General features: G+C 33.6%; 12 protein-coding genes, 1 long non-coding RNA gene and 3 pseudogenes across 13 annotated transcripts; 5 read left to right on the top strand and 11 right to left on the bottom strand.

Annotated features, from left to right (window-relative positions):
• Positions 1 to 14685: 14685 nt before the first annotated feature.
• On the bottom strand, positions 14686 to 18300 carry LOC114397472 (disease resistance protein RPM1-like). Its single transcript, XM_028359515.1, has 2 exons — positions 15477 to 18300; positions 14686 to 15074 (listed from the first exon to the last, which is right to left on the bottom strand). Exon 1 carries the CDS (start codon positions 18263 to 18265, stop codon positions 15503 to 15505), a length of 2763 nt encoding a protein of 920 aa, XP_028215316.1. The 5' UTR covers positions 18266 to 18300; the 3' UTR covers positions 14686 to 15074; positions 15477 to 15502.
• A 2328-nt stretch (positions 18301 to 20628) lies between these two features.
• On the bottom strand, positions 20629 to 21721 carry LOC114396856 (annotated as a pseudogene).
• Positions 21722 to 23690: 1969 nt separating this feature from the next.
• On the bottom strand, positions 23691 to 24750 carry LOC114397475. Its single transcript, XM_028359517.1, has 2 exons — positions 24712 to 24750; positions 23691 to 24601 (listed from the first exon to the last, which is right to left on the bottom strand). The coding sequence occupies exon 2, from the start codon at positions 24514 to 24516 to the stop codon at positions 23974 to 23976; it is 543 nt and encodes a 180-aa protein (XP_028215318.1). The 5' UTR covers positions 24517 to 24601; positions 24712 to 24750; the 3' UTR covers positions 23691 to 23973.
• A 1406-nt stretch (positions 24751 to 26156) lies between these two features.
• LOC114397473 (disease resistance protein PIK6-NP-like) lies at positions 26157 to 34289 on the bottom strand. Its single transcript, XM_028359516.1, has 2 exons — positions 33431 to 34289; positions 26157 to 26546 (listed from the first exon to the last, which is right to left on the bottom strand). The coding sequence occupies exons 1-2, from the start codon at positions 34258 to 34260 to the stop codon at positions 26414 to 26416; spliced, it is 963 nt and encodes a 320-aa protein (XP_028215317.1). The 5' UTR covers positions 34261 to 34289; the 3' UTR covers positions 26157 to 26413.
• A 7174-nt stretch (positions 34290 to 41463) lies between these two features.
• Positions 41464 to 51330, bottom strand: LOC114396269 (disease resistance protein RPM1-like). Its single transcript, XM_028358170.1, has 4 exons — positions 50686 to 51330; positions 43043 to 44353; positions 42057 to 42918; positions 41464 to 41511 (listed from the first exon to the last, which is right to left on the bottom strand). Exons 1-3 carry the CDS (start codon positions 51299 to 51301, stop codon positions 42083 to 42085), a joined length of 2763 nt encoding a protein of 920 aa, XP_028213971.1. The 5' UTR covers positions 51302 to 51330; the 3' UTR covers positions 41464 to 41511; positions 42057 to 42082.
• Positions 51331 to 55770: 4440 nt separating this feature from the next.
• LOC114396857 (mitochondrial import inner membrane translocase subunit TIM22-3-like) lies at positions 55771 to 57342 on the top strand. Its single transcript, XM_028359042.1, has 4 exons — positions 55771 to 55800; positions 56117 to 56189; positions 56490 to 56543; positions 56989 to 57342. The coding sequence occupies exons 1-4, from the start codon at positions 55771 to 55773 to the stop codon at positions 57138 to 57140; spliced, it is 309 nt and encodes a 102-aa protein (XP_028214843.1). The 3' UTR covers positions 57141 to 57342.
• A 3734-nt stretch (positions 57343 to 61076) lies between these two features.
• LOC114396858 lies at positions 61077 to 62714 on the bottom strand (annotated as a pseudogene).
• Positions 62715 to 68865: 6151 nt separating this feature from the next.
• Positions 68866 to 72070, bottom strand: LOC114396268 (disease resistance protein RPM1-like). The gene is made up of 2 exons (XM_028358169.1): positions 69793 to 72070; positions 68866 to 69246 (listed from the first exon to the last, which is right to left on the bottom strand). The coding sequence occupies exon 1, from the start codon at positions 72035 to 72037 to the stop codon at positions 70430 to 70432; it is 1608 nt and encodes a 535-aa protein (XP_028213970.1). The 5' UTR covers positions 72038 to 72070; the 3' UTR covers positions 68866 to 69246; positions 69793 to 70429.
• A 7170-nt stretch (positions 72071 to 79240) lies between these two features.
• Positions 79241 to 82227, bottom strand: LOC114396267 (disease resistance protein RPM1-like). Its single transcript, XM_028358168.1, has one exon. The coding sequence runs from the start codon at positions 82196 to 82198 to the stop codon at positions 79433 to 79435; it is 2766 nt and encodes a 921-aa protein (XP_028213969.1). The 5' UTR covers positions 82199 to 82227; the 3' UTR covers positions 79241 to 79432.
• A 3645-nt stretch (positions 82228 to 85872) lies between these two features.
• Positions 85873 to 92666, bottom strand: LOC114395793. The gene is made up of 2 exons (XR_003663102.1): positions 86468 to 92666; positions 85873 to 86273 (listed from the first exon to the last, which is right to left on the bottom strand). It is a non-coding gene; the product is annotated as an uncharacterized LOC114395793 (long non-coding RNA).
• A 991-nt stretch (positions 92667 to 93657) lies between these two features.
• On the bottom strand, positions 93658 to 96735 carry LOC114395549 (LOG family protein YJL055W-like). The gene is made up of 4 exons (XM_028357359.1): positions 96535 to 96735; positions 94711 to 94839; positions 94348 to 94532; positions 93658 to 94263 (listed from the first exon to the last, which is right to left on the bottom strand). Exons 1-4 carry the CDS (start codon positions 96727 to 96729, stop codon positions 93942 to 93944), a joined length of 831 nt encoding a protein of 276 aa, XP_028213160.1. The 5' UTR covers positions 96730 to 96735; the 3' UTR covers positions 93658 to 93941.
• A 740-nt stretch (positions 96736 to 97475) lies between these two features.
• Positions 97476 to 99970, top strand: LOC114397626 (40S ribosomal protein S8-like). Its single transcript, XM_028359761.1, has 5 exons — positions 97476 to 97574; positions 97782 to 97854; positions 98092 to 98428; positions 99035 to 99204; positions 99666 to 99970. Exons 1-5 carry the CDS (start codon positions 97571 to 97573, stop codon positions 99739 to 99741), a joined length of 660 nt encoding a protein of 219 aa, XP_028215562.1. The 5' UTR covers positions 97476 to 97570; the 3' UTR covers positions 99742 to 99970.
• On the top strand, positions 99863 to 104439 carry LOC114396860 (annotated as a pseudogene).
• A 3018-nt stretch (positions 104440 to 107457) lies between these two features.
• LOC114396861 (WAS/WASL-interacting protein family member 3-like) lies at positions 107458 to 108285 on the top strand. The gene has a single exon (XM_028359043.1). It carries the CDS (start codon positions 107458 to 107460, stop codon positions 108283 to 108285), a length of 828 nt encoding a protein of 275 aa, XP_028214844.1.
• Positions 108286 to 109063: 778 nt separating this feature from the next.
• On the bottom strand, positions 109064 to 114324 carry LOC114395379. The gene is made up of 6 exons (XM_028357140.1): positions 114017 to 114324; positions 112254 to 112742; positions 110943 to 111092; positions 110701 to 110829; positions 110159 to 110595; positions 109064 to 110074 (listed from the first exon to the last, which is right to left on the bottom strand). The coding sequence occupies exons 1-6, from the start codon at positions 114054 to 114056 to the stop codon at positions 109469 to 109471; spliced, it is 1851 nt and encodes a 616-aa protein (XP_028212941.1). The 5' UTR covers positions 114057 to 114324; the 3' UTR covers positions 109064 to 109468.
• Positions 114325 to 118379: 4055 nt separating this feature from the next.
• LOC114396862 lies at positions 118380 to 119367 on the top strand. The gene is made up of 2 exons (XM_028359045.1): positions 118380 to 118422; positions 118802 to 119367. The coding sequence occupies exons 1-2, from the start codon at positions 118380 to 118382 to the stop codon at positions 119365 to 119367; spliced, it is 609 nt and encodes a 202-aa protein (XP_028214846.1).
• Positions 119368 to 122460: the final 3093 nt, after the last annotated feature.

Raw genomic sequence — 122460 nt, forward strand, 5'->3', positions numbered from 1 at the left:
ATGGTGAAGTTTGCCGTGAATCCATCGTCGATGACGAAGGCGTTGTTTCGGTCCCCACCGCTCCCATCAAAGGCACCAGTAGCAGGTTTGTAATAGTTTTAGGGTTTGTGAATTGTGATTAGGTTATGGTTACTCTTCGATGCAATGCTCAACGTTGTAGTAGTCAGACATGTTGATGAGACTCTTTCATATTCTGCTTCTTTAGTTACCTCACTCATCATGCCAGCGCGAGGGGGGCCCCCACTCGACCTCACCACTACTCCGCAACAACAAACCGATGGCGATGATGATTCCCTCACCTACCTCTGGCCCCTCCCTACATAGTTCACTTCTGGTAGCAACACTCTCTTCGATTGACCCCGTGCTCACCCTCTCTGTCGCTGGAAGCGGTGGTGGCTCCGCCATTCTTAGGGCGGCCTTCGACCAATATAGAGGAATAGTGTTCAAGAACATCACTGGTGTCGGGTTTAGTTTCATCAGAAAGCTGCGGGAACGATTGGTGTCTTCTATTTTAGCAAGGAATCTTCCCAAGTCACTATTGAGGTGAGGTGCATTGCTGATTTACGATTTCTGGATTTTGGTTTTAGTTTTTTCTTAATTACTAATGAATTTAGATATTCAATGTTACTTTTCTTTTTTGTGATTTGGAAATTGGAATTGAAGTTTCTTGTTACGATTGACTTGAGTTTTGATCATTAATGGGATGCCCAAGTTATGATTGACAAGCACTTTTCTGAGTGCCAAAAGCTGAATTGAAGCTGGTTTCGACTTTATTTATTTATTTATTTTCTTTTTGAGGAATCTTCCTACTTCCCCGTACTAGAAACAATTCAATCATGTACTTTCCTTTGCTTTCTAAGATTATAGTACTACGCATATCTTAACTCGTATTTTACATATTGCCATTGTAATTTACTCAAACAATTGTTGCAGAAAAGGAAAACAAAAATGTTATTATTATTTTTTAAAAATTATGTGATTCATTTCTTAGTCATTCTGCACGGTTGTAAGTCATCCTATTCAGTGATTTTTTTTATTGTAGGCAAATACAGTTTATGGTGCATAGCGCGGATTAGAGGTATGTATAGTATTTGCAACTCAGTCAGCTCAAACTATTTTTTTTTTCTTCTTTTTAACTTTATTTGGTGGTTTGAAGTGGAGGAGCAGTGATGGCAGATGGTGAGGAGGTAAAGACTACAGATTGATGAATGTGGAGCTTTTAGTTATTGTGTAGTGCTTAAACTTGCGATGCTTGATGGCTTTATTTCATATCTGATTGTTGGAATTGTAAATATATCAATCTTACATTATATATAGTTCAATTGTAGAATGAGAGAAGTATATAATTTATATTAAGATATATTTTAAAATAAATAATACTATCATAAATATGATATCTTCTAAATAAAGTATCATCTATACACACAACACACAAATACTTATTTATTTATTTTTAATTTGTTATTATGTGTTTTAAAAAATTATATATTATGTGTTTTCTTATTGGTCTGCTGATTTTTATTTATTTTTAATTTGTTATGGTTTTATAACTTTCATACTCTTGCTAAGTTGTTTTAAGGTTGTACTAAGTTGTTCATCTGCTTAATTCTAATAAGCTTCATGAAGCCCAAGACCATTTTCTATGTCTTATTATTGTAGTCGTATCATCTTACGTGTTCTTTGCATTACTATTGATTATAAAATTAATTTCTCTTCTCCAAATACATTCCGCTCTCTCTCAATTGTGATGCTAATCAACAAGTGTACTAAGTCGCACAAGTAATATAAAATGGTAAGTACCAAGTATCAAATTCACGGGGAACTTGTTTCATTCAGAAAGTACTCATTCAGAGGCAAACATTTTTATAAAGCAAGTAATTAATAAAAAGAGTTTTTGTCCACAATTTTAATTAACTACAAAATTAACTATCTAAAGGTGAGAGATAAAATAGATGATTAAAAACGTTGGGTCTTTCTACTGAACATACTTGATGTTACTGAGTAATTTTCTCTATTTAAGGTTGTTTTAGTGTTCTATGCCAAAAATAACTACCTAAACCAAAATTCCTCGAGTGAATGAGCCTAACTCTATTTAAACATTATTCTAGATCCCTCATCGAACTTAGCCTAAACAAGTTGCATTAAGATTACGACATATTATAAACTAAATCCCTGCACTCTGTCCCCAGACATACAGTTCTCTAGCTCGTTCTATCAAGTTCTAAGGATTTAAAACACTTTCCAATGCTAAAAATCCTAACTTTATATACAAATGGGTGATCAAGCCATAAGCATGCAAGAATTAAGTGCAGATAGAAGCAATGAACACATAAAAACAACTTTAAATAGATAGTAGAGAATTTTACATCAAAGTTCAGCAGAAATCCCCAACAAGAGATTTAGCCTTTCATTGCAAGTTAGCACCTTTCAGCACCAAGAACAGATTTTTGAAGGATAATTAAGATTACAAAGTGGTGGGGATGTCTCCTCCACCTCTAAAAACCTAAAAATCACTCTTAAACCTAAAATCTCTTAAAGGCTGAGGCTTTTCGTTCAAGCTCTTCTCTCTTGCTCTATAATTCATCTTTGCTACGTCTCTCTCTCTTATTTTTGCCAACTTTAATGTTTTAAAGGCTTCTTGACATTTCAGATTATGAAGGCTCGCTTAGCGCCACTTTCTCGCTAAGCGCGAGTAAGTTAATTTTTGCTAAGCGAGATAAGCGTGCTGAGCGTGAGAAGGGACAAACTCCAGGCTAGGCGAGCTGGCGATGTGCTGAGCGCGAAACCTTCTAAATGGTCCTCTTCTAGGGTTGCTCAATGTGACACCCTCTACCCCTCACATATATACTAGTAAGGAATAAAAAAAAATCAAATATTAATTAAAAGTATTTTTAAAACATTTTTTTTAAAAAATTCTTTCAAAGGGGAAAAAGGCTCACATTCATTTTCTTCTACATCATATTCAAACATGTCCAAATAAATAATAAAGTATTCTCGACTTAAACAAGGTCGTCTAAGTTTCATACAATTAATATAGAACCTATATTCTAATGTCACATCCTATCAGAGCATTGTGTTCCCGTGTCCTCTAGCATGAGGTTCTTCATAGTCATCCACCTATTCATCTGCTCCCCCGAACACAAGTTCAAAATCATCACAGGATCCAAACACAACAACACACAAGGAGTGAGTTATCACATTCCTAGCTAATAGAGAAACAAGATAATTAAATATACATATATTATATAAATGAGATACCACTTGCTTAAACATAGCTCACGTAACTTCACCACTTCGTCATTCAAAATTCACTTTTCAATCATCAATCACATTACACAAGAATCTCACACTCCGATCAAGATATAATAACACATCAATTTCATAATAAACAATTAGCAAGCATATGCCACACTTATGCTAAGACTCAATCCTATATGTAATGTGGTACCATGTTAGTGAAAAACCACCCTAGGGCGCTTAGGAGTACATAACAAGACACACCACACAATGGGTTTGTCAGGTCACTCTCACTAAGTAAGATCATAGGGAGACCAATCAGGGTCATGATGTTTTGCAAGAATGCTTCAACCATATGGGATCAGCATAGGCTTAAAGGAACACTCAAACCCGGTGACCCCCAAGGCCTACACTCCGAAGAGTCCGTCAGGGCCTCTCCCTCCTGATTCAGGTCCAACCCCTAAAATAATTTTGCATGCAGATATTGCTCATGAATTATACAATACCCACGACCTTACACTCGTGTTTTAAACACGTTTAACACAATTGCGCTACGATTTAACAATGGTTCCTAAATAGGAAACCTACATTTTCTCTTTAATACTGCGCATCAACGCTTTTCTCAAGATAACATTGGTCGGGTTATTGTACAATTCATAGCTTACAACACAAGTAATTTCACATCAAGTGTTAAACACATCCACTTATTCACAATCGAATATCATGCCCACACTTTAACATTCCTAATGATATTCATAAGGTACAACATACACATGTTCATCAAATTTAACCATAATATTCTCGAACTCTAACACTTAATAATTTTTGGAATCATACTATAACAACTCTACAATATTATTTACATAAATTATTAATATAAATAAATATATAACTACTTCTATACATATAAACTAGCATACATCATATTGGATCACAAATTTCAAAGTAAGTTTTCAATGCACAAATTCTAAATAATTATATGAACACTTTGATCAATTTCAATTATGATATTAATTTTAAACTGTATAAAAAACATAAAAAGCATGAAACAAAGAAAATACAAAATCAATATCTCACTTTAAATTTCTCCTTACTTTATTTCATCAATTCATGCTAATTAGAAAAATGCTCGATTTATAGGGTTCACACTTGACACAATAGCATATCAATTTCACAACAATTGGTTTGTCAAACATATATAATTCACAATTATAATTATAAGGATAGAATAAAAATGATGAAAACACCCCAAAACCCATTCTAATTGATACTCTAAGGATCCCTACACATGTTCTCACTAATTCCCAATTGTGAATAACTCATCCCTTACCTCTAAGCGGACTCACGTGTCTTCCAACAGCGATAGCGGCATCTCTGGCGGTTCCCTAAGATTCCTCCAATTTTTCCTCCGACTGCTCCGATAGAGTTCTCAAACGTCAGAGAGACTGAGAAGGGATTGAAGCCTCCATTTGTACTATCTTCATGCGATTTCTTTTGCTACCTCCACGAACATTATCTCAACAATCCCAACGGTAAAAGCGTGCGCAATTGAATTTTGAACAAGATATCCAAATTTCACGACAATCCAGCGGTTAACAAAACCGGAATTGTAGTTTTACCAAGACAGCTATGGGTTTCTGCGGGAAAGAAAAAGGCTACAATGCGAAGGATATTTCTCTCAGCTCAAACATGATATCGAAATTCCCAATGGAGAGAATGCTTGGAATTGGGTTGCGGTGTTTAAATTTCACGATCATCCAATGGTGAATGAGTCCGAGATCGTCATTTTTCTGAGACAGGTTTGGTGGCCTACGAGAAAAAGAGAGGGTTTTGGAAGAAGAAAAGAGAAAAAATGAAATTGAGAGGCAGAGGAGGTTGAGGAGTCAGTCTGAAAACTGACCTTGCATTTTGCTATTTATAGCTAGGGGTATTCACGATCTATTATTTACTCTATTTATTTATTTTTATTATTTTATAAAAAAAGAAATTCTATTTCATTCTCCATCAAATGAATAATAAAATATCCTTTTTATTTTCTCTCAAACCATTATTTTATTATAACTATTTTTCTTTATTTATTTAATTATAAAACATCATTATTCTCTAAAATTTTATTTACGAAAAAAATGGGATGTTACACTCAACACGCTAAGCGAGCTGAATGCTCGCTTAGCGGATGTTACTCGCTAAGCGCATATGCCTCGCTTAGCAAGACATCAACTACTGCACCTTTTTCTTCTTCTTTTGGCCTGAAATTGAAGTTGATTCACTATTAGTTCACAAAATTAGGAGTATCTACTGAGATAAATCAACTAAACATGAAAATATGTACAAATACTACAAAAGAACTATTAATTTGACGAAAGATGAAGTATATATATAACTTTTCAACACAAAAGTTAGTCGTAAATAACGACTAACAAAATACTAAATGTGCTTGTATTTCAGACACCTGGGGAGACAAGTTTCCAAATTCTGATCCTGACTGGGACCTGATCATTGCAAGTGATATCCTATTATGTAAGATTATTATTGTTTACTATCTTGGTTAGCCATTTTTATTTTAAAAAAAAAAAAACTGAATGCAATGCATCCATTAAGGAATAGCATGCCATTGTTAATGGTTTGTAAAGTAAAACTACCAGTATTTCCTGCAGATTGAAATGTATAAAGATACTAGAAGAATAAAAAAGCTAGTTCTCGTGTTCCCATTGAAATGCATTAGTTCTCTGCTAATTTGGTATCACTTTAAGTGGTGATGGAGAATAACATCAAAGTGACTAGCCTAGTTTCACTATTCATTTTTTTTCTACAATTATTTAAGTTGCAATGTCCATCTATTTTGAGCTTTGTGACTTGGTGGTTATTGTTTCTTGGAATGCCAAGATTTGTAATTTCAATCTGAGATTGATCTAATTTGTGAAGGATTGTTGTGAAAGGAGTGAACTAGTACTTTGTCCTTTTATTTCCAGATTCTAATTCTCACTAATAATCTGTTTTTCCTTAAAAGTAAAAAATGATGCATTTAAATTATTATACTTGTTTAATGAATATTAAATATGTCATTTAATTTCATCATATTGTAATATTTAATTGGGTCTGTGAAGATTTTGGTCTTTAACCAAGCTGAATGACATGTGATTTATATAACCTCCTCACCTAGAGTGATAAGGCTTCTATTGTTGTAATATTCAATTGAATATAGTTTTTTTTTGTGAATTGTAATAACCTAATTTTTTTTTGTTAAATTCAAGGAACGGATGGTGTCTGGTCACGGTCACATGTCCACTTGACAATGTTCTGGGAAATGTTTTAATTTGTGTTTCTGATCTTGTCTTATGGATTTCTTTCCTCTTGATTGTCGTTCCTAGAGAAAAGAGATTATTACAAATGCATATAGTCCCTAATATCTCTCATATCTTAAACGTTTGTAGATGTGAAATAGTATGCAAATTTGATTCAGACCATTTCCTTTCTTCTCAATTGTTACAAGCCGCAAGGGAGAAGAGCAGTTTCTCCGACTGGAAATGATGAGAATGATGGTATTGTGTTATAAACCCTTTTAACCAACATGCTTTGTAATTGAAGTTATATTAATTAATTACCTATTGACCCCTTCTCATGCATATATATATATATATATATATATATATATATATATATATATATATATATATATATATATATATATATATATTATTAATTATCTGCAGGCAAAAGTGATTAGAACAAAGAGTGTACAGTTTATTAATTACATAGCTTTCAATTCTGTAAAAAAAAATAAAAGTAGCTCGAACTAAAAAATAAAAAAGGCATTCTACATCGGTTTTGAGACGACCGATGTAGAATGTTCAGCATTCTAAGACGGTCTATCGCGACCATCGTAGAAAAGGTTTTCCCTTTTTACGACGTTCCCTATGACAACAATCATAAACCGATGCAGTATGCTTCAAATAACCGATGTACAATCTCGTTTTTCTAGTAGTGAGGACAAGTAGTGGATCTCTGTCTCAAATCAATTATCTACTGGATTAGAAAATGTCTTCATAGTAAATCAAGCTATTTGGCTTAAAAAATCGAACTAAAATGAGACTAAATTAAAATAAAGCTATTTTATGGTGGGGTGATCATAAATCAACTGTTAGCATCACTAATACTCATGTCCAACATGGAAGGACTAAACACATAAAAGTTAAGTTTCATACAATCTAAGAAAGAGAAAACAACTAGATACAAGTACACAGAAACATATGCTCTATTCAGTTCAGCTCTTTTTAGCATGATTCTAATCTAGCAAGTTAATTTATTCCTTCTTGTTATAGTGATTCTAACACCAGTGCCAAATCAACATGTAGTAAGTAGTTCATCAACAACATCGTGATTCATGAACCAAAAAGAATCATGTTTTGGAGAAATCTATTTTTTCACTTTAGGGTTTCTTTAGTAAATATTGGCCTACACAATATGTTTTTCCCCAACACTATCAACTTAAAACATTTCTTAGAATAGAACTAGGTATCACTGAATTGAATTTTACCTAACATTAACCAAAAGACTTACAACCTCAATTGATCAAAAGCATATGCACCATATTTGATTCATATAGAGGAAAATTGATAATAGTAAATAAGATAGAAACAAAAACAAGTAGTGGCTCAAATCAATCCACTGCTGAGGAAAAAAATATCTCAGTAGCAACAACAACATAAAAAGCTATTTGGCAAGGAAAAACAAAATACATTGGGACTAAATTTGTAATGAAGCTATTTTATTGTGGGAATAACAATAAATAAGCTATCACCACCTATAAAGATCTGGCTCATCATGGAAAGAGTAAACATATAATATTTGTGTTTCATGCAACCTAAGAAGGAGAAGAAGTTGGTTTAGTTTAGTTCATTCAGCTTTGAAAACCAGTTGGCATACATAGTAGTTCTATACTAATGATGATGTTAATCAATACCTACTTTCCTTATTATATGAACATAGTATGTTTAGAGTAGTTAAAGGCATGTCTAAGGCACCAGAAGGGCCAAGTGCCTCTTGGCGTCATAGGGGTGATAACTTCGTAACAGTCATTCTATAAGAGCGTAAATAAATGTGAATGTTAAAAAAAACAATTGTGGTTCTATAGGACTCTTTGCCTATTATAATCTAACTAATGATGCATCCAACCAATATGTCTGCCACCACTATATCCCATTCACCACATGAAAATTGAATTCTTACGTATGTTACAAGCTTAGGCAAGTGAATAACATTGAAGTCAAAATATGAAGAATGTGTAAGTCATTAAACTAAAACAATGCACTCAATCAATCTTTTTTTGCCTCTCATAAAAAAGTAGCCATTCTAACCATCAGGCAACCCATTCAGTTTAATCATACAGACACATACAAAAGAAATTCAAATTCAAGAAAAGAAGCAAAAGAAATAAAAAATGTGCAACAAGAAAAGAAACTGCTAAAAAGAAAATAAAGTGCTGCTACATCTCATATACATTATTTCATTGTCTAACCTATGCTTCATGCTACCTTCATAGCCCTGCCTGTCTATCTCACCTCCTACTATCATTTTCATGAATTGAAACAAGAATAGGAGTTACCCAACTCACAACTCAACCATGAAATGCTACCCACAAACCAATTCAAGGTTCTCTAGATAAACTAACCAATTATGCTTCACTCCTTGTGGAAGCTTCATTTCAACCAGAAGCTATTTCTCATTTAGAAGCTCAAACTTTAGGTTCTATACATGCACCTATCCAAAACCTAAAACTAACTTATGATAAAGCTAATACGTACAAATTCTATCATTAACTTAAGGGAGAAACTCCATTTATCCTTCCATCTTGTTTTAAAACAAGAAGGAAGGAAAAATGAAGTTTAGCTTTAGATGCTAATTAAGTTGAATTTCAAAATTGATTCAGAGAAGCACAAGTGCTCTCAACAACCTAAGTTATACTTGACAAGAGATGCAGTATACTATAATTTACACTCCCTAACTAATTGGGATTTCATAGTGTCCTATGCATTTCTAGCAGAGATGTTCGAGTTTTCAAGATGCGTACCCTAATGTTCAAAAATTTTCAAAACTGGCATAGAACTACTAAAGACCACAAAGGCCTTGAAGGAAATGTTTGACTTTTCAGGATGCGTACCCTAATGGAGGGTTTTCAACATATAAGTAACAATCAAATAGGGGAAATGAGAAACTGATCTAGCTACATGATCACGGTAAGTGACGGCGGCCGAAGATGTTCGACGACGGGGTGAGGCAACGTGGAAGATAGCTACCATGAAGATTGTGAGCTCAGGGAGGGCAGGTTGTGTAGCGCGCGGGAAGTCCAGTGAGTGAAAGCACGAGGACTGGTTTCAACGACATGCTTTAATAGCAACATCATTGATGAAGAAGCTCCTAATTACAAAAATGTCACCGTTTAAGCAACTATGACGGGTTCTCACAACCGATGTAGAATGTTCGTCGTAAATTGTGCTTTTTCTAGTAGTGTGGTTTCGAAAGTATGGATATTAAACCCAAATGACGAGTTGTATTCTCATTAAACTAATAGTTGAAGTAATTAAAAAGATAGTTTAAATATTTTTATGGTTTTGGTTTTATAAGAAAACAAATATATGAATATAAAGAAAGGGTTCAGTGATGATAAGAGTGATCAAAGGTTATGACTTACTAGTACTAATTTTCTCTCAATCCTAGTTGCAATAAAATTCTTTTTCTAGTTAATTACTCATTCACAAAATCAACTAAAGTCTATGATAATGGTTAGAAGATGCTCCCTGCCTTAAATCAATACCCCAATGATCATGTATCTATCAATCTAAGTCAAAAGAAAATCAATTATAGGAAAGATGAAGTAAAGATTAGCTAATCTATCAAATATTATCCAAACAGTTTGATCATGCAATTTGACATAAAATATTCTCTACTTAAATCTACCAATTATAGATTGAATATGACCCTCTTGATTGACCATGATCATGGTCAATTTACCATGGCTATCGTTGGATCTTGACGATGTTTGGGAGGACTATTGTCACTTTATTGTGATCATGCTGATTACCACGACCACCATGACCAATGTACCATGCCATAATCAAGTTATGTAAAGTTGTTAAATCTTCATAAATTTTTACAATTTCCTATGTAACATCCCATTTTTTGTAAACTAATTTAAAAAGGATTGCATTTATAAATAAATAGAATTTTAGAAAAATGATAAGGTTTTTATAATTAAATAAATAAGGAGAAATAACTTTATTAATTAAAATAATGACTTGAGAGAAAATAAAAAAAGAGTATTTTATTTATTCATAAAATAGTGTTTGTTTTTATAAAATAAATAAATAGAGTAAATAATAGGTTGTGAGTATCCTAGTTATAAATAATGAAATGTTAGGCCAGTTTTCAGACTGACGATAGCTTCTCAACCTCCTCTTCCTCTCAATTTCATTTTCCCTTCTCTTTCTTCCAAAACTCTCTCTTTTTCCCGCATACCACCAAAATCATCTCGGACTCATTAACCGTTAGATCGTCGTGAAATTTAAACACAAGGTTCGTAACTCAATTCTGAGCCTCACCGTTGGAAATTACGAACAAATGTCGGAGCCGAGAGAAATATCCTTCGCATTGTAACTTTTCCTTTCCCGTAGTAACCCAGAGCTGTCTCGGTAAAATTACGATCCCGAACTCGTTAACCGTTGGATTATCGTGAAGTTTTTATATGTAGTTCAAGATTCATTTCTGCATGTCTTCACCGTTGGGATTTGCAACATAATATTTGTGGAGGGATAAAGATGCACCGCACGTAAGACCATGGAATGGAGGCTTCAATCCATTCTCATTCTCTCTAATGTTTGGGAACCCTAACAGAGCAACCGAAAGAGGAGCTCAAGAGAGCACCAGAAATGCCACAATTGATAACGGAGAATGCTTGAGCGACTACATCGAGGTAAGAGATGAGTTATTCACAATTGGGTTTTAGTGAGAACATGTGTAGGGATCCTTAGAGTATCAATTGGAATGAGTTTTGGGGTGTTTCCACAATTTTTTATTCTATCCTTATAGTTATAAGTGCGAATTATATAGGTTTGATGAACCAGCTGATGTCCCAATAAGAAATTGCTATGAAATTGATGTGTTCTTGTGTTGAGTGTGAACCCTATAAATTGAACCTTTGTCTAATTAGCGTGAATTGATGAAATTAAGTAAGTAGAATTTAGCATAAGAGGGAGTGAGATATTGATTTTGTATTTTCTCCTTTTCATGCTTTTTAGTTTTTTTATAGCTTAAAATTAATATTATATTTGAAATTGACCAAAGATTTCTAGTAGACTGTGTGGTATTCTTAGATAATATATACGTATTCATGTATACTTATATATATGGGAAAGTGTTCATATAATTATTTAGAATTGGTACATTGAAAGCTTACTTTGAAATTCTTGATCCAATATGATGTATGTTGCAGGTTTTATATATATAGATTTAGCTATATATTTATTTATATTAATATTTTATGTAAATAATATTGTAGTGTTGTTATAGTGTGATTCTGAAAATTATTAAAGTGTTAGAGTTTAAGAATATTATGGTTAGATTTGAGGTACATGTGTATTGAGATGTGTTTATTGAGTTGTGAGCCGTGAATTATACAATAGCCCGACCAGTGTTGATATTGAGAAAAGTGTTGATGTACAATGTTAAAGAGAAAGTGCAGGTTTCCTATTTAGGAATCAGTGTTAAATTGTAGCGCAATATGTTAAACTTGTTTGAAACACGAGTGTGAGGTCGTGAGTATTGTATAATTCAGGAGCAGTGTTTATAAATGAAATATGTGATGAATTGTGGAATAACATGTTGCTTTGATATTATAGTATTGTTATTGAGATTGAGTATAAGTACAAAGTTGAACATGTGTTAATTTGTGAGATAGGTGTAAACATGTGATGGTGGATTGTGACACTATGAGATGTGAAATTGTGAATGAGTTTTGGCTGTGAATAAGTGTGTGGTTAACACTTGATGTGACATTACTTGTGTTGTAAGTTGTGAATTATACAATAACCCGACCAGTGTTATCTTGAGAAAAGTGTTGATGTGCAGTGTTAAAGAGAAAGTGTAGGTTTCCTATTTAGGAACCAGTGTTAAAGAGAAAGTGTAGGTTTCCTATTTAGGAACCAGTGTTAAATTGTAGCACAATTGTGTTAAACATGTTTCAAACACGAGTGTGAGGTCATAGGTATTGTATAATTCATGAGCAATGTCTGCATGCAAAAATTATTTTAGGGGTTGGACCTGAATCAAGAGGGAGAAGCCCTAACGGACTCTTCGGAGTGTAGGCCTTGGGGGTCACCCGGTTTGAGTGCTCCTTTAAGCATGTGCCGATACCACATGGTTGGAGCATTCTCGCAAAACAGTGTGACCCTGACTGGTCTCCCTATGATTTTACTTAGTGAGAGTGACCTAACATACCCATTGTGTGGTGTATCTTGTTATATACTCCTAAGCGCCCTAGGATGGTTTTTCACTGACATGGTACCACATTGCATATAGGCTTGAGTCTTAGCATAACTGTTGCATACGCTTGCTAATTGTTTATTATGAAATTGATGAGTGTTATTATGTATTGATCGGAGTGTGTGATTCATGTGTAATGTGATTGATGATTGAAAAGTAAATTTTAAATGACAAAGTTATGGAATTACCTGAGTTATGTTTAAGTAAGTGATATCTCATTTATATGATATGTATATATAGTTGTCTTGTTTCTCTATTAGTTAGGAATGTAATAACTTACTCCCTATGTGCTATTTGTGTTTGGATCTTGTGATGATCTTGAACTCTGTGTTCGGGGAAACAGATGACTAGGTGAATTGCTCTAAGGAACCTTGTGCTGAAGGACGTCGGAACACAATGCTCTAATAGGATGTGACATTGGGACATAAGTTCTATATTAATTGCATGATGTTAGTCTATTTTATTTTACCTCATTGATTTAACAAAACATTTATTGTAAATTTTGACGGCCTTATTTTGAGCCGAATATGTTTTTATTAAGTTATATTTGGTAATAGTGAAGTGAATGTGAACCTTTTATCCACATGGATTTGTTTACCAATATAATTATATCATGTATGTATATGTCGAGGTAGAGGGTGTCACATCCTACTCTTTCACTCAATTGAGTGGCTATACATCTGAAATATAAAACTAGTATTCAAATGTGAATTATACCAAGAAAATGAATATAAAACAACATAAAAGTTTGTACAAAATATCACTCAGAAAGTGATTTATCAATAACTTATAACAGTTCCATTTTCGAAAACATTGTTTTGTTGTTTTATGAGAGTTAAAATATCTTTGTGATCAGAAGGAGTTTTGAAGTTTCCAAACATCAAGGATTAAAAGGGAAAAAAAAGAGAGTGAATAAACAAAAAAACTAGGCAAGTTAATTGAATATTTTAGAATTCAATAAAATTTTCAAACTTTTTGAAAGTAAAAAAAAATCTTACTTTTTTGTCCTACTATTTATTTATTTAGCATTGTTCCTCTATTAATAAACAATTTAATTTAGTACTTTAATTTTCACGGTCTAGTTTTACCCCTTACTAAACTTCTTGTTCTCACTGTTTGGCTTTTCAATTTTTTTTTCAATTTTAATAAACAATTTAATTTGTTCCTTTTTTTGATTCAATATCATCCCACTATTAATAAACAACGTCAAGTGAATTTGGACAGAAGAGACCATACTGAATCGATTTGGAATTAAGCGATCAAATTAATGATTTTATTATTAGGTGGACAAAATTGAATAAAATAAATAATGAATGAGACAAAAAGATAAAATTAACCCTTGAAAAATTTATCTTACTCCAGATAAGTGATATATAAATTGATTTTAATAATATATATTGAACCATTAATTTTTTTTTGAAAAATATGGGATCAAACCTGAACATAAAAGTTTGGGTACCCAAATTGCTGAAACACTATGCTAAGAGGATTAAAGTGCTAAGTCAAAATCAAACATGTCTTGTTACCGTACAAGTTCACCCCAAGCCTAACATGTACAACCCAAATTTTCACTCCAATTCAAGTTCTAGAAGCATAATTGGGAACTGAATTTTTTATTTACTATTGTAATTGAAGGTAAATATACCTTAACTCAAAATCTCTTTTCTGCAATTGAAAATCCTAAATCTTTAGAATTTCTCAATTAGGGCAATCATTAGGTTCAAGAATATCTAAATTATCATAATTGTTGATATTTATTCCTGTAGAATCTCCAAACTTGTTGCATTATATCTTAAATTTAATCCTTATTTTAATTTCATAGTTCTCGATAGGAATATACAATCAACGCACTATAAGTGACCAAATGCCAATTCATAAAGGCGTTAAATAAAAACAAAGACAAACAATCAATTTAAAAGAAATAAACTTAATTATAGATAAAAATTCAAATTACATCAAGTTAACAAAAATTTAAGTACACATTTTAGAAAAAAGGGAAACAAGAGAAAGAGAAGAAGGAAGCTTAAAAAATCAATTTGATGAATCTTGCACTTTGATGCCTCAAATCCACTCTTCCACCATTTCACGGGCAGCAAAAGAAAGAACTTGAGGGAATCTGAGTTTTCCAGTTGTCAAAAAATGTCTGCCTTTGTAGGAACACTATTTGCAGCTTCTTCGTATTGTGTTGGTGTTAATAATGCTAAAATGGGCGTAATAATTAACACTCAAAAAACCACAAGATTGGAACGTCGGAAACATTGGAATTGGAACACCTCTTACAATCTTCCCTCAGTGCTTTCCTAAAATTCATGGTTGTACAAAGTGGGTCAAACTTCAAAGCATAAAAATTAGGAACATTTAACACAATCTAAAATGATACAATGAAATTGTTCAAGTATTTATCAACATGGAAATAAAAAACTCAATCCAGTTGAGGTCAACATCTACCAATTCTGAGCACAATAATAGAAAGGATTATAATGGTGAGAATCTTATAATGAAGAAACGTTAACTTTGGTTGGTGTTGGCATATACTTGTTAGACAATTCTATCCCTAACTTCTACGTGAGATGTTCTAGAGAAAGAAAAATGAGGCAAAGGTAATTATTTTAGGAATTAGATAATGGTTGCATTTTTTAGTGAAGAAAAGAAAAAGGCCACGAATGTCATTCTACAAAGTTATTGATGTGAAAAAGACACACCTTCTATTTTCAAATTTGGACGCATCTTAGTGATGACTTCTGCCTAATATATGCGAAGGTTCTTCAGCATCCCTGCTCCAAATACGTACATGGGGCACATCTTGGATGATCCAGTGGTCTTCTCCTCCATCGGGAGCAATGCGCTGCTCCAATTCAGTTGGCATGGAGTGGATTATGAGATCTTTAAGTTTCTCCAAGTGTTGAATTCCAGAGGGAACGGTTTTGAGTTGGGAGAGGTCTGCTAAAGAAATTTTTTCCACAGAACACAGTGCTCCTCTGTCGATAAGGATGCACTTCAACTTATCCAAATATGCAAGGAACAGTAGCTTTAGTTTCTGAAACCCTCCACATTGAAAATGCAAAGTTTCACCTTCATAAGCATTGTGAGCGAAACAGAGGTACATTAACCTTGGCATATTTTTTAGTGATTTCAATGCATCATTAGTCAACCTGGAGCCGCCCAAATACAGTTGCACAAGATTTGGGAACTGTGAAATCCAATTTGGCAACCTTGTTAACGTCCCACATAGGACAAGCTTCCTAAGTGTAGACATAGGTGACATAAGGTACAAGTCAATTACTTCACTCTCTTCAGCGGTACCAATACGTAGTTTCTCCAAGAGTGGCATCTCATTTATTACGGAACACAAAGTCTTTTCGTGTTTTCCCCTAAATTCTACCACCGTCAGTTCCTTTAACTGCTTTAGCTTTCCTACCTCTCTAATGACCACTCCATCATTATCTATTTTCACTGGAGGTATCTCTTGTAGGGATGTCATGCCTCCAATACCATTCCATTGAATTGAACAGCTAGAATTAGCCAGAAGATGACGTAGCTTTTCAAGCTTCGTAATCTCCACTGTCATCTCCGACACATATGTGGCTCTTATATCCAAGGTCTCCAAATTCTGGAGCTTACCTATGGATTTTGGAAGACTTTCTATCCATGTATACTGGAAGCTTAAATACTTCAAGTGGCATAAATTCCCCAAATTTTCAGGAACATAACTTAAAACAGAACCTTCAAAATCAAGTACCTTCAATAACATGTAATTTGTAGGGATTTTGTTTACTAAGCGTTCAGATAATTTTTCATACTTTCCTGTGATGATAAGAATTGACCGAATGGGTGAGCTTCCCATACTTCCACATAAATCATGGGTTGCAATTGTCAGGCGTCGAACAATCCCACTTGACAGAGATTGATCAAGCCCTCCAATATACTGACAAAACCCTGTATGCATGGCTTTTTTAAGTATCATGTCATGTATTAAGTCATGAACACGACACCTTTTAACTTTGCCATCAATTCTAAGTGAGGATACTTGCACCAAACTTCTACGGACCAACCCTGATAAATATTGTTGCCCAACTTCTTCCAAAGTCTTTCCGGTTTCATGTTTGACAAACCCTTCAGCTATCCACTGTCTAATCAATCTATCAGATTTAACTTCATAGTCCTCCGGATACATTCCAAAATACAATAAACATGATCTGAGATTGATCGGCAAATCATCATAACTTAAACCTAAAATTTTTTTTATGCTATTTAACTCAGAATTCCTCTCCAAGTCTAAACTTAGATCTCGACTAAACTGTCCCCATTCAGGTGCACTTTCATCTTTTTGAGACAAAAGACCACCAATGGCCACTATTGCTAGAGGTAAACCTTTACACTTTCTAACAATTTCAAGAGATATCTCTTTAAGTTCTTCTGGACAATCTCCATCGGAACTATACTGAAATGCCTTCTTACAGAACAATTTCAAAGATTCTTCTTCAGTTAAAGGTTTTTCTAGCTTAAACACCTCAACAAATGATGATTTCCTACAATATTCTGCAACCTTCTCATCCCTGGTTGTGATTAATATCCTACTTCCATTTTTATTATCAATTACAGCAGATTCAATGTGATCCCAAAATTTTCCATTCCATACGTCATCAAACAAGACAACATACCTCTTGTTGCGCAAGCGGTTTCTGACTTCTTCTGTCAACGACTCGATGGTAGAAACATCCTTGGGAGGGTCCTCCTTTTTTTCTTTGCAAAGCTCATTCAACATATGCCTCAGCAATCCTTCAGAAGAGAAGGATTGAGAAACTGTGATCAACGCATGGCACTCGAAATTGTTACGCACCTGGCCATAAACTTGCTTGGCAAGAGTGGTTTTTCCCACCCCTGCAATTCCCACCACAGAGATGACAGTGCGTTTTTCTCTTCCATTTGTCAACCAATTTTTCAATATACCTCTAGGGCCATCAAGCCCCACAACCTCATCTTCCTCAATAAAGAGAGGATCCCTTCTAAGTTTCTGCCAGGTGACATCTTGATTTCCTCTAGAACTGGTTTGTCTTTGCTCTAAAGGAAAATGGCTTTGGAAACCATCTCTTTCAGCACGAATAAGCGATTTAACATCCTGAATCTTATACGCACTTTGAAGGAGAAGGATTTGAGTTTTGATGAAGGCAACAGCCTCACATAGTAAAGCTGTACATCGAGGATCATCAGGTTGCTTATCCTCACAGGAGATGTTATATTCATCGATGACATCTTCCATGCGAAAAGCTGCTTCTCTCAGCCGCATCACCCTTTCTTTTATTCTATGACGCCTTCCATCATCTTCTTCGGCTTCAGCCACTTTATCAGCATCATTGATGAAATCTTGAAAGCTTTCAAGTTCATCTGTAATGTCTCTAACTTCTTTTGGGAGATCTCTCAAAATTTTGAAAGCTTCCAATATTTTTGGAAGCGCATGCTGACCAGCCAAGGACACTGCAGTTTCTGCCATTTTAGTCTAGCTAGCTAGCTCTGTTTTTTAGGTTTGTTGAGTGCAAAACTTGATGCTCTTCAACATTATATATACATGTCCGTAGTAAGAGGAGGACAATTGATTAATATTTAATATTCTTTGATTCAGCAAGTTGGATGTATTGTTAATTTATAAAGTAGTTATTTATTCCAATGTATTGAAATATTCCATTATGGTTGTTGAACCAATTAATACGAAAACGCCAAAGTAATATTGGTTTGAGTCATAATATTTTGCATTTCCACGTTGAAGTATCATCCACGTTTGAGTCATAGATATGACCAGCGCTAGTTTCAGACAAAGCTGAACGTGTATTCTAGCTACCCAATTTGCCATTGTTAATGTTAATTATTTGTCACCGTATCCACACCATATCACGCTACCCAATTTTTAAATAAGGACGAAAACTAATTAGGTTAGAAAAAACTAATTATTCGATTCAAATGATGGTTGTCGGTTTTATTTTCTAAGGATATATATTTATTTTATTTACCTTGCAAACATTATTTTAATTCATAAAATTATTTCTCCTTATTTATTTAATCACTAAAATCTTATTATTTTTTTAAAAATTTATTTATTTTTAAGTAAAAAAAATTTAATTTATTTTACGAAAAATTGAATATTACATTCTCCATTGCATGTCACCCATGATGAGTGATTAATAAGTTTGTCCCATGCATTGATTAATAAGTTGATTAATAAGTTTGTCGCATCCTTTTTAATAAGTTTGTCTTATATTTATAACATTTTTTAATATTGCCCTTGTAATTATACTTCTCTCTTGTCTAATGGTTTGTCAATACATTCTCTATTTTTTTAATGATGGATATTTTTAGTCTAAAAATAATTAATGAAAAAAATATTATAGATTGAGTTTTATAAAATAGAATAAATATCATTTTAAAAGTCTTATAAATAAAAATGGAGACAAAATAATTAATTTCAACTAATAAAAAATAGAGTTTGGATGGCCTTAGCCTTGGGTCGACCCTGCCATTGCTGAAAAGAGTAGGGAAAAACTCTTTGAATACCTTTTAACCATGATCCAGAGTAAAAGATGGTGTCCTTCAACACAACCTGAGTGTCAAATAAATGTTACTCCCCTAAAGACGATCGAGTTTGTTAGGTTCACACAGTGAACCTCCTGGGATTCGAGGTCCAGGAATGCCTCCTTAGAAGAGAGAAAGGGAGAAGAAATTGCTTTTTTTATTCCTTTCTTGCATGGAGACGATGATATTTATAACATGCCATAACAAAAACAACCCCAGCACTATGATTCTAACAGAGTTGCCCCTCAGCACTAAGAGCCTAACAGAATTCACTAAAAAACATAATCCTCTCGGTGAGTCATTATCTACCTACCTCTTCCTGTTAGAGTTTCCTCTGTTTCCATATATTCCAAACCAAAGCAGCCCATACAACTCACCATCTCTCACTGTGAATACCATTTACTATAATATATAAAAATTTGACACTTACTATCGATTCTTCTTAGTTGTTTTATAATTTGAGTTTTATTTTTTTTATCTAGATCTGATTTGGCTTTTTTATGTAATTTATCTTTTGTTTTCTTGTTGTTTATAGATTTTTTTTCATCAGATATTTGTTATAGATCATCATTTCGTGGCTCCTCGTGTTTTCCATGTTTTCTTTTAGGTCAAGTGTTTTTTCCAATCCATTTGATTGACACTAATCTTACTCACTGTGGATAATTGTCGTTAGTCCAAGACAATTTCACACATGAAAAAAAAACACGATCTTCCTATTATGTTGATTATTTGTGTTAATCTAAAGATTATTTTCCATGCATTTTGATTTAAAGGAAATATTTAACAATAACAACAACAAAATATATATATATATATATATATATATATATATATATATATATATATATATATATATATATATCGCAACATAAATTATTTGATTACTTAAATATTCACTTAAAATATTTAAATATAAAACATTATAATCGTATTTGAAATGTAATTTTATAGTTTTCAGAGATCCTTTTATAATATAATGGATTTATATAATATTCTTTCGATTTCTCATTTATTGTTCTATTTAACCTTTCAATAATTCAACACAAACAATTGATTTATCAATGGTGATTTATTTAATAAATTAATTGTTGAATCTTTATGATTAGAATAAAATAATCTTTAAATTTATTCAATCAATCAAATATTATTATTTTAAAAACACTTTACATTTTGATTCTCATTAAAAAATTATAAAAATATAATATAATTCTCAATATCACGTAACTCTTTAATTTTTAAAAACTTATTATATAAATAATTTTAAGAATATTTATGATCAACTAAAAAAAATTACTTATATCTGTGAATCATGATTCAAGGACTCATCATTTTAGTGTGTGAAAAAAAAAAATTCCCTACCAAATGCTCCATTCTATTTACACATTTATTTTATTTTTAGAGGTATAATGTTAAAGCTACTGATTATATTGTTTTTCTCTTGTAAAATATAACTTTAATTTCTTATATATGTGTAAATGTCAATAGTTTTGTTACTCAACACCAACCAAATAAACTATAATCCATGATAAAAGAAAATAGGTTTGAAAAAAAATTAATTTAAGAAGTATGAGGAACCTTCCGATGACTGCCAAGAACGCCACCATGAGCGGTCCTGACGCAACGCGATGCAGCCGCCACCCATGGCGGAGCATCACCTTCTTTGTCGTCATCTCCACCACGGTGCACACACCGTGAAGCACAAAAAAGCACATGACTTCCCACATGGGAGTAACACGTGTGAGGTAATGGGGAGTAGAATACGGGTAACCATGAGATTCCACCTAGGACCCCAAAAGTCTTGAAGGGATGTGAAAAGGCAGGGTTCATTGAATTGTGGTTCAATCTCAAACCCTAAAAGGGTTCGAATCGGGATAGCACTAAGGGCTAACACAAGTTCTATGCCAAGGTACATGTGATAGCAATAGAGGACTAAGATGAAATGAGGGTGCAACTTTTCTCTATAGTCATAAGCACGTATGATAATTGCAAAAATAAGCACTTTTAGGAGCAAAAGCCATTTTGGCTTTTGGGTGTTGTTTGTGTGGTTGTTTTTGGTTGGTGAGTGTTGTTTGGGGTTGATGGGGAGGGAAGCTATGGAAATGAAATGGAGAATGTTTGGGGGTGATAGGGCAAGAGGGCCTTGGTTGAAGGAGAAAAGAATGAGTTTGAAACTGTCAAGCCAAACAAGGAAGAAGGTGGTGGGGCCACCTAGGTGGAAGGAAGAGAGGTTGAAGGGAAGGGAGAGGAAGAGGTAGAGAATAGGGAGGAGGGAGAGAAGCCTCATGAAGCCTTTTGGTATTCTAGAGGCTATGTAATAACAATAGGATAGACATGAGATGGTTGTGAGCCATACCTTGATGAACCTCTCAACTTCACCATCCATGATTGATTTTCTTTTCTTCCATTTTTCTCTTTCTCTTTTTCTTCTTTGAATCTAGGTGGTTGTAGGTGTAAGCAATGTCAAGGAAAATGATGACTAATGTTGGTAGATCTAAGGATCTCTCAAAGGTGAAATACAAAAAAGGGAATTGTAATTTTGATGGAACCCTGATTGACGGATCAAATTTTTAGCATTAACAAACTGGATAACCAATTTGGGGCTCTATGAAATTGGGGAAAATAAAAGGATAAAGCAGACTTAGAGAAAGGGATGGAAAAAACAACAGCACAATCTTGAGAGATTGATAAACTGAGGGTGATTCGTCATAAAGAATAATTTTTTTATATAAGAACTTAATATTTCGCATTAGAACCAAGATAGACATTCTTTTAACTGTGTCTAACATGAAGTTTTCATCAAAATTGCCAACAAAGTGAGAGTCTTTTAATAACTCTTACTAATAATCCTAAATTATGCCCGAGGCCCAATAACTAATATAATAATTAAAAGACTTAAAAATAACAATAAAAAAGCTAGCAGTCCATTACAAGTCTAAAAATAGGTCCAAGAATGTAATCAAAAATGAAAATAAATATTATTCTAAAAGTTGACTAAAATAAATAAATTTCACTCCTCCTTCTCTTTCCTCCGTGAGATAAATTTAGTCTCTTGCTAAGCTCTTAAAATCTATAATCTATTAGTCCTCGCTAAAGTCAATTTAAGTCAAACTCTTCCCCTTTGATAGTCCTTTATCAAATTTTTAATTCATTCTTTTCTTTTTGATAATAGGTGATAAAAGAGACTTTTGAATGCAAGTGGGACATGTTGCTTAAACTATTATTTATTTTTTTTTTTCATGAATCCTATATCGCATCACAATTTTTATTTATTTAGTAGTGTAGCTCTAAAAATATATTAGTTGCAGTATTTAATATTTTAATTTTCTTGCATTTTCCCCCTCAAATTTTTCTCTTTTTTTACCCATTACAATGATTATTACACTAATCACCTTTCTTTCTTTCTTTCTCTCACGTAGAAGTTACCCACGTAACTTTCAAACGTAACAACTTCGATATTTTTCCGGCCACCTCATTTGCTCGGTCGGAAGAATATATCAAGCTATCGTTTTCTCTTTTTGGAAAATGGGGAAGGTACGTAGAAGAGTAAGGAAGAGGTGATAATTAAAAAGAACAAATAAGAAGAAAAAGCAATTGATGTAATAAATAATAATATAAAAATAGATGAAAATATTGTTTATTAATATTAACTCCCGTTTCTTATTTAAAAAGGTTGCTCGTAATCTGCAACTGCTGGCTTAGTGGCTTTAACTCCATGACATTGACAACTACTAAGCAACCGTCAAGCTTATGGTAGCGACTCAAAAGAAAGTATGACGGGGTATTCAATAACAAATAAAATTAGATGAAGCAATTAATGCTACAGATCAGTTATATTTATAATCAAATTTGATTTTTCTTAATAAATACTTATTGGCTAAAGAATAAAATTATGTGGCCTTAAAATTGTAGGCATTCTTTTACTGTGCTAGCTACTGACTAGTGTAAAATAACAGTGGGAAAATATAATAGATGAAAATTAAAATGAAAAAAAAAAACTTCAAGAACCCTTGTATATGTGCAAAATGTTAGGAGTTGGTGGTTGAATAAATGAAAATTAAAATAAATGACTTCTTTAGTTAAATTGTGATGTAAAATTGTTTTAACTATTGGCATTCTTAAAAAAATACTAAAATTTAATTTAAAGATGAAATAATAAATTTTTAAAAAATATGTTGTTGGGAAAATAAATAAAACAAGGTAGTTTGAAAATGTCAAACACTTGTAGAATAATTGTTGTAGTAGTGCAAATTGCACTTCTAAAAGAGAGAACAGATATGTTACAAATATTCCATGACCGGCCAAGAGAGTGAATGCCTTAGTCTACATTTAAAGGGAATGTTAAGGTGTCTAATTGAATAATGAGGAGTGAAAGCCTCATTCTTCAAATAGTGGACTCTGATTTATCATATACTTGTAGGTGGTACAACGTATCTACCCACTCCAAGGTCTTGCATATACAGATCACCAAAAAATGAAAAAACCTAAATGTTCTTTAGGAAGGAAATAGAGACCGAAGATTTAGCATACAGCATACACCAAAAAAAAAAAAAAAAAACCCTATGATTTCTGCAGATTAAGGCATACAGCAATTTTATGCAAAAGTAGAAGAGGAGAACAAAAAAATGGACATTCAAACTACCCATTGAATCGGTCTGCTGAATTCTGGCGTGAATACATATGGTGAGAACCAGCTGCAAAACCTGGCATCCTACTCCCATATCCAGGTGGGAGGGCACTACGTTCAAAAGCACCGTTTTTACCAACTATAGCATGTTCAGACCCCAAAGGATCCATCCTTGCATGGTTTAATTCGTCTAGGCGAGGTGCATATCGCTGCATGGCTGGTGTATTCATCACATAAGGCTCAGATGCTAAAGCAAGGGCTGGATAACTTGGCCCCATGTGGTGGCTATTAGCAGGATCATGCACAGATAGATAATTACTCATCACAGAATTAGGATTCTGAATACCATAATGGCGAGTCTGTTGCCTTGTCTCTAATTCCCTAAGGTAGTTCTCATCCTCCCTGACATAGGGTCTATATCCGACGCTATTGGCGATGTCTCTTGGAAGGCTGCTATGGTGTTCACCTACATCTGTAATCCCAGAATCAAAAAGGGGATTGGCAACACTTGGCCAATTTTGGGTCCCGCTATAGGCTGTCCTAATCCCCCCCATACGTGAGGAAGAGTGGGGGTGGCTTTACATTCCACTGATCTATCTGCCTGTCGTTTGCATCAACTGATCCCGGTAGATAAAATGACTTAAAAGGACAAGAACATGGAAAAAAAATTAAGACAACAGTCAGAACAATACAGAGTATGTATCAATCAAAATACAAATTACCACAAGATATTATTAATATTTATTTACCTTGCCCAATAGAAACCTCTTACATAATAATCCGGACTAGGAGGACTAGCTGCTCATGATCAAAACAACACTAACAATCCTAGATAAAATAAACATAAACATACCAATAAGTAAGAACAATGATCATAATCCATTCTAGCGATGTTGTTTAAGTTCTTCAGGTCTTAAAAGCCCTCAAGGTTGTCTTAAATTCGTAAAAGATAAGAATGAAACTCAAAATAATTGAAAAATGATTTTTACACAGTCTAGAAACCTATATATAGCTTCCTAAAGATATTTGCTCGAAAAGAAGCACTACAGCCGTGGTTAGCTGAAGCCTTGAACCATTATAGATTGACTATGACCCCCTTGATTTACCATGATCATGGTCAATTTACCACGGCTATTGTTGGATCTTGACGCTGTTTGGGAGGACTGTTATCACTTTATTGTGATCATGCTGATTACCACGACCTTGATCAATGTACCACGATAATAATCAAGCTATGTAAAATTCTTAAATCTTCATAAATATGTACAATTTCCTACTCTTTCACTCAATTAAGTAGTTATACTTCTGAAATATAAAACTAGTGTCCAAATGTGAATTCTACCTAAAAAATGCATACAAAATAACACAAAAGTTTGTACAAAATATCACTCAGAAAGTGATTTATCAATAACTTGTAACAGTCCCATTTTAGAAAACATTGTTGTGTTGTTTTATGAGTTAAAATATGTTTCTGATAAAAAAGAGTTTTGAAGTTTTCAAACATCAAGGATTAAAAGGGGAAAAAAGAGTGAATAAAAAAAACTAGGCAAGTAAATTGAATATTCTAAAATTCAATAAAATTTTCAAATAAATTATGAATGAGACAAAAAGATAAAATTAAGCCTTGAAAAATTTATCTTACTCCAAATAAGTGATATATAAATTGAGTTTAATAATATATATTGAACCATTAAATTTTTTTGAAAATATGGGATCAAATCTGAACATAAAAGTTTTGGGTACCAAAATTGCTGAAGCACTATGCTAAGAGGATTAGAGTGCTAAGCCAAAATCAAACATGTCTTATTATAGGACGAGTTCACCCCAAGCTTAACATGTACAACCCAAATTTTCACTCCAATTCAAGTTCTAGAAGCATAATCGGAAACTGAATTTATTATTTACTATTGTAATTGAAGGTGAATATATCTTAACTCAAAAACTCTTTTCCACAATTGAAAATTCTAAATCTTTAGAATTTCTCAATTAGGGCAATCATTAGGTTCAAGAATATCTAAATTATCGTAATTGTTGATATTTATTCCTATAAAATCTACAACCTTGTTGCATTATATCTTAAACTTAATCCTTATTTCAATTTCACAGTTGTCGATAGGAATATACGATAACGCACTATAAGTGACCAAATGCCAATTTATAAAGACATTAAATTAAAACATAGACAAACAATCAATTTAAAAGAAATGAACTTAAATTATAGATAAGAATTCAAATTACATAAAGTTAACAAAAATTGAGGTACACATTTTAGAAAAAAGGGAAACAAGAGAAAGAAAAGAAGGAAGCTTAAAAAATTAATTTGATGAATCTTGCACTTTGATGGCTCAAATCCACTCATCCACCATTTCACGGGCCGCAAAAGAAAGAACCTGAGGGAATCTTGAGTTTTCTGGTCGTCAAAAATTGTCTGCCTTTGTAGGAACACTATTTTCAGCTTCTTCGTATTGTGTTGGTGTTAATAACGCTAAAATGGACGTAATAATTAACACTCAAAAAACTACAAGATTGGAACGTCGGAAACATTGGAATTGGAACACTCTTACAATCTTCCCTCAGTATTTTCCTAAAATTCATGGTTGTACAAAGTGGGTCAAACTTCAAAGCATAAAAATTAGGAACATTTAACACAATCTAATTTATGAAAAAAATCGACATTATTGGGCTTCAATCGTAATGAAACTTTAAAAACCCACAATATTTACACGAAATATATGCTTACAACCCTATAAAAACACCAAGTTAATTTCTTCTTAAAATGATACAATGAAATTGATCAAGTATTTATCAACATGGAAATAAAAAAACTCAATCCAGTTGAGGTCAACATCTACCAATTCTGAGCACAATAATAGAAAGGATTATAATGGTGAGAATCTTATAATGAAGAAACGTTAACTTTGGTTGGTGTAGGCATATACTTGTTAGACAATTCTATCCCTAACTTGTACGTGAGATGTTGTAGAGAAAGAAAAATCAAGCAAATACTAAAAGCGAAAATGAGGCAAAAGTAATTATTTTAGGAATTAGATAATGGTTGCATTTTTTATTGAAGAAAAGAAAAAGGCCACGAATGTCATTCTACAAAGTTATAGATGTGAAAAAGACACACCTTCTATTTTCAAATTTGGACGCATCTTAGTGATGACTTCTGCCGAATATATGCGAAGGTTCTTCAGCATCCCTGCTCCAAATACGTACATGGGGCACATCTTGGATGATCCAATGGTCTTCTCCTCCATCGGGAGCAATTCGGTGCACCAATTCAGTTGGCATGTCGTTGATATAGAGATCTTTAAGCTTCTCCAAGTGTTGAATTCCAGAGGGTACTGTTTTGAGTTGGGAAAGGTCTCGTAAAGAAAATACATCGAAAGAACACAGTGCTCCTTTGTCGATAAGGATGCACTTCAATTGATCCAATAATATGAGTTGCAGTGTCTTTAGTTTCTGAAACCCCCCACTTAGAAAATTCAAAGTTTCACCTTCATAAGCATTGTCACTTAAAACGAGGAACAACAACCTTGGCATATTTTTTAGTGATTTCTGTTAGATATTAATTAGAAAAATAATAATAACAAGTTTTATGAGCCTTAAATTGTGAAAGATGAAAATTGTAAAGTTATAAGTTACAAAGTCTTGAATAAGCAATTATGTGAGCGTTCAGTATTCTTGAATAAGCAATTATGTGAGTAGTCACTCTATTCTAGTATAAATAGGGGATCATACTCTTGTATTTTGTGTGGCAAATGAAATAAAATCTTCTTGTTAGGTTCTCAAGATGCATGGGAGATTGTAGAGAAAGGTTATACCCAACCTCAAAATGAGGCTATTTTGTCACCAAATGAGAAGGAGACTTTGTTGAAGTCGAAGAAGAAGGATCAACAAGCACTTACTTTCATTCATCAAGGTTTGGATGAAGCTATGTTCGAGTTGGTGTCAAATGTAACCACATCCAAAGAAGCATGGGAGATTTTGAAAATCTCCCTTGAAGGTGTTGATAAGGTAAAAAATATGCGCCTACAAACTCTACGTAGAGAGTTTGAATCATTGCATATGAAGGAATCTGAATCTATCTCAGATTTTGGCAACAAGGTGTTGGCTATTGTGAACCAAATGAAGCGTTATGGAGAAAATAATGAAGATGTTCGTGTGGTGGAAAAGATTCTTCGCTCCTTAATCGCTAAATTTGATTATGTGGTTTGTGCTATTGAAGAGTCTAAGGATTTAGACTCAATGACCGTAGACCAATTGATGGGTTCTCTTCAAGCCTATGAAGAAAGGTTCAATAGAAGACATGATGAGTCATTGGAGCAAGTCCTCAAAGCCAAAGCTTCTTTGAAAGAAAATGGAGGAGAAAGTAGTCAAAGAGCACGTGGACGTGGAAGAGGACATGGTCGTGGACGTGGTCATGGCCAAGGGAGAGGAGGAAGAGGAGATCGTGATAATTTTGACAATAATGAATGGAGGAGCCATCAATCCACTAGAAGTCGTGGAAGTGAAAGAGGTAGAAACAATTATGAAAAAGCATATGAAAGGAGGTATGATAAATCTAATGTTGAATGTTTTAATTGTCATAAATGTGGCCATTACTCTTGGGAGTGTAGAACAAATGTTGAAGAGAAGGTCAATCTTGTTGATGATAAAGAAGATAAAGAAGTTGAAGAGCCAACACTACTACTATCACTTAATAATGGTGAGAAGGAAGACAAATGCTTATGGTATCTTGACAATGGAGCAAGCAATCACATGTGTGGATGCAAAGAGAAATTTGTGGAAGTTGATGAGAAGGTGAAAGGAAATGTTTCTTTTGGAGATTCTTCCAAGGTGCAAATCCAAGGAAAAGGTACCATTTTAGTTTCTTTAAAAGATGGTGCTCACAAATTAATCACGGATGTTTATTATGTTCCTAAACTAAAAAGCAATATTTTGAGTTTGGGACAACTTGTTGAAAAGGGGTATGAAATTCATATGAAAGATTGTTGTTTATGGCTTTGAGATCAAAATTCTAATTTGATTGCCAAGGTGTTTATGTCAAGAAATAGAATGTTCACTTTGAACATTAAAACCAATGAAGCAAAATGTTTGAAGGCTAGCATAAAAGATGAATCATGGTGTTGGCATATGATATTTGGGCACTTGAATTTTGGAGCACTAAAATCCTTAGGAGAGGAGAAGATAGTGAAAGGGATGCCTCACATCAACCATCCTAATCAATTGTGTGAAGCATGTCTCCTTGGAAAGCATGCAAGAAGGAGTTTTCCAAAAGAAGTTAATTCAAGAGCAAAGGAGCCTCTCCAACTTGTTTACACCGATGTGTGTGGCCCAATCAATCCTCCTTCATGTGGTAACAATAAATATTTCTTGCTTTTTATTGATGATTATAGTAGAAAGACTTGGGTTTATTTTCTAAAGCAAAAATCTGAGGCATTTGTAGCTTTTAAAAATTTTAAAGCTCTTGTGGAAAAGGAGAGTGGTTATGTAATCAAAGCTCTAAGATACGATAGAGGTGGCGAATTCACATCAAAAGAATTTAATGAATTTTGTGAAAAATATGGGATTCGTCGCCCTCTAACGGTTCCTAGATCTCCACAATAAAATGGGGTAGCGGAGAGAAAAAATAGAACTATTCTTAATATGACTAGATGTATGTAGAAGGCTAAAAATATGCTAAAGGAATTTTGGGCCGAAGCTGTTGCATGTGCCGTTTATTTGTCCAATCGCTTCCCAACAAAGAATGTCAAAGATCAAATACCACAAGAAGCATGGAGTGGAGTGAAGCCAAGAGTTGATCACTTGAGAGTATTTGGGAGCATTGCATATGCTCATGTACCCGACCAAGGAAGATTCAAGCTTGATGATCGGAGTGAGAAACAAGTGTTCATTGGCTTTGATGCAAGTTCAAAAGGCTACAAATTGTACAATCCAAACAATGGAAAGACAATTGTGAGCCGAGATGTCGAGTTCTATGAAGAAGGCACATGGAATTGGGAGGAGAAAGAAGACACTTATGATTTTTTTCCCGTACTTTAAAGAAATAGATGAAGAAGCCTTTACTCCAAATGATTCAACTCCAGCTCTTTCACCAACTCCTTCAACCAATGAAGCCTCATCATCTTTCGAAGGGAGCTCAAGTGAAAGGCCAAGAAGAATGAGAAATATTCAAAAATTATATGATGAAACTGAAGTTATAAATGATTTGTTTTGTCTTTTTGTTGACAGTGAACCCATAAACTTTGATGAAGCAATGAAAGACAAAAGGTGAAGACAAGCCATGGAAGAAGAAATCAAAGCCATTGAGAAGAACAACACTTGGGAGTTATCAAGCCTTCCCAAAGGTCATGAAGCAATTGGAGTCAAATGGGTGCTCAAAATCAAGAAGAATGCAAAAGGAGAGGTTGAGAGACACAAAGCAAGACTTGTAGCTAAAAGCTACAAGCAACAATATGGAGTTGACTATGATGAAGCGTTTGCACCGGTTGCCCGCATGGAGACCATTCGTCTTCTTATTTCCTTGGCAGCTCAAATGAAGTGGAGAATTTTTCAGCTTGATGTAAAATCGGCATTTCTAAATGGCTATCCTGAAGAAGATGTCTATGTTGAACAACCAATGGGTTTTGTCATCGAAGGTCAAGAAGGAAAAGTCTTGAAATTGAACAAGGCGTTGTATGGTCTAAAGCAATCACCGAGGGCATGGAATACTCGCATTGACAAGTACTTCCAAGACAATGGGTTTGTTCGTTGTCAAAATGAGTATACTCTTTATGTTAAAGCTTTTAATAATGGTAATGTCTTATTTATTTGTCTTTATGTGGATGACCTTATCATTACCGACAATAACCCAAATTTGTTTGAAGACTTCAAGGAGTCCATGTCTCGCGAATTTGATATGACAGATATGGGACTCATGTCATATTACTTGGGAATGGAAGTGAAGCAAACGGAGAATGGTATCTTTGTCTCACAAGAAAGCTACACAAAAGAAGTGTTGAAGAAATTTAATATGCTTGATTGCAATCCCGTGAACACACCTATGGAAGGTGGCTTGAAGTTATCAAAGCTTGATGAAGGAGAGAAGGTAGACTCCACGGTCTTCAAGAGTCTTATGGGGAGTTTAAGGTATCTAACCAATACAAGGCTCGATATTCTATATGCGATGGGAGTTGTGTGTCGCTTTACGGAGGCTCCTACCTCTCCTCATTTAAAGGCCGCAAAAAGAATTCTTCATTACTTGAAGGGTACAATTGATTTTGGATTGTTTTATTCTCCCTCCAATAACTATAAGCTTGTGGGATTTTGTGATAGTGATTTTGCCGGAGATGTTGATGATAGAAAAAGTACTACTGGATTTGCATTTTTTATGGGTGATTGTGTTTTTCCATGGAGTTCTAAGAAGCAAGGTATTGTGACACTTTCTACTTGTGAAGTCGAGTATGTAGCTGCAACTTCTTGCACATGTCATGCCATTTGGCTAAGAAGATTGTTGGAGGAACTTCAGTTGTTGCAAAAGGAAAGCACAAAGATCTATGTTGATAATAGATCTGCACAAGAGCTTGCCAAGAATCCGGTGTTCCATGAACGATGTAAGCATATAGATACAAGGTATCATTTCATTAGAGAGTGCATTACCAAGAAAGAAGTAGAATTGACTCATGTGAAAACTTAAGATCAAGTTGCGGATATTTTCACCAAGCCTCTCAAATTTGAAGATTTTTGAAGATTTCAAGCAAGACTTGGTGTGCAGAGAATTTTTCCAATTAAGGGAGGATGTTAGATATTAATTAGAAAAATAATAATAACAAGTTTTATGAGTCTTAAATTGTGGAAGATGAAAGTTGTAAAGTTATAAGTTACAAAGTCTTGAATAAGCAATTATGTGAGCATTCAGTATTCTTAAATAAGCAATTATGTGAGTAGTCACTCTATTCTAGTATAAATAGGGGATCATACTCTTGTATTTTGGTGTGGCAAATGAAATAAATTCTTCTTCTTCTTCCAATAATTTCAATGCATCATTAGTCAACCTGGAGTAGTAAAAATACAGTTGCACAAGATTTGGGAACTGTGAAATCCAATTTGGCAACCTTTTTAACTTCCCAAATAGGACAAGCTTCTAAGTGTAGACATAGGTGACGTAATGTACAAGTCAATTACTTCACTCACATCAGCTGTTTCAATAACTAGTTTCTCCAAGAGTGGCTTCTCATTTATTAAGGAACACAAAGTCTTTTCGTGTTTTCCCCTAAAATCTAGCACCAACAGTTCCCTTAACTGCTTTAGCTTTCCAACCTCTCCAATGACCACTCCATCATCATCTATAATCACTGGAGCTTAGTAAGCTTACGAGTCTCCTCTGGCATCTTAGACACACTTGTGTCTCTTATATCCAAGGTCTCTAAATTCTCGAGCTTGCCAATGGATTTTGGTTTGGTAGACTTTCTATCCCTGGTAGACTTTCTGCTTCAAGTGGCATAAATTCCCCAAATTTTCAGGAACATAACGTAAACCAGAACCTTCAAAATCTAGTACCTTCAATAGCATGTAATTGGTAGGGATTTTGTTTACTAAGTGTTCGGATACTTCTTCATCTTCTCCTGTGCTAATAAAAATTGACCGAATGGGTGAGCTTCCTATACTTCCACTAAAATCATCGGTTGCAATTGTCAGGCGTCGAACAATCTTACTTGATACAGATTGATCACGCCCGTCAATATACTGACAAAATCCTGTATCCTTGACTTTTCTAAGGATCATGTCGTGTATTAGGTCATGAACACGAGTCCTTTTAACTTTGCCATCAATTCTAAATGAGGATACTTGCACCAAACTTCTACGGCCAACCCTGATAAATATTGTTGCCCGACTTCTTCCAATGTTTTTTCGGTTTCATGTTTGACAAACCCTTCAGCTATCCACTGTCTAATCAATCTATCAGATTTAATTTCATAGTCCTCCGGATACATTCCGAAATACAACAAACATGATCTGAGATTGATCGGCAAATCATCATAACTTAGACCTAAAATTTTTGTTATACTATTTAACTCAGAATTCCTCTCCAACTGGTCTAAACAAAGATTTTCACTAAACTGTTTCCATTCGGGTGCACTTTCATCTTTTTTAGACAAAAGACCACCAATGGCAACAATTGCTAGAGGTAAACCTTTACACTTTCTAACAATTTCAAGAGACATATCTTTAAGTTCTTCTGGACAATCTCCATCGGAACTATACTGAAATGCCTTCTTAGAAAACAATTTCAATGATTCTTCTTCAGATAAAGGTTCTTCTAGCTTAAGCACCTCAACAAATGATGATTTCCTACAATATCCCGCAACCTTCACATCCCTGGCTGTGATTAAAATCCTACTTCCATTTTTATTATCAATTACAGCATATTCAATGTGATCCCAAAATGTTTCATTCCATACGTCATCAAACAAGACAACATACCTCTTGTTGCGCAAGCCGTTTCTGACTTCTTCGGTCAATGACTCCATGTTAGAAACACCCTTGGGAGGGTCCTCCTTTTTCACTTTGCAAAGCTCATCCAACAAACGCCTCAGTATTCCTTCTGCAGAGTAGGATTGAGACACTGTGATCAATGCATGGCACTCGAAATTGTTACGCACCTGGTCAAAAACTTGCTTGGCAAGAGTGGTTTTTCCCACCCCAGGAATTCCCACCACAGAGATGACAGTGCGTTTTTCTCTTCCCTTTGTCAACCAATTTTTCAATGTATCTCTAGGGTCATCAAGCCCCACAACATTGTCTTCCTCGATAAAGAGAGGATCCATTCGAAGTTTCTGCCAGTTGACATTTTGATTTCCTCTAGAACTTGTTAGTCTTGGTTCTAAAGGAAAATGGGTTTGGAAACCATCTCTTTCAGCACGAACAAGCGATTTAACATCCTGAATCTTATACGCACTTTGAAGGAGAAGGATTTGACTTTTGATGAAGGCAACAGCCTCACATAGTAAAGCTGCACATCGAGGATCACCAGGTTGCTTATCCTCACAGGAGATGTTATATTCATCGATGACATCTTCCATGCGAAAAGCTGCTTCTCTCAGCCGCATCACCCTTTCTTTTATTCTATGACGCCTTCCATCATCTTGTTCAGCTTCAGCCACTTTATCAGCATCATTAATGAAATCTTGAAAGCTTTCAAGTTCATCTGTAATGTCTCTAACTTCTTTTGGGAGATCTCTCACCATTTTGATAGCTTCCAATATTTTTGGAAGGGCATGCTTACCAGCCAAGGACACTGCAGTTTCTGCCATTTTAGTCTAGCTAGTTAGCTCTGCTTTTTGGTTTGTTGTGAGTGCAAAACTTGATGTTCTTGAACATATATAGCCATGTCGGTAGTAAGAGGGGGACAATTGATTAATATTTAATATTCTTTTATTCAGCAAGTTGGATGTATTGCTAATTTATAAAGTAGTTATTTATTCCAATTAATACGAAGTCATAATATTTGGCATGTGGAAGTTAAAGTATCATCCACTTGACCTATAAACACATGCTAGATATGACCAGCGCTAGTTTCAGACGCAGCTGAACGTGCATGTCAGCACTGAATTTGCCATTGTTAATGTTAATTGTTTGCCACTGTATCCACATCATATCACGCTACCACATAAGTGGATATTTATTGGAATGAACCATAAAAAATCAAGTAAGAAAATTTAACAATACACTTTAATCCAAAACTTTAATACTCAGATTTATAAATCTTATTCTAACTTGTATGATGCAACTTTCCACTTCTACTCTCTCATTTCACCTCAAACTTATATTCTTTAACATTATGAAAACTAATATCTTAGAGAAAACTAATTATTTGTTTCAATGATGTTAGTCGGTATTATCTAGTTTTACCAACAAAATTAAACGGCCATGCTTGTCAACTTAATAGCCTGTTAGGAATAAATTAATATTTGCTTTAGAATGTTCTATTGGCTCTGAAGCTGTAGGCTCATACTTCCGTCAACAACTTATTTGCTTAACAATAACATCTGAACTCAGCAACTACAAAGTTTAAACGAATAGAAAAGACAATCTCTGTGAATATACTTCTTATTTTAATGTTTAAAGTACAACTTGTTAACCTGCTACAGTGCAATATCAATTCAAGCGGGCTAAGCTTTGTTTATTTTCCGAGAAAACGGAGGGAACATGCAAGACGGACGATGTAAAACTATCCTTTTTAGTATATATACTTCTTATTTTGAGTATATATAACGTTTTTTTAAAAAAATTCTACATAATTAAATATAAAATAAAGATTCTTTTTTTAAAAAAATTTCTCTTATAAAAAAAATCACTAAAGATGAACAAATCAGATTCTTTAACAGAAATTATTTGTTGGTAAAATTGATAGATTACTTTGCATCTATAATATAATAACAACAAAAAAAACCTAAGAAATTAGGTCATTTTATACTTATTTTTTTACTCTTATTTTTCATTTATTTTCTTCATTTTAGGAGCATTGATCAAATTGACTTGATCATAAACTCGACATTCTAAATAAAACCAATTATTTTGATTCAAATTGGTTCCATTAATTAGTTTCTTTTCTTTACTTCAAATTTGAATATCCAATTACAGTTTGTTTGATTCTCTACTATATTCTTTTGCTTTAAAAAATTACAATTTGTTTGATTCTCTAATTTATCTTTTTTGCCTTGCATTAACGTAAAGTTTAAAATCATAAAAATCAACACTTAGTGAAGATAAAAACTTAAAAGAAAATAGATTGATTTTTTTTAAAATTTCTAATATGTAATTGGATATGACTGGTTAGGATTTAATTTTAATTTACTCTAAATTTTGACTAATTGCACAAAAACTTGTAAAATTCATACTCCCTTCCTCCCGTCTCAAAATATTTATTTGTACTAACCAAGAAAGTTAATTAATCACATTTAATTCATCAATCTCAATTAAAAATTATTTTTTCTCTCAACATATTCTTCATTGGAACTTGATATTAAACATAAAAAAATCATTGAAAAAAACGTCAATTAGATGAAGGATATTTTAGAGATAATAACATTAAATAAAATAAATTTACTTGAAATTTTCTTATATTTAAAACTAAAAATAAATTTTATCTTATAAAGGAAGTATTACTTTTCTTCCATAAAAAAACCTAATTATGGTTAGTCCTTAAAATTAGTATTACCACACAAAGTTTTGATTGTTGGCCATTTCTAGCATACTCTCTTATTGGTTGAAATTTGTTAAAAAAAAATCATGAATAAGGCCCATTAAATAAGAAGTAATGAAATATATACAGTTTTATGATTTTTACTATCTCTGTTCTTGTATACATGATCACATTACCTAATTAATTAAAATTAAAAAAGTGACTAAATTAATTAATAGTAATAAGTTTGTTTTACATTTATAATCTTTTTCCAAAAAAAATCCATCATTAATATTTCTTTCTCGTCTTATGATTTGTAAATGCATTATTTTTCTTCTTTTAATGATGAATATTTATAGTTTAAAAATAATTAATGTAAGAAACATTATAAATTGAGCTTTATAAAAAAAAATATCATTTTAAAAGTCTTATAATTAGAAATAAGGAGAGAATAATTAATTTCAACTAATAGAAAACAATATGTCAAAAAGAGTATGTTAAAGTCTTAATTAAAAGAGCACGCTGTCAATATTTCTCTTATTATGATTATGATTTTTTTTCTTCATTCAATCAATGGATGGATTGCATATGATAGCCACATGCGATGACACACATAACCACAAACTTTATTATAATATCTTGTATATTTTCATATTGCCATTTTTTATATCCAGTAAATGTGTACGATGATTTTCTCACATACTATTCATATTGCCTTTTTTATAACTAGTGGTGTGTAAGATGATATTTTCAGGTACTATTCACATGAGTTTAAAAGTCTATTTGATTCATACGAGTTAAATACTATTGAAACTCATTTTTAGCATATTGAGACAAGACTCACAAGACACTAAAACTAAACTCTGTTAACTCGAGTCTATTTTCATGTACTATTTATATGAGTTTAATAGTCTATTTGGTTTATGGGGATTAAATTAATAGTATTCAAACTCATTTTTAGCATATTGAGACAAGACTCAGTACACAACCAGACAAAACTTGTGTTAACTCCGTCTAGATAGAATCAAACCAGTTTGCTTGGAAGATAGCAGTTTTCTTGGGTCAATTAGCGATCAGGGTTGTCATTTATTCCTCAATTGCGGACCTTGAAACGAATCCGTGGAATCCTTCTAAAAACACATGCTAGATATGACCCGCGCTAGTTTCAGACACAACGTGCATGCCAGCACTGAATTTGCCATTGCTAATGTTAACTATTTAATTGTTACCGTATCCATACCATATCACGCTACCCAATTTTTAAATAAGTATGAAAACTTATTATTCGATTCAAATAATGATGTTTGTGGTATTAGTTTTACCAACAAAATTAAACGGCCCTGCTTGTCAACTTAATTGCCTGTTAGGAATAAATTAATATTTGCTTGTTCTATTGGCTCTGTAGCTTTAGGCCCATACTTCCGTTACCAACTTATTTGCTTAACAATATACATCTGAACTCTGCAACTACAAAGTTTAAACGAATAAAAAAGACAAATATGTTTGTGAATATATCATAAAAAAACAGTTTAATGTTTAAAGTACAACTTGTTAAACAGATACAGTGAAATATCAATTCAAGCGGCCAAAGCTTTGTTTATTTTCCGAGAAAACGGAGGAACATCAAGACGGACTATATAAGACTATCATTTTGAGTATATATACGTCTTATTTTGAGTATATATAACCTTATTTTTTATTTAATACACAATTAAATATAAGATGAGCAAACAATCACTAATGGTGAACAAATCACATTTTCTAACAACAAAGAAACTGGTGGGTGCTCAAGCTGAGCTCTAAGGATTGAGGCAGCCGATGTGGGACTTGGGTATTTTCCAATACACTCCCTTCACGCCCAACACTTATTGGGCTTGGTGCATGAAGAACAAGTGGTGGGTGCTCGTCGCAGCGGAAGCTAAGACAAGGTCCCAAGGTCAGAGTTTACTCTGATACCATGTTAGATTTCATCTTAAAATCAATTGGCGTTAAGTGAAGTTGTCCAACAGATATATAAGTTGCACTCCAAGGGTTGAGGCAGCCAATGTGGGACTTGGGTATTTCTCAATATTCAAATTGACTTGATAAACTCACAATCAAAATCAAATCAATTATTTTGATTCAAATTGGTTTGATTAATTAGTTATCTCTTTTTTTTTCTTTTACTTCAAATATAAATATCCAATTACAGTTTGTTTGATTCTCTAATATATTCATTTGCTTAAAAAGATACAATTTGTTTGATTCTCTAATATATTCATTTGCTTACAGTTTTAGATAATAAAAAATCAACACTTAGTCGAGATAAAACCAACACTTAGTCAAATATAACCAATATATAATATATTCAACATGACTCATTAGGATTTAATTTTAATTTAATCTAAATTCGGACCAATTGCACAAAAACCTACAAAGTTCATACTCCGTTGGATCTCAAATATAAGAAAAATGGTCTTGCTAAACTTGTGGCCTGAGCACTAGTTAAAAAATTAAAAGAAGAAAATATTCACTGTAAAAATTATAAGAGAATGCAAAAAAATCATGAGCAGCTTAATTTTCTATCTTCCATTAAAATATTTATACTTTAAGTTCTTTACCTAATGTGTTAAGAATACCAGTTGGCATTTACCAAAGAAAATACTCATTTGTTCTAATTAAGAAAATTAGTTAACCACATTTAATTAAAACTAAATTTTTCTCAACTTATTCTTCATTGGAATTTGGTATTAAAAAATAAAAAATAAAAAAGATATCAATTAAATGAAAGATATTTTAAAGATAATAACATTAAATAAAGTAAATTTAATTAATACTAATTTTATTATATTTGAGACTAAAAACAATATTTGAAACGAAAGAAAGTATTACTTTTCTTTCATTAAGCAAACCTACTCATGATTAGCACTTAAAATTAGTATTACAACACAAAGTTTTGGAGTGTTGGAATTACACTTTCTAGCACACTTTCTTATTGGTTGAAATTTGTTAAAAATGAAAAATCATGAGTAAGGTCCTTTAAATAAGAATTGATGAAATCCATTCAATTTTATGATTTTTAGTCCCTCCATGCAAGTACCTAATTCATTATGATTAAAGAAAGTGACTAATTTAATTCATAATAATAAGTTTGTCTTACATTTATAACATTTTTTAAAATTATTTTTGTCATTAAAATTTTCTCTCATCTAATGGTTTGTTAATATATTTTTTATTTTTTTAATGATGCATATTTAGTTTAAACAAATTTAAAAAAATTAAAAAACTAAAGCCTTAGCTAATTCTAAATATTTTTGTGAACACACGTTAGTGATTTTCTCTCCTTATTTTTGTCCTAGTACAACATTATGTGAATTTCTGATCTTCCTAATGTGTAAATGTGATAAACCAATGTTTATTGTAATTGTCACTAGTGTTAGTTGTACCAATAAAAGTTGTAGTGAATTTAACTCTTTTAGATCGGTACAATTATTAAAAATTCATCTGTTTAAATTTTTATTTTTTGTGTTATTTATATTTATTTTTTTATTTTAGGTCTAACTATTTCTTTAAATGATTTTTGTGAGATTAAATAAACATTTGAATCAATATCATGTTTTTATTATAAAAACGTTTGGGAGGACTATTATCACTTTATTGTGATTAATGTACCACGATAGTAATCAAGTTATGTAAAATTCTTAAATCTTCATAAATTTGTAAAATTTCCTACTCTTTCATTCAATTGAGTGGTTATACTTCTCGAATACAAAACTAATGTTCAAATGTGAATTGTATCAAGAAAATGCATACAAAATAACACAAAAGTTTGTACAAAATATCACTAAGAAAGTGATTTATCAATCAATAACTTATAACAGTCCTATTTTAGAAACATTGTTTTGTTGTTTTATGAGAGTTAAAATATGTTTGTGATCAAAAAGAATTTTGAAGTTTTCAAACATCAAGGATTAAAAGGAAAAAAAAAAGAGTGAATAAACAAACAACTAGGCAAGTTAAATGAATATTTTAGAATTCAATAAAATTTTCAAATTTTTTGAAAGTAAAAAAAGAAACCCTACTTTTTTGTCAAGCTATTTATTTATTTATCATTGGTACTCTATTAATAAAAAATTTAATTTAGTACTTTAATTCTCAAAACGGTGCAATTTGACCCCTTAATAAACTTCTTGTTCTCACTGTTTGTTTTTTCATATTTTTTTCAATTTTAATAAACAATTTAATTTGTTCCTCTATTTGATTCAAACTCATTCCACTATTAATAAACAACCTCAAGTGAATTTGGACCAAAGAGACCAAATTAAATCGATTTGGAATTAAGCAATCAAATTAAAGATTTTATTATTAGGAGGATAAAATTAAATAAAATAAATAATGAATGAGACAAAAAGATAAAATTAAGCCTTGAAAAATTTATCTTACTCCAGATAAGTGATATATAAATTGAGTATAATAATATATATTCAACCATTAATTTTTTTTTTCAAAAATATGGGATCAAACCTGAACATAAAAGTTTAGGTACGTACCAAAATTGCTGAAGCACCATGCTAAAAGGATTGAAGTGCTAAACTAAAATCAAACATGTCTTGTTACAATACGAGTTCACCCCAAACTTAACATGTACAACCCAAATTTTCACTCCAATTCAAGTTCTAGAAGCATAATTGGAAACTGAATTTAATTATTATTTATTATTGTAATTGAAGGTGAATATATTTTAACTCAAAAACTCTTTTCCGCAATTGAAAATTCTAAATCTTTAGAATTTTTCAATTAGGGCAATCATTAGATTCAAGAATATCTAAATTATCGTAATTGTTGATATTTATTCCTAAAGAATCTCCAACCTTGTTACATTATATCTTAAATTCAATCCTTATTTTAATTTCACAATTGTCGATAGGAATATACGATCAACGCACTATATATAAGTGACCAAATACCAATTTATAAAGACATTAAATTAAAACAAAGACAAACAATCAATTTAAAAGAAATGAACTTGAATTATAGATAAGAATTCAGATTACATCAAGTTAACAAAAATTTAAGTACACATCTTAGAAAAAAGGGAAACAAGAGAAAGAGAAGAATGAAGCTTAAAAAATCAATTTGATGAATCTTGCACTTTGATGCCTCAAATGCACTCATCCACCATTTCACGGGCCGCAAAAGAAAGAACTTGAGGGAATCTTGAGTTTTCCCGTTGTCAAAAATTGCCTTCCTTTGTAGGAACACTATTTTTAGATTCTTCGTATTGTGTTGGTGTTAATAACGCTAAAATGGACGTAATAATTAACACTCAAAAAACCACAAGATTGGAATGTTAGAAACATTGGAATTGGAACACCTTTTACAATCTTCCCTCATTGCTTTCCTAAAATTCATGGTTGTACAAAGTGGGTCAAACTTCAAAGCAGAAAAATTAGGAACATTTAACGCAATCTAATTTATGAAAAAAATCCATATTATTGGACTTCAATTGTAATGGAACTTTAAAAACCCATAACATTTACACGAAATATATGCTTAGGACCCATTAAAAACACCAAGTTAGTTTCTTCTTAAAATGATACAATAAAATTGTTCAAGTATTTATCAACATGGAAATAAAAAACTCAATCCAGTTGAGGTCAACATCTACCAATTCTGAGCACAATAATAGAAAGGATTATAATGGTGAGAATCTTATAATGCAGAAACGTTAACTTTGGTTGGTGTAGGCATATACTTGTTAGACAATTCTATCCCTAACTTGTACATGAGATGTTGTAGAGAAAGAAAAATGAAGCAAATACTAGAAGAGAAAATGAGGCAAAAGTAATTATTTTAGGAATTAGATAATGGTTGCATTTTTTATTGAAGAAAAGAAAAAGGCCACGAATGTCATTCTACGAAGTTATAGATGTGAAAAAGACGCACCTTCTATTTTCAAATTTGGACGCATCTTAGTGATGACTTCTGCCGAATATATAAGAAGGTTTTGCAGCATCCTCACTCCAAATACGTACATGGGGCACATCTTGGATGATCCAGTGTTCTTCTCCTCCATCAGGAGCAATGCGCTGCTCAAATTCAGTTGGCATGTAGTTGATATAGAGATCTTTAAGCTTCTCCAAGTGTTGAATTCCAGAGGGAACTGTTTTGAGTTGGGAGAGTTCTTGTAAAGAAAATACTTCCAAAGAACACAGCGCTCCTCTGTCGATAAGGATGAACTTCAACTTATCCAAATTTCCGAGGTACAGTTGCTTTAGTTTCTGAAACCCTCCACATTGAAAATGCAAAGTTTCGCCTTCATAAGCATTGAGAACGAAACAGAGGTACATTAACCTTGGCATATTTTTTAGTGATTTCAATGCATCATTAGTCAACCTGGAGCCGCCCAAACGCAGTTGCACAAGATTTGGGAACTGTGAAATCCAATTTGGAAACCTTGTTAACGTCCCCCATAGGACAAGCTTCCTAAGTGTAGACATAGGTGACGTAATGTACAAGTCAATTACTTCACTCTCATCAGCTCTATTAATAAGTAGTTTCTCCAAGAGTGGCATCTCATTTATCAAGGAACACAGAGTCTCGTTGTGTTTTCCCGTAAAATCTATCACTGACAGTTTCCTTAACTGCTTTAGCTTTCCTACCTCTCTAATGACCACTCCATCATCATCTATAATCACTGGAGGTATCTCTTGTAGGGATGTCATGCCTCCAATATCCTTCCATTGAATTGAACACGTAGAATAAGCCAGAAGATGACGTAGCTTTTTAAGCTTACTAATCTCCTCTGCTTTTTAAGCTTACTAATCTTCTCAAATTAATTTTAAGTAAAATAATAATCTATGCATAATTATACAGATATGATTAACTTTTCTGGCCATCAGGTTTTCTCGAATACATCTCCTTTATCTATAGCATATTAGTGTTATATATTTTGTATCCATAAGTCTCCAAATTCTGGAGCTTACCAATGGATTTTGGTAGACTTGCTATCCATGTATTCCGGAAGCTTAAATACTTCAAGTGGCATAAATTCCCCAAATTTTCAGGAACATAACTGAGAAGAACAGAACCTTCAAAATCAAGTACCTTCAATAGCATGTAATTTGTAGGGAATTTGTTTACCAAGTCTTGAGATAATTTTTCATCTTTTCCTGTCATGATAAGAATTGACCGAATGGGTGAGCTTCCTATACTTCCACTAAAATCATCGGTTGCCACTGTCAGGCGTCGAACAATCTTACTTGATACAGATTGATCAGGCCCGTCAATATACAGACAAAACCCTGTATCCTTGACTTTTCTAAGGATCATGTCATGTATTAAGTCATGAACACGACACCTTTTAACTTTGCCATCAATATTAAATGAGGATACTTGCACCAAACTTCTACGGACCAACCCTGATAAATATTGTTGCCCAACTTCTTCCAAAGATTTTCCGGTTTCATGTTTGACAAACCCTTCAGCTATCCACTGTCTAATCAATCTATCAGATTTAACTTCATAATCCTCCGGATACATTCCGAAATACAATAAACATGATCTTAGATTGATCGGCAAATCATCATAACTTAAACCTAAAATTTTTGTTATGCTATTTAACTCAGAATTCCTCTCCAAGTCTAAACTTAGATCTCGACTAAACTGTCCCCATTCAGGTGCACTTTCATCTTTTTGAGACAAAAGACCACCAATGGCCACTATTGCTAGAGGTAAACCTTTACACTTTCTAACAATTTCAAGAGATATATCTTTAAGTTCTTCTGGACAATCTCCATCGGAACTATACTGAAATGCCTTCTTACAGAACAATTTCAAAGATTCTTCTTCAGTTAAAGGTTTTTCTAGCTTATGCACCTCAACAAATGATGATTTCCTACAATATTCTGCAACATTCTCATCCCTGGTTGTGATTAAAATCCTACTTCCATTTTTATTATCAATTACAGCAGATTCAATGTGATCCCAAAATTTTCCATTCCATACGTCATCAAACAAGACAACATACCTCTTGTTGCGCAAGCGGTTTCTGACTTCTTCTGTCAACGACTCGATAGTAGAAACATCCTTGGGAGGGTCCTCCTTTTTTTCTTTGCAAAGCTCATTCAACATATGCCTCAGCAATCCTTCAGCAGAGAAGGATTGAGAAACTGTGATCAACGCATGGCACTCGAAATTGTTACGCACCTGGTCATAAACTTGCTTGGCAAGAGTGGTTTTTCCTGTAAAAATTCTTAAGGGATTTCCTAGACTATCAATGATAGGAAACAACAGGATCTTGAAACCTATGGTTCTCACAAACAATCAATAAACAACAATAGATAATGATGTGTACCTTTCTCCATAGGAAGACTTGTACCTTTCTCCATAGGAACTTCTCTCCGGTGCACTTTGATTTCCTTGAAAGAGGAGAGAAATAAGATTTCACTTCCTTTGACCTTTCTTTTCTGCCTCTCTCCATTAGTGATGGCTATCAGTGAGAGAGAACACTTTTCTGGTCAGGAAGGGAACCTTATTTCACGTTAGTGGGTATTAAGTCCCTTTTATAACCACTACTCCCATCAAGTAGCAGTTAACCTAGAAACTTCTCCTATTAAACCCAATTACAATTTAGCCCTTAATCGTTAATTATTTATTTATTAGTCCTTACATAAGTCACATATCTCTCACATGAGACATTAATTCTAACATTCTCCCACTTGGCTCATGTGACATTAATAAACATTATGGACTAAATAAATAAATAGATTAACTAACATAATGCGCATTAAAAATTGACTAAATTGTTCTATACATTGGGTACATCATAATTTCATGATTAAGAATAGGAACCAATTTGAGTCATGGCGGTTGTACATCATCTAATCGACATAGTCCCTTCCATGTACTACAAATTAGTCTTCTCCTTAATATGACCATTAGTTAGGAGTACATAATTGGTCCAACATAATGTCTTCATTCAAGACAAAACCTGTTAACATTACTCTAACACAAACATGCATGCAAACATAGAGAACAGGTAATCAGAAACATATTATAATTGAGCTCAGAGTGTCAGCAAAATTACATAAGGTAAATTACACTTAATGATCATCAATAACAATAATGTCCATACTTTCAACATGTTCTATAAATGTCTTGGGTGGTAATCCATTTGTCAAAGGGTCAACTATCATAAGTTTTGTGCTAATATGTTCTATTGACACTCTTTGTTTCTGAACTTCTTCCTTCACGACAAAGTACCTCAATTTCATATGCTTAGCACCCTTAGAGTACTTGTCGTTCTTACAAAAAATATTGCTGCGAAGTTATCACAATACATTTTCAGCGGCCTAGCAATACTGTCAACAATTCCAAGCCCTGAAATAAAGTTCCGCAACCAATTAGCCTGAATTGTAGCCTCAAAACATACTACAAATTCAGCTCTCAGATGCAACAACAACTGATGCATACAAAATTACTTTCATTTGTTTTCGTTCCATATCATTTCTAGGACATTGTGTGAGACTAAATCTGTCTCATTTCTAAATTAGAATAGGCGATGTTAAATACCTTTCCATCTTGAATTTCTCTAGCACTTTATCGATATATGTACTTTCTGAGATAAGCCTAACAATCCTTATGATCTATTATGGAATATTTCTATCCCTATCACATAGCTTACCTCACCCATATCTTTCACTTCAAAGTTTCTAAAGAGAAATTTCTTAGTCTCATGAAGAAGACCAAGATCGTTAGCTGCAAGCAAGATATCATCAATATACAAAATTAGAAAATAACCTTACTCCCACTGACCTTCAGATACATACACCGATAAACAATATTTTCCTTAAATCTAAAGGAAATAATGGTATCATTAAACCTCAAATACCATTGGCGGGAAGCTTGCTTTAAGACTGTATATTGATTTCTTTAGTATACACACCATGTGTTCATTTCCTTCAACTGAGAACCCCATTGGTTGGTCCATACAAACATTCTTCTCTAAATCTCCATTAAGAAAGGTTGTTTTCACATCCATCTGATGTAGCTCCAAGTCATAATGGGCTACTAATGCCATAATAATCCTGAAAGAATCCTTTCGTGAGATGGGTGAAAACGTCTCTTTATAATCAATGTCATCTTTCTTAGTAAATCCCTTAGCAACAAGTCTAGCCTTGTAACGTTCAAGGTTGCCATGAGAGTCACATTTAGTCTTGAAGACCCACTTACAACCAACTCTCTTACAACCCTTTGGTAATTCTACAAGGTCCCAAATTATGTTCCATGGAATCTATCTCTTCTTTCATGACATTTAACCACTTCTCAGAACTATCACAACTTACAACTTGTGAAAACAAAACTGGATCATTATCATTAATGCTTAAGTTTGTTTTTGTTTCATGTAGGTATACCACATAATCATTCGAAATAGCTGGTCTCCTTTTCTCTTTGAGACCTTCTTAATGCTACTTCTTGTGGTTCCTCCATAATAGGTTCATTATACATCATGGGTTCATTATTGTGTTGCTCCTCTTCATTAATTTTGTAGCAATAACTGAAGGAGCAATCACGTTACTGTTAGAGGCATAAGCTAAAAGGACTTACACTCTAACTTCTTTAATTTCCATTTCTCGTGGAACTATACTCCCATTGATTTCATCATTTCCAATGAATCTTGCATTTCCAGTTTTGACAATTCTCATACTATGATTAGAACAATAAAACATATACCCTTTTAACTTTTTTTGGATAACCAATGAAATATCCACTGATTGTTCTTGCATCCAATTTTCTTTCTTGCGGATTATAAATCCTTATTTCTGCCTGGCAACCCCAAACATGCAGGTGCCTTATACTAGGTATCCTATTTGTACACAGTTCAAAAGATGTCTTTGGAACTGCCTTACTAGGAACCCTGTTCAACAAATACATGGAAGTTTTCAAGGCATACATCCACAAAGATATGGGTAAAGTCTAATTGATTAACATACTCCTAACCATATCCATTAAAGTTCTATTACGCCTTTCTGATACACCATTTTGTTGTGGTGTACCGGGAATTGTGTATTGCACACAAATGCACGTTTCTGAACAAGCTTAGCAAATGGACTTGGGTGTTGCCCAGTTTCATCATATCTTCCGTAATACTTATCACCTCTATCATATCTAATAATTTTCACATTTATGTCTAATTGCCCTTTTACTTCATTGTAGTAAATTTCTAAGGCATCCATTGCCTAAGAAATCTCGGACAGTAAGTAGACATAACTGTAACGTGAATAATCATCAATAATGGTGATAAAATATCATTCCTTTCCGAAAGAACTAACATCAAAAGGTCCACAAATATCAGTATGCATAATTTCAAGAAGCTGAGTGCTTCTTGTAGCTCCTTTCTTTGTATGTTTTGTTTGTTTTCCTTTAATACAACCCACACAAATATTTAGATCCGCAAAATCTAGATAAGGAAGAATTTCATTTTTTATTAATCTTTCCATCCTTTCTCTAGAAATGTGACCTAAACATTTATGCCACAAGAAAGCAGATCGTTCATTCACTAAACTATGTTTAGTGCCAACATTATGATGCAGAGTTAAAACAGTTTCAACATACAAACTGTTTATTTCCAATTTATATAAACCATCACAAGAATACCAGTACCAATGAGATGATTATGCTTAAATAAATTGAAACATTCATTACCAAATTAAAAGAGTATCCAGTAACATCAAGTTTAGATAATGAAACTAAATGACTAGATAAACTAGGTACATAAAGAGTTTCCAGTAAATCTAAATGATGTCCAGTGTCGAGTTTTACGCAATAAGTCTCGACTGCTTACACTAGAGTTTCACTCTATTCCCCATGAAAATGAACTTCTCATTTGGGCTTATGGTTTGGATTGTAAGGAATCTCTGCATAATGTTAAAAACATGAGTCATACATCCAGAATTAATCCATCATGTATCATGGAAAACTTTAGTTAAGTTTGATTCAAAACATACACGAGCATTAAGCTCACTTTTCTTTTCGAACCAAGACTTGCACTTTAGATAATCCTTATGGAAATGTTCGGATTTCCTTTAAAATTAACAATTATTTCCCTTTGATACCTTCCTTTGGATTTGCAAAGAGTCGTCATTGTTCTTTAATGACCCTTTGCCTTTATCATGCTTCTTCATAAATTTTTTTTCAAGCTCCTTGATTTCCTTGGTGGCTTACATAATGAACTGAGTGACTTCCTTGATTCTTAAGCCTTATTTTTTTTTTCTGAACTAACATACTGTGCAATCCATGCACATTCCATTTATCTTTCATGGTATTATAGTTCATTTAGAACGGGCCAAACTCAGACGGTAATGAGTTTAGAACAAACTGAACAAGAAAGTTCTCATTCACAGCCATTATATTCCCAAGGTCTTAAGTCTTGCTGCAATGTTTGTCATCTCAATGACATGTTCATACATAGTACGTGAACCATCAAACTTCATGGTGGTCAATGTACTCATTAATGTCCCAGCAACAGACTTATCAGCTGTTTGAGAACACTCTCCCACTAATCACATAAACTTTTTAGCACTTTCGATTTTAGGGAGAGTTGTCTTAATACTGTTTGCAACAGTCATTCTCATCAACATTAGGCTGAGTCTGTTAGATCTTTCCCAAGTTTTATAATGGACTTTCTCTTCATTGCTACTAGCATCAATAAAAGTAACAAACTTCTCTTCCAACATAGCAAGATCATGATCCAAAACACTAAGGTGAAATTGGACTTGCTCATTTCAGTCAGAGAAGTTAAGCCTATTAAAATTGGCTCAGATGATACATAAGAATCCAATGAATTCAAAACATGTATTATATAATAAAGTTCACATAAGTGTTTTGAGACATAAAATACATGTCATACATATGATTCATTTAGATAACGGTTAATGTATATTGATGTTCTCCTTTGGGTGATACACCAACACACAACATACAAACATAATGATGCTAATAAAATTTTAACATTATTTGACAATTAAATATGCACCAATTATAATATCTATTTCCTTTGGGCATATAAATAAAACTAATGATACACACAAATTGCCTACAATTGTATTCATTAATTATAAGAACAACTAATCAACCTTTGGGCGATCCATAAATGCCTTATAACAATGAATTTCAATTACCCATAAACCAATAATCATATAATTTAGCATCCATTATTCTATGAGTAATTGGAATAATCATTAAGTTGGAATTAAATAACCTTACAAATTTGGTCACTTTGGTGACTAACAAATTCAACATACATTTCATTCCAACCAAGTATAATTGAAATAATCATTAATTTGGAATTAAATAACCTTACAAATTTGGCCACTTTGGTGACTAACAAATTCAACATACATTTAATTCCAACCAAATATGTATGGTCTGCACATACTTATTGCTATTAACAATTCATAGTCATTCTATTAATTTCATTCCAGGCCATAAAATAATATTTGCATTTATTTGTGTTTTTGCATTCAAACACGTTCAAGCAAATATGTAGCATATACATATATTTACTGCTACCAATAATTGCAAAACATTCACATTAATTTAATTACAGAATATAAACTTTCAATCCTTTAATCACCTTCAATAATAATTTTTTTTTTAAGTGGGATTGGAAATAGCAAACATAAGGTTGCAAATAGCAATTTCCAAAATTTCATATTCTTCCCTACAATAAACGTACCTGCGCAGCTTTTCAAAATTGGAATTGAATCTTTACGTTAATGGCACGCTTCCTTTCTTTCACCATTAGAAGTAAAAACTTTCTCCAAATTTAATATATACATGTCGTGTAGCTTTCTCTCCGATAATCATAAGTTTTCAAATAATCTTTCTCCAAAAATTGGTATTCAACAATAACAAAATATTGCCAATAAAACAATACATGTAGCGGAAAATAAAATTCCTAAATTTCATAATTAGGATTTATGCATAATTGGAAGAAATTAAATTATCCCTAAATTTCATAATTAGGATTCATACATAATTGAGAGAAATTAAATCATTCTTGGAGAATCATAAATTTCATAACACATGCTCTGATACCACATGTAAAAATTCTTAAGGGATTTTCTAGACTATCAATGATAGGAAACAACAGGATCTTGAAACCTATGGTTCTCACAAACAATCAATAAACAACAATAGATAATGATGTGTACCTTTCTCCATAGGAAGACTTGTACCTTTCTCCATAGGAACTTCTCTCCGGTGCACTTTGATTTCCTTGAAAGAGGAGAGAAATAAGATTTCACTTCCTTTGACCTTTCTTTTCTGCCTCTCTCCGTTAGTGATGGCTATCAGTGAGAGAGAACACTTTTCTGGTCAGGAAGGGGACCTTATTTCACGTTAGTGGGTATTAAGCCCCTTTTATAACCACTACTCCCATCAAGTAGCAGTTAACCTAGAAACTTCTCCTATTAAACCCAATTACAATTTAGCCCTTAATCGTTAATTATTTATTTATTAGTCCTTACATAAGTCACATATCTCTCACATGAGACATTAATTCTAACATTTCCCACCCCTGCAATTCCCACCACAGAGATGACAGTGCGTTTTTCTCTTCCCTTTGTCAACCAATTTTTCAATATAACTCTAGGGCCATCAAGCCCCACAACCTCATCTTCCTCAATAAAGAGAGGATCCCTTCTAAGTTTCTGCCATGTGATATCTTGATTTCCTCTAGAACTGGTTGGTCTTTGCTCTAATGTAAAATGGCTTTGGAAACCATCTCTCTCAGCACGAACAAGGGATTTTACATCCTGAATCTTATATGCACTTTGAAGGAGAAGGATTTGAGTTTTGATGAAGGCAACAGCCTCACATAGTAAAGCTGCACATCGAGGATCATCAGGTTGCTTATCCTCACAGGAGAGGTTATATTCATCGATGGCATCTTCCATGCGAAAAGCTGCTTCTCTCAGCCGCATCACCCTTTCTTTTATTCTATGACGCCTTCCATCATCTTCTTCAGCTTCAGCCACTTTATCAACATCATTGATGAAATCTTGAAAGCTTTCAAGTTCATCTGTAATGTCTCTAACTTCCTTTGGGAGATCTCTCAGCATTTTGACAGCTTCCAATATTTTTGGAAGCGCATGCTGACCAGCCAAGGACACTGCAGTTTCTGCCATTTTAGTCTTGGTAGCTAGCTCTGTTTCATTGGTTTGTTGTGAGTGCAAAACTTGATGTTCTTGAACATTATATATAGCCATGTCCGTAGTAAGAGGAGGACAATTGATTAATATTTAATATTCTTTGATTCAGCAAGTTGGATGTATTGTTAATTTATAAAGTAGTTATTTATTCCAATGTATCGAAATATTCCATTATGGTTGAACCAATTAATACGAAAAAGCCAAAGTAATATTGGTTTAAGTCATAATATTTTACATTTCCACGTTGAAATATCATCCACTTGTCCTAGATATGACCTGCGCTAGTTTTAGACAAAGATGATAGGACATATATTTATTTTATTTACTTTACAAATATTATTTTAATTAATAAAATTATTATTTTTTATTTATTTAATCACAAAAATGTTATTATTTTTCAAAAATTTTATTTATTTTTAAATATTTTTTTTAATTTATTTTTCAAAAAATGAGATATTATCATCTCCATTGCATGCCATCCATGGGGAGTGATTAATAAGTTTGTCCCATCCTTTTTAATAAATTTGTCTTATGTTTATAATATTTTTTAAAATTATCCTTGTAATTAATACTTCTCTCTCGTCTAACGATTTATCAATATATTCTCTTTCTTTTTCTAATGATGGGTATTTTAAGTCTAAAAATAATTAGTGAAAGAAATATTATAGATTGAGTTTTATAAAATAGAATAAATATAATTTTAAATGTCTTATAGAAAATAGTGTGTAAAAAAAGAAAGTGTTAAAGTCTTAAAAGAGCATATATTTATTTTATAAAAAGGAATTCTATTTTATTTCATATGAAATTAATAAATAAAACATTATTTTTATTTTCTAAGGACATATATTTATTTTATTTACCTTACAAATATTATTTTAATTAATAAAACTATTTCTTCTTATTTATTTAATCACAAAAACCTCATTATTTTTCTAAAATTATATTTATTTTTAAATAAAATCTCTTTTAATTTATTTTAATGAAAAATGGGATGTTACGGTCTTCATTACATGCCACTCATGGCATGAGACATGTATGCAAGAGCACAATGTCCAAAACCCAAGTAGAACAATTCCCTAATCAATCCTCTCAAGGTCTCGCAAAACTTAAGGTTCGCGCTTGGTAAGTCCTACTGATTCACATTACCATGTCTCCAGTACCCATTTGGTAAGAGGTATGTATGCAAGAGTACAAAATTACGTCTCTAATACATGTCATCCATGATGAATGCCATATATGCAAGATCATAACACTTGTAGCACGCAAGACTTGTCAAATCCAAGTTCCGCACTTGCTATTCATTACATGTGCACAAAATCCAAGAAACATATGTAAATTTTCTTACGGACTATTATCAACTTTTAGAAATATTTTGATAGATAAAACATATTTTATCGATAATTTTAAACATTTATTTCCATGTTTATTTATATTAATCAATACTTATAGCAGTCCCATTTTAGAAAACATTGTTTTGTTGTTTTATGAGAGTTAAAATATGTTTGTGATCAAAAAGAATTTTTAAGTTTTCAAACATCAAGGATTAAAAGGAAAAAAAAAGAGTGAATAAACAAAAAACTAGGCAAGTTAATTGAATATTTTAGAATTCAATAAAATTTTCAAATTTTCTGAAAGTAAAAAAAAATCCTACTTTTTTGTCGTGCTACTTATTTATTTAGCATTGGTCCTCTATTAATAAACAATTTAATTTAGTACTTTAATTTTCAAAACGGTGCAATTTGACCCCTTAATAAACTTCTTGTTCTCACTGTTTTTTCATTTTTTTTTCAATTTTAATAAACAATTTAATTTGTTCCTTTATTTGATTCAATCTCATCCCACTATTAATAAACAACGTCAAGTGAATTTGGACCAAAGAGACCAAATTGAATCGATTTGGAATTAAGCAATCAAATTAAAGATTTTATAATTAGGAGGATAAAATTAAATAAAATAAATAATGAATGAGACAAAAAGATAAAATTAAGCCTTGAGAAATTTATCTTACTCCAGATAAGTGATATATAAATTGAGTATAATAATATATATTCAACCATTAATTTTTTTTTTCAAAAATATGGGATCAAACCTGAACATAAAAGTTTAGGTACGTACCAAAATTGCTGAAGCACCATGCTAAAAGGATTAAAGTGCTAAACTAAAATCTAACATGTCTTGTTATCGTATGAGTTCACCCCAAGCTTAACATGTATAACCCAAATTTTCACTCCAATTCAAGTTCTAGAAGCATATTGGAAACTGAATTTAATATTTACTATTGTAATTGAAGGTGAATATATCTTAACTCAAACTCTTCCGCAATTGAAAATTCTAAATCTTTAGAATTTCTCAATTAGGGTAATCATTAGGTTCAAGAATATCTAAGGGGGTGTATGGTTTGACTGTTTTCTATTTTCATTTTCACTGAAAGCGGAAAATGGTGATAAAAATGTGTTTGGTTGGATTTTTGAAAACGTTTTCAGTGAAAATGGAAACAGAAAAAAACCAGAAAATGAAAACAAAAAAAATTTCGTTTTCAGTGTTTTCAGTTGAAAACATGAACCTCATTTTGGGTAAAATGAAAATGCGATGACAAGAAATGTAATTTTGAGCAAATATAAAAATACAAAAAAGACAAGTCAATATATCATAAATTTTCAGTGTTTTTTATTTCCTAAAAACAGAAAACAAGAAGTTAAACCAAACATATTTTCAGAATTCTAATCTTTTGGAAATGAAAACAGTTTTCAGAAAATGAAAATGCAAATCAAACACACCCTAAATTAGCGTAATTGTTGATATTTATTACTATAGAATCTCCAATCTTGTTGCATTATACCTTAAATTCAATCCTTATTTCAATTTCACAGTTGTAGATAAGAATATACGATCAAGGCACTATAAGTGACCAAATGCCAATTTAAAAAGGTATTAAATTAAAACAAAGACAAACAATCAATTTAAAAGAAATGAACTTGAATTATAGATAAGAATTCAAATTATATCAAGTTAACAAAAATTTGAGTACACATTTTAGAAAAAAGGGAAACAAGAGAAAGAGAAGAAGGAAGCTTAAAAAATCAATTTGATGCCTCAAATCCACTCATGCATCCACCATTTCACGAGCCGCAAAAGAAAGAACTTGAGGGAATCTTGAGTTTTCCGGTTGTCAAAAATTGTCTGCCTTTGTAGGAACACTATTTTCAGCTTCTTCGTATTGTGTTGGTGTTAATAACGCTAAAATGAGCGTAATAATTAACACCAAAAAAACCACATGATTGGAACGTCGGAAACATTGAATTTGGAACACCTCTTACAATCTTCCCTCAGTGCTTTCCTAAATTCATGGTTGTACAAAGTGGGTCAAACTTCAAAGCATCAAAATTAGGAACATTTAACACAATCTAATTTATGAAAAAAATCCACATTATTGGACTTCAATCATAATGAAACTTTAAAAACCCACAACATTTACACGAAGTATATGCTTACGACCCTATAAAAACACCAAGTTAATTTCTTCTTAAAATGATACAATGAAAATTTTCAAGTATTTATCAACACGGAAATAAAAAACTCAATCCAGTTGAGGTCAACATCTACCAATTCTGAGCACAATAATAGAAAGGATTATAATGGTGAGAATCTTATAATGAAGAAACGTTAACTTTGGTTGGTGTAGGCATATACTTGTTAGACAATTCTATCCCTAACTTGTACGTGAGATGTTGTAGAGAAAGAAAAATGAAGCAAATACTAGAAGAGAAAATGAGGCAAAAGTAATTCTTTTAGGAATTAGATAATGGTTGCATTTTTTATTGAAGAAAATAAAAAGGCCACGAATGTCATTCTACAAAGTTATAGATGTGAAAAAGACGCACCTTCTATTTTCAAATTTGGACGCATCTTAGTGATGACTTCTGCCGAATATATGCGAAGGTTCTTCAGCACCCCTGCTCCAAATACGTACATGGGGCACATCTTGGATGATCCAGTGGTCTTCTCCTCCATCAGGAGCAATGCGCTGCACCAATTCAGTTGGCATGTAGTTGATATAGAGATCTTTAAGCTTCTCCAAGTGTTGAATTCCAGAGGGAACTGTTTTGAGTTGGGAGAGGTCTTGTAAAACAATTTCTTCCACAGAACACAGTGCTCCTCTGTCGATAAGGATGCACTTCAATTGATCCAAATATCTGAGTTGCAGTCGCTTTAGTTTCTGAAACCCTCCACTTTGAAAATTCAAAGTTTCACCTTCATAAGCATTGCGACTTAAAACGAGGAACAACAACCTTGGCATATTTTTTAGTGATTTCAATGCATCATTAGTTAACCTGGAGCCGCGCAAACGCAGTTGCACAAGATTTGGGAACTGTAAAATCCAATTTGGCAACCTTGTTAACGTCCCATTTAAGACAAGCTTCCTAAGTGTAGACATAGGTGACGTAATGTACAAGTCAATTGCTTCATCATCAACAGTTCCTCCAAGAGTGGCATCTCATTTATTACGGAACACAAAGTCTTTTCGTGTTTTCCCCTAAATTTTACCACCAACAGTTCCCTTAACTGCTTTAGCTTTCCAACCTCTCTAATGACCACTCCATCATCATCTATAATCACTGGAGGTATCTCTTGTAGGGATGTCATGCCTCCAATATCCTTCAATCGAATTAAACCCATATAATAAGACAGAAGATGACGTAGCTTAGTAACCTTACGAATCTCCTCTGGCATCTTATACTCACTTGTGTCTCTTATATCCAAGGTCTCCTTTTTTGTCTTCTTTTTCATTAGACATTTGCAATTTTATCCGGAGTTGATAGTGTGGTTTTCTGCATATTGGGAAGACTTCGAGGAAAGGATGATGGTATAAAATATTTAATTTCAATGATGTGTTTGACAAAACTTAACATATAAGTTAATTGGAAGCTAAAAAGTTAGTTGGAAACTAATAATGAAAAGAAAGAAGGAATTATGATAAGGTAGTGTTCAGATGCTACATGAAAAGTGTTACAAAAACACTCATAAAAATATGTTCCTTTGGCAAAGAGGTCTAATTTGGGAAAACAAACTTCTAATTCAGCCAAATATGTTAGAAACCAATTTAAAAAAGCCTCGCCAATATAATGTTCTCTCACTGATAATGTGATTCCTTTCACATCTGCAGCCATTAATGCTGGGGTAGCTGGATGCTGCGCTGGTCTTGCTACAAGTTTTCCTGGTATATCCCTTTTAATAATTGATGAACTATCATCCTTTACTTGAAATTTTTATTAACTTGTTGGTCTCTGCACCAATTGAAATTAAGGATAAAGCTCACAGTAATCTTACCTATTTTGACCAAACCTTTTCTCAAACGTATGAATTTTAATTTGTCTTTCATTGTTGAAATCTCTGAATAAACATGATCCTTCATGCCAAACACTTGAGACAATTTTGTCTCCAATTGCTGGCTGGGGAAAGGTTGAGGTTTATTACTATGTTGAATGGTCTAACGAAACAAAACAAAAAGCTGCTTTAGTGACTCAGGCATTTCAATCAATTCTTTTGTATAAGTCTATCTCTATATGTATGTAATTTATTCACCAAAAAGAAAAATATGTATTTAATTTTCTTCTCTTGTACGTTTTTATTGTTATTATGACTCATCCTTTAGGATTCTCCAGGTACACCCCAATCACTTCTACAGAGCTGCATTGCTTATGGGGCACTTTCTTTTATCATTGAAGGGTTAACCAAGCAACGATCTGCACTTGCATGTCCCATGTCCAAGAAAACAAGTGTACGCAACCAGGGTATAATTCCTACATCTCATTGAGAAGGGTATATTGCCTTTTATGCATCATTAATATAAGGTTAAGGTGTATAGCATATGCACCTTTCTTTTGCCTTCTTTGTAGCTTTCTTGTAGTCTTTATGGAAACTTTTAGAAATAATATAAGGGTGAGACACATTGTAACATGGAATGTGCTAAATCATAGCATGTTGATTACACAATGTTCTTTATGTGATTTTTTGTATCGGCAAATGTTAGTTTTGTTAAAAATGTCAGTGTGGAGATTCAAACTTAGGACCTCTCTTCCCTCCTTTCTCCCTTCACCCTTAAGTCCTTCTTTCCTATCCACTAGGTCAATCTTATACTTATATGTTCTTTATCCGTGGTTTCTATTTCAAATATGGCATCTTCAACTTGCCTCATTGGCATGTCAACCAAAAGGCAGCAGTATATGGTGCTAAAATGATTCGAGTTAGAAAGCAATACCCGTTAATTTTAAAAAAAAATATATGGTTTTACGTTACCCAAGATTTGCAGCAGATCTTCATAGCAACATATTCTTAATATTATTATTAATGATTTGAGCCTGTTTATTGCACCTCAAAACACATTATCTGTTTTATTCAACTAAAATATACCATTTCTAGTACACAACCAATAAACTTCAATGACTATCTTTTACAGTGTCAGCAAGAAATCGAAAAAACATTTTTTTTAATCAGCAAAAGTTATATATATGTAATAAAGAAGGGTACCAGAGGTAAATACAAAAAGTTCATAGAACTTCCCCATCAGCTCATGACAGCGGTTACAATATATTTAGGCGATGATTGCATAAATAAAAAATAACCGTTCAAAGCTCCACAACATACTAGAGTATTGTAATTCACTCATTTCCTCTCCTAGTATAGTATCCCACCACTAACCAGCTATAACATGTCTTTGCTGGATAAAATTATGCAAAACAAAGTCATGTGGAAGTTACCCCACTACCAAAAGCCATATACCATGCAGAGAAGTTTTCTTGATAATAACACAGCGCAAGTTCTCCGCATGTATGTGGCAAAATAGATTAATGAACTCACCTCCATAATTATCATTTCCACCTGACAGATTCCACAATGCTACACATACCCTTTCCTGCACATTTTTGATCGAATTTCCTGCACTCAGCTACTTGCCACAAACATAATGTCCTGCCAAACCATCCATGTACGCAAACTGCTGGATTAGATGACCATTGAACAAATGAAAAATTAAAACCAGAATCCAGATTATGTAACCATGACCAGATAAGGAATTTAACTTCCTCTATCAATTTCTTTCTGTCCACTAACTGTTGTCTAAAAACAACTGTGTTCCTCAATTTCTACACACAAAAGACCACTGCTCCCCATGTTGCTTGCCAAAATTCTGACTCAATTCTAGAACCTCCTAAACCTGCAAATTATCTGAAATGAACTTCCAAACTACTTGGCTGTGCAAGAGAAAGAGATTTCCATGAGATGCATTCCAACCAAACATCCTGAATGACATTAGAAGAGATGAAAAGATGTTGAGCAGATTCTTGATGACCCAAACAGAGAGGACACATTTGATCACAATACCTATCAATGGCATTTCTCTTTACCAAGTTATCAAGAGTTGGCATTCTATCTCTGAAAATTCTCCACATAAGAATTTTAGCTTTAGGTGGAATTTTAATTTTCCATATCTGCTCAAAAAGTTGTCAAGTTTCTCCCGCCCCTCCAAGTTGTTGAATAAAGTGATAGGCCGATGAAGTTGAAAACTGCCCTGAGGGGCATTGCTTCCAAAACTATCTGTCTTCTCCTGAAATTTGTAGTTGGACCCCTTCCAGTAATTGATGAAGCTGTTGTATAAGTTTAGTCTCCCATACAAAAGGGTTCCTCCTCCACTTCACCTCCCACCGCCAAGAACCATCTCTCCATGAACCCATCTTAACAATCACTTCCTCCTATTGGTCGTTGATAGTAAAAAAGTCTAGGGAAAATATTAGCTAAACTTTGTCTATCCACCCAATCATTCAACCAAAACCTTGTTTTAAACCCATCAACAAAACCCATTCAACCATTTCACCTCATTTTTTCCTCCACAAACTCTCTTTAAATCCCTCCACCACCATGACTCATGAATTTGTTCTCCCTCATTTAGAATGCCCCTCCAACCACCATACTTCAAAATTAACACTTCTTTCCAAAACTCCCTCCCCTCACCATGGAATAAATTTCATCTCCATTTCTCAGCAAAGCCTCGTTAAATGACCTTATATCATTTACTCCTAGCCCACTCTCACTCTACTCCTTGCAAATATCCCCCCACTTAACCCATGCTATTTTTTTATTCTCATTTCCCCCTCCCCATAAAAGCCTCCTTTGAATCCCCACTAGAATCTATGAGCTTTTTGTGTGAATGAAACAGTAGAACTTCTCAAGCCAACGAAAATCAGTACATGTTCAACACCCCGCATATATCTTGACCAATGAACTACTTCAGGATGAAGAGCATCTCATGATTCTAGATAATTAGAATGACTTTCAACAGACTTTCTGAAAATTTATTTTGCTAGCAGAAAACAATCAGGACAAAGTGATAACAACTAAAGAATGTTCCCATTCAACTCTAGATGCCAAAAAGTTGAGCCTGACACTAAAATCTTAAAACATGATGTCGTTTACTGAAAGACAGTCAACCAAAAAATTATATATAAAAAAATTGAAATTTATACGTCTTATTTTGTCTCAAAAAAATATTCTTCATTATCAAAAAAAAATACAAATACATACTCTTATTACTTTATTCTTCGTTACTAAGCTTACGTATCTTTATTTTTCATAATTAATTATACATTTATATTTATTTTAAATTGTTGTAAAGACAAGAGTTTAATTTTATAAGTATTTTATATTAACTTGATCATCATTAAATGAAATTGAGTAAAACTGTGACATAAGATCTAATCGTTAAATATGAATTTCGCATTGGCAAAAATGGAGTATACGAGAATGGTGCCTCATGCTATAAAATACACAAAAAACATAAGGTGTCATTTAGGTAACATTTTCTATAATCCTATGTGATAAAAATCATCTATTTTGATAAATACTTTCTTGATGAATCCATTTTAATAATAAAAAAACCATTATAGTCATCATTGGGCTGTTTAACCACTCAAAGAAGGAATAACTGAAGCCTTTAAATATTCTGGCGTGCAACCAAGATCATGTTCTAAATCTTACAGATTCCAAGCAAGTCTTCAAACGACAAATTACCACTTCCAAAGACAATTTTATTTCTGAAGTTCTGCAGGCAGCAGATTATAGCTACCCAAATTAATTGCCACGCTTCTGTGCCTCTCGATCTTGCCTTTGACTAATCTAGAAGGAAACTTAGCCAGCTGTAACAGTAGTTCAATCATTTATTACTAACTAGTTGTTATTGCTACAAGGGGGGACACACTTTAATTATAAATCTCCTAATGGATGATATTTTTCTAATTGTTATTGCTGCAAGGGGGGACACACTTTTCCTTTTTTATTTTTTTCCAATTTTGTAAGAAAGAACAATGCATTAATCCAAGATAGAGATGGTATTTTTTTTTTAAACCACGTATGTGTATCTTTCATTTGAAACACTATGTGCAATTAAGTTTCTTTTTTTTCAAATATTTAAATAAAGATTTTTTTGCCTTCAAACCTAAACTCATACACCCATATTTTTTTTATACACCCACGTAAATCCAATAAAAACATAAAATACTTTAATGTTTTTAGACTTGCACATTTTCAGATGTTAGCTGTTGAGTCACACTCATCATTTTTCAACATATTCAACATATATGCCTTATTCACAATTAAATAATTCTTTAAAAAAAAACGAAATGTTTTACCCTTTAAGGTAAATATTATAATTATAAGTCTCTCTCATCCTTTAACGTTTACTCTCAAGAGTTAAACATTCTCAATGGTATATCTTAGACTTAACAAAATCCACCAAAATTACATACTCTTCACTGGACTTTCTATCCATTTCATTCCTCAACAATTGAGGAAAAAACAGCCAATTTACTGAGATAGCCAAGAATGCCACCACGAGTGGCCCTGACACGGCACGGTGCAACCGCTATCCACAACGGAGAACCACCTTCTTAACAGCCACCTCGGCCACCGTGCACACACCGTGAAGCACAAAAAAACATGTAACTTCCCACGTGGGAGGTACACATGTAACATGATAATAGATTAACTCATGCACAAGCCCAGACACAAGCAATGTGGCCAACATGGCAGCTGACGTGGCACATGAGGGACCCACTAAACCCGTAATCGTACAACTTGTATACTGTAAAGCATAGAAGACGAGAAACAATAAGTAGACATGGCAATGGGGTGAGGCGAGTACGGATATTGTCTCCACAATCCCTTATCCCGACTCCCTAACATATCTCCATACCTGTACCCGATATCCGACGGGTTAAAGTTTATTATCTCATCCCCATACCCATTGGTTACCCGTCGGGTATCGGCTATCCCTGACTCCGTCCCATACCCAATTCAAAATAGAAAAATAATTTTTTTTGTAAAAAATTATTAAAAATTTGATTTTAGAAAAAATAAATTGATTGTTAAACATTTATTTTTAACCACTTATATATCTATAAATTTATCATAGCGCATGTGTTTATAAAAATCGTTAAGAAAATAATATTAAATTATGTAAAAATTCTAAAATAAAATTAACGAGTAATAAAAATTCTATGTCTTTTGATTAAATTATGCAAAAGTTTTAAAGATTTTAAGTGGCGGAAGGGGTTCGGGTTCGGGACGGATCTAGTAATCTCATACCTGTATCCGTACCCAACTTTTGATTATCGGGGAAAACCCGAACCCGAACCTATACCCGGTCAACTCGGGTATTATCCATCAAAGTCGGGATGGATTCGGGCGGGTACCCACCAGTATGAGTTTTCTTGTCATGTCTAACCATAAGGTTCCATCTATGACCCCAAAAATCTTGAAGTGAGGATGAAAGGTAGGGTTCATTGAAGTGTGGTTCTATCTCTAAGCCAAAAAGGGTTTGAACCGGGGTTGCAATAAGAGCAAAAACAAGCTCTAAGCCAAGGTACAAGTGAAGACAATACAGGACTAATATGAAATGAGGGTGGAAGTATTCATTGTACTCATAAAAACGTGCGATCATTGCAAAAATAAGCAATTTTAAGGGCAATAGCCATTTTGGCTTTTGGGTGTTGGTCGTGTTATTTTTATTGGTTGGTGGATGTTGTTTTGGGGTGATGGGGAGGGAAGCTATGGAGATGAAATGGACAATGTTTGGGGGTGATAGGGCAAGAGGGCCTTTGTTGAAGGAAAAAAGTAGGAGCTTGAAAATGCCAAGTTGAACAAGGAAGAAGGAAGTGTATCCAACTAAGTTAGGTGAAGAGATGTTCAAGGGAAGGATGATGAAGAGGTAGAGAATAGGGAGAAGGGAGAGAAGTCTCAAGAAGCCCTTTGGTATTCTTGCAGCTATGTAATAACAATAACATAAACCTAAGATGGCTGAAATCCATACTTTGATGAACCTTTCAATTTCACCATACATCTCCTCTCCTTGAATCTATGAGTTGAGTATGTGAAATGTCAACGGAAGTTATGAGTATTGTTATAGGGTGAGTCTCGGACATTTTTTTAATCATCATGTGCTATAGAAGACTTTAGACAGGAATGATATTATATGTAAATAATTGAAGATGTGTTATAAAATATGCAACACAATATATATTATATTCGAATGTAAGCATTGACTGGTTCAATGATTCTTGTTGTTACTGAATAATACTAATGGCTTATATTTTCCTTTTAATTGTTATATATTGCCGCCAGAGAGAGAGAGAGAGAGAGTTGGCTCGACTTTCTTCTATGATTGTCTCCTGTAGGGGACAGGGGACGCCGAAGGGGATGCACTTTTTTTTTCTTTCAATTTTTTTAAGGGAGAAGTGAAGAACAATGCCTTAATTCAACAAAGAAAAGATATTTTTCATTAAAAAATAATCTCTTTGAACCCAATATAATTATTATGTACAATAAAAAGAGTTTTCCAAATATGTAACATAACTACTTAATCAAATCTCATTCAAAATCACTAATTAAGGTAGAATTACAATTTCCTATTAGTTTATTCATGTTTTCCATTATAGGAAAATCGAGAAGATATCTAAATTATATATATATATATATCGCTTAAAAAATTAATTTGATGAATCTTGCCCTTTGATGGCTCAAATCCACTCATCCACCATTTCACGGGCCGCAAAAGAAAGAACTTGAGGGAATCTTGAGTTTTCCGTTGTCAAAAATTGTCTGCCTTTGTAGATGATGGCTGGTTGGCCTTAGGGAGACAAGCGTAACCATAAATTGTTAGTCAATGATTTCCTAAAATATTCCTTGGCACAAAATGACAAATTCTGTTAGCAAGGAATTAGTATAAATAAACCAATTGTAAGGCACACATGATATGAAAAAAAGCTAAGTTTCCTTTCTTTCTTGCCTTGTCTGGAGGTACTGGCCTCGAATCCAGTTTTCTTTCAAGTTTTCTCTATCAATTTTGGTGCTATCGCTCCATCCAGTCCACACCATGGGTACCTTCGATAAGCTTGATGAAGTTTTACTCAGACTCACCAATCATCAACTATCCCTCGGCGAATCCATGCACTCACTCACTCAGAAAATTGATGAACTCCTTAATCGTGTCACTCTCATCCTCTCGTCATCTTCTTCTCCAACACGTCCACCATCACCATCGGTACCTGCAAACAATCACCGAATGAAATTAGATGTGCCTCGTTTTAATGGCACCGAACCACTTGGTTGGATTTTCAAAATCAACCAATTCTTCGAATACCATGGCACACCAAAGAATGAAAGACATACCATAGTTTCATTCTACATGGAAGGCAGGGCGCTCGCGTGGTTCCAATTCATTCTACATGAGCCTTTCTGTCCCTTGCCCTCTTTTCTTTGAAGAACTGCGCCACCAATTGGAGGATCATCCTGAGTATCGACATCTCCAACAAGCAATCACGGCGGACCCCGACAAGCACTCTGGATTCACTCTTGTTCATAACTTGATCCTCAGGAAGGGACGAATTTGGCTACCAAAGGACCTGCCCCTAATTCCCACATTACTGGTGGAGTATCATACAACACCCTTGGGAGGCCACATGGGGATTGCGAAAATGATAACTCGCTTTACGAAAAACTTTGAATGGTCAGGACTTTGAGAAGATGTCACGAAGTTTGTCTCGCAATGTATTGATTGTCAGCATGCTAAGTACGAGACAAAAAGAGCAGCATGATTACTATGTCCTCTACCAGTTCCCCATCGACCTTGGGAAGACTTATCCCTGGACTTCATCAATGGGCTCCCACCATATCACAACAACACAGTTAATACTAGTAGTGGTTGATTGATTTTCAAAAGGAGTTCATCTTGGCATGCTTTTAGCGATACACATAGCCCATGCGGTAGCCTCGTTGTTCATGGAAATCATGGACAAGATTCACGGTCTCCCTTGCAGCCTGGTCTCCGACTACGACCCCCTATTCGTTAGCAAATTCTGGCAAGAGTTGTTTCGTCGGAGTGGCACACAGCTAAGGATGAGCTCCGCTTATCACCCACAAAGTGATGGTCAAACGGAGGTGCTAAACAGGGTCATAGAGCAATGTCTGCGCACATTTGTTCATCATCAGCCAAGGGAATGGGGCAAGTTTCTTCTCTAGGTGGAGTGGTCTCATAACACTTCATGGAATGCGGCAACAGGCACCACTCCATATGAGATCACATTCGGGCGCAAATCCATTAATTTTCCTGATTATATCGTGGGTTCTTCAGCTCTGGACGCAGTTGACAAAATGTTGACCAACAGAGAAGAAACATTTCAGGCCATTCGCAAGAAGCTTCTCAAAGCACAAGACTGTATGAAGATAACTGCAGATGCTAAACAAAGAGAGGTGATCCACCAACCAGGAGATTGGGTTATGCTTAAATTAAGGCCCCACCGAAAAGTCTCTGCTAAGGGACCACAAGCAATCATGGGCAAGTTGGCTAAGAGATTCTACGGACCATTTCAAGTTCTGGAACGCATAGGACCTGTGGCATACCGCTTGAAATTGCTGGAAGAAGTCCGCATACATCATGTTTTTCACCGCTCCCAGTTGAAAGCATTCAAAGGCTCCCCAGAACATATTCAGGAAGTTCACTTTCCAAAACAATTTGTTCAACACCAACCAGTCATTACTCCCTTAGCTTGCCATATTAGATTATCAACGAGCTTTAGAACAAGGGCCTGGGGAAGTGTTGGTGCAATGGGAAGGGCTATCCCTGGATGACACCTCGTGGGAGAATTGGGATCAATTATGTGAGGATTATCACCTTGAGGACAAGGTAGTTTTACAAGGGCCGACGAATGATACAAAAGTTGGGGCAGTTAACAGAGAACACAAAATAGAGGTACAAACATAGAAACCAAGGGTACATATAGCAAGAAAGTAAAGAGGGCCATCACAAAGCCCTCTTACCTCATAGACTACACATGAGAAAGAAAAGCGAGAAAGGAAGCTGACCTGGAATGAAGAATTGCTAGAGGATGGCTGGTTGGCCTTAGGGAGACAAGCATAATCATAAATTGTTAGCCAATGATTTCCTAAAATATTCCTTGACACAAAATGACAAATTCTGTTAGTAAGGAATTAGTATAAATAAAGCAATTGTAAGGCACACATGATATGAGAAAAGCTAAGTTTGCTTTCTTTCTTGCCTTGTCTGGAGGCAGGCCTTGAATCCAGTTTTCTTTCATGTTTTCTTTATCAATATATCTTTAATATAGAATTTTAACTAAGGAAAGTAATTTATCAGAAAATTTAAATTTCTTTAATATAAAATTTATTGTTTGGATGTTTTTTTTGAAGAATTTAAATTTTTGGAATTTTAAAACATAATTTTAAACCACTAAAAATGTGAAATTTTAACTTCCTTCTAAAAGGTGAGAAATTAAAATTCTCTTCTTACATTAGAACTTTCCAAAAAGTTCGCGTATTTCTTTTATAATCTTCATCCTCTTTTCCACCTAAAAGTCCGAAATTGTATTCTCGAACTCGTGGCTCATTTTCTTTCACCCTCAATTTTAATTTTTTTTATATAAACACAAAATTTTGAAAATAAAAGAATTTCAATTGAGGTATTTGAAATTCTTAGAATTTAAAATTCCTCATAATTTTAAATTCTCTCATCCAAACACACTCATAGTGTTTTCATTTCAGATTTCTTCTTTTATTCCCAAAACCATAAATGCATATGCTACATGTTGCCATCGTTGTATGTCCAATATGTTTGTCATACCTCAAGTGTACCTTACGCAATCATAATAGTGGTTTCGAAAGTATGGATATCAAACCCAAATGATGAGTTGTATTCTCAATTAGTCAAGTTTATTAAAATAACAGTTGAAGTAATTAAAAAGATAATTTAAATATTTTTACAGTTTTGGATTTATAAGTAAACAAATATACGAATATAAAGAAAGAGTTCATTGATGATAAGAGTGATTTGGGGTTATGACTTACTAGTACTAATTTTCCTTCAACCCTAGTTGTAATAAAATGCTTTCTCTAGTTAATTACTCATTCACAAAATCAACTAAAGTCTATGATCAAGGTTAGAAGATGCTTCTTGCCTTAAATCAATACCGCAATGATCATTGGTTCTATCAATTTAAGTCAAAATAAAATCAATTATAGAAAAAATTAATTAAAGATTAACTAATGTATTGGAGATTACCCAAAGAGTTTGATCATGCAATTTGACATAAAACACTCTCTACCTAAATCTCCCAATTACATGATTAGTATTGTGCAATTGATTAAGTATTAAAATGATTGGTTTCAAATAAACAGTAAAAACAAGAGAACTAATTAACATAAAATCAATGAGAAATTTCATTAAAATGAGGAGAATGGTACAAATGAAAAGTTATCTAATAATCTTCGGACTAGGAGGACTAGCTCCTCATGATCAGAACAACACTAGCAATCCTAGATAAAATAAACATAAACATACCAATAAGTAGGAACAATGATCATAATCCATTCTAGCGATGTTGTTTAAGTTCTTCGACTCTTAAAAGCTTCAAGATTGTCTCAAATTTGTAAAAGATAAGAATAAAACTAAAAATAATTGAAAAATGATTTTTACATAGTCTAGAAACCTATATATAGCTTCCTAAAGATATTTGTTTGAAAAGGAGCACTACAATCGTGGTTAGAAGTGACGCTGAAGCCTTGAACCATTATAAATTGACTATGAGCCTCTTGATTTACCATGATCGTGGTCAATTTACCATGGCTATTGTTGGATCTTGACGCTGTTTGGGAGGACTCTTATCACTTTATTGTGATCATGCTGATTACCACGACCGTGATCAATGTATCACGATAGTAATCAAGTTATGTAAAGTTCTTAAATCTTCATAAATTTGTATAATTTCCTACTCTTTCACTCAATTGAGTGGTTATACTTTTGGAATACAAAACTAGTGTCCAATTGTAAATTCTATCAAGAAAATGCATACAAAATAACATAAAAGTTTGTACAAAATATCACTCACAAAGTGATTTATCAATAACTTATAAAAGTCCGATTTTAGAAACATTGTTGTGTTGTTTTATGAGAGTTAAAATATGTTTGTGATCAAAAAGAGTTTTGAAGTTTTCAAACATCAAGGATTAAAAGGAAAAAAAGAGTGAATAAACAAAAAATTAGGCAAGTTAATTGAATATTTTAGAATTCAATAAAATTTTCAAAATTTTTAAAAGTAAAAAAAACCTTACTTTTTTGCCGTGCTATTTCTTTATTTAGCATTGGTCCTCTATTAATAAACAATTTAATTTAGTACTTTAATTTTCAAAACAGTGCAACTTGACCCCTCAATAAACTTCTTGTTCACACTGTTTGTTTTTCAAATTTTAATAAACAGTTTAATTTGTTCCTTTGTTTGATTCAATCTCATCCTACTATTAATAAACAATGTCAAGTGAATTAAGCGATTAAATTAAAGATTTTATTATTAGGAGGAAGAAATTAAATAAAATAAATAATGAATGACACAAAAAGATAAAATTAAGCCTTGAAAAATTTATCTAACTCCAAATAAGTGATATATAACTTGATTTTAATAATATATATTCGACCATTAAATTGTTTTTGAAAAATATGGGATCAAACCTAAACATAAAAGTTTGGGTACCAAAATTGCTGAAGCACTGTGCTAAGAGTATTAAAGTGCTAAGCCAAAATCAAACATGTCTTGTTACAATATGAGTTCACCCCAAGCTTAACATGTACAACCCAAATTTTCACTCCAATTCAAGTTCTAGAAGCATAATGAGAAACTGAATTTATTTTTTACTATTGTAATTGAAGGTGAATATATCTTAACTCAAAAACTCTTTTCTGCAATTGAAAATTTTAAACCTTTAGAATTTCTCAATTAGGACAATCATTAGGTTTAAGAATATCTAAATTATCGTAATTGTTGATATTTATTCCTATATATAGAATCTCCAACCTTGTTGCATTTTATCTTAAATTCAATCCTTATTTCAATTTCACAGTTGTCCATAGGAATATACGATCAACGCACTATAAGTGACCAAATGCCAATTTATAAAGGCATTAAATTAAAACAAAGACAAACAATCAATTTAAAAGAAATGAACTTGAATTATATATAAGAATTCAAATTACATTAAGTTAACAAAAATTTGAGTACACATTTTAGAAAAAAGGGAAACAAGAGAAAGCGAAGAAGGAAGCTTAAAAAACCAATTTGATGCCTCAAATCCACTCATGCATCCACCATTTCACGGGCCGCAAAAGAAAGAACTTGAGGGAATCTTGAGTTTTCCGGTTGTCAAAAATTGTCTGCCTTTGTAGGAACACTATTTTCAGCTTCTTCGTATTGTGTTGGTGTTAATAACGCTAACATGAGCGCAATAATTAACACTCAAAAAACCACATGATTGGAATGTCAAAAACATTGAATTTGGAACACCTCTTACAATCTTCCCTCATTGCTTTCCTAAAATTCATGGTTGTACAAAGTATGTCAAACTTCAAAGCATCAAAATTAGGAACATTTAACACAATCTAATTTATGAAAAAAAATCCACATTATTGGGCTTCAATCGTAATGGAACTTTAAAAACCCATAACATTTACACAAAATATATGCTTACGACCCTATAAAAACACCAAGTTAATTTCTTCTTAAAATGATACAATGAAAATTTTCAAGTATTTATCAACATGGAAATAAAAAACTCAATCCAGTTGAGGTCAACATCTACCAATTCTGAGCACAATAATAGAAAGGATTATAATGGTGAGAATCTTATAATGAAGAAACATTAACTTTGGTTGGTGCAGGCATATACTTGTCAGACAATTCTATCCCTAACTTGTACGTGAGATGTTGTAGAGAAAGAAAAATGAAGCAAATACTAGAAGAGAAAATGAGGCAAAAGTAATTATTTTAGGAATTAGATAATGGTTGCATTTTTTATTGAAGAAAAGAAAAAGACCACGAATGTCATTCTACAAAGTTATAGATGTGAAAAAGACGCACCTTCTATTTTCAAATTTGGACGCATCTTAGTGATGACTTCTGCCTAATATATGCGAAGGTTCTTCAGCACCCCTGCTCCAAATACGTACATGGGGCACATCTTGGATGATCCAGTGGTCTTCTCCTCCATCAGGAGCAATGCGCTGCTCAAATTCAGTTGGCATGTCGTCGATAATGATATCTTTAAGCTTCTCCAAGTGTTGAATTCCAGAGGGAACTGTTTTGAGTTGGGAGAGGTCTTGTAAAACAATTTTTTCCACAGAACACAGTGCTCCTCTGTCGATAAGGATGCACTTCAATTGATCCAAACTGCTGAGGGACAGTTGCTTTAGTTTCTGAAACCCTCCACATTGAAAATGCAAAGTTTCACCTTCATAAGCATTGAGAACGAAACAGAGGTACATTAACCTTGGCATATTTTTTAGTGAATTCAATGCATCATTAGTCAACCTGGAGCCCCACAAACGCAGATGCACAAGATTTGGGAACTGTGAAATCCAATTTGGAAACCTTGTTAACGTCCCACTTAGGTCAAGCTTCCTAAGTGTAGACATAGGTGACGTAATGTACAAGTCAATTACTTCACTCTCATCAGCTGTACGAATACGTAGTTTCTCCAAGTGTGGCATCTCATTTATTACGGAACACAAAGAGCATGATCAGGCCCGTCAATATACTGACAAAACCCTGTATCCTTGACTTTTCTAAGGATCATGTCGTGTATTAAGTCATGAACACGACACCTTTTAACTTTGCCATCAATTCTGAATGAGGATACTTGCACCAAACTTCTACGGACCAACCCTGATAAATATTGTTGCCCAACTTCTTCCAATATTTTTCCGGTTTCATGTTTGACAAACCCTTCAGCTATCCACTGTCTAATCAATCTATCAGATTTAATTTCATAGTCCTCCGGATACATTCCGAAATACAACAAACATGATCTGAGATTGATCGGCAAATCCTCATAACTTAGACCTAAAATTTTTGTTATACTATTTAACTTAGAATTCCTCTCCAACTGGTCTAAACAAAGATTTTCACTAAACTGTTTCCATTCGGGTGCACTTTCATCTTTTTGAGACAAAAGACCACCAATGACAACAATTGCTAGAGGTAAACCTTTACACTTTCTAACAATTTCAAGAGACATATCTTTAAGTTCTTCTGGACAATCTCCATCGGAACTATACTGAAATGCCTTCTTAGAAAACAATTTCAATGATTCTTCTTCAGTTAAAGGTTCTTCTAGCTTAAGCACCTCAACAAATGATGATTTCTTACAATATCCAGCAACCTTCACATCCCTGGTTGTGATTAAAATCCTACTTCCATTTTTATTATCAATTACAGCAGATTCAATGTGATCCCAAAATGTTTCATTCCATACGTCATCAAACAAGACAACATACCTCTTGTTGCGCAAGCGGTTTCTGACTTCTTCGGTCAACGACTCCATGTTAGAAACACCCTTGGGAGGTTTCTCCTTGTTCACTTTGCAAAGCTCATCCAACAAACGCCTCAGTAGTCCTTCTGCAGAGTAGGATTGAGACACTGTGATCAATGCATAGTAGTCGAAATTGTTACGCACCTGGTCATAAACTTGCTTGGCAAGAGTGGTTTTTCCCACCCCAGGAATTCCCACCACAGAGATGACAGTGCGTTTTTCTCTTCCCTTTGTCAACCAATTTTTCAATGTATCTCTAGGGCCATCAAGCCCCACAACATCATTTTCCTCGATAAAGAGAGGATCCATTCGAAGTTTCTGCCAGGTGACATCTTGATTTCCTCTAGAACTTGTTAGTCTTGGTTCTAAAGGAAAATGGGTTTGGAAACCATCTCTTTCAGCACGAACAAGCGATTTAACATCCTGAATCTTGTACGCACTTTGAAGGCGAAGGATTTGAGTTTTAATGAAGTCAACAGCCTCACATAGTAAAGCTGCACATCGAGGATCGCCAGGTTGCTTATCCTCACAGGAGATGTTATATTCATCGATGACATCTTCCATGTGAAAAGCTGCTTCTCTCAGCCGCACCACCCTTTCTTTTATTCTATGACGCCTTCCATCATCTTGTTCAGCTTCAGCCACTTTATCAGCATCATTAATGAAATCTTGAAAGCTTTCAAGTTCATCTGTAATGTCTCTAACTTCTTTTGGGAGATCTCTCACCATTTTGATAGCTTCCAATATTTTTGGAAGGGCATGCTTACCAGCCAAGGACACTGCAGTTTCTGCCATTTTAGTCTAGCTAGTTAGCTCTGCTTTTTGGTTTGTTGTGATTGCAAAACTTGATGTTCTTGAACATATATAGCCATGTCCGTAGTAAGAGGGGGACAATTGATTAATATTTAATATTCTTTTATTCAGCAAGTTGGATGTAATGCTAATTTATAAAGTAGTTATTTATTCCAATTAATACGAAGTCATAATAGTTGGCATGTGGAAGTTAAAGTATCATCCACTTGTCCTATAAACACATGCTAGATATAATAGTTGGATGTCAGCACTGAATTTGCCATCGTTAATGTTAATTGTTTGTCATTGTATCCATACCATATCACGCTATCACATAATTGAAGATTTACAGGAATGAACCATAAAAAATCAAATAAAAAAACTTTATAACACACTTTAATTTAAAACTTTAAGATTTAAATTGAATGAATCTTCTTTTCACTTTTATGATATACTTCTCATTTTAATGTTTAAAGTTTAAACGAATAGAAAAGACAATCTCTGTGAATATACTTCTTATTTTAATGTTTAAAGTACAACTTGTTAATCAGCTACAGTGCAATATCAATTCAAGCGGGCTAACTTTCAAGCTTTGTTTATTTTCCAAGAAAACGGAGGGAACATGCAAGAAGGACGATATAAAACTATCCTTTTTAGTATATATATACTTCTTATTTTGGGTATATATAACTTTTTTAAAATTTTCTACATAATTAAATATAAAATAAAGATTATTTTTTTAATTTTTTCTCTCATAAAAAATCACTAAAGATGAACAAATCAGATTCTCTAATAGAAATTATTTGTTGGTAAAACTGATAGATTACTTTGCATCTATAATATAATAACAAAAACAACCTAAGAAATTAGGTCATTTTATACTTCTTTTTTACTCTTATTTTTCATTTATTTTCTTCATTTTAGGAGCATTGATCAAATTGACTTGATCATAAACTCAACATTCTAAATAAAACCAATTATTTTGATTCAAATTAGTTCGATTAATTAGTTTTTTATACTTCAAATTTGAATATCCAATTACAGTTTGTTTGATTCTCTACTATATTCTTTTGCTTTAAAAAATTACAATTTGTTTGATTCTCTAATTTGTCTTTTTTTGCTTTGCATTAACATAAAGTTTAAAATCATAAAAATCAACACTTAGTGAAGATAAAAACTTAAAAGAAAATAGATTGATTTATTTTTTTAAAATTTCAAATATAACCAATATATAATTGGATATGTATGGTTAGGATTTAATTTTAATTTCCTCTAAATTTTGACCAATTGCACAAAAACTTGTAAAATTCATACTCCCTCCCTTCGGTCTCAAAATATTTTTTTGTACTAACCAAGAAAGTTAATTAATAACATTTAATTCATCAATCTTAATTAAAAATTATTTTTTTCTCAACATATCCTTCATTGAAACTTCATATTAAACATAAAAAATCATTGAAAAAAACCTCAATTAAATGAAGGATATTTTAGAGATAATAACATTAAATAAAGTAAATTTACTTGAAAATTTCTTATATTTGAAACTAAAAAAATAAATTTTATCTTATAAAGGAAGTATTACTTTTCTCTCATAAAGAAAACCTAATTACGGTTAGCCCTTAAAATTAGTATTACCAACCAAAGTTTTGACTGTTGGCCATTTCTAGCATACTTTCTTATTGGTTGAAATTTGTTAAAACTAAAAAAAAAATCATGAATAAGGCTGATTTGTAAATACATTCTTTTTCTTAATTCTTTTAATGATGAATATTTTTAGTTTAAAAATAATTAATCTAAAAAACATTGTAAATTGAGCTTTATAAAAAAAATATCATTTTAAAAGTCTTGTAGTTAGGAACGAGAAGAGAATAATTAATTTCAACTAATAAAAAACAATATGTAAAAGAGTATGTTAAAGTCTTAAAAGAGCACGCTGTCCATATTTCTCTTATTATGATTATGATTTTTTTTTCTTCATTCGATCAATGGATGGATTGCATGTTAGTCACACACGATGATACACATAGTCACAAATTTTATTATAATATCTTGTATATTTTCATATTGCTATTTTTTATATCCAATAAGTATGTAAAATGATGTTCTCACATATTATTCATATTGCCTTTTTTATAAGAAGTGGTATGTAAGATGATATTTTCAGTTATTATTCATGTGAGTTTAAGAGTTTATTTGATTTATGTGGGTTAAATAGTATTCAAACTCATTTTTAGCATATTGAGACAAGACTCACTAGACACTCAAACTAAACTCTGTTAACTCACAAGTCTATTTTCACGTACTATTCATATGAGTTTAATAGTCTATTTGATTCATGCGGGTTAAATTAATAGTATTTAAATTCATTTTTAGCATATTGAGACAAGACTCAGTAGACACGCAGACTAAACTTGTGTTAACTTAGTCTAGATCGAATCAAACGAGTTTGCTTGGAAGATAGCAGTTTTCTCAATTGCGGGACCTTGAAACAAATCCGTGGAATCCTTCTAAAAACACATGCTAGATATGACCCGCCCTAGTTTCAGACACAACGTGCATGCCAGCACTGAATTTGCCATTGCTAATGTTAATTGTTTAATTGTTACCGTATCCATACCATATCACGCTACCCAGTTTTTAAATAAGTATGAAAACTAATTATTCGATTCAAATAATGATGTTTGTCGGTATTAGTTTTACCAACAAAATTAAACGGCCCTGCTTGTCAACTTAATTGCCTGTTAGGAATAAATTAATATTTGCTTGTTCTATTGGCTCTGTAGCTTTAGGCTCATACTTCCGTTACCAACTTATTTGCTTAACAATATACATCTGAACTCTGCAACTACAAAGTTTAAACGAATAAAAAAGACAAATATGTTTGTGAATATATCATAAAAAAACAGTTTAATGTTTAAAGTACAACTTGTTAAACAGATACAGTGCAATATCAATTCAAGCGGCCAATCTTTCAAGCTTTGTTTATTTTCCGAGAAAACGGAGGAACATCAAGACGGACTATATAAGACTATCATTTTTAGTATATATACGTCTTATTTTGAGTATATATAACTTTTTTTTATTTACTACACAATTAAATACAAGATGAACAAACAATCACTAATGGTGTACGAATCACATTCTCTAACAGAAATATTGATTGAAAAAGTTGATAGATTACTTTTACACCTATAATATAGTAACAAACGAAAAAAAAAAATCTAACAAATTGGGTCATTTTAAACTTCTCTTCCTTCTTTTTTTCACTTGTTTTCTTCATTTTAGGAGCATTGATCAAATTGACTTGATAAACTCACAATCTAAACCAAATCAATTATTTTGATTCAAATTGGTTTGATTAATTAGTTCTCTCTCTCTCTTTTTTTTTTACTTCAAACATGAATATCCAATTGCAGTTTGTTTGATTCTCTAATATATTCATTTGCTTAAAAAAATACAATTTGTTTGATTCTCTAATATATTCATTTGCTTACAGTTTTAGATGATAAAAAATCAACACTTAGTGGAGATAAAAAATTTAAATGACAATAGAATGATTTATTTTTAAAAAATTCAAATATAACCAATATATAATATATTCAACAAGACTCATTAGGATTTAATTTTAATTTAATCTGAATTCCGACCAATTGCACAAAAACCTGTAAAGTTCATACTCTGTTGGATCTCAAATATAAGAAAAATGGTCTTGCTAAACTTGTGCCCTGAAAGCACTAGTTAAGAAACTAAAAGAAGAAAAGAACACTAGTTAAGAAACTAAAAGAATAAAATATTCACTGAAAAAATTATAAGAGAATGCAAAAAAATCATGAGCAGCGTAATTTTCTATCTTCCATTAAAATATTTCTACTTTAAGTTCTTTACCTAATGTGTTAAGGATACTAGTTGGCATTTACCAAAGAAAATATTCATTTGTTCTAATTAAGAAAATTAGTTAACCACATTTAATTAAAATAAACTTTTTCTCAACTTATCATCCATTTAAACTTTGTATAAAAAAATAAAAAATAATAAAAACCAATTAAATGAAAGATATTTTAGAGATAATAACATTAAATAAAATAAATTTAATTAATACTAATTTTCTTATATTTGAGACTAAAAATAAATTTTTTCTTATATTTGAAACGAAAGGAAGTATTACTTTTCTTTCATAAAGCAAACCTACTCATGATTAGCACTTAAAATTAGTATTACAACACAAACTTTTGAGTGTTGGCATTACACTTTCTAGCACACTTTCTTATTGGTTGAAATTTGTTAATATGAAAAATCATGAGTAAGGTCCTTTAAATAAGAACCAATGAAATCCATTCAATTTTATGATTTTTAGTCCCTCCATGCAATTACCTAATTCATTATGATTAAAGAAAGTGACTAATTTAATTCATAATAATAAGTTTGTCTTACATTTATAATATTTTTTAAATTTTTTTTTTGTCATTAAAATTTTCTCTCGTCTAATGGTTTGTTAATATATTTTTTATTTTTTTAATGATGCATATTTAGTTTTAAAATAATTGAATGTAAGAAATATTATAAATTAAATTTTATAAAAAAAAAAAGAATAAGCATTATTTTAAAAGTCTTATAAATAGGAACAGGAAAAGAATAATCAATTTCAACTAATAGAAAACAATGTGTACAAAAGAGCATGTTAAAGTCTTAAAAGAACATGCTCTAATATTTTTCTTATTATGATTATGATCTTTTTTTCTCCATTCGATCAATGTATTGATTGCATGTTAGCCACACGCGATGACACACATTGGCACAAACTTTATTATAATATCTTGTATATTTTCATATTGCCTTTTTTATATCCAGTAAGCTGTGTAAGATGATGTTCTCACATATTATTCATCCTATTTTTTAGGTGAAAAATTACAATAGGGAAATCCATGCCACCTCTTGTAAAGTCAAGGAAGACTGTCAAGTTATAGCAAGTGTGGACAAAAGTCTCCATCAAATGTGTCAACTCTTTTAGCCTCACGCACGATTAATTAATCTTAATTGTACAAATACAATAAATATAAAATTAATTTTAAGTAAAATAATAATCTATGCATAATTATACATATATGATTAACTTTTCTGGCCATCAGGTTTTCTCGAATACATCTCCTTTATCTATAGCATATTAGTGTTATATATTTTGTACCCATAAGTGTTATATAAAAAATTTATCACATCTGTCAAGAGGAAGACTTTGAACTTTTCAGCATCATCTATCTTAAATATACTATGAGCAAGTTGTGATATTTTTCCCTTTATTTTTGTCGTGCTATAGCAAGTTGTGAATTTACTATCTAGTTAATTGTATATAAATGTGATTAATTAACAATGTCAGATGTACTTGTCAGTGTTATTGTACCAATAAAATTTAAATAAAATATCTTACACTTGTCAAAGTATTTACCTTGCAGGTATATATATATATATATATATATATATATATATATATATATATATATTATTTTGATTTTGATTATTCATTTGGCCTAGTGTTTTAGTTTGCGCCGATAATTTACACGATTCATCATTTTGAGGATTGATCTTCAAACTGGTCTGAGATGATGAATATATTGCCGTTGAATAGGTCAGCCACCTGATTTGATCTAATCGATGCTGGCAATAATAATATATTATATGATGAGCATGAAATTAAATGCTGATCCACAGGAACAGTTTGTTTTTTTTTTTAACTAGGTTAACCATTGGTGGAAGAGGGTAATTAAGCTATTCTATTTACTTTTAAAAGCTATATACAGGCTGGTGTATCCTTCTTATCATTGCATATGGTTTTACTCTAAGCTTTAAAAATGATATACACACTTAATATGATTTTTTTAATATGACATACTTTTATCTACATCAAATTGACATCATATTTTTTATCCATGCTAGTGTTTACAAAAAAATTAGTGCAACGTCTACCTTGAGACTTTAGGAAGACTTTGAGATTCCAGCATCTCTCTTAAATATCTGGGCTAATTATTACTAAACTTTTTCAAAATTTATTTTTTAATTTTTATTTTTTTTTCTATTCGTCAAGATCTTTAAACTTTTTTTTATCAAGATTTTTAGTTCCTACATTTTTATTTGATGGGTCAATGTCTCTCGACTTTTTTACATTAAGATTTTTAATTTCTAAACTTTTAAAAAATTGATTTATAATTATTAAAAACTCATTAAATTAATAAAAATAATGGGTTTAATTTTTTATTCAAGAACTAAAAATTGAAATTTCTAAAATTTAAAAAACTTTAACTAGTCAGACAACAATTTATGGATTAAAATCAAATTGAAAATAATTTAAAAACTAAAACCTTAGCTAATTCTAAATATTTTTGTGAACACGTTAGTGATTTTCTCTCCTTATTTTTGTCCTACTACAACATCATGTGACTTTCTCTCCTAGCGTGTAAATGTGATAAAATAATGATTATTGTAATTGTCAGTAGTGTTAGATGTAAGGAAAATCTATATTCATAATTATTAAAAATTCATCTATTTAAATTTTTATTTTTGGTGTTATTTATATTTATATTTTAATTTTAGGTCTAACTATATTTTTAAATAATTTTGTGAGATTAAATAAACATTTGAATCAATATCACGTTTTTATTATAAAAACGTTTGGGAGGACTGTTATCACTTTATCGTGATCAATGTACCACGATAGTAATCAAGTTATGTAAAGTTCTTAAATTATAGATAAGAATTCAAATTACAAGTTAACAAAAATTTGAGTACACATTTTAGAAAAAAAAAAAAAAAAGGGAAACAAGAGAAAGAGAAGAAGGAAGCTTAAAAAATCAATTTGATGCCTCAAATCCACTCATGCATCCACCATTTCACGGGCCGCAAAAGAAAGAACTTGAAGGAATTTTGAGTTTTCCAGTTGTCAAAAATTGTCTGTCATTGTAGGAACACTATTTTCAGCTTCTTCGTATGGTGTTGGTGTTAATAACGCTAAAATGAGCGTAATAATTAACACTCAAAAAACTACATGATTGAAACGTCAGAAACATTGGATTTGGAACGACTCTTACAATCTTTTCTCAGTGCTTTCCTAAAATTTATGGTTGTACAAAGTGGGTCAAACTTTAAAGCATAAAAATTAGGAACATTTAACACAATCTAATTTATGAAAAAAAATTACATTATTGAACTTCAATCGTAATAGAACTTTAAAAACTCACAACATTGACACGAAATATATGCTTAGGACCCTATAAAAACACCAAGTTAATTTCTTCTTAAAAATGATACAATGAAATTGTTCAAGTATTTATCAACATGGAAATAAAAAACTCAGGTCAACATCTACCAATTCTGAGCACAATAATAGAAAGGATTATAATGGTGAGAATCTTAGTGATGACTTCTGCCGAATATATGCGAAGGTTCTTCAGCATCCCTGCTCCAAATACGTACATGGGGCACATCTTGGATGATCCAGTGGTCTTCTCCTCCATCAGGAGCAATGCGCTGCTCAAATTCAGTTGGCATGTCGTTGATATAGAGATCTTTAAGCTTCTCCAAGTGTTGAATTCCAGAGGGAACTGTTTTGAGTTTGGAGAGGTCTTCTAAAACAATTTCTTCCACAGAACACAGTGCTCCTCTGTCGATAAGGATGCACTTCAATTGATCCAATAATATGAGTTGCAGTGTCTTTAGTTTCTGAAACCCTCCACTTTGAAAATTCAAAGTTTCACCTTCATAAGCATTGTAACTTAAATCGAGGAACAACAACCTTGGCATATTTTTTAGTGATTTCAATGCATCATTAGTCAACCTGGAGCCGCCCAAACTCAGTTGCACGAGATTTGGGAACTGTGAAATCCAATTTGGCATTAACCTTGTTAACGTCCCCCATAGGACAAGCTTCCTAAGTGTAGACATAGGTGACGTAATGTACAACTCAATTACTTCACTCCAATCAGCTGCATCAATAAATAGTTTCTCCAAGAGTGGCATCTCATTTATCAAGGAACACAGAGTCTCTTTGTGTTTTCCCTCAAAATCATCCACCGACAGTTCCCTTAACTGCTTTAGCTTTCCAACCTCTCTAATGACCACTCCATCATCATCTATAATCACTGGAGGTATCTCTTGTAGGGATGTCATGCCTCCAATATCCTTCCATTGAATTGAACACCTATAATAAGCCAGAAGATGACGTAGCTTTTTAAGCTTACTAATCTCCTCTGGCATCTCAGACACATCTGTGTCTCTTATATCCAAGGTCTCCAAATTCTGGAGCTTACCAATGGATTTTGGTAGACTTGTTATCCATGTATACCGGAAGCTTAAATACTTCAAGTGGCATAAATTCCCCAAATTTTCAGGAACATAACTAAAAGCAGAACCTTCAAAATCAAGTACCTTCAGTAGCATGTAATTTGTAGGGAATTTGTTTACCAAGTCTTGAGATAAGTTTTCATCTTTTCCTGTCATGATAAGAATTGACCGAATGGGTGAGCTTCCTATACTTCCACTAAAATCATGGGTTGCAATTGTCAGGCGTCGAACAATCTTACTTGATACAGATTGATCACGCCCGTCAATATACTGACAAAACCCTGTATCCTTGACTTTTCTAAGGATCATGTCGTGTATTAAGTCATGAACACGACACCATTCAACGTTTCCATCAAGTCCAAATGAGGATACTTGCACCAAACTTCTACGGACCAACCCAGATAAATATTGTTGCCCAACTTCTTCCAATGTTTTTCCGGTTTCATGTTTGACAAACCCTTCAGCTATCCACTGTCTAATCAATCTATCAGATTCAACTTCATAGTCCTCCGGATACATTCCGAAATACAATAAACATGATCTGAGATTGATCGGCAAATCATCATAACTTAAACCTAAAATTTTTGTTATACTATTTAACTCAGAATTCCTCTCCAAGTCTAAACTTAGATCTCGACTAAACTGTCCCCATTCCGGTGCACTTTCATCTTTTTGAGACAAAAGACCACCAATGGCCACTATTGCTAGAGGTAAACCTTTACACTTTCTAACAATTTCTAGAGATATATCTTTAAGTTCTTCTGGACAATCTCCATCGGAACTATACTGAAATGCCTTCTTACAGAACAATTTCAAAGATTCTTCTTCAGTTAACGGTTTTTCTAGCTTATGCACCTCAACAAATGATGATTTCCTACAATATTCTGCAACCTTCTCATCCCTGGTTGTGATTAATATCCTACTTCCATTTTTATTATCAATTACAGCAGATTCAATGTGATCCCAAAATTTTCCATTCCATACGTCATCAAACAAGACAACATACCTCTTGTTGCGCAAGCGGTTTCTGACTTCTTCTGTCAACCACTCGATGGTAGAAACATCCTTGGGAGGGTCCTCCTTTTTTTCTTTGCAAAGCTCATTCAACATATGCCTCAGCAATCCTTCAGCAGAGAAGGATTGAGAAACTGTGATCAACGCATGGCACTCGAAATTGTTACGCACCTGGTCATAAACTTGCTTGGCAAGAGTGGTTTTTCCCACCCCTGCAATTCCCACCACAGAGATGACAGTGCGTTTTTCTCTTCCCTTTGTCAACCAATTTTTCAATATACCTCTAGGGCCATCAAGCCCCACAACCTCATCTTCCTCAATAAAGAGAGGATCCCTTCTAAGTTTCTGCCAGGTGACATCTTGATTTCCTCTAGAACTGGTTGGTCTTTGCTCTAATGGAAAATGGCTTTGGAAAGCATCTCTTTCAGCACGAACAAGGGATTTTACATCCTGAATCTTATATGCACTTTGAAGGAGAAGGATTTGAGTTTTGATGAAGGCAACAGCCTCACATAGTAAAGCTGCACATCGAGGATCATCAGGTTGCTTATCCTCACAGGAGATGTTATATTCATCGATGACATCTTCCATGCGAAAAGCTGCTTCTCTCAGCCGCACCACCCTTTCTTTTATTCTATGACGCCTTCCATCATCTTCTTCTGCTTCAGCCACTTTATCAGCATCATTGATGAAATCTTGAAAGCTTTCAAGTTCATCTGTAATGTCTCTAACTTCCTTTGGGAGATCTCTCAGCATTTTGACAGCTTCCAATATTTTTGGAAGCGCATGCTGACCAGCCAAGGACACTGCAGTTTCTGCCATTTTAGTCTTGGTAGCTAGCTCTGTTTCATTGGTTTGTTGTGAGTGCAAAACTTGATGTTCTTGAACATTATATATAGCCATGTCCGTAGTAAGAGGAGGACAATTGATTAATATTTAATATTCTTTGATTCAGCAAGTTGGATGTATTGTTAATTTATAAAGTAGTTATTTATTCCAATGTATCGAAATATTCCATTATGGTTGAACCAATTAATACGAAAATGCCAAAGTAATATTGGTTTAAGTCATAATATTTTACATTTCCACGTTGAAGTATCATCCACTTGTCCTAGATATGACCTGCGCTAGTTTTAGACAAAGATGATAGGACATATATTTATTTTATTTACTTTACAAATATTATTTTGATTAATAAAATTATTATTTTTTATTTATTTAATAAAAAAAATGTTATTATTTTTCTAAAATTTTATTTATTTTACGAAAAATGGGATTTTATCGTCTCCATTGCATGCCATCCACGGGGAGTGATTAATAAGTTTGTCCCATCCTTTTTAAAAAGTTTGTCTTATGTTTATAATATTTTTCAAAATTATCCTTGTAATTAATACTTCTCCATCGTCTAATGATTTATCAATATATTCTCCTTCTTTTTTTAATGATGGGTATTTTAAGTCTAAAAATAATTAGTGAAAGAAATATTGCAGATTGAGTTTTATAAAATAGAATAAATATCATTTTAAATGTCTTATAGAAAATAGTGTGTAAAAAAAGAAAGTGTTAAAGTCTTAAAAGAGCATATATTTATTTTATAAAAATGAATTCTATTTTATTTCATATGAAATTAATAAATAAAATATTATTTTTATTTTCTAAGGACATATATTTTTTATTTACCATACAAATATTATTTTAATTAATAAAATTATTTCTCCTTATTTATTTAATTACAAAAACCTCATTATTTTTCTAAAATTATATTTATTTTTAAATAAAATCCCTTTTAATTTATTTTATGAAAAATGGGATGTTACGGTCTTCATTACATGCCACTCATGGCATGTGACATGTATGCAAGAACACAATGTCCAAAACTCAAGTAGAACAATTCCCTGATCAATCCTTAGAAGGTCTCGCAAAACTTAAGGTTCGCGCTTGGTTAGTCCTACTAATTCACATTACCATGTCTCCGGTACCTGCCATTTTGTAAGAGGTATGAATGCAAGAGCACAAAATTACGTCTCTAATACATGTCATCCATGATGAATGCCATATATGCAAGATCACAACACTTGTAGCACGCAAGACTTGTCAAATCCAAGTTCCGCACTTGCTAATCGTTACATGTGCACAAAATCCAAGAAACATATGTAAATTTTCTTACGAACTATTATTAACTTTTAGAAATATTGACAGATAAAACATATTTTATCGATAATTTTAAACATTTTTTTTCATGTTTATATATATTAATCAATGCTTATGGGTACGCATTCCTTATATTTTAAACAAAATTTCATTTAAGATGTTATAACTATTTTCCCAAGCATGAAAAATTTTCTTAAAAATCATTTGTCATTAATCTACTTGAAATTGCAATTGACAGATTGGGAAATTATAATTTTTAGAATAAAGTCACAAAAGTTATTCACTTCATCTCAAAATAAGGATTGTATTTGAGAAAAAAATTATTCCTAAATAAGTGATGCATTTGATTTTTTAATGTAATATTTTTTTTTTTACTAATACTTCTGATAGATATCACTTTAGTTTTTGAATCTAATATTAATATTAATTTCTTTCATCTATTTAATAAGGTTAATTTTGTAAAATTATTACTATATGTTACCTATTTATTAATTTTTCTTGATCTGTACAAGATCATTTAAGACAAACACTTATTTTGAGATGTAGAAAATATTCAGTTAATTTAATAATGACATTTTATATCGCCCGGGACATCAAACTAGTTCCTCCTTTATTTCACTTAAAAGCAATCATGGTTTTTAATTATGCTTAAATAACCTTTTATTCTTATAAAATAGGATTTTTTTTTTAGTTCTTTAAAGTTTTTTTTTGTATCCATGGCCAAGTAGCAGGGTTAACTAATGATGTAATAGTGACATTGACAATCTTCATTGACTTATCATGTCGTCGTGGAGTATCATTAATGTTACTAATTATTTTTAATAGATGAGATTCTTATATAATTGAGTCTGAAGTAAGAGAAGGATTTCAAATTTTACACCCTCATTTTTTAATAGGATAAATACATATTTTTATTCTTAAATTTGTTAGGCACTAATAATTATTAGGTCCCTCAAATATGAAAAAAATTTAAAGACCTAAACATGAGCACCTTATAAATTTAAAGACGAAAGAAAATATTTATTTTCTCTTAATATTTATTGAGTGAGTTGGATATATAACTAATTTATTGATTTTTAACTATGCTTGTCAGTAATGTAATATTTATTCGACCTACTCAAACATCAGATTTAATATTGGTTTTAGTCATAATATTTTGGCATGGTCAAATTAAAATATCATCCACTTGTCCTAAAACACATGCTAGTTCGATTTACTCAGACACAGGTGAGAATGTGCATGCCAGTACTGAATTGGCAATTTTTTAATGTTAACAAGTTTGTCACGATATGCATAAAACATCTCGCTACCCCATTTTTAAATAAGTTGCACACATAATGTAGTTAAATCTCGTCGCATCTGCCCACAAAACACAGGTTATATATGGTTCGATATTCGGATCTGTTCAAATAATGTTTCAAATCTGATTCAATTGTACCACATGAAAGTGTGAAAACTAATTATTGTAGAGCAAGTTGTGAACACTGTGATTTAGCTTAATGTAAATTAAACAATATTGTTTATGGAAAATGTTGTGCTTGGTGCTTGACAGTATAATTTATGATCCAGCTGTTAAAGCAGTACAAAGCAGCAGGTGCCTCGGCCAAGTTGAATTGTGTGTGGACTAACGATGACATAGTTTATTATAAAAATTAAAATGATTAAATTATTCATTTGATCCTTATAGTTTTGGAATTTTTTTTTATAATTTTAAAGTGATTTTTTTATTTTCTATAGTTTATATTTTAATTTTCTTTTAGTCTTATAATTTTAAAAGTAATTTTTTAATCCTTATAATTTGTATTTTAATTCTCTTTTAATTCCTATAACTTGAAAGTGATTTTTTTAATCTCTATAATTTATATTTTAATTTCATTTTAGTCCTCATCATTAAAATATGAGTAATATTATCAATTATAATTAATTACAAAAATATTAACAAGTAAGTCATAACTAATTTATTGTAAGATAATTTGTAATAAAAAAATTGATAATTTATAACTAATTTGTAACTAATTATTTTTATATATTTTTTTAGTAAGGATTAAAATGTAATTAAAATACAAATTATAGGACTAAAAATATCACTTTCAAACTATAGGAACTAAACTAAAAGAGAATTAAAATAAATTATAAAGACTAAAAAGAACACTTTTAAATTGTACTGACTAAAAAAGAATTAAAATATAAATTATAAAGACTAAAAAATCACTTTCAAACTATATGGATTAAAAAAAATAAGAAACCAAATAAGTAATTTAACCTACAAAAGATATATATAATTCACCAAACAAAAATGGAAACGACAACTTATTCAAAAAAAAAAGTATGAGAGCTAAGCATGATATAAGAGCCCAGCCCATGCTGCAGAAATACAACTTGCAGCAATTGTCTTAAAATGAGTCAACATATGAGTTTATTGATTAGCCTCCCTTGTAAAAAAATCTTGAAAGGAAGAAATAATGTTTCTACAATCCACGATTACAATTACAAAATATGATATGATTGAACTATAAATCTAGATTTTAAAGCTGAGATGAGATTCAGATAATCCAATTCAGCCTGGGTAGTCCTTATTGATAACAGGTCTCTCACAAACTGTAACTCGATCCTCTCGTTCTTAAAGCTTCGGCAGTATCAATATCAAGGAGAAATAGCATACCATATGTCATAGCATTGAAAGAGGATAATAATTCTGAGTGTCTAAGATTTGGCCTTCAAACTTTTTCTGAAAAGTCATCCCTCTCTGCTGAAATTGAGGTGAAACAAAATACCAGAGGTGAAGCAAACCACACTTGATTAGTTGTTACGAGTAAAGATGCAACAAAGCAACAAACAGAGGGGAAAACACCAAACAGGGAGGTGCAGACAGCAAGAAAGGAAAAGAGGGTCATCACAAGGCCCTCTTACCTTAGTGACTACGTATGAGGGAAAGCTGACCTGGAATTTGCAGTGCAATTGCTATTTGGTCATGGGGGACAGCATCTCAATCGTAATCGTTAGGCCAATGATTTCCAAATATTCCTTGATGCTAAATGACAAATTCTGTTAGCAAGGAAGTAGTATAAATAAAGCAATTGTAATTCCTAAGAGATATGAAAAATTACTAAGCTTTCCTCTTACTCTGTTTCTCCCCTCTCCTAGAGGTACTGGCCTCGAATCCAGTTTTCTGAGTTTTTGTCTTAACAATTTTGGTGCTCTCATTGCTCTTTCCTTCCGCCATGAGCTCTTCCGATAAGTTGGATGAAGTTCTGCTTCGTCTATCCAATCATCAATTATCCTTGGGAGAATCCATGAACAATTTGACACAGAAAATTGACGAGCTCCTCAGCAAGGTCACCCCCATTCTCTTGCCATCATCCTCCCCATCGCCCTCACCTTCTTCCCCAGCCCCTACACACAACCATAAAATGAAGTTAGAGGTACCACGGTTTCATGGGACTGAACCGCTTGGCTGGATTTTCAAAATAAACCAATATTTTGAATATCACGATACACCGGAACACGAGAGACTCACCATCGCCTCCTTCTACATGGAGGGTAGGGCTCTCGCGTGGTTCCAGTGGATGACTGGAAACGGTCAATTTACTTCATGGCCGAGGTTCCTGCAAGCATTACAAACACACTTCGCACCATCACAGTACGAAGACCCCACAGGCATGATTTTCAAATTGACACAAAAAAGGTCAGTGGCACGGTACCTTGCAGAGTTTGAAAACCTTGCGAATCGCACGATAGGGTTGCCCTCGCCCTTCCTCCTTAGTTTCTTCGTCTCCGGTCTCACACCGAAGATCAGACGCGAAGTGCAAGCACATTAGCCGTTAACCCTGGTTCAGGTTGTTGGGTTGGCCCGCTTGCAAGAGGAAAAACTCCTTGACAACCGCCATCCACCGAGTCCGCGCGTCACTCTGGTCTCCCTTGGACCGCCACCTCCCACTCCAACCATCCCATCACCACGACCTGGCTCCCTTCCATCACTGTTACCATCCCCTGGCCGCGCCGCACCTACACTGTTGAAGCGCTTGTCTTCGGACGAAATCCCCTGGCCGTGCCACCATTGTGCCTCTAGAGTTTTCCTTCTGATCGCTGAAGGGGAAGACGAGGATCCAGCTTCTAGTATAGTGCCTATTGACCCACCCAACCCGCCAGACCCAGTAGACACACCTCACCCAAACCTGGACAAAATTAGTTTTCACTCTCTCGCGGGCCACTCTGCCCCGAAAACCTTGCGGTTGTTGGGCTCGATTTCCAACCACCAAGTAGTGGTGTTGGTGGATGGAGGAAGCACCCACAACTTTATTCAGCAGGAGTTGGTGGTACAATTGAATCTACCATGTCGTGAAACACCATTTCCCTTGCGGGTCATGGTTGGAAATGGCCAACAGCTCTTATGCACAAGCTTGTGTGAGATGGTCTCCTTGACCATCCAGTCAACACAGTTCATCGTTGACCTCCACGTTCTCCCTATTTCTGGTGCCAACATCGTGCTTGGTGTTCAATGGCTTAAATCCTTGGGGCTAGTTCTCACCAATTACAACACATTGAGCATGCAATTCTTCTATCAAGGCTGAATCGTGGAATTGAAGGGGGATCAGGATGGCGCCCTTAACCTTATTACACCTTCCCTATTTCAACGCATCTTGAAGACTCAAGCTTAGGGCCTATATTGCCATATCACACTTCTACCTGATGATTCTTCCAACACACAGGACCTCCACCCAGAGATTCAGTCTCTCCTTATCAAGTTTGCTCACTTGTTCCTCCCACCTGACACCTTACCGTCACAAAGGGACATAGACCACTACATTCACCTTCTGCCCCAATCCACGCCGGTCAACGTCAGACCGTACCGTTACCCGCACTTTCAGAAGTGCGAAATTGAAGCTCAAGTTGAAACAATGTTGCAAAAGGGACTCATACAGCCAAGTACAAGCCCATTTTCTTCCCCGATGTTGCTCGTGAAGAAGCACGATGGAACATGGTGGTTCTGTGTTGACTACCGCGCCCTGAACGCCATCATCGTTCGTGACCGCTTCCCCATTCCAACTATTGATGAACTCCTAGATGAATTGGGAGGTGCCCACTGCTTCTCCAAATTAGACCTCCTCCAAGGCTACCATCAGATACGTATGCACTCCGACGACGTGGCCAAAATGGCGTTTCGCACCCATCACGGGCATTACGAATTCAAAGTAATGCCCTTCGGACTTTGCAACACCCCGTCATCATTCCAGGCAACCATGAACAATATCTTCAGGCCATATCTCCGCCATTTTATCATTGTATTCTTTGATGATATTTTAATATACAGTACCTGTTTTGAGGATCATTTACTTCATTTTGAATTAACATTCCACGTGTTATAAGCTCATCAATTTGTTTTAAAATTGACCAAATGTTTTTTCGTGCAAAGTCAGGTGGAGTACCTGGGGCACCTGGTATCACACAGAGGGGTGGAGCCTCTACCATCCAAGGTTGAGGCCATTCATCAATGGCCGACACCAAAGACAGTAAGGGCAGTGCGCAGCTTCTTGGGGTTGGTCGAATTTTATCGGCGCTTTATCCGTGGATATGCTTCCATTGCGGCCCCCCTCGTCCACATCACTACACTGCCAGAATTTGCTTGGACCCCATCTGCGCAGACAGCTTTTGATCAGCTGAAGCAGGCTCTATCACAGGCCCCAGTCCTTACCTTGCTGGACTTCTCACTTCCCTTCACCATTGAGACTGATGCCTCTGGATTAGGAATGGGGGCAGTGCTTTCACAAAAGAACCACCCAATCGCCTTCTTCAGCAAGCAATTTCCTCCCAAATTATTGCGAGCATCAGCATACGTCAAAGAGCTATTCGCGATTACGGCCGTCGTGAAGAAGTAGCGGCAGTATCTGCTTGGGCACCGTTTCACCATCATCACAGACCATCGTAGCCTCAAAGAGTTACTTTCCCAAGCAATTTAGACACTGGAACAACATACTTACCTTGCTCGATTAATGGGGTATGATTATGAAATCCATTATCGTGCTGGTGCTCATAATCAGGCTGCTGATGCCCTTTCCAGGTGTTTCGAGCAAGAAAACTCTTCATTGATGAACCTCTCAGTTCCTTGTCCTCTCTTCCTGGAAGAATTACGTCGGCAACTAGATGAACATCCTGACTATTGCCTTCGTAGGTAGGAGATATTTGTTGACCCCACCAAACACCCTGAATACACTCTGGTCCATAACTTAATCTTACGCAAAGGGCGTATCTAGTTACCTAAGAATTTGGACCTGATCCCAACATTGCTTGTTGAATACCATACGACTCCCACTAGCGGCCATATGGGGATCGCGAAAACAGTAGCTCGGTTGATGGAGAACTTTGATTGGCCTGGCCTTCGTGAAGATGTGGCTCGCTTCATCTCTCAATGTTTAGATTGTCAGCATGTCAAGTATGAAACAAAGAGAATCGCGGGGCTCCTCTGCTCGTTACCAGTTCCTCATCGACCTTGGGAGGATTTATCCTTAGATTTCATCTGCGGCCTAACCCCCCTACCGTGAAAACACCGTGATCCTGGTAGTAGTGGATAGATTCTCAAAAGGTATACACATTGGCATGCTTCCAACAGCTCACACTGTGCATGCAGTGGCTTCATTGTTCATGGAAATCGTTGGGAAATTACACTGGTTACCTCGCAGTCTTGTTTCGGACAGAGACCCTTTATTTGTGAGCAAATTCTGGCAAGAGCTATTTTGCTGGAGTGGTACTAAACTCAGGATGAGTTCTGCCTATCACCCTCAAAGTGATGGCCAGACAGAAGCCCTCAATAGGGTTATTGAGCAATGCTTGCGTGCCTTCATGCACCGCCGACCTCGGGAATGGGGAAAATTTCTTCTTTGGGTGGAATGGTCCCACAACACTTCATGGAACTCTGTCACCGACGCTACCCCCTTCGAGATTACATTCGGCTGCAAACCCTTTAATTTTCCTGAGTACATTGCGGGTTCCTCAACATTAGATGCAGTGGATGATATGTTGATAAACAGAGAGGAGACTGTCCAAGCAATTCGCAAAAAGCTTCTCAAGGCTCAGGAAGGCATGAAGACAATGGCTGATGCTAGGAGAAGGGAAGTGAATTATCAACTTGGCGATTGGGTAATGTTAAAATTGCGACCACACCGGCAGGGTTCAGCAAAAGGCTCACAGACAGCCACATGCAAGTTGACTAAGAGATTCTGTGGACCATTTCAAATTGTTAAGAAGGTCGGCCTTGCTGCATAGCACTTGAAATTACCAGACGAAGCCCGCATTCACCCCGTGTTCCACTGCTCTTTGCTGAAGGCCTTTAAGGGACCCCCAGACCAGATACACAGGGTAGCACTCCCTAAGCAATTCATGGAGAATCAACCAATCATCACTCCCCTTGCCATTCTTGACTATCGTAGATCCTCTGAACAGGCCCCGTGGGAGGTTTTGGTGCAATGGGATGGCCTTTCACCTGACGAGACTTCATGGGAACAGTGGGAGCAATTACGGGAAGACTATCACTTTGAGGACAAGGTGATTTTCCAAGGGGCAACGAATGTTACAAGTAAAGATGCAACAAAGCAACAAACAGAGGGGAAAACACCAAACAGGGAGGTGCAGACAGCAAGAAAGGAAAAAAGGGTCATCACAAGGCCCTCTTACCTTAGTGACTACGTATGAAGAAGCTTCTATGAGGGAAAGCTGACCTGGAATTTACCGTGCAATTGCTATTTGCTCGTGGGAGACAACATCTCAATTGTAATCATAAGGCCAATGATTTTCAAATATTCCTTGATGCTAAATGACAAATTCTGTTAGCAAGGAAGTAGTATAAATAAAGCAATTGTAATTCCTAAGAGATATGAAAAATTACTAAGCTTCCCTCTTACTCTGTTTCTCCCCTCTCCTGGAGGTACTGACCTCGAATCCAGTTTTCTGAATTTTTGTCTTAACATTAGCCCAAACTCAGTCTAAATGCATGAGTAAGGATTTTAGCTTCAATACCACATCTTGGACAGAAAACATCATATGCCACTCTTAACTAGCTTTGCACTAAGAGGAACTACTTTATGCAGAATCTTCCAAGCAAGATGAATATGGCAGGAAAATGGATTTGGGGTTCCAGCATTATTTCATATTCAATGACACTTGGCCAGAGGCTTCTATTATCAGCTTCACTCTGCATGATAAGAAAACGATTGCATTTTTTTATTATTGAAAAGAATAATTAAGGACCAAGAATATCAATCCACAGAGGTATTAATAAGTCAAAAATAAATAAACATGGATTTTATGGTTAAACCTGGATGCTCTAGGGCATCTAAACTTTTTCTGGCAAATTCCCAAAATTTTATATATTCCAGTATAATAGTTCGTACATAGGACAAATGTTGGATCATCCAATGTTCTTGTCCTCCATTGGGAGCAATGCTCTGCTGAAATTCAGTTGGCATAAACTAGATGCTAAGAACTTCAAGTTTCTCTTAGTCCTGAATGCCAGAGGGAACTGTCTTGAGTTGTTGTTCCATGGGGATCCAATAGTCCAAGAAGTTGGACCCAATTTTATAGCTGAAGTGAGTAAATTTGGTCACTAAACAACTAAGTGACTGAATTCTTGCTACTGAAACATTGTCACAATTGTATTTGTTGGAATATAGGCTTAGTTTTTTGGGCGGACTCAGGATATGCCCCAAGTGAGAGACAACAACTAATAGTTTGAGGTACCACAAGATCTATTTGAGGAATTAAACTTTTTCAAGAGATATTTTTTCATATACAAGTACTTGGAGATCGAACCACTAACTCATGCTTAATGCTCAAGGATATTTGTCAATCATGTCACACCATATTGGTTAGTATATAAGCTTATTTTGAGCCAAAATGACATTTAGAGTCTCCCTACTTCACTAAATCCTCATCTTTGGTTCCTATTAAATTGTGCACCACTACTACTTTTTGTCATGACCTCAATTATTTCAAGGCTTTCAACTAGCTAGTAGCATGTTGTAATATCCCCCACAAGCAACATAAACTAACATCTTGGTATTGGGAAGCATGCTCCTATAAAAGAAATTTGATAAAATCCACTCTAGTATGGCATGGTGGGGATGTTCCCTGAGTATTGCAGCTAGGGTCAGAACATGGCGGCAAAAAAAAAGGGTCAATTATGTGTAGGGGAAACATATGGAAAAGACCTTTAAAGAAAGGTCCCAAACCTAAAATCCTATATAAGGATTTCAGAGTGAATAATGTGAAGGAAAAATACTAACATGCTACGATGTACTTATGACTTAAGAGAATAACCTTAATCTAATGTTTGAAATTTAAAAATGGATCAACTTATTCCAAGAGTAACTCTTTTAGAGTTATTCCTTATCTTCATCATTAATTTTCTTGAAATCTAATGGTTGTAATAAGTAGCTAATCTTAAGCATTAGATTTTAAGAAAATTAATGATAAAGATGAAAAATAATCCAAAGAGTTACTCTTGGAGTAAGTTGATCCCTCTTCCTTGAAATTTATATATTAAGATGTAAAAATATTTTTTAGGATAGAATACTTGAGATATTATTGTAATAAAATCTATGAGCAAATTACATTATGAGTGTCAAGGTGCTCAACTTAAGATGAAACTTCCTCCTTCATACCTCATGAAAAATTAAAATTAAAGCTAATTTTGCAAGATGGAAGACTCGTTGATGTTGTGTTCAATCCATTAAGGGTATCCACGAATGAATGTAAGACAAGTATTTAAATGCTTTCTCATGTTAGTAGGAGGTATGCTAGGTAGTCCTTGTCGAAAAACAAATTTTGATAAGAGTTATAGATAAAAAGCTTTGAGAAAACAAGTGAAGCTATTCAAATCTGCAGGTCCATGAAAATCCAATTGTCCAAGGAAGTTGCATGTTATTTCAATGACATTCCAAATATACACTAGAGTCTCAACTCTCATTTCTATGCCAGAAACGTATCAAAAGTTTGTAAGTTGGAAAGATGACATCCAATGACAAAAGTTTAAGCTCACAACATCGATTAATGACAAAACTAACCATAAATGGCAGTGGCACTTGAAGATAAAAATAACTAAGGGAAGTTATTATATAAAATTCGCAAAAATATAACAATTAGAGAAAACTCATTTCCTTTCGCTAATTTATCCAAATCACAAATGTGATTACAGATGAATCCTAAGATACATTTTGGGTGCAATTAGAACTTGCAACTGCACATGAGAAACGTCAACCATAAAACCTGGTAATATTGCAGCAATTCAGGAGAATATTCTACAGTAAGCCTTTTATAGAAAGAAAACAATTATTAAGGAAAAAAAAACAAAAGAAAAATTCTTATTTATGAGGATGGTGATTCATACGTGCTATACAATTTAGTTACACTCTTACTTTTGTCACTAGAAGAAATGCCATAGGGAAGCTTCTGAGTTGCTGTTACAGACCTTCCACAATGATGCAACCTCTCCTTTAGAGACAGTTCCCCAACCATCACAGTCATTTAAAAATTCAAGCAGCTTTGAATAAAATGAATCATAGTTCATCAACAGGAAGGGAACATGAAGCTTTGATCCAATCCATTCCAGCTGAATCAATGCCAGTATCTCAAACACCTCATCTAAAGTACCAATCCCACCAGGAAGGGCAACAGCAGCAGTCTTATCAAATGAATTGTTCCTTACTACAGCGTCCACTAGCCCGTGCTTCTTTGCAGAGAAAAACCTGAACTCAAAAGTTAAAACAATCTAAGCAGTCAATTGCTTTCATGTCAATAGTTAAAGTTATTGAGTAACAGTTGTAGATTACCTGCACGTGAGGTAATTTTCTGATGATAAGTATGAATGAAAGTTAGACGAAGTCCATTCCCCAGCTTCTCTTCCTATCTTGAATCCACCAACTGGTTTTCCTGCTAGCATAGCACCTAGAGTAACAGCATCCATTAGGCCTGGTCCAGCCCCTGACCAAGTAGTGCAGTCCAGAAGATTTGCTATCTGTGCAACAAGATATGTTGAAAAAATAATCAAAAACTTATAACTACCTTTGCCACTATCACTGTTGTTAATGCCAGAAACAATGTGATTAGGTAACAAATGAATGAGATCTTATACAATACAAACCAGCATGTAAGCTGAAAAAAGAACCAGGAAGCTATTGTAAGAATTTACTTGCCACTTTAGCCAGATCTTGTGCTTGCACATAATGCGAATGGCTGGGTCCCATCCTTGAAGAACCCAAATACACGACTCCTCTCCCTAATCTGTTTATGAGTTCATAACATTTTTTAATCTCTTCTTTAACCTGTAATATTAAAAGAAAAGAAAAAGTGAGTCAGTTTCCTGGAATTCCAATGGACTACAAAAATTCTTTGGAATGTTAAGTCCAAAAATTAGGATATGTAGAAATTAGGATCAGTCCCAGCCATTACTCAAATATGTAGAAATTAAGAACTCTGTGCAACGTGCTTGATAGAACTCTGCAAAGTGCTTTTCTTGATGAACTCAATTATAGGCACCAGAGGTTGAAATGTTAAGTCTAAAAACCAGAGTTACACTTGCTGGATAAAGCCAGAAATACATCGCCTTGAGTCCAAACCAGACATAATATACCCTAGGTCATGCAACACTGTCCATCATACATTGCATCTTACATTGCTGACCCGCACTCCCTCAGATGAGGTTTATCCAGGGATAGTTACCATGATGAATAGCACCACCCACCAAGTGGAATGAAGAAAGAAAAAAAAATGAAAATTGAAAACAAATTTCAGAATCAATACTCTTTGAGGCAACAAAATAGCAAGTGCTAGTAGACATCCTAGAAGCCCTAATATAAAATGAGTTTCATGACTAGCCACCTTGTAGATACACATAATGTTATGTTACTTTTCCAGATAGAAAATGTAAAATTTCAATTAGAACTTAGTTTCTCATTGAATATCAGGATAAAAAAATAAAAAAGGTAAGCATGGTTCTAGTGTAATCCATCTCTCTTTTATGGCTTAAATATGAATTTAGTCCCTGTAAGTTAGCATTTTTTCAATTTTGATCCTTCTAAGTTTGCACTTTTCAATTTTAGTCCCTTTAAAATTCCATTTTTATTCCAATTTTAGTCCCTGTAAGTTCATGCTTTAGGGACCAAAATTGGAAAAAACTAAAACATAAACAGACTAAAAATGAATAAAAAAAACTTGCAGGGACTAAATTCATATTTAAGCCTTCTTTTATTTGTAAAATGTAATTCAATCTAAATTGAGACCCTGGGATTCTTCTGTGCATATCATCCAATTAAATCTCATTGTCTTCACTCTTTTGATGACAGTATTTTCAACAATCAGGTGCAGTACAAGCAGAAGAAATTATCTAAACAATCATCACTTATAACCAATGTCATTAAAACTATCACCAATTATCATTTCTGACTTCCACAAGAGTCACTGCAGCAATCACCCTTCACTTTCACAGATTTTGTTTGCAACAACTTTCTGAAAGGAATCTAGCCAAATATGCAACCTCATTCTGATCCTAAAATCTACACATTTGTGTGTTTCAGTTTCCCAATCCACACCCTAAACATTCACAACAATAACAACAAAAGAAGAAGAACGACTACAAACGTAATCAATTTCCATCAACAAACTGAAAACTCTCCAGAATACCAATTCTTAGCTTCCCATCACTGTAAAACAGGCAATTCTTCTATCAGTTATCAATAACATATTCCCAAGAACACATTCAATAAAACACGTCCTTACCAATGGACACACCTTTTGAACTGAAACATAACATAGCTATTAGTTGTCATGTCACCCCCACATGGATTTAGTACCTACTCTTCAAGCAATACAACTAACCAGAAACTTTCATACCAAAAGAGGGTTTCTACTTTCACCAATTCCCATCAAATATATGCACCAAGAAAAGAAAAAGAAAGGAAAAAAAAAAAAAGCAAATAAGCAAAAGGCACTAACTTCAACAAGAAGATGGTAAATGCTACCTCATCTGGGCTCTTCCTCTCATCCAACCCAGCGAACTCTTGCTTGCTAACAAAGATTGCTCTTTGAATGGCCTTGTGCTTTGAGAACTTGAAACCAATTCTATTATTCTGTTCTTTTCTGCACAAAAATTGGCTCTTGATTCTCGTTTCATGAGTGCCTCTCAGCACAACATGGGTACCCAACGAAGCTGCCATTGAGAAATGTTTTGTTGCGTATAATTTTTATTTAATTAGATGTAATTAATATTTAAAATTACTTATTTTCATCAATTTTTTAACTCAAAATTATAATTCACAGTAAAGGACTTATTGGAAAAGAAAAGTCATTTTTATCACATCATTAATAAAAGAAAAATATAATTTATAATTTATAATTTTTTTATTTTAACTAATTTCAACTTTTTGTATCGGTTTTGTATGATTAAACATCTTTTTGTTAATTATAATTCATTTTCTTCGTCTAATTAATGACTAGATGATGATTTGAAAGAGATGGTAACCAAAAGACTGTTGGAACCAGGAAATAAAAATTTGCTTAAGTTTTAAATTGTTTATGTTTTACAAAAACTATTTTTTATATTCAAAAATTGGGGAATGTATAATAAAAATGATCTTAAAATCTATCAAAACAAATGTATGAACTTGATTTTATATGTTTTGCAAAAACTAATTTGTATAATTGAATTTTTTTAATTAAAGTTCTCTTAAAATAAAATAATAAATTTAAATTTACGTTCACTAATTTACTTTTAAACTCAATCAATAGCTTGGGGTCTGTAGACACTACAAAAAAAATGAGGATAAGATACAACAAAGGGTACTTCTGTCCATTCAATTTGTTTTAAGTTTCATATGGGGTGCAAGAGAAAATCTATGGGTACAGAAAGCAACTTCCTATGTGTAGGTAAACCGTAGCCCAATGGGTTCTTAACCCTACCCATTACATTTTATCAGTAACCCTATCCTTTCTTCTCATTAGCACGAGCTCGCAGCAGCACCAGAAGCAGCACCAGCACCGTTCTATTCTTCTTCCAAAATGGGTACGTTCTCTCTCTCTCTCTCTCTCTCTCTCACACACACACACTCTCTCTCTCTCTCTCTCTCACACACACACACACACACTCTCTCTCTCTCTCTCTCTCACACACACACACACACACACTCTCTCTCTCTCACACACACCCTCTCTCTCTCTCTCTCTCTCTTTATCATAACATGATGATGCTGATTCATGTGAATTTATGCAGGTATCTCTCGTGATTCCATGCACAAGAGGCGCGCCACCGGCGGCAAGAAGAAAGCTTGGAGGAAGAAGAGAAAGTAAATTCTTCTAACTTGATGTTATTCATCCATATCTGATTGCATTTTTAAATAATTCAATATCATGCGATTCATCATTTTGTTTTATCTAGTAAAAACTAGAGTTAAAACTCAGCATCTAAGGGTTCATTGGAGTGGAACCCTAATTTTAACCAAAGAAGTTACATATTTTTTTACTAAACTGCCTTTTTTTTCGAATGATTATTTTGTGTTCAATGGGGTGTGTTTGTTTTGCAGGTATGAGCTTGGGAGGCAGCCAGCAAACACAAAGCTATCAAGCAACAAGACGGTTAGGAGGATTAGGGTTCGCGGTGGGAACGTGAAGTGGCGCGCTTTGAGGCTTGATACTGGGAACTACTCTTGGGGGAGTGAGGCTGCAACCCGCAAGACAAGGATTCTTGATGTGGTGTACAATGCATCCAACAATGAGCTTGTTCGGACTCAGACATTGGTCAAGAGTGCCATTGTTCAGGTCGATGCAGCACCCTTCAAGCAGTGGTATCTGCAGCATTATGGCGTTGAGGTTGGCCGCAAGAAGAAGAGTGCAGCAGCTTCTGCCAAGAAGGAAGGGGAGGTACAACAAGTTGAATTGAACTGTGTGCTAAATGCTAATACATGTTTGTTTGTTATGTACAGTTTCTGTTTTAGATGCTTTCAAAGATGAATGCTGTGCTGCGATATTAGAATAGCTTTTGTTGTTGCTGGTTGTTGGAAACTTGGAAGCTTGAATCTTTTGCTTTATTCTGTGGATTATACTTCAATTTCAATAATGTGCATTGCGCACTTTATTTGGTTTTGATGCACTTTTTTGTCATTCCACTAATTCTCTATATTTTATAAGAATTAATTAATATGATGTGGTGACACCGCGACATGATAAATTCCTGTTGGATGCCGATGTAAAAATGTTTTACACCGACAGTGTGTCTAATTAAACGCATTCTGTAAGTTTTGAATTATTCAAGGGCTGTAAAGTTTTTATGCAGCAAAAAAATCTCTAAAATGAGTTCGGGAACTGGGTTGCTAAGGCTATATATGAAATAGTTTTTTTTTTTAATTAGAATAAGGTTATCTTTTTTTTATCAGCTGTGATTTTCTTTATTCAAGTTCTGTTTTTCTTGCAGTTTTTATGATAACCTTAGATTGTTTCTTATATCATTCAGTATTTTTGTTTTAACAGGATGGTGAAGCTGCAACTGAGGAGGTGAAAAAGAGTAACCATGTTTTGAGAAAATTAGAAAAGCGAAAGCAGAACCGAGTTCTTGATCCTCACATTGAAGAACAATTCGGAGGTGGTCGCCTTTTGGCTTGTATCTCATCTCGACCTGGCCAATGTGGTCGTGCTGATGGGTATGTTACTTTTTTCTCAATTAGCTACTAGAGATATACCAGGTGCATGCTTTTCTGCATCCAGTGAGAGTAAATTTTAGAATTGCTTTTCATAGTTAGAACAACCATCCCATTTGCAAGAGCATATATATGATGAGCTAGAATTTAAAAAAAAAAATGATAGGTCCAAAAAATAAGGGATTTCTCTCATTCTAAAAGTAGCTCTCAACCTCTCGTGTTGTGTTGCATTCTCCAGATGGTTTTGATTTACTCTAGTAAAAAGGAATTGCAAGACATGGATCTAAATCAGTAGTGTTCCGTTCCTTATTGGCAATCTTATCCTCTAATCTGAAGCAGCATGCATGGTGATGCTGACTTCAAATATATATTTAGAGTTAAGAAGGGCATGTGAACAATATTCTTTAATTTTAAATTTAATGGTCCTAGTTGTTGGCACTTAATGTCTTCTGAATTTGTGGCAGATATATATTAGAGGGAAAAGAGCTGGAATTTTACATGAAGAAGCTTCAGAAGAAGAAGGGCAAGGGTGCTGCTTAAGATATTGTCTATCTTCCTACTCGTTGTATCAGAATTTCTTGAAGCTCTTAACTATCCACCAACAGATTATCAGTTTTGCTACGAACTCTATTTTCTTTGGGAGGGGTTTATGGGTGTAAACATGGCCAAGAACTTTTATTTGTTTACTTATAGTGAGTCCTGTTTAAATTGATTATTTCTACCATTACAATTTTCTAGTGCATTTACTTTCTTTCCTTGATTTTCTTTAGAGCAGACAGAGTCCTTGGAATTATTTTCGTTTGCTGTTTATAAGTTTAATTATGTGAGTTGGTCTTAAAATGAGTAGTTCTTTTGATTTCTGACCTTCCTCTTCATGGACTATGTCATGAATCTCATGATGAGTAAAATAACAAACTCGACATTTAAGTGGATGAGATTTTTTAAAATTTTATTCAATAGACCAGACCTTTTGGATTTATTCTCTTCATAACACACTTGTAGATAAGTTTTGTAGAATAAAGAAACTCATTTACATTATATTGGTTAATGGATCTAAGTCTCTATTTTTAAAAATTACAGATTGAACAAACAAAATAAGAGGCCAAAGTTATGTTTTTAGTTATAAAAACATTACTAATGCAATTATTTGTGAAGTGTCTAATTCTATCTCTAATTTCTCTTAAATCATAAGATTTTTTTAAAAACTAAATAATAAAAGTTTACATCCATTTGCTAATTGAATAGCATTTACCATCTTTATCCTGTGTCTAAAAATTGCCATCTTTAGCCTTATTTGGAATGTAAGGGTTTAGTCATTTGCTAGCTTCCTTGGCTAGGATAATTTCTGTCAAACAATACAAAAACGGTTCTTTTTAATTTTAAATAATAATCTAAGAAGGTGCCTTTTTTTATGTTTGCGAGGGCTTAGTATAGGGAAAAAAAATTCATGGTCCGTAAATCATTGTCATGTCAATCATGAATCCTAAAAAATGATTAAATTTATTTGGTTGTCATAAATATTCTTATATAAGTTTCTTGAAATTAAAAAATAAGTATTTTTATCATAATTTTTAATTATTTATTATGTTAAATAATTTAATAAAAGTAACTTGATATTTTCTTGTAATAAAAATTATTTTTTAATTCGAAAAAATTAGGCTCCCACCTTTCATAGAAATATTTTCGTAGAAAATGTATCAAAAAAAATTCCCCAAAATATTGTTTCATGGGAAACGTATTTTTTTGAAAAAAAAAAAAAAGCAAACCAAACATGAAAACAAACTATTCCAATGGAAGATTATCAGGAAACAAAAGAATTCTTGTCCTAGACACTCCCTAAGAATAAATTGTTTCATAATTATTAATTATCGATTGAACAATCAAGAAAAGATAATTTGTTGAGTCCAGAATTGATTGCTGACATGCTTTTCTTGCCGGCCATGGCAGATAATGAAGCTATAGAAATTGTTGGTGTGGAAAGGTTCTCAAGTTATACGGGGTAAGTATTACTAAATGGATCTAAACTGGAACAAGAAATGAAATATTGTGGATGCTTACTACTATCTTTATTTACATAAAAATATATAGAGTTTCAACTGAAAAGATAAGATAGATGTATATTTTGATAATTGAATTTTTATTACTAAGATTTAGGTGATTTAAATAAAAAGTGAGATTTTATTTTACTAGATAAAGTTTAGTTGAATAAATGCATTGGAAGTTATTTTTGTTTCAAATATCAAGAGAACTTATTTACTTTAGTTGGGGTGATAATCTTCATTATAAATAGATAAGAGATTTAGTGGAGAAAAAACACACAACACTCTCAGAAGATAAATTTTGAGAGTGTTATCATTTCTTGTAATCATTCAGTGGGATACTCGGGTTTATCGAGTGATATACTATTTGAGGTGAGTTACAATCTTAATCATTTTTGTGATAATAAAATATTTTTGAGACGATTCTATGGACATATGTAAGAGGTGTCGAACCACATTAAATTCTTGTATTTATTATTATTTTTCCTATAATATAATCTTTGTTGTGTTCTCACGATCTTTTATGGAATGAGTAATTTTATCTGTGAGAACGTTGATTACCCAACAAAATGTGATGAAAGATTTTTTTTTTTTTCATTTGTATATGAATATGGAGGAAGAAAAACATGCTTCTCGATTGTTATGCTTAACATAGTGATTTTTCTCCCTTGTTTTGTTTGTGTATGTTGGACAAACTAAGGTGTGACACTTGGTTTCAACATTTTTTTTGTGAGGATGCTGCTAGGTGCACCCAGCAAAAATGTTGGTGCACCCAACACTTAAAGTGAAATGTTGAAAATGCCCTTCTTATATTTTAAAAAAAATTATGCACCAGCCCTTCCGCTTCCTTCTTCATTTCCTTCTCTTTTGCGAGCACCTTCTTCCGCGTTCTTCTCCCTTCTTACGCACGAGCTGCTGCTGGTTCTTCTCCCTCACGAGGCTGCTGTTGGTGCTCTCTCGCAAGCCGTTTCTTCTTCCTCCGAGTGTCTCTTCTTCTTCCGCGAGCCGTTTCTTCTTCCTCTGAGTGTCTCTTCTTCTTTCGCGAGCTCCATTCTTCTGTTCTTCATCGAGGTAAGGTTCCTTCTTCCATTGCTTCCTATTGCTTCCATTGTTGATTGCTTAAGGTCATCCGCAGTAGAGACAACTTAGGAGGTAGATGATCCGCATTAGGGTACTTGGTAGATGTTTAGGTTGATCCGCGTGAAGCTTTTTTAATTTTCAAAATGATTTCTTTATTTTAAATTAGGGTTACTTTTGAAGCTTTTTAGCCCGAAGTATGATATTTTGTTTAAGATATTTTTTGGTTTTCAGAATGTCACGCTCTTGTGCTTCGTCATCACGTTGGACCAGCGTGAATGAGGAACTCGAGCACATCGTTGCGCATATGCCCAGTAAGACTGTCAATTGCTTGCCTGTTATTTGTTTTGTACTTGAATGCCTGTTATTTGCTTGCCTTTTAATTGATTGAATGTTAATCTTGTACTTGATCCGTACATTACTTTAAGGCAGGGGCAGTTCTGAAATTTTGAAACAATACTGGGTGTCCCAGCAATAATGCTGGGTGCACCTAGCAACTCCCTTTTTGTGATAATGATATACAATATGCATTTGATAGGGTGAACTAAATTGAAAAATACTTATTTCAATGTGACTTCACTTCAAATATGTTTTTCATCTGTTTGCTCACTGTTACTAAGATGTCCGGGTTCTTCTTTTTTAACTTGATGGTGTAATATTTCCTGATTTCTTTAGGTACTCATAATCATTTCGATTTTCTGGTGACTATGTGGATGAAAGGGACGTAGACACCCTTGGAAGACAGAAAACCAGGATTGTTGCAATTGATGCTTTAAATAGACCAGGGATGAATCAATACAGCGCAAATCTTCTCCTCCGGTTTTTTAATCTTGGTGTATTTGGCTTTAGCTTTTTTATTTATTAGGATGCAGAGTCGCTGTTATTTTTATGTGAGTAGGAGAATATACAAGGATCAAATTTATATAATCTAAAATTCATTATGCCTGATGTTTGCATTTTAAAATTTGTTATTGTTTACAAAAGGTGTGTTTTACATGCATGCATGCATTCCCTGCAAGGTGGAAACTTGTTCCAGAGTTCCCTTTAATTTCTTTTTCTCAATTCTGTGGAGGAATGTCGGTTTACTACACAGTTCTTGTATCTAGGGACAATTATTTCTAGTTTAGTAATAATTTAGCCTTTGAGTATTTAACAATGTTCAATTTAATTATATAAAACATATTCTGAGCATAGCTTGTTCATTCCTATAGTGAGATCCATAAGGCATTCTGTGGTTTTCTGTACCATTGTATATATCAAACCTATCAGAAAAGATTGCAAGAGGATGGATGCTCATCCTCACAGGTTGGTCTTTTCCATGCTTTTCAATAAACAATGATACTGGGTATTATTAGGTTAATCAACTTTTTTAATTTGAAATTCTCATAAATATTTTTTAATTAGGATTCAGGTATCTATGTTTGCCATATATCTGCATTTGTCTTTGTTCATTTATCTTTTTTGAACATTCTTTGCCTCACAGTTTGATGCTGCGACCTCAACATCTATGGAAACAGTTGAAGAAAATTCTCAAAATGATTACTGTAGGATGGATCGGTGCAATAATATTGGGGTTGCAACTGGAAACTGGGGATGAAGTGTCTTTGGAGAAGACCATAATTCAGTGGCTTGCAGCTTCTCAGGTAATTTTATAATTTTAGCCATCAATGTATATGTGGCAGTCATCCTTGTGTAATTATTTGGATGAATTAGAAATGCTTATGTCTACCCGTGTATTAAGCAAAAGTGCAAAACCTACTTATTTTCCCTGTTGCAATCTTTTCAATGAGAGTTGAAATATTTTCTACGGTAAAGTGGACTTTTATGAATTCTTCTCCCTCTTTTGGCTCTTTTATATAGCAGATTTGTTTATACATTCTTGTTGTAAATGCTGAGGAGGCATACCAATTATGTTTGAATAGTTTCCATCTTTGATTTCTTTTTCTTTTTTGGATGATCAATTGAAATGTTGGAATTTGAATAGCCAGAGGGCCACAAAAATCACCATGTGGACGAAAGGTTTGTGAAAATGAATTATTGGAAATTGACTCTAAAAAATAAGGGTGTGATTGATTATGCAAAGTATTTGTTGAAACTGTGGTTTTTGGTATAGAGGAAGTGACTAAAATACTGTATGGATGCATTTCTGTGTTTTGATATTTTTATAAAACCTAGAACACTAACCCATATTTTATTCTTCTCAAGTTTTGTCTTTTGAAACTTAAAGAGTTAGGGCGTGTTTGTTTCCTGTTTTTAAAAAAGAAAAACAGAAAAACTTGTTTGATAAGAGTAGTTTTAGAAAACTGTTTTAAAAACTAATATTCTTTCAGTTTTTAAACACAAAAAAACAAAACATCTTTAAGTTGATTTGGTTTTCAATTACTCAGTTTTTTGTTTTATACACTTCTGCATCTTCTTTTTCCTTCTATTCTCTAAAAGAGAGATTTTGAAAATTGTTTTATAAAATCATTTTTTAAAACCTAAACAACAAAAACACAATCAAACATACCTTTATTGTTCTTAAAAACTGTTTTAAGAAATAGGTCTTGTCAAGCAAGTTATATTGTGCTTTTATTTTTAAAAAGCAAAATTGTTTTATATAACAGCAAACAACCAGCCCTTAAATATCAAGTTACTTTTGATTTTGTCATTTCATAAAAGTTTTTCTATACAAGGGAATGTGGCATTAGACAAGTAAACTTGTATTTGTTGACTATGGCAACTGTGGTACTAGACTCTGTATATTGTTTACCTTTGACTTATCATACTCGAAAACCAATATTGTCTTGGTTCATGCCTTACACGCTCAAAGATCTTTCGTAGCATACTACACATTTGGCTTAGAGGTATTGTAGAACCTAAACAAGGTAACTTGATCTTTCATTCGTAGTGACAAAATCTCAACTCTTGAAAGATTGCATTACAAATAGGCATTTACGGATGAATCTCCCATTATCTGTTACTTTCTTCCTAACTCATTTCATTATAGCTAGTGGTTATGATTAGTTCTTATTTACAACTAACTTGTGTACTTAATAGTCACATGAAATTAGCATTTTTCTCCCAATTTATGGTTTTTTTTGTAGGAATTGTACATATTTTCATGTTTAGTTTGATTTTACTCAGTAGATACTCCCAATTTTGTGAATTAATGTGAATCAACTTCAGTTTCAGGCCAAAAGAAGAAAGAGATTCAAGCAGCTGGTGTCTCGCTAAGCGAGCCATATGCGCTTAGCGAGGTACACAGCTCACTTAGTGTGTTGGAAAACCCTAGAAGAGGATCAGTCAGAGAGATGTGCGCTCAGCGTGCCACCAGCTCGCCCAGCGAGTCGTTTGTCCCTTATCGTGCTCAGCACGCCCAGCTCGTTAGGTCAGATTTCACTAACTCGCGCTTAGCGAGCCAAACTCGTTAAGTGAGCCTTTAGAATCTGAAACGTCAAGGAGTCTTTAAAACACTGAAGTTAGCGTAAAATAAGGAGAGGAGTCAAAAAACAGAGCTAGAGAAGAAGTGAGAGTGACAAACCACCAATCTCCAAGAGAGTTTAGGTTAGAGGGGTGAGATTAGGGTTCTAGAGGTTGAAGGAGACATCCTCAACCATTCTCAACCATTTTCTTCCCTAAAAATTTGTACTTTGTGCTGAAAAGTTCATTGCTTGTAATGGAAGGCTAAATCTCTTGTTGGGGAGTTCTGCTGAACTTTTGATGTAATACTTTTTTACTATTTATTTAATGATGTTCTTATGTGTTCATTGCTTCTATCTATGCTTATTTTTACATGCTTGTGACTTGATCACCCATTTGTATGTATAGTTATGATTTTTAGCATTGGAAAGTGCTTTAAAGCCTTAGAACTTGATAGAGCAAGCTAGAAAGTTGTATGTCTAGGAATGGAGTGCAGTGATTTAGTCTTTATTGTGTTATAATCTTAATGCAACTCATTTAAACTAAGTTTGTTGAGGGATCAAGTGCGAGGTTTAAATAGAGTTAGGCCCATTCACTCGAGGGATCTTGGTTTGGGTAATTTCTCACCATAAGAACACTAAAACAACGTTAAATAGAGAAAAATATTTAGCAACATCAAAGCAAGTTCAGTAGAATGACCCAACGTTTTTTACTTGACTATTTTTTACTTCTCAACTGCTAGATATTTTAGTTTGTAGTTAATTAGATTTTCATATAAAAATCCCATTTAATATCTACTTGCTTTAAACAAATGTTTGCTTATTGAACACATATTTTCTGAATGAAACAAGTTCGTTCCCTGTGATTCGATACTCGGTTCTTACCGTTTTATATTACTTACGCAACTCGGTACACTTTTCGATTAGGTTTGCCCAAGAGCGAACGGTTATTTCCTTCCAAATCTTCCTTTAGCCATGTTCCGGGAGAATTCCCACTCAACTTGGACTTATCTTTCTCTGAATGATTTCTTACTAGGGACTTTGATTCATGTTGTGGTAGGTTGTTCATTGGATTTCGTCACAAACATGGACGGTTGGAGACCTATGAAAGATGCTAATTAATTACTAAACAATTAAATTGAAAGGAGAAACTAATCTGGGTTTCTTCCAAAGGCTCCGACGACGATAAATATATGGTGATGGTTGTTACGAATAGCATAGAGAGGCCCCATGCAGATGGCATCGTACGTGAAGATAATGTTGCACCAGATCATGCCTTAGTGCCTTCTAGAAGATATATAGGTAGTGGAATAAAGGAATAGGGTTGTTAGGATATTCCTGACTTTGTTATTTTTTCTGTTTTGCTTGTGGGGCCCTTGTTCCCTTGATAGCAACTATATATGTGGATGGATTGTGCGCTTCCAATATGAAAAAATATCAAAGCAAGTTTTCTCTTAGTCTCCCTTCCACTCTCTTCTTCTCTCTTAGGAGGCTGCTTGGTCCTCGAACTCCAAGCTCTAACATTGGTGCTTTCATTGAGAGCTCATGGCTACCTTCCATGGCTGCCATACCAGCTCTTCTTCTCCTTTACACACAACCACCCACCAGCAGCCATTTCTGCAGCACCCTTCACCTTCGTTTCCACACATCCCTCATCCTTTTGTACATCCAGCTCAATCCCTTAGGATTGATTTTGAGAGTACCCGCAAACGTTTGTTAGGCTTCCAAACGGAGCTTCCATGGCTACCTTCCATGGCTGTCACTCACCGTACGGAGCTTCCATGACTGCCTTCCATGGCTGTCACTCGTCATACAGAGCTTCCACCTTCCACTACCACCACCCACACTACTCGTCGCCAAACGAAACTTCAATGGCTGCCGAGGACCGCCTTAAGGCCGTCTTGGCCAAACTTGATGCCGCTACATGCCGCCTCGACTCCCAACTGGACGCCTTTCTCCTTAAACTGCCTCCAAGAACCAGCCACCACCTTCCATCTTCTTCCTTTGCGCAGTCACCACCGCCGCCTCCGCTTTCCATACCGACTCGGCCTCCATGCTTCGCACCCATACAACCAAGTCCTGCACCATTACTGCCTTTGCCGCAAACTCCGTCGTTGCCTCCACCGTTGCCTCTACCGCTGACTCCGCCACCGCCTCCGCCACCTCCATTGTTGCCTCCGCTGCTCAAGTCAACTCCATCACCCACGCTCACCGCACCCACGATCGTGCCACCTCCGCCAGCCATGATGCCTCCATCGCCCCCTCCGCCACCACTTCCGCCTTTGGTACCCATACAGTCGCGGCCCACAACCTTGCCGGGCCCGCTTCCTATGCCTGTTCTTCATCTGTCCGGTCTCGTTCACACCACCATTTCCTTCAACAAGCTCTTCAGCATTGTTCCTCCTTGTGGGACTTCCATGGCCGTATACAAGCTTCCATTAATGATCGTTGCATTATGCACAACTGCTAAACCAGGTGCAATTCGCCGGAAAAAACCTTGGGATCCCGGTATAATTTTTGGAAGCAATGCGTTGAACCCCAACACCTTGAGGACAAAGTATTTTTGAAGGGCATGAGAATGTTACGAATAGCACAGAGAGGCCCCATGCAGACGGCATCGTACGTGAAGATGGTGCTGCACCAGATCGTGCCTTAGTGCCTTCTAGAAGATATGTAGGTAGTGGAATAAGGAAATAGGGTTGTTAGTATATTCCTGATTTTGTTATCTTTTCTGTTTTGCTTGTGGGGCCCTTGTTCCCTGGACAGCAACTATATATGTGGATGGATTGTGCGCTTCCAATATGAGAAAATATCAAAGCAAGTTCTCCCTTAGTCTCTCTTCTTCTCTCTTAGGAGGCTGCTTGGTCCTCGAACTCCAAGCTCTAACAATGGTGCTCCAATGGATTTTCCAATTCTGATTTAATCTTCTGATGTTGAACGCCTTTTCCTTTTTTCAATTCTGCAAATGGACGTATATTTGTTACCTGGCGTTTGTGAAACAGTGTGGACTATAGTCTGCAGAGTTAGGTTTTCATATGTTGGTTTTCATATGTTGCAACAATTTTCAAACCCAACCAATACTCAAAGTTACCCGAACCTAAAATGTTATTTCTATTTGAAATATTTTACTAAGAAAAAGAAAGTCTGTAAAGCTATGCTTGATAACTTGTATCTGTAAAACTATGCTTGTAATATACTTCTGTAATGCTTGGTTTCCCATGTGTTAATACTAGATATAGTTCGAAAACTATATTATTGAATGAAAAAATATGCAAACAAGAGTGTGTACGTGTTCTATATATTTATAGAACTTATTTGAGAGATAGTGAACAACGAAAACATTCCTAACAACCTAATTTCAACTAATACAACTAATATAGCTAATTAATATCCTGTAACACTCCAAATATTACACTGACTATTTATCTTTCTAAAAAGTGTTTTCAAACTAGTACATAAAAATATAAGGCATCGCCACTTTTGTCCTTAGAAAGGACCAACTATATACACGAAGATAAGTTTATTGATTTTTGAGAGATTACTAGTGACAATATCTTAGAAGACTAGCTAGTCTTTTCAAAATTGGTGTAGGAAAAAAAAACTACTGACTATCATACTCAAGAATAACAAATTCCAAAAGGCGGGTGAAAGTGCCAAAGCCAAAGAAGCCATCACCTGTTGACCCTACTAATACTTTTTTGTATTTCATGCTTTGTCTTGTTTTTCATATTTTGGAACAACACCAAAGCCTTACCAAAGACTTTGATGATGATATATGCGAGAACCATAAGTTGATATGATCATTTGTATGAACAAAGGAAGTTGAAGCCTCGCAAATAGAGCAACCGGGACACATGCCAGAAGAGCAATTGGAATTGCCACCCATTGCAGTCTCTCCCTTAGCAACAAATCCAGAGCTGCTCCAAATGCTATCATTGTAGTTACTATAGAAAAGAACAAAGAAGCCAGACCCAATATTATTCTCTCAGGTAATCTCCTGAGAAAATCTTCTTCCGTGTAACGTGCTGTTAGGATTGATAAAAACATCAGTAGAGAAGCCATGGAGGAAAACAAAGCTAATGTATCTGACACAATAAACACCATGAATGTGTTATCTAACAAGTATATTGGAAATCCTTTGTCTTGGTTGTTTCCTCCAGGTACAGTTATAGAAGCAGCAAATACAACTGTAGCAATAAGAGTTGCCACCAACATACAAGAGTTTGATGTATCCTTCATCCAATTCTTTGCTTCTTCTAGCAAAGGCTTATGCTCTTCCCTGAACAATTGCCAAGGAGTTTTACCATCTTTGGCTTTAACTTCCTTATGAAGAGGGTGATCCCATTTCTCTACTTCCTGTTGGACATTAACAATGTTATCAACATTTTAGTATAATTCAACTTAAAAATAACAAATAAGGGGTTATGAGACTAAACAAACCTTAAACCACTGTAACTCTTTTTGCATTTGAAAGGCTGCACCAGAAATTGATGCCAGCTGAGGAGAAGCAAACCTTGCTGCTAAATGTGATGTGGTGTTCTGTGACTCATCTAATGCCAGGATTAAAAACTTGCAAACTATAGGCATCTCGCATATAAGACTAAAAACCTTTTCTTGCCGATTCTTGATGGCAATTTGAGCTACAAATCCTTCATGTGGCATGTGAGTCCAAACCAAATCAGGAAAAAACTGGAAACAAATCCTTAAAATTTCAACTATGCCAGATGAAGTGGCATTGAAAATAATGTCTGCACTCATATGAGACTGCCAGAATTCAGAGTCATTTGTGGTTGAAACCTGTCTGCAAACAAATTCCACCAATCTCACAGAAGATATGTGTCTCAACTTTGTCTCTCTGACTAGCTTTATGCCAGGAACTGCATATGAAGTTGTGTTTTTTTTAGTTAAAACATAAAAAAGAAAATCCGAAGCCAGGTCTTTAAGGATATCTGGAAATTCTCTTCTGGTCAAGTACAACATACCAATATTCTGAATTGCATTCCATATTGTACCACCAAAATGAGATTGGTGATGGCTTGAATTCCCATAAGAATCTTTCAAATTTCCTCTCAGATGACTTGGTGGTAAAAAATCAAGTTCATTTGGCACACCTAATGTAGTCGAAGAAGAGGAAAGTTTAATATCAGTAAGGCAGAAGTGTATTGCAATGAAGCATGGTAAGAAAAGAGAGTAATATCTAAAGTAACCTAAAGAGGGTACTTACAGTGGTAAATGCATCTTTTCCAAAACCCAAGCTTATTTCCACTTTGGAATTCCGTGGGCAATTTTGACAAAACATTAAGTATAATGCTTCCATTTGAATCTGAGAGAGTAGCCAAATTTGGGTAGCGCTGGAGAAGATACATAGTGATATCTGCACATGGGAGAGCCAAAAAAAAAAGTTAATACAAAAGAATATAAAGAAAAGGGTACAAACATGAAAATAATGTGTTTTATATTCTTGGATATTAAAGTAGCATAATTGATAATTATTCTAAAGAAGCATGAAGCAGAGTGCGTGTATAAATGTTTGAATAGTTTGCTAATCTTGTAGTACATTATTCGGGCTTTTTAGTGCACTAGACATATAAAATTGCAGTGCTGAAAGCCTGAAACTACAAATAATCAAATCAAAGACTAGAAGAATGGCCCTACACTTGAGTAGTTCAAGTAAATTCTATATACATGGGAAATTCTTTAACAAGAGATCATTACTCCTTTCGGTCTATAAGATTATGCACTAGCCATATTCTAATGATATCACACAAATATTGTAGTTTCTCTGCAAGAGAACTATGTACTGATTTTTTAACAAGTTTTTCAGTGGAATGACTAATAATATCTTCCGATGCATCACTAACTGGAACTGTTGTTAATGTCACCAATCAATACAACTTACTGACACCAAATCATTAAAATTATTGTTGCCTCAGACTACTTTTCTTCCTTGATAACTATTGATGACTGGAATGTTGTTGATATTAGTTTTAGACCAAGTGATAACATAGATAAAGCCATGAAAACAGGGATCTGTTAAGGCTAAGGAAATGTTTTGTCTTCATTTTTTGTTTTCACAAATAATTATAAAAATGATGCATTATTTCCTTTGTTTCCTGATTTCAAAGTTCGTGAAAAAAAATGGTAAAAACATCATTTGGTTTACAATTTTTTTTTTAAAAAAAAAGAACAAAGCGAAAACTGACTTTTTTGTGTGTGCAATTGGGGAAATGAAGATTGAACTTAGGACGGATGCATCTACTCCAACTCCCCACCTCTAGGCCGACCCTATTGGTTATAATGTGAAAACTGACAATTTTGTAATTATTTGTGAAAATAGAAAACATAAAAAAAAAAAGATATTATCTCAAGAATTTAATTTCTTTTCACTTTCATTTTATACTATCAGCATATTAGAAATCGCTATTCTCAAACTAAACTGGGCTAAGATTTAAATTTAAATAACTTTTAATCATGAATCAAGAATCCCCTGAAAACACATACAAATACATACTATTCAGCAAAGCATTTTACGTACCATGAAATCCTGCAGCAGTTAGCAAAGCAACAAGTTGATCAGCAGAAGGACCCGAGAATGGACAGCCAGGTTCCTCGTCTGTAGTATTCAAAACAAAGTACCACACCATCTCTTTGCATTTAGAAGAGGTAATACTATAGATAAGTGGTGTGAATCCTTTCTTGTCAGTAAGTTGTGTCAGAGAAGGATTTTTAGCAACCAATGCCTTGGCAGCACTTGTGCTTTCGCCCATTGCAACATAGTGCAGGCAAGTACAACCCATCAAGTCCAGATCTGAAAGTACTTGTGCAGGCACATGTTGCACCAACTTCTCAATAATTTGCCACTGCCCTCCTACAGCTGCAGCATGAAGTGCAGTCCCACCAATTGCAGTGACCTTTGCTGTCAATGCACTTGGGTCATTGTCAAGAAAAGCCTTTGTAGATTCCCAATCTCCTTTTAATATTGCTAAATGCAACGGATGGTAGTGACTGTGATTAAATCTCCTAGCTTTGGACAATAAATGCAACATGAGTTACTACGGAGGGATGAAAATATGAGAAATGCTAACAATACATTATCTAACATAATCTTTCTCTAACACACTTTTTATTGATGACTAATATCTGGAGAGAAAACTTGGTCAACTGACCACCTTTAGTGTGGTCTCCCCTCCCAACCATGTTTTTTTCAATCCACAAGACTCGAATCCAAATTTTTAGCACAAGCCCGATGTGAGAAGTGCTGATAATTAGGCTTGTATTAAAGTGGGAGTTGATCTAAAAAATGTCTAGACATATTTTGGGCATAATACCTCAACTTATATACACTTCACTTTTCTTCAATCCAACTACGTGGGACTTTCTAGTTTTTAACAAAATCTATACCCTTTTCTTATTTAAATCTGAGCCATAAGAAAAGAATTGAAAAAAAACACTGGCATAAATTTTTGAGGAATTGGCATAACAATACCAAGCAGGCTAAAAGTATTATACCACAACCTAGCTAGAGGCAAAATTAAAAATCACAAAACTGTGTAGGTCTCAACGCTTATTTAACGAACTTCACTCATGATTTTATAGTTTTCAATAAATTTTAACCAATGGGATAAAGTGTTAGAAGAAGAATGTTGTAAGCACTCCAAAAATATAATGGCTAAAAGGCTAAAACATTTCTTTGCAGAACAGCACATAATAAGCATGCCTTTATGTGTGTTTCCAATGTGAATGTATAAACTATGAATGCTATCGTCTGAATCAAGTATGCTTATGATGAAGATTTGGGTATATCATGATTTGAAGCAAGCTTACAAGTAGAAAAGTTGAGCTTTTCAGGAAAGGGGGATTAATCATCAACAAAAAATTGGAGAGGGGGGTATATTTTTCTCGCTTAAGTTTAGCCCTTTTGCATTTATTTGATCTAAAATTGTCACTTTTCTTTTAGGTTTAAAGTAGATTTTAGTCACTACAGTTTTCATTGATTTTGGTTTTGGTCATCATGTATCTCTTTGGGCCTGATTTTGGTCCCTGTCATTAATCTGAGTATAGATCCTTATATATATCATCAAGCCTTGTATCTTTTTAATTATTTGGATTTTAGTCTCTATAATTTTCATCCTTTAAAAGCAAATGCTTCCTATCTCTAATGCTAAAGTTTAATTTATCAAGATATTGGTCTGGTATGAAACTATAGGGGCATATACTGAAGAAAAAATTTACAGGTATCAAAATCTAAATATATGAAAATTATAGAATATCTATGCATATATATAGCAAATCACATACCAAACTCACTAACAGCAGCGTTAACATCTTCGAAAGACATTAGTGAACTTGATTCTGCCAATGCCTCTTGCTGAAAAACTCTCTTGTGTTTTGCAAGCTGATTCAATGGTTAATCAGAAGCTGCAGAAGGTGAATGGAAACATGCACAAGCAGGTTCATTTCTGCACTTCCACATATATGAGTTGGAGATGCTTTTCGTGAGGACAACGCAAAGTTGGAAGCTCTTCTTTACCCAGCTACAATTGCAATAGTTTGGAAATTGTATTATTTACATTTAGAATGAAGGAGGAAATGTAACACTTCAAGTAGTGGTTCTGCCAGTTCACACATATATTCTTGCTTTTTCACATTTGTTTAATTTTGTACTAGTAACTGTGCAGTATTAAATTAAATTTTAATGTGTAACTTAAATGTACATGTTACTTTCTTAGAAGACTTGAAAAGTAGAGTACTGGTTGCTGATTCGCACTTCCACTACCTCACTCTTTCTTTCTCTCTCTCTGGTATTACTGATATAGACAATATGCTTTGCCTAGAATAGAGTAAAAGTTATACATGCCTTCTTAATTATTTTTTTTAGCAAATTTGTCAATCCTTGAAATATGTGAGTTTTGGTTTTTTTTAAAACGAGTATCTTAACGTGTCCTATGGTATATAATAAAAATTTATTTTATATAAATTTAAATTATAATAAATAAATATTTTTAATATATAAATTGAATTAAAATTAAAATTCATAATAAATAAATATTTAAATATATAAACAATAGTTTGAATTTTATAATGAATAATATAAATTGTAACATGAGATTTGTCTTTAACTTTCGTTTGTTTATTCATTTTCTTTACAAGGAAGCTTTAAAATTAATTTTTATTATTTTAAAATACAGTACACACCCTTATTTTCAATTAATTACTAGCCTAAAACTTGTTTATCAAATACTGAAACAAATTTTTTTACTAATAAAAAAAACTAAAAACTTATTAAAATATTTTACTAGAGATTGTCTTATTATTTTTGGATAATTTCTTTCATAAATACTTATGACAAAAGATAAGTAGAAAAAATAAAATAAACTTTTTCTCTGAGATAAAATTAACTTCTAGGTAGATTAAAATAAGATTTTTTTTTATAAGCTAAAATCAAATAAGACTTGATGCTTGTTTGAAACTTTTTTTTTTTTATAAAATATCATACTTGTAATATTTCTTTTGCATTATACTTAAATATATATTTTTTGTTTCTATAATTTATTTATTTATATTTTGTTTTTTAGTCTCTAAAAATTATGTTTGTTTTATTTTTTGTCTTTGTTGCTATTCTTCATTAAAGAAATGATGATGTGAGAAATAGGACAATGACATCATCATGTCAAGTCATAATGGAGTGTCATATCATAATTAATTCATAAAAATAAAAATCAAAACAATCATAATTTATAATAACTAAAACAAAAAAAAAAACATATTTTTAGGTATGAAAAAATATTAAAAAACATCATTACATATTAAAACAAAATGAGTGTTTCAATATTAATTTACACACATCTATGTGATCTCTACATCCCACACCAACTTTTTTCCTTTTCTCTTTTTTTCTTCACTCTTTATCTTCACCACCTCCCCCCCCCCCCCCCCCCCCCCGAGTCCTTTTTTCATTCTAGTTGATAGGATCTCCATTGGAGCTCATGCTTTTCAAGAAGATAATGAATCTCAATGTGTATCTAAATGTGCAATTCAATCACACATAACTCCATTAAAGAAAAAGGATAAATCTTCTTCAACAAAATTTCACAACTTATCCTAGTTACTGCCATTGTTACTCGTTTCTCCTCCACTAACACCAACACAGGAAACTAGTCATATACCATCTGCATCCTTCTCGGTCCTCACTACCTCCCATGTTTGACTAATAGTGACTTATGGTGTGGCATGTTTAAGGGTAGCACCATAGGTTAGGTCTATGGTATGGATTGCAAAAACTTAATATGTCATAATTTTCATGGAAGTGGTGGTAATGGTAATGGGGATGACATTTGTAACACCTCCTTTTTTCATAAAATAAATTAAAAATGATTTTATTTAAAAATAAATAGAGTTTTAGGAAAATAATAAGATTTTTGTAATTAAATAAATAAGTAGAACTAGTTTTATTAATTAAAATAATGATTTTAAGGTAAATAATTTAAATATATGTTCTTAGAAAATAAAAATGATGTTTTAATTATTCATTTAATAGGAAGTAAAATAAAATCTTTTTATAAAATAATAAAATAAATAAAAATAGAGTAAATAATAGGATAAGAGTACCCTAGCTATAAATAGAGACATATTAGGTCAATTTTTATATTTATGATACGTCTCTATGCTCTCTATTTCACTATAATTGTCACAATACACACGTGAGTCCGCTTAGAGGTAAGGGATGAGTTTATTGTAATTGGGATTAGAATGAACATGTGTAGGGATTCTTAAAAGATCAAATTGAGGTTTATTTTAGAATGTTTATTGTATTGAAATTCTTCTTGTATGATTATGTGAAATTATTTGAGGGGTTTTACTCCCCGTGGATTGAGAAATAATTTTGTATAATCTATTTGTGTTTTGAATAAGATTAGCGTAATAAATAGTTATATTGGGATTATGAAATTATGATTGAGATTGTATATAAGTGACAAATTGAATATATGATGGATTGTAGAATAATATATTACTTTGAGATTATAATATTGTAATGGAGATTGAGTATAAATGCAAAGTTGAGTGTGTTAAATTGCGATATACACGTAAACATAAGATGGTTGATTGTGAATAAGTGTGTGGTTAATACTTGATATGACATTACTTGTGTTGTGATCGAGTTGTGAATTATACAATAACCCGACTAGTGTTTATCTTGAGCATGTGCAATGTTAAAGGAAAAATATAAGTTTCCTAATTAGGAACCAGTGTTAAATTGTAGCGCAATGTGTTAAACGTGTTTGAAACACGAGTGTGAGGTCGTGGGTATTGTATAATTCATGAGCAGTGTCTGCTTATAATATTATTGTTGAAATCGAGTATAAGTATAAAGTTGAACATATGTTAATTTGTAAGATACATGTAAACCTGTGATAATAGATTGTGATATTATGAGATGTTAAATTGTGGACATGATATTTGGTTGTGAATAAGTGTGTGTGTTTAACGCCTGATGTGACAATAATTGTGTTGTGAGCTGTGAATTATATAATAAGTCGACCAGTGTTTATATTGAGAAAAGTGTTTATGCGCAGTGTTAAAGAGAAAATGTAGATTCCTAGTTAGGAACCAGTGTTAAATTGTAGCATAATGTATTAAACATGTTTGAAACACAAGTGTGAGGTCATGTGTATTATATAATTCATGAGCAGTATCTGCTTGCAAAAAAATTATTTTAGGGGTTGAACCTGAATTGGGAAGGTGAGGCCCTAACGGATTCTTTGGAGTCTAGGCCTTGGAAGTAAAGACACTTAGTTTGAGTATTCCTTTAAGCCTATGTTGATCTCATATGATTGGAGCATTCTCCCAGAACGGAGTGATCATGACTGGTCACCTTATGATTTTACTTAGTGAGAGTGACCTGACATACCCATTGTGTGGTGTGTCTTGCTATGTACTCCTAAGAGTCTCAGTGATTTTTCAGTGACATGATACCACATTGCATGTAGGTTTGTGTCTTAGTAAAATTGCCGCATAACTATTAATGGTTTATTATGAAATTGATGAGTGTTATTGTGTCTTGACTCGAGTGTGTGATTCATGTGTAATGTGATTAATGATTGAAAAATAAATTTTAAAGATAAAGTGGTGAAGTGATGTGAGTTGTATTAAGTTGAGTTATGTTATAAATATTTTCATAATTTATTTTGATTACGTCTTGTTTATTCATTTTGTTATTTTTTTGTGATAACTCACTCCTAATGTGCTATTTGTGTTTGAATCCTGTGATGATCTTGAACCTTGTATTCACTGGACCAGATGACTAGGAGTTAAAAAACCTCGTGTCAAAGGATGTTGGAACACAATGCTCTGATAGAATATAACATTAGGGATAAATTTTTATTTTAATTGCATGACGTTATTTTATTTTATTTTACCTCACTGATTTAACAAAACATTTAAACTTTGACGACCTTGTTTTGAACCGAATATGTTTTTAACAAGTCTTATTTGATAATAATAAAATGAATGTGAATCTTTTATGCACGTGAATTTATTGATTAATATTTATATGTTGTTTTATATATATATATATATATATATATATATATATCGGGTAGAGAGTGTCACACCTCATGTCTTGGATTCAGCCACTGAAGTTACTCCTTATGACGGTGATGCAATGGAGATCATACAAAACTCAACAAATGTTGGACGTGCCAATGGTGACCCTATCATGGTTACGTAAGGGGTGTTACCCTTTGTATCCGCATCTCGCATTTGTTTCCAATGAATTGCTTTAAAGATTGCTCGATTATTGCATGGAACATGCGAGGTGTTGTTGGTTGTGAAAGGAAATGCCATATTCGTCAAATGGTTCGTAACTACAAACCTTCACTTTTATTACTCTTTGAAACACACTCTTCTTTAGGAACCGACTTGGGTACAATCCTTGCTTCATTCAAGAGACACAAGGGCACTCCGGAGGCATCTGGATTTTATCTAGTTGAGGACTTTTCTTCCACCCTGGTTGACTCTATGCCTCATGCGATTACTACCTTTACTGTTAAAAAAAGTATAATGTTCTGTGAACTTGCACCACAGTGTATGCCCCACCAGTTTCGGTCCCTTGTACTGTCTTCTGGGACTATTTGATCACCTTGGGAGAGCACATTCAAGGGCCATGGTTGATGCTTAAGGACTTCAATGATATTATTCTTTCCTCAGAGGTATCTGGGGGCCTATTTTATCCCTCTCGAGCCTTTGCTTTAGCAAATTTCTTCAACGAGTGTGGACTTCTAGACCTGGGTACGGTGAGAGGTAGGTTTACATGGCGCAAAAATATCCAAAACGGAGGCCACATGAGAAAAAAGTTGGATAGATGCATGGTGAACTCAGGATGGAGACTTTTCTTCCCTCACGGTCTTGCTGAAGTTCTGAACCCGTATGGTTCAGACCACAACCCCATCTTGGTCCACTGTTTTAAATCACCATCCATCAAGAATAATTCCTTCCATTTTCAAGCTGCTTGGACTCTTCATCCAGACTTTAGGAATCTTGTCTCTCAAACTTGGGATTCTACTCAGGGGGATGCTATCATGAAGCTGGATGGAGTGCAACTTTTTTGCAGCTCCAACCCAATCCAACCTGGTCTAACCAGATTGGGTTAATTAGATTTAAATATTTAAAAAATGTTTTTATTTTTTAAAAATATTTTTTTAAAATAACAATTTATTTTTGTCTAAAATTTTATAAGTCTATAATGATTAAATACACTCAAAAGAGATCAAATTGTGAAAATATTTTATTAATATAATTATGATTTCAATGCTAGTATGATATTATTATTTTAGATAAAAATTAAGTATGATATTAACATGCAAAAATATAAATAAAATTAAGATAGAGAGAAAATAACTTAAAAAAGAAAAAATCATGAATGATTTAATTCAATAATTTAATAAATTATATGAGCTAAAAATTAATAATGTGTTTTGTATTTAATTAATATATATATATATATATATATATAATAAATTAAAGGCAAAATTATATTTTTGGTCCCTCAGTTTATCTCCAATTTCATATTTGGTCTCCCAGTAATTTAATTCACGAATCGGGTCCCCCTATTTTGTAAAATCATGCAATGTTGGTCCCTCATACCACAATTAGACGTTAACCGTTAGCAAGTGATGTTGACTGTCACGTGTCACGTTCTTATTGGATGATAACTGTCACGTGTCATGTTCTGATTGGTCAATGAAAACAACAATGCATTCCATCTTTCATGGAGTTGACATCCAATCAGAACATGACATGTGACATTTATCATCCAATAAGAACATGACACGTGACAGTCAACGTCATTGTTTAACGGTCAACGTCCAATTGAGGCGTCCGAGACCAACATTGCAGGATTTTATAAAACAGGGGACCAAATTTGTGAATTAAATTACCGGAGGACCAAATGCGATATTGGAGTTAAAGTAAGGGACTGAAAGTACAATTTTATCTAAATTAAATTATATGAGATAGGTCGGGTTCAAAAAAAATAAAATTCTTTACCCAACTCGTTCATGACCAATTCTTAATTGGATTGAGTTGGATTCGACCTAAACACTTAAGAAATTCTATCCAATATAATTAGGTCGGGTTAGGTTGAATTATAGGTATAACCATTATTCTCTCCGTACATTAATTAATTAGATGGAACAAAGCAATATGATTAGTCTCAATAATTTATGGGTTAATTTTTAAAAAATAATACTCTGGCTTTTTAGTGCAGTAGATATATAAAACTGTAGTGCTGAAAGTCTGCAACACTTCTAGTAATTAAATGAAAGACTAGAAGAATGGCCCTATACTTTAGTAGTTCAAGTAAATTCTACGTATATTGGAAATTCTTTAGCAAGAAATCATCACAACTTTTTGACCCATATACACTAGCCATATCATAATGTTTTTAAACACAAACATTGCAGTTTGTCTGCAAGACAAGTATCTTCTGGTTTAATAAGTTATTAAGTGGAATGAATAACAGCATTGAAGCATCACTAGCTTTTAATGTCACCAATCAATACCACTGACTGTAGCACCAAATCATTAAAATAATTGTTGCCTCAGCCAACTTGTCTTCCTTGATAACTATTGATGACTCAAATGTTGTCAATAATAGTTTTACATCAAGTTAAAGCATGGATAAAGCCATGAAAACAATAAGGATTTGTTTTGTCCAAGAAAATGTTTTGCTTATGTATTTTGTTTTCACAAATAATTATGAAAATGACATTATTTCCTTTGTTTCTTGGTTTATAACGTTTGTAAATGAAATGATGGAAACAACATTTACCATTTTGTACACAACTTTTTTTTAATATTGTTTTCAGTTTTCACAATTTTCTTTATAAAATATTAAAAATAGAGAATCACAGCCATCATTTGGATCCCCATATTCAAAGTATTATCCACTTAACTGTTCTATGACCATTGATTTTGTCCTTCTAAAAGACACCTAAGTGGATTGAGAGGAAAGAGTGTTTATAAATGACCTATGGCCTCGACTCCTCAGCGATGTGAGACTTTACTTCTACCGAAACATAGAGCAAAGTGAAAACTAACAGTTTTGTAATTATTTGTAAAAATAGAAAACATTATAAAGAAAAAGATTATCTTGTTTAATTTCTATGCACTGTCGGTATAAATTTTTTTACCGAATCAACCAATTAGAAAACACATAAAAATGCATAGTATATTCAGCAAAGCATTTTACGTGCCACGAAATCCAACAAGAGTAAGCAAAGCAACAAGTTTATCAGCAGAAGGACCAGAGAATGGACAACCAGGTCTCTCATCTGAAGTATTCAAAACAAGGTACCACACCATCTCTTTGCATCTAGAAGAGGTAATACTAAGTGGTGTGAATCCGATAGAGTCGGTAAATTGTGTCAGAGAAGGATTTTTAGCCAGCAATGTTGGTTAATTTTGAAAATCGAGATAATCCTGGATAAATCTGAAGTCGTGTATAAACACTTTCAGATTGAATCAAATTTCGGGGTTCAACCAAAATTGTTCAATCGGATAAAATCAGAAGATTATAATTCAAGAGTTTTGTTTTGGTCTTGTGAGTTTTTCACATGTTATGCTTTCTGAACCAGAATGATTATTTATAATCAAAGAACAGGTGGTTTTTGGCGGTTGATGGAAGTTTTTTCTATTTTAAAAACTGTCGTTGATGGAAGTTTTAGTAACTTCCATGTAACTTCCAACCGTTGATGGAAGTTTTTGTAACTTCCATGTAACTTCCAACCTTTGCCTAAACCGAACATCTCGTTATTACATTAAAACAAGCGTGCACTCTTATTTTAACATAATAAAGAGATCAATTACACTAAAATGTCCAACAAACCTCCCCCATTTTAGTGTAATTACCGATCAAATCACCAAAGTCATAACATACCACAAACTACTGCATAGATGAAATATCGTGACGATTGAATTTCATCTTAGCAAATTATACGTTTCAAATATTCGAATATCAGGGTGTCACTAAGGATTGAACCCTTTCTATTCATAATGAATACATGAAGATAATCTGCACAATAGTTTATAACATTACTCTTGCTCGACACTAGTTTTACTAGCCTGTGTCCCTATCCTTCATAAGCATATCAAAGCCAAGTCCCAGCTTCTTGAAGCGGCTAAACTTCATGCTTATATAGGTAGTCCTTTTCTTTCTTGCACCTGCAAATGCAATTTTTCAAAAG

This window comes from Glycine soja, chromosome 18 (genome assembly GCF_004193775.1).
Source record: "Glycine soja cultivar W05 chromosome 18, ASM419377v2, whole genome shotgun sequence".
NCBI classification, from domain to species: domain Eukaryota; kingdom Viridiplantae; phylum Streptophyta; class Magnoliopsida; order Fabales; family Fabaceae; genus Glycine; species Glycine soja.

Excerpts from the sequence above, each read along its gene's own strand:
- LOC114396862 (XM_028359045.1), top strand. The coding sequence starts at position 118,380 with ATGGAGATCATACAAAACTCAACAAATGTTGGACGTGCCAATG. Across the intron at positions 118,423-118,801 it reads AAATGTTGGACGTGCCAATG|TGTATGCCCCACCAGTTTCG; the intron begins GTGACCCTATCA and ends CTTGCACCACAG.
- LOC114396268 (XM_028358169.1), bottom strand. The coding sequence starts at position 72,037 with ATGGCAGAAACTGCAGTGTCCTTGGCTGGTAAGCATGCCCTTCCAAAA.
- LOC114397475 (XM_028359517.1), bottom strand. The coding sequence starts at position 24,516 with ATGGGGGGGATTAGGACAGCCTATAGCGGGACCCAAAATTGGCCAAGT.
- LOC114395379 (XM_028357140.1), bottom strand. The coding sequence starts at position 114,056 with ATGTCTTTCGAAGATGTTAACGCTGCTGTTAGTGAGTTTG. Across the intron at positions 112,743-114,016 it reads CGCTGCTGTTAGTGAGTTTG|CTAGGAGATTTAATCACAGT; the intron begins GTATGTGATTTG and ends TATTGTCCAAAG. Across the intron at positions 110,830-110,942 it reads GAAAAGATGCATTTACCACT|GTGTGCCAAATGAACTTGAT; the intron begins GTAAGTACCCTC and ends CGACTACATTAG.
- LOC114395549 (XM_028357359.1), bottom strand. The coding sequence starts at position 96,729 with ATGGCAGCTTCGTTGGGTACCCATGTTGTGCTGAGAGGCACTCATGAA. Across the intron at positions 94,533-94,710 it reads CACAAGATCTGGCTAAAGTG|ATAGCAAATCTTCTGGACTG; the intron begins GCAAGTAAATTC and ends CTTGTTGCACAG. Across the intron at positions 94,264-94,347 it reads GAAAATTACCTCACGTGCAG|GTTTTTCTCTGCAAAGAAGC; the intron begins GTAATCTACAAC and ends TTTTGAGTTCAG.
- LOC114396857 (XM_028359042.1), top strand. The coding sequence starts at position 55,771 with ATGTACAAGTCAATTGCTTCATCATCAACA. Across the intron at positions 56,190-56,489 it reads ACTTCGAGGAAAGGATGATG|CCATTAATGCTGGGGTAGCT; the intron begins GTATAAAATATT and ends TCACATCTGCAG. Across the intron at positions 56,544-56,988 it reads TCTTGCTACAAGTTTTCCTG|GTACACCCCAATCACTTCTA; the intron begins GTATATCCCTTT and ends AGGATTCTCCAG.
- LOC114397626 (XM_028359761.1), top strand. Across the intron at positions 97,855-98,091 it reads GCTTGGAGGAAGAAGAGAAA|GTATGAGCTTGGGAGGCAGC; the intron begins GTAAATTCTTCT and ends TTTGTTTTGCAG. Across the intron at positions 99,205-99,665 it reads CAATGTGGTCGTGCTGATGG|ATATATATTAGAGGGAAAAG; the intron begins GTATGTTACTTT and ends AATTTGTGGCAG.
- LOC114396267 (XM_028358168.1), bottom strand. The coding sequence starts at position 82,198 with ATGGCAGAAACTGCAGTGTCCTTGGCTGGTCAGCATGCGCTTCCAAAA.
- LOC114396269 (XM_028358170.1), bottom strand. The coding sequence starts at position 51,301 with ATGGCAGAAACTGCAGTGTCCTTGGCTGGTCAGCATGCGCTTCCAAAA. Across the intron at positions 44,354-50,685 it reads GGTGGGAATTGCAGGGGTGG|GAAAAACCACTCTTGCCAAG; the intron begins GAAATGTTAGAA and ends GAATTTTTACAG. Across the intron at positions 42,919-43,042 it reads AATATATAACACTAATATGC|CAGAGGAGATTAGTAAGCTT; the intron begins TATAGATAAAGG and ends AAGCTTAAAAAG.
- LOC114397472 (XM_028359515.1), bottom strand. The coding sequence starts at position 18,265 with ATGGCAGAAACTGCAGTGTCCTTGGCTGGTCAGCATGCGCTTCCAAAA.
- LOC114396861 (XM_028359043.1), top strand. The coding sequence starts at position 107,458 with ATGGCTACCTTCCATGGCTGTCACTCACCGTACGGAGCTTCCATGACT.
- LOC114397473 (XM_028359516.1), bottom strand. The coding sequence starts at position 34,260 with ATGGCAGAAACTGCAGTGTCCTTGGCTGGTAAGCATGCCCTTCCAAAA. Across the intron at positions 26,547-33,430 it reads AACGGCTTGCGCAACAAGAG|GAAAATACTGAGGGAAGATT; the intron begins GTATGTTGTCTT and ends CATGAATTTTAG.